Source organism: Platalea leucorodia (genome assembly GCF_965183815.1).
Source record: "Platalea leucorodia genome assembly, chromosome: 2".
Lineage (NCBI taxonomy): Eukaryota > Metazoa > Chordata > Aves > Pelecaniformes > Threskiornithidae > Platalea > Platalea leucorodia.
The window spans coordinates 72,083,580-72,205,475 of NC_138824.1; the positions used below are offsets into that span (position 1 = coordinate 72,083,580).

The 121,896-nt window shown below is 41.3% G+C and overlaps 2 protein-coding genes across 17 annotated transcripts; one reads left to right on the forward strand and one right to left on the reverse strand.

The window, feature by feature from the left end:
* The first annotated feature begins 18,100 nt into the window (after nucleotides 1-18,100).
* Nucleotides 18,101-50,727, forward strand: CNGA3 (cyclic nucleotide gated channel subunit alpha 3). Of its 2 annotated transcripts, XM_082333091.1 has the most exons (9): nucleotides 18,101-18,211; nucleotides 26,709-26,840; nucleotides 33,749-33,865; nucleotides 36,621-36,800; nucleotides 38,414-38,467; nucleotides 42,177-42,284; nucleotides 44,425-44,532; nucleotides 45,448-45,554; nucleotides 48,990-50,727. In XM_082333091.1, exons 2-9 carry the CDS (start codon nucleotides 26,740-26,742, stop codon nucleotides 50,396-50,398), a joined length of 2,184 nt encoding a protein of 727 aa, XP_082189217.1. In that variant the 5' UTR covers nucleotides 18,101-18,211; nucleotides 26,709-26,739; the 3' UTR covers nucleotides 50,399-50,727. The 2 variants fall into 2 exon arrangements, with proteins under 2 accessions (XP_082189217.1, XP_082189218.1); XM_082333092.1 differs by lacking the exons at nucleotides 38,414-38,467; nucleotides 42,177-42,284.
* Nucleotides 50,728-63,673: 12,946 nt separating this feature from the next.
* UBE3A (ubiquitin protein ligase E3A) lies at nucleotides 63,674-117,376 on the reverse strand. Of its 15 annotated transcripts, none has more exons than XM_082303782.1 (15): nucleotides 116,807-117,135; nucleotides 108,733-108,800; nucleotides 100,545-100,663; nucleotides 99,837-99,917; nucleotides 97,336-97,430; nucleotides 97,044-97,088; nucleotides 86,113-86,423; nucleotides 80,930-82,185; nucleotides 72,708-72,852; nucleotides 68,755-68,960; nucleotides 66,399-66,563; nucleotides 65,853-66,008; nucleotides 65,688-65,761; nucleotides 64,611-64,754; nucleotides 63,674-64,352 (listed from the first exon to the last, which is right to left on the reverse strand). In XM_082303782.1, the coding sequence occupies exons 5-15, from the start codon at nucleotides 97,347-97,349 to the stop codon at nucleotides 64,232-64,234; spliced, it is 2,637 nt and encodes an 878-aa protein (XP_082159908.1). In that variant the 5' UTR covers nucleotides 97,350-97,430; nucleotides 99,837-99,917; nucleotides 100,545-100,663; nucleotides 108,733-108,800; nucleotides 116,807-117,135; the 3' UTR covers nucleotides 63,674-64,231. The 15 variants fall into 15 exon arrangements, with proteins under 15 accessions (XP_082159908.1, XP_082159905.1, XP_082159913.1 ...); XM_082303779.1 differs by lacking the exons at nucleotides 97,336-97,430; nucleotides 99,837-99,917 and adding exons at nucleotides 101,272-101,418; nucleotides 112,733-112,822; XM_082303787.1 differs by lacking the exons at nucleotides 97,336-97,430; nucleotides 99,837-99,917; nucleotides 116,807-117,135 and adding exons at nucleotides 101,272-101,418; nucleotides 112,733-112,822; nucleotides 116,290-116,311.
* Nucleotides 117,377-121,896: the final 4,520 nt, after the last annotated feature.

The window sequence follows — 121,896 nt, forward strand, 5'->3', positions numbered from 1 at the left end:
TTGGTATCCATTTTTTTCCTGAGCAGAAGCATATTTGGGTACTTACTGGCCAGTTTTTCATTCACATCAAGATGGGTGACATGGGGTCAGTATGTAATTTTCCTGTGGATATATTATAAGAAGTTTATCACTGGCAAAAAAAAAATCTTTCACAAGAAAGTTCCTGCCAAGGTTTACCATCAATCCTTCTTTCATGCTGCTGCTTTACAGGCGAAGGAAACTCAGACCCTTCCTTGCCAAACAAGAGGCAGCACTTCAACTTAACAGCTTGGTATTGAGTGCTTAAATATTTTTTGGCACGTGAATTTAAAAATATGTTTTCAGACAATTACATTGTGAGTATGCCTGCAGTGCTGGCAGCTGAGGGTTGGTCTGTTTGTTCTCTTAAATATACGGCTAAATGCAGTTAGTCACGTTAGCGTTGGCTGGGACAAGCCGTGCGGTGCTTGCTAGTCCCATGCAGCTCTGCCAGCCCTCATGGTCAGAGCAGCTACATGCTGTCACTGTGTGCTTTCATGCCAAGCACAAAAGCTACACATAGACTTCCTTCATGTCTTCCTTGACAAAATTAATTTTCTTTGCCTCTTCTTTCTCCTTTTTGTACCATGGATCTTCTGCTTAATTCTGGCTGTAAGAGCAGCAGGAGGTTGCATGCTTTACTGCCACAGAGAAATGGGTTACACTCAAGGGAAAAGCTTAAGAGAATGTGCTTTTTAAATGACACAAAAGAGCAAAGCCCCATCATTTTCTGTAGTTGCTGGGCATTTCAGGCATCCTTTCTCCTATAAATGTGTGACAATTCATGCAGGGTGGAATCTGGTCCACCAAGAGGAACTTTCCTAGTGACAAGCTGGTGGCTGACTAGTAACTCATGGTCCATTTTTCTCCCTTTTCCAAGTTTTCCCACCCTGTATTGCTTAAAAAGAGAACAATGCATTCAAATGACCGGTCTGACCAGTTTTACCCATAACCTGTACAATTTGACTGCAAAAGCCTTGAAGTTCACAGCACTGAACACAATATTGCTCACCTCCCACCACTGACTGTCTCTCCCGCTGAAACTTTTGTTCCTATACATTTGTGATCTTGTGCGTGCGTGGTTTGTATGTGCTGTGGCAAGCGCTTTTTAACTTCAAAGAAGTCGGGGAGAAGCTGAGAGATCCGGTCCACTGCTTCACCGAAACTGCAAAGACAAATGTGAGAATAGCTATGTAGTAGCTCAGTGGAGTAGGTGATCAAAAAGAAAGTTTTCTTTTATTGTACATCGTATCTACATGCACATCTATTGCTGTTTTGCCTTTTTTTTTTCTTGAATTAGATTACGAGTATTTCTACAAGGGCTTGGGGTCTTCTTGTAAGTAAGTGATATAATACTGAGCTCAATGGCACTGCAGTTTTGATCTTTCCAGCAGTGGCCCCAGATAACTTAAAGGGGTTGTTGTTACAGGCACTCTACACACCAATGTACATGACTTCAGTTAATTCCCATAATATTCACCAGGAACTTATTACTATATAATACTTTAAAAATGTGTCACATTTTCACCTAAATGGGTTTTTATGAACTAAAATGTGCAAGAGAAAGTTAGTCAAGTCAGTGGTAAGACCCACGCTTGACAATTTTCATCTGAGAGTTGAAATCTAAATGCAAGCACTTGGTGAGGACTACGTGTGTGTCCAGGACACAGATTTAGCATCTAACTGAGCTGAGCTAGAGGAAAATCCAGTGATTCGGGATGTAGATGTGATGCTCATGAATACTGTAGCCACAAATATGCTTCCTGAGGAAGTCTAAATAAATTAAAGAACTTTAAAAATCTCTATTTTTTTTCCTCTTCAGACACGCGGAATTGAAATGAATAGGATGACGTCCCGTTGCCTAGACACATCTGTCGAGTGCTATCTGAGATACTTCAGGGTCTCCAAGACATCTGGCTCAGGCTGGCATATATGGCATAAGTCGTACGGAAGACTCATTTGGTCTGGCTGCTAGATGCTGGGTGAGATAATCCACAGCACCTAAAATAGCACGGAGCCCTGTCAGTGAAGCCATTCCCTCTGGTGAATACTGCAGGAGAGGCTTAGGTTTGCCTGTTTATATCCATTACCATTTTTATCTTCTTGATTATGTGAAGAGTGGAAGAAATAATTTTGCTCTTAGAAAGCTTTAGAAAACAAAGACACACCTAGTGATACCAAGGCATGCCACAAAAAATCTCAGTAAAAAAAATTTCTGAGCTGCTTGCCCAGAAAGTCACCAAAAGAACATTTATCCTTTCTGCAAGCTACATTGAAAAAATCATTCAAGTCTAAAAAATAGCCATAAATGACATAAAACCATTAACGTAACTACCATCCTGAAACTTGCTGATGGCAAGGCCCGGTGTTTTAGCTGGACAACACAGAGAGAGGCATCCTGGCTGAGGAAATAGCACCTTTTTTAATCTGTTGCAACCTACAGGTGGGTTCAGCTCTGCGTGGAGTTTCAGGCCCTGTCAGTGCCATTCTCCCTTGCTGGCCTGCTTTTGTGCTTGACACATTTGCTCTTTGTGTTTGTGCAAATAGTACCTCACTAATGGAAGAAAGAAGCTCCCATGGCTCTTTTCTCATATCAGTATGGGAAAGCAAATGAGAAAGGGAGCTCTTCTCTCGTATGTGAGAGCACTGGGGCTCTTTGCTTGGAGCTCAGCCGTGCCAGGGGCCCAACGCTCCTATAACGTGGCTCAGAGGCAGTGCAATTGCATGCCCTGGGGTGCATCGAGGTGCCTAAAGAGACAGGCACTTAGGGAGACATTCAAAAATACTTATTTCTTGCCGATTTAAGCAGCTGATGCTCCTGAAAATCCCACAAAATGTGTAAGTAACGCTAAAACTCTGGCCCAGGGCTCCCATCAGGGGTATGGTGGTCTGGCACCCAGCAGGATCCAGCCCCGAGCTCTGGTCAGGCCCCGCTGGGCAAAGCCCTTCCTGGCGGCGAGGCCACAAGGACCGCGCTGGCTGCCCCAGCCCAGCTGAATCCAGAGCTTGCCCTGCCAAATCATTGTGATGTGAGGGGACAAAAAACCCCAACCACCCCAGCTGCACTCTCTTTGGGCACAGAATTTGTGGAGTAAGATTTGAGGTGGGAAGAGGGGTTTGTTTGCAATTCTTTTATTTCTTTACTTTGGTCTTAAAGAAGAGTCGACGGACAGGTGCCCCAGTGCCATTTACACTGAGCCACAGCTGTGCTTCCCAGGGCCTGACTTTTTTGTTGTGAATTGTAGCAAACAGGACATATTCCATATAGTGAACCCAAGTTTTCCTTTAAGCTAACACCCTCTACTGTTCACTCCTGTATATTATGCATAAACAAAATGCAGCCACGATTAAAGTGACTACTGACTTCTGTGTGGTACAGAAATTTCTAGAGTACTGTCCTAATTTTATTTTTGTTATTCTTTGAAACTAGTACAGCAGTGATTTAGTCACCTGACCTACCTTGTACGTCTTTTAGAAAGTATAACATGCAGCAATGTCACTTTTCAGTAGTTTTGATGTAATATACAACTTGGGGATTTAATTTTTAAAATATCCACAATTCCTGCAGTGCCAAGAATAGCCTGATCACACTTTGATGCTGTTGAATGTCGGGGCCTTAGTTTAGCAATCAGAAGTTTGTGAAGTTGATTTTCTTATTTTTTATGCTATTTTTTTTTATGTAGATGTGGAAGTTGCATGGAGTTTCGTTGTGAATGGTGATTGCTCATATTTCAGAAGTTTTGATTTTGGAGAAGACAGTCCTCTTTTTTTCTGTGTTTAAAGAACCCATGGGAATGAGTTATCAGACTCTGAATTACCATGTAAAACAGACATCTGGGCTTGCCTACCTCTGAAGTACGGGCACGTGCCATTCGCCGGCTGTTTATGCAGTAGCGTAGTCAGACTGATCAGCCCATGCTTTAAGGATAAAGTCAAGGCAAATGAAATATCCCTAGACTAAAATACTATTTGTCACTGGAAGAAGGGTGCTAAAACCAAAAGGACTTATTTTCTCTCTGAAAGACAGCTACAAGACAGTGGAAGAGGCAGCAGAAACTGCTGAGCTCTCCTCCCCAGTCTCTCAGTCACCCTCAGTAGCATGACACAAGTGTCTGAAGTTCAGTTGCAGCCTCCTTATTTCTGCATAGGAACACCTAGCACATCATGCTTTCTAGCAATTCCCAGCTACCTTAGCAAGAAAAGGGTTTAAGGATAACCTAAATTTAGGAATACGATTTTCGAGGGGCATGAAACTTGTCCTTCAGTGCTATGTAAGGCAGTAAATGGGGAGCTAACCTTTAGGAATATAATCTGCCAAAACATTCCTTTCCCTCTCACCATTACCAGCATCAAATCAGCCTGTATTTGTTGTTCTGTGCGTAGGCAGGTGCAAGCACAGTTAATTCTTATCAGCCACACCGGATTTGAGCAGGATTAATCTCATGAGTTCTTCTGTCTTACTGCCAGCCTCTGAAGCTATTTCCAAAAACTCTCTGGGTCTCTAGCCCTCAGGTTTGCTGACCACCCAAACTTCTCCCTGAGTTTCCTCTGTGATGAAAAAAAGAGGCACCGGCCTGGGAAATCCCTTTTCCCAGTGGCAGCTGCGCTGCCATTTCTCACTTGACTTTCCAAGAGGCATCAGAAGATTAGTTGCAATCTCTTTGCAAGCTGCTAATCCAGAGCACTGTATTACAGTGCCTTGCTGTCCCTCTGAATATGACGTTAAACAGACAATAAGCAGAATAGTGTTTATAGGGGCTACAGTGATATTAGCAAAGATACATTGATACCCCTGCCTCGAATACCACTGAAATAGCTGTAACACCCCCAAGGCAATTCCACAGACCTACTCAGGCTGAGGCACAGGGTGATGTGTAGCCCTTCTCGTTCCTTACGCATGGACAGCAACAACTTTCAAACTTATGTTTTGCTGATAGTTACTGCTATGGAGGGTCTTTGGCCATTTTATAGGATTTTTAAGTATGTTATTAGTTTGCTGAAGTAAAACTCCTGTTGGTATGGAAGTAGGACAAGCTGGCCCCAAACTAGGATGATTTCACTGTCTTGACGAATATGTGCATCCTGATAAGCTATGATAGGCTATGCCAGTCCATGATAAGTTATCATGCTTTAACCGTGCGTGTGTGTGTGTGCAAGTTAAAAGGAGTTAGGGCATAGGTAGCCTAGCGCTCGGACTACAAAAGAAGCTATCTATCTATCTCCTCCAAAGAGAGGCAGAAGAGCCATCTAACAGGAACCTGTCTCTCCCATCAAAACAGCAGTGGGAACCAGTAACTTGCTCAGTTCAGGTAAATCAGTGAGGGAGCACATTAATCACTGACCTGAGCTCTCAGACAGCTTGTTTGTTTATGCAAAGCTTCCATACTGTATGTTCTCATGGGCAAAGATTTCTGGTGTCTTTGCTTTTGTTGTCTGTGGTCATCTTGATATCATAATACAACAATTCCCCCTGCCCAACCAGTGATATTTGCTCTTCAAAAGCATTTCTTACTTTCTTCAGGACTTCAGCTTTGCCTCATCTAATCTGTGTGAGCTGGGGCTGGCCATACCTGTCAGCGATGCCGTTGCCCGAGTACTGCGGGTCTGGCTGCGGGTTGTTCCTATGGAACCATGTTGGCCTGCTGCTGTCCTGCTTTACACTCTGGTCCCCAGAAAGTCATATAAAGACATTTAACAGTGCCAGATAAATGAAGGTTCATCAGGACTCAGTGCTCTTTACTGAAATATTGAACTTTCTGTTGCATTTTCAAATGCTTGCTTTTTATGGCTATTATTAACACCAGTATTAGCGAGGCATACTTTACACCTTGAGCCTTGTACGCAGTAAATGGAAATAAACAGTATTGGCTAAAATAACTCCAAAATAAAGAGGACAGGATTTTTTCTTCTCTTCTTTGCTCAGTGGTTGAGGTAAGTCACTGTTTCTGATTGGAGGCATCAGACTACTCAAAGTGCTGTTGAAATGAGGATCAGCACGTGGACACTTGGAGCCGTCAGCCCCTGGTAGCTTTCTCATACACTTTCTTTAGTTCTTTAGTTTCTTTAGATCTAAGTTTACAACTCGGCACAGCACTTAGAGAAAGCAGTTGGAGACCTACCGCTCATCATTTGTCTGATATATCTCAGCACACGGCCCATCTCAGAGTCTGGGCAGGCTGTTGTTAGATCCAAGTAAAGATATTTACGGGTTCATGAAAGAGACATCTTTAATCTGTGATTACCAACGTTTGGCTGCAGACTGTCAACTGAGTTTCCTCCAACTCATTAGTGAGGCACAGCAATGACAGCAACTGCCTTCATAAAGCATGATGAGAAAAGCTTTTAAGCCCTGCTTTATATTTCACATAAGTGTCTCTCTTCCCTTGTGCTTGCTGCTAATGGGCCACGATTATGTGACTGAAAATGTCAATTTGTTCTGTTTGGAGGAGTTGGGCTGTATCCCTATCCGTGCCTCAGGCCTGACTAACATTTTGCCAAAATTCCCCTAGAGAGAGCAGGATAGTTTTATCTTCATTAAGAGATAGGATTGTCCTGAGAAGCAACATAAAAAATAAGCGTACTTCTGTGTGCTTATTACCCCAAGCTAGTCACCTGGGAAACATTAACAAGGCTGCATTTGCAATCCTGTTTATTTAAACAGAGCAGCATGAAAGTTCACAGAAAAATCTCCACAGCTCCCTGAGCATCTGTAGTGCTTCTGCACGGCTCGCCCAGCCGGTGTCTTCAGGCAGTTTGACTCACACAAGCTGGGAAGCGAAGTCACAGGTAGGCCTGCAGTCAGCAGGAGTCTCCACACCTCTCTCAGGCCAGGAGCCGTGTGTGTCCCTGCTGATCCGTGCCCATGTGCTCCCCATCCCTCAGGGCTCTCTTCTGGCAGAGAACCGGGCACAGGCAGGTACTTGCTCTTCTGTGAAATGCTCTGTAACCTGGCTGTGCTACAGAAATGATACAGCTGAGTGCTCGCTCTGCTCGGGCAACAGGCAGGAAGGTTCCTTATCCAACTGTGCATTGGTCTACTCTTACACAAATGCCTCTATTTGCCCAACACCAAACAATATCAGAGGCTTACCGTTCATTCTTTGGAAAGTTTAGCCTGTAATAGCTTGTATCATGATTTTACTTGTAAAAATGACTGGCTTTAAGTGGATGCTGAGGCTTTTGTTTATATATCAAGGATGCAGTCCTGTTACACCCAAATGTGTGGGATGCTTTCCACTGATTTCAGTGGGGCACAGTGCTGACTGCTGTGTATTCAGAATTTATTTTTATGCAAACCAAGGAAAAGCTCATTCACTTTGGGTAAAAAAGAATCGCACACAGTCCTATCTTTCCCCTTTGGAGAGGTACACTCCTGCCATGGTGCAGATTAAGGTAAAATAAATGGATTTTATTCACTTATAAGCAGGACAAGATGGAGATTACAGGGCGGAACATTAAACAGATATGTGCGCCCTTTTGCTTTTATCCAGATATCTCTCACTCTAGCAGGGCCAGTTTCTGAAAACAGCTTGGCCGTGTTCAGTTTCCTCCAGCAGTCAGTTCCGCACAGGATTAGGCTGTTTCAGAACCGTGAAAATACCCGTGATGTGGATTTCATATGCACCATTTGAATGCTTCTATTCCTTGCTTCTGTTTTTTTTTTTCCTGTCTTTTGAATCTTTTTGTTTTGCATTTGCACGTGTGAACTGCATGGTTTTGTTCAACTGAGCTCCCACTCTGTAGCTCTGCTCCAAATCGTAACTCAAGCTCTTTATATGCGAGTGGCTTTTTAAGGCAGATCTAATCAGTGCTTCTCTTGGGAACGAAACCAAATGAGCTTCCCTCAGGTCTGCAATTCAGTCCAATTATTTCACAGACCTTTGTTCATTTAATTCCTCTGAAGTGGAACAATCAGAAGAAATGGGTCAGAAATACAGTGCAAACAGTAAATGATGATTTCTCAACTTGAAGAAAATGAGATTTTAGAATGTATTTATTTATTTAAAAAGCCTTATTCTTCTCTCATGCATCCTAGTGGTGCTTTATTGCAGGCCATAGAGAGAGAACTATTAAAATGATGTCAGTGCCCCTCACGGCAGAACCACATAGCCAAAGCCTCAGGTACTGTACACAAGCTCAGCTCTGTTGATTGCCCTGGATCTACACCAGTTTAGAGCAGCTGAGAACTTGAAATTCAGTGGAGTGAGTTACAAGTCTATCATAAAAGGATGAGGTATCACTTCTTGGATAATACCATTACACATGATATCATTAGTCATCTAAGAGATTCAGAAGGAGACTCCCAGCAGGGTTAATTGCCACTAAACACTTCTTTTTGACAACACAGGATGATTATGTGGCAGAATTTCTACTTTGGCTATTGACCATCTTCCCCACAGGGCCTGATTCTCTCCCCGTTTTGGTTGTTCATTCCAACACCGCGTGGTGTGTGAGGTGTGCTGCCTCAGCTGACTGAACAACCGGGGATGACGCTGCGACGCCGAATGCCAGCAACTGGCCTCAAGACGTGGAAGGGCGGCTGTCACATAATGGCTGCTTCCAGCTCGGGGCCTGATTCAACTCAGTGGAACCAGTGACAGTTCCCGGGGGAAACCCTGTTTTACAATATTGAGTTTAGCTGATACAGAATTGAGGCTCGATAGCGGCAGACTTGAACCAGCAAATCACTTCTGACGGAGCTAATCTGAAGTCAAGATTCCATTAAGATTTCATGGAGAATGGAGCTCTGCAGAAAGTGTATCTGTTTTCCCCAAGGAGCAATACACAAACGATTCACAGGTATGTATTACGATGTATTTTTTATATTTACAGAAAAATAACAGTCATTTCACTAGGAATTATTCTCTTTTCAGCAAGTCATGTAAGTGTATGCTTCTGCGTAAGGTGTTATTTGTGGTAGCCTTAGATTAATTCATCAGTCAAGTTGTTACTATACTTGCAACTGTTTCTCCTTGGGTCAGGAGAGTTTGCAGAAATATTACTTCAGATTCCTTTTTTATGCCAAGCACTGGAAGAGTTCAGTAATTACCTTGTATTGATAACATTTTATAGCGTATAAATGGAGTGATGTGATCTCAGCAATCCCGTGCAGCCAGCTGATTAGTTCCTATGAAACCACTTTCCACAGGCCCCAGAGGAGTAGTACTGCCTGCCAACCTGCATCTTATATTCTCAGCAATTTTCTCTGTTCCTCTTTTAAAAAGGACAGAGCCTCCAATAATTCCACACATAGACAAAGCTGATTTTGTCCGCATCTTACACTAAGTTATCTTACATTGCATTATCTTTAGACAGAGTTCAAGATTTTGGCACTTCAGCAGGCAGGGAACTGCAAAACACAGGCAAATCAGTACATAAAGGACGGTGATACAAACAGCTTTGGAAACTTAAGGTGTTAGGGTATTGTAGTTTGTTATTGTTTTTGTGAAGTTACAATATATCTTCCTGACAGCAGCTCCCATATGGAACTGATAAAAACATCTCCCTTTGAATAAGGATTCCACATGATGTTAAGAAGTACAAGTGTGAACATCTCACAATACTGATGTTAAAATGTCCAGATATGTGGTTACTCCTTCCCATTACCCATCCCTGGAAAATGGCAGCATACTTCTTCGAAATGCTCATCTAGGCAGTTTCTCAGGTTTAAGACTTTCTTTCCTTTTTTCCCCACAGAAATACGGATAAATGTGACTGCTAACTGAACAAATATCAGGAGATGTGCACACTGCCAATTACTTACGCGTTTGAGAGTACTCATGAACTCAAGCTCCTCTTGGCTTGCAGAGCAGCATGCACGTGTTGTGAACTCGTCCTGGAACTCCCCAGAGGGGAGCCCGTGGGCACGCTGGTCACAGGAGAGCGAACCCAAGCTCCTCTTCCTGCTCTCTGGGCAAAGAAGATGTGAGCAGGGCAGAGCACTGTTATTTGTGCTGAGCAGCTGAACAAAGTTTGATTTCATTCTATGATGGACTAAGTCAAGGCTCTGAAAACTCCTGTTGCAATTAACTCCTATTTTTCTGGTGCATTTGGGAGAAGTTACTGCTGTATCACTTGTCTTTTTTTTTTCTTTCTTTCTCAGAGGCTACTGATGATTAACCTGAAAACTCACAAGCCAGCTGGTCCTGGAGTTAAAGGGAGCTTCAGCTTGACAGACTAACTCTGGAGAAATGGAAAGCAGCTGGAGAAAGATACCTGTGCGAAATTCTTTCTTCCTCAGAAGATTGTCAAAGTACATGTTATAAAAAAGTGCAATATATGGACTCAATAATTCTTTTTCCCAGTTTTGTTTCTTTTTTCAATTTTAAAGAAAACAGCTCAAGATTATGTATAATTTTTATGGTCATTTAGCCATTGAGTTATTGGCAGTATTTCTCTAACTCACAGGCATGTAATGAATACAATAAAATGGACCTATTTAAAGACCACAGTATGATATGAGAGGCAATTTCATTATACGCAAGTAAAGGCAAATAACCATTTTGGACAGGCAGCATCACAAAACACAGAAAAAGGGGGAAGGCCGTTTCCCCGTTTTCTCTCCTGAAAATAGGCTAAGCCATGCACCACAACTAACTTACTGAAGACAAAGATTTCCTAAAATGTATTGTTTGAAAAAAAGATTAATAGAAAATACTCTGAGAAGTATCACCTCGGCTCACCAGCCAGTTTCTAGCAGTTATAGGATTTTTAAAGCACAGATATTCACTGTGAATTGGCGTTGGAGAGATTGTACTTTGTGTGTTATGCTCGGAAGGAAGGAAGGGATGCTGCAAAACTAGAACAGGAGAGCTCTAAGAAGCAAATCTTTTCAGGGGAAGCCAAAGGAATGTGCACCCTTCATCATATCCCTCAGGTTGGTGCAGAATGTTTCTGCAGCATCTGCTTTGCTGATTGGCAAGAGGATAAGAACATTTCATCTTGGCAAGGTCTTTTGACCAGAGGTTGCTAGGGAGGAAAGGCCCTGTTTTCAGGACACATGGACTGATATTGTAGTTATTTGTAGAAATATGTGTGCAGTTGGAGGAAAATTTTCTCAGTTCTCCAACTCAACAGGCAACTGGTCTGAAAAGTGGATGGAATAAGAATGAATCAAGAAGTCGGACTGCACCGACACTCAAGGACACAAGATGGCTGCCACTCCTGAGGGAGCCATTGCTAGCCTCACGCTCCTCAAGTCTCTACTGGATAAGCCTGAGAAGTGCTTCTTTTTGAGGTGGACTGCTGAGAAAGCCTGCATGCAACACAACACTCTCTGATGCCGGTCAGGCTTAGTAGGGAGCGGGTGATTGATACTGCCTTCCTGGTAACAGCTGGATACCCCATCTTCTCAATCTACTATTATGCCTGTGTTCAGTAATTTGTGGATCCTTGTGGAAGTTAATCTTATTACTGGTGATATGCATGAATGCACATGAATTATTTTTCTTCATTTTACTAACCTGGCTGTTTAACTCTCAGATATTTTCTGGTTTATTTTTCTCTGGTGCGGCAAGCTCATTTCTTCACCTGCTTTTTTAACAGCAATCCAAGTACTATAATTTTCCTGCTTCTTATCTCTTCTGCTACCAGATATGCTACTACTTAACTGAACTTCTGTACTTCAACTAGAGATGTGGAACAGAATTTCTTTTCCATCCTGTATAGTCACTACACCAGGGCAAGCTGGCAGAGTGATGCTTTACAACTTTGTTGCCTGGTCTGATTCTGTTAACTTTTTTTTCTGCCCAGCTAAATTTATAAAGTCAATCTTATTGAAATTTAAGCCCTGTCTCAAATTGCCTGGAACAGTACAAATTCCAAGTTAAAAACTATCAAGGATATTTTTCTGCTGGTCCTGAGTGGTATGGAGAGGTAGAGGGCAGGCAGCATATATGAGATTGCAGAAGAAGTGTGGCTGAAGGCAGTAACTCTGAGTGGAGCAAAGAGACTTGAAATGTTAATGATAGGGCAAGGAAGGGAAGAAGGGACGACTTACTGGTGTGGTAGAAATGAGTTGCCTCTATGAAGGAAGGCCCTTCTTCACTGATGTCTCCCATGGGTACCTAAGGCTTAGAGGGTTAGAGCTACAGAGGTATTTGATTTCCACAGGAGTTCAGTGCCCACATATTTGACTGTGGAGTCAGACCTGAGTGATTTGCCACAGGTCACAAGAATTTTCTCACAGAGGAAGAAACTAAAGCCATTTCTCTACGGAGCAAAATGGGCACCTAACCACTGGGCTATGTTGCTGCCTGTGCGCAGCAGCTGAAGTATTATCCCGAACAACTAACAGATGTTACTAGAGCTATTCTGGTAATATTTCTAAGGTGGCAAATGATTCTCACTTCAAAACAGTAACTGAGGCACATAAAGATTTGTGAAAAAGCAGAGTGCCAGAATTCAAATCTTCTGTGGTCCAACTGGTGCCGTACTCAAAAGTCTCTTCTTCCTCCAAGGTATCTAGGAAGCAAATCCCAAATGGCAGCAGGCAGCAGCAGTAGAGGCCTACTGTGTAACAAAACAAGTTTCTAAATAGAAAGGCACTGATTAAATATTACTTCAATGTTAGTATTTTCCTGGACTTCAAAATAAACTAGGAAAGTCTTAAAGTGGGTATTGGCAGCTATGCTTTAATTTTATTAAAGTGAAGATAAAACTAAATATACAGTGAAGTCAGACTAGAAATCTAGAAAATAGAATTCTTGGCAGAAAACAAGAAAACATGAAAGAGGGCAGTAGACGGGCACAGCTGAACAGGGCCTTGAGAGTAAATATGAGAAGTTCATGACATGAAAGACGAAAGAAAATGAGAGGAAGAATTTGGAGAGTGGACTGACAGCTGAGGAGTTTCACTTGCAAGCTGTAAATAAGCTGGAAAAGAATAAAATGAGAAAGCGAGCTCTGAGAGAGAAGACTGTTTTTAAATAACCAGGTAGCTGAGGACCAAGGCGTGAAAGACAGCAACATAAGAGGTTGCTTTTTCTTTCCCTTTTTTCCCCTCTCTTTTCTATTTTGAGGTGCTGGAACTCCAGATTTTCCCTTTCTTACTAATTATAATTTCCAGCTGCAAACTATCACTGATGCTTTGCTTAATTGCGGACAGAATGGAACAAAACTGATATTTAATTCGCATATAAAACTACAAAACACTTTGTTGAAATTAGACATGGTAATTCATGGTTGTGTTTTCAAGAGGTGTCTATCAGAGACCAATAATTTTAGGCCACTGAGTTAAATCATCAGTAGTGCCTTGCTGAACATAACTATTTGGATGGATGATGTCTTGCAGCTGTCAGCATGTTGATGGCTACTTGTTGATGGCTCTCAGAGGACCGGTTTAATGATTGTACAAATGAAGCACGAGCTAAACTTGGAAAGAAAATGTCATGGAAATTAGGAAAATGTTGGAAAGATGGGATATTTGTTCCCTGAAAATAATCACGTTTTCACTTATATCTAACAATTCAGAAAATGGAAAAATGAAAAGGTATTTCTTTTTTCCTGTCATCTTCAATACCTAGGCAACTGGCCAAACTCTGCCACTAGTAGGTTGAAACCTGCTAGTAAGTAGGTTTCAATAAGAACATAATTAGCCCATAGGAATTAATATGAGAACTGGAAAATGTTGCCAAATTTAACTACAGCACTCAGGATGGTTTTCTGCCTCTTAGTGCCTACTACTGCGACAATGACTGATGACTGTAAACAGCAATTAAACATTTTTGTCAGTTTGCTGTGCGTACTTCTCGCTACTAGCCAAGTATGTTTAGAGCCTTAGTGGTTCCATATCAATACCTCTCTTCGTTTTGTCTGCGTAGCTCTACATTTTAAATGTGTTTGTTCAATCTCTTCTGGGGATTATTTAGCAGAATTAAATCTGTGAGCTTTGCAACTACTCACATTTCATTTCGGACATAATTTCAAATATAATTACTAGCCACATCGCTGAGGCTGCCTTTGAAGAGGTACAGTCCCGATACCAATGCCTGGAAGAGCCACCGATATTTAGAAAAGCATTATATTTAGCAAACCAGCTTTTCATTTGGGTAAACTTATGCCAACTAAAAGCCTGTTCCAGCATCTTTAGTGAATTAGCTGAACATTGTGGCACTTAGGAGTTGTGCAAAGCCCTCAGCAGCACCTGTGCCTCAGGAGCAGATGAAGCAAGAGGATCAGGAGGAGCAGCTGGTTCAGCAGCTCCCTGCCGTACTCTGGCCACACCACGCCAGAGCACGGAGGGTGCTGGAGCCATTTTGGTCCCCTCTCGCCTCGTGTATGTCCCCAGCACACACTTTGTTTGTATGGTGGAAAGGGGCTCTTCTGCTTGACTTGACGTGTAATGGGTGCCTGTATAATAAGCCTTCTTAAAACTGCAGCAAGTTTAAACCTTCTGTTGCCCTTTTTGGTGGGGCTTCAATGCCTGAATGGTGCCTGCATCCTTCATAACAGCGGTTCTGTTTCTTGCTATAAGGAGCTTTGCTACCACTTTGTCCTTCTCTTCATAAACTCCCGACTAATCCCACCTTCCCTGATTCTCTTCCCCTTCTCTTCCTTGCCTTTCCTTACTCTCTCCAACAGCTTCGTCACGTTCACCTCTGTTACTGTCGTGCTGCTTTACTGAGGCATGCCTTGCTATATGGACGTCAAATGGTTTTGTGGCACATTTTTCTGGGAGGTGGTATGGAGCACCCTGTCCCAGCTATCCTGTGCTAGCAACAGTAATTGCTCTGAGCAGCTTCTCATCCCAAATTGTCGCTTCCTTTGGAGAGTAGCTGGACGCTCTCAGCTCTATGCAGTGCTCTGTCAAGATGTACCCTCTTCCCCGGGGGAGCATTTAAACGCTCCCCAGTCATTTGGGTGCACGTGGTAGCAGATGGTCAGTGGCTGATAAAAAGTCAGTGAGCTACTGAGAGCTTAACCAAGTCTCTCTCTTCTGTGGTGGCAATCCATAGGAACAGCTGACATGGAATCTGTGACTGGAGGACCTCTGGCTTTCTTGACAACAAGCAACACGTAGCTGGAAGCAGGAGCTGGCCACGCACAGCTACCTGCTACGGGGGCGGGAAGGAGGGGGCTGATGGGGAACCAGTGGTTGTGGTTTGGCACCAGTAAAGGCTCTGTCGTTCCAGGTAGTGCCCTGTTTGAAGGAGGAACGTGCAGTGTCTCTCAGTGAATGCAGCTTCTCGAAGAGGACAAAAGGGCTTCACATGAATTTGAAGAGTGGGTACTGTTTTCCCTGGTACTACTACAAATTATATTTTTCCAATTTTTTTAAATGTATTTGCTATGCAAAAGCTTTTAGTGTGGAAAGGGCTGTTTGTTCTAACGCAACAGAAAAGCTTAATATCGCTTATGTCTTCAGTATATATTTTAACAACCTACATAAAATGAAGAATATTGGTGCTGGAATTTCAGGCTTTAATTAAGGCTTCCACCCCTCTACAGAACTGCAAGTGTAGGTTTGGTATTTCTACAGAGAATGATGACGCCAGGAAGAACCCAGGAGAGAGAAAGGAAAACAGTCGGTGCAGGCTGGATATTTATACACTGAGAAATCAATGACCTACTCTAAAATTTATGCAATTCAGCTTCACCTAAAAATTGAGAAATAATTCTGTATTTTTTAAGGAAGTTGTTATATTGGCAATACATTATTTTCTTGAATAGAACATAGTATTTTTAAGCAAACATGCATGTTATGATAAATGCTTAGATAAATTTAGTTAACTTTTTTTTCCCTTTATGAAACACTTTTTCTCTCAGAGATTTAATTCCATGACATAAAAGATTTGAAGAAACTTAACTTTGATTAAGGTAGGTAAATTGAGGTATTGTGAAGATGTATTATAACTTTAACATAGTATTTTCTCTACATTTTCTTACACCAATACTACTGAATACCATGACAGACTTTGGAAAGCGATGCATTCTAGGTGTGAACACTCGTTTTTGTTGATTCAGCCCAACCTCCTTATTGTCCAGATCTGGGACCTTTTGGAAATCTCCACAGCTTTTTCCTGCATTCCCTTCCCAGGCTTCCCTCACGCAGCAACCAGAACATGGGGGTAGGGTGTACAACTGGACCTTGTCGTAGTAGGAAGCCAGGACCGGCAAAGGGTGCGCATCTACGGGTAGTGCCTGGAAAATGAAACCAGTGCTTGAGCCGTTTGAGGGGCAACAGCAACCTAGCATTGGTGCCCTCCTGGTCGGCTGGCTCCCCTACCAGCGCTTCCAGGACACTGCCCGGCGTTCTTCCAGGGGGAAAATCCCCCAGGAAAGGAGGAAAAAAAGCGTGCTCTGCAAATGCTTTCTGCCTTCCCAGGCTTTCCTGTTTTGATCCCCCACACAAAACTCTTACTCTGAAGACCAATGTGATAGCTGCGTGAGAGAGATCTCGAGTTTCTGATGGGGTTTTAAGAGTTTTAGACGTGGTTGGTTCCTCTGATTGGCGCTTGTTGTGTGATGTGGTTCACTTCTCATACGTGAAAGAATTCTTAGCGAGGGAGAGCAGTGAGTAACTCTGCCGCTCCACGAGCACTGAAATGCATTTCTAGTGTCATGTTGTGTTCAATCTATCTGAATTGACATTGTGCAGCAAAGTGCAGTGGCCTCTCACTTACGAATGACATGGCTTCCGCTGGCTCTTTTTCCAGCTGAAGAGTCATCTTATGGAGCTTCCATACACGGTCTTTGTTTGCCGTTTTTCTGGACCCGGCGAAAAGCAGAGTCAGAACCAAACAGGTGACGGCCAGGGGAGCGTGAAACAAGGCTCCGGGGAGCTTCAGTACAAGGAGCGGAGGGAAGCAGGCGGCCTGGCGCAGGCTGAGGGCCAGCCCGAAGGCGAGCTCCCCGCAGCACGCCAGGGAGAGGGGGCCGAAGTGCCGAGGGAGAAACCTATGCAGCGGCACGCCGAGGAGAAACGCCTCCCACGCAGGAGGCGGCGTCGGTCCCAACAGCGGTGCCGTGGCCGGTCTCCTCTCCTCACGCTGCCCCTCGGGCGGGGGGTGCCGGGACGGCGGGGCAGAGACCAGCCGCCCCCCAGGCAAACCCCCCCGACGGGCTGCCGGGGGCGGGAAACGCTTCCAGCCGGCAGCGGCACGTCCCCCTCCCGCCGTCCCGACCAGGCCCCGCTCCCGCCCGCCCCGCCGCCCTCAACGGCCCGCACCGCACCGCCCCGCCGGCGAGGCGGGGGCCGGGGCGGCGGGCAGCCCTGCGCCGGGCCCGGCCCCTCCGCGCCCGCCGCCGGCGGCAGAGGAAGGGGCGGGGGGCGGCGTGTGCGAGGACGCGGAGGCAGGGGAGGGCGGCGCGGAGCCGGCTTTCTCCGGCGGCGCGGAGCTCTCCTCTCCAGCGGCAGCCGGCCCCCGCCGCCCGGTCTCTCCCCGCGGCCTGGACCGCGGGGCGGCGGCCGAGGAGGCAGCGGCGAGCGCAGCCGGGTGGCGTCGGCGAGGGGACCCCGCCGGGCCGAGAGGGAGCGAGGCTGAGGCGGGCTGCGACCCCGCCGCCCCCGCGGATGGGAGGGGGTGAGCGGCCGCCCGGGCGCGGCTCCGCCCCGCGGGCAGTGAGGGCCTCGGGGGCCGGGCCGTGGGTCGCGGCCGGGGGGCTCCGCGGGGCCGGGGGAGCCGCCTCGCAGGGTCACGTCGCGGCTGGGGCGGGGGACGGCGTCGCCGCCCGGGGCTGCGGATCGTTGCCCCGCCAGCGGCCCCGGGGCGGCCGTGCCCTTCCCGCGGCGGGCTCCCGACTTTCCTCGGCGTGGCCAGAAATGTGCCGAGGCGCCGCCGAGCCGCTTTGACGTCTTGATCCTCTCCGAGAACTTAACGGGATCGCAAAGCCCTGCGAGCGGCTTTTCCCGGTGAGCCGGGCTTAGGGGCGCGGGCGGATTACAGGCGAAGCCCGCGCCCCGCCGGGGGGCGGCCGCGGCGGGCCCTGCCCTGCCCCGCCGGGCCGGGCCGGGCCGGGCCGGGCCCGAGGGCTGCCGCCGCCGGGGAGGGCGGGCTGCCGCTGCCGGCGCTTCCCGGCGCCGCCGGCCGGAGCGGGGTCCGCACCGAAACCGCGGCGGGGAGGGGCAGCGCTGCCCGTCAGCGGCGCTTAAGGATAACGGCCCCGAAGCGCCTGCGTTCAGACGGACGGACGGACGGACAGACGGACAGACAGAGCTTCTGAATTGGGATGCTGCGGAGGACGTCGTGGAAAGGTGAGACGGGAAGAGGAGGCGGCAAGCCTCCGCCTCTGGTTGTGCTTGTGCGAGTGGGATCGTGTCCTGCGTCTGACTTCCAGGTCTAAACCTTCACTCAGAAGCTTGAAATGGAAACGTAACTTGCAAGCTCTTTTTTTTTTTTTTTCTTTTTTTAAAAGAAAAGTGTCGATCTGATTAATCCGTGTATCCACAATTAAATTCAGGACACAAATCCGTACAGAAGTGGGGCCGGGGGGGGAATCACCCCACTCCTGTTGACGGAGGCTTAGCTTTACTAGTTCGGTCCATGTGTGTCTAACTTCTCTGCTGTCCGGTGCCTGTGGTCCAAGCGTGAGGTTGTCAGAGAAAATGCTGGCAAATACGACGAGCGCAGTGAAAGGAAATCGCTTTCCTGGGATTCCTGGTGCTCCCGCTAAATTGACCTTGTTTTTAGCAATATGACATCTTCTGCAAAACTTGTGCAGTGTAAACCGGCCCATAGCGTGTCTGAGAATGTGCAAGATACAGTAATGACTGCAATCAGTGTCTTTCTCTGACGTGTGGTCCGCTCACTTGCTAAGAGGAAAAAGCCAAAAGAAGCCAAGGAAAAATGACAGGAACGTTACTTTAATTCTCTGAAGAAATGACATTAAATGTAAATGGTGGTGGCGGTTAGTCGTGGACGCTTTTTACTGTATTTTGTTTTCCAGATTCAGAGTTGTTATATTCAAAGCAAGTAGTAAGAGGACTGTTGTATTTAAAATCTGTAATTTTCATTGTTACAACTGAGTAAATTGCAGTTTCAGATGTTACAGTTTATGAAATAGCTTAACTTTGCCTTCAGTCGGCAGAGTTATTTTTTTTCTCTGATATTTTTTATGTTGTTTTCTTTGAGTATGCATGCTAAAACCATCTGATTAGAAAAATACACGGTGCAAATGATAATGGGACTGTCAGGATATCTAATCAGCAAGGGTAGTCGTGGTAAACAAGCAGTGAACGACTTGAGGAAAGAGCACATCAGCTTTAAAAAATTATACACCATCCTTGCATGTCAGCGCCTCTCAGCTTTGCCTTCTGTGCACCTCTGCGCATCCCAGCTTTTGTCATCCAATTTGCACCCAAGCTCTGTCATTTCGGTTCAGCACGTTATCCTGCAGCCTTCTCCAGTGTTGCCATCTCTTTTCATTAGCATCTCTTAAATCCTCTTCTGTCGAATGCCTTGTTGCTACTGCATGTGAAACGTGGCACAAATTACCTCTCATGTGGCTTCCCTAGCCGAGTGGGATGGCTGTGAGAGTTTACATAAAGTGGGCAGGGAGTGAATTTGAACGGGCAACATTCACATGCATGCACTTGCACACATGTAAACATAGGTATATATTTTATAGATACTCGTTCAGAAACGTAAACCTGCTGTGTTTTACCTGCACTCATGCCCTTGTTATGTTCACTTTTAAGAGCTATCTTGGGAAATGAGTGCACTGACAGAGATGTTGGCACATCTGGTAAATTTTAGACAGTGGTTACAGAAGCCTTGCACAGAGCTTATTTTCTATATAGAAACATGGATACCTACATCACGTTAAACCATACTAGCAACAGAAACAACGCGATGTGACTTGGTTGTTCAGTCAGCTGTAATTTGTAATTTACTGTGGTTTAATTTACAATGTTATGTTCAATATCCACAGCTAGTTTCTCCTGCACAGTTTTTAGTCTAAAAAATAATATATTCATAGAAAATGGTCTGCAAAAAAATCTTAGAAAATTGAACTGTATTACCAATAATTCATAGATATAGAAGGGAAACTCGGTCCAAATAATGCATTTTCTTTAAAAGATTATTTTGCTACTGCGAGGTGGCAGGGACTCAATCATCAAATGGATCAAGGATAATCATATGCATTTCATTCTAAAACTATAAATTATACACAACATGAATATGCAATGTCGTGTGCGGTATATGCACATCCTAGAGTACTTGTGAGAGACAGTGTATTTGACAGATCTTTAGTACTGAGGTTACTAGGCTGTGCATATAAATTATGTGCATTTTCAGGAGATATCAGTGCCCACAGACTATGGAAAATGCATTATGATGTAGCAGAGAGTAACAACATTCGAACAGTGTACTTTTAAAAGAGGTCATAGTATTTAAGAATTGTTGATTTAAACTGTTAAGCATAATGATTCATGAGGGTGAGGTGGTACAGCCTGCTTATTATTTTTTCAACCCCTTGGGCTTGATCCAGTAGCCTTTATACAAAGCTGATTTCCATGAGAGCGTGCCAGAGTTAAACCTGCAGGTTAATTTACAAACCTCCACATCACTGGAGAAAAAAGTTGCACCTTATCTTCAAATCACATAGTTGCTTAAAGGTCCAGTGTCCGGGCTTCGAAGTCCATTTGTTGCCTGTACTGGCTGATGCGTTGGAACTGCAGACTGTCACGCATAACGTACACAACAGGCATGCCATACAGCTGAACTACAACTATTACGAAGTGATGTAACAAGGATCATGTAGGTGGAGGTCAAATCCCAAAATAAATCCCAGAGACTTACCAGGGTTGAACCTGAGAGGCTGTATGAGGATTTGGAACGTGTCTTAACTAAAATGATGTAAGTGATTCTATGCAGCTTATCACTGCTTCCATAGCAGTAAGTAAAATGTTGCTGAAAGCCTCAAGAGCAACGGTATATTACCAACTACACGAACACATAAGAGCCATTATAAAATCATATGTAAAGTTACCTTTTACTTTGTGACAGTGATATATATTTCATCTTGAAAAGGTGTTTTTTGAATTCTGCCATATTTTCTGTCTGTAGTCCTTTTACTCTAAATAAATAAGCTTTAAGAATATTAAGTGGTGATACAAACTACTTGATCTTCCATCATTACTTGATAAACAACTACATTTACTTCATATCGGAAGTATTAATATTTGTTTGGTTAACAATTTTGAATTAAGTTAGGGTGACTTAACATATTCTGCCCAAAAGGGGAGCTGCTAGAGTAGCCCAGATGTGAACTCTCAATACTCTTGAGAGGGAGACTATAGTTGTTCAGACTTCTTTCATGAATGTTTAAACTAATATGCATTATTGGGCAATTTTGACAGGCTACACAGTCCATTTTGGTGGCTTAGCTGATAGCCAGCAACTTCCTAAATTCAATATAATTCATAATATTTAAATGTGTGCCCGTGTGTTGGGTTTTTTTTGCTACTGAGCATGTGCAAAATTGCCTGAAACCTAGGCTACAAAGCTGCTCAGAGGCCTTGGCTGTGTCCAGATTGCAGTGGGTGCTGAAAAGAGGTATTCCTGCCACTGCTCTGGTGTGTGTTCTCGGAGCGCTGCAAAGTACAGCAAGTATGTGTGAGTGTATCCCATAATCTATTGGCAGGAGGCTCTGGAGAAAGGGGGAAAACTGGTTTTGGCTTGCTTAATTTGAAGCAGACTTGAAGTTTCTCATTTTTGAGGTGCAGCTCCTAAGCACAATGCAGTTTGCTGCAAATGGGTGAACAGACTTGAGAAAGGGGGGAGTTATGGCTGTGAGCTGGCTGCCACCTCCTTTTGGCCTGGAGTTAGATGCCCAGTTATTTTCAGTCTCCCATTTTAGCTTCAGTCAGTTCATATTGGCTAGCATATGTAGCTTCCTTCTCAGCGTCTTGTTCCCGGGTACCTGATTTTCTGCATGCCTTCTGTCAGAAATCCACTGGATGGTAGAGCTCCTAAAATTTAGATACTGCAGCCTTCGTACCTCTAGTTCTAAGTCTTTAATGTTATAGTTATAAAGAGATAAGTAGAACCTGATTTTCAAAATTAGGAACTGCTTATATGAATCTGAAGTTTTCATATGTTACTTGAACTCGTATTTGTTGTCAAACAACTGGCTGTCTTGATAAAACAGGTCTTTCATACCAGATGGTGCATATAAAATAATTTGACACAAAACATCAGTTGCTATTGAATCCAAAAGGAAGAGGATAAAAAGAGTACATGAACTATTTGCATTTGGAGTAGGGAGAGCTATCACTAATGTATAATTTGTTATAATTTCAGTAGGATAATACATCTTTCTCATTTAGCTCTAGTTTCAGTCTCAATGATTTATGCACTGAAAAGCAATATTCTTGAGTGTGGAATTATTATTCATCTCTTTCACGTTAAGTACAATTGGTAGCAAGGAAATACTAAGTGAGAAAGCATGTTAAAATTCTGCTTAAGTCATTGGTAAAGATATCAATCTTTCAAGAGCTAGGATTGTTTCAGGTAAGTTTTATTTGTCTGTTTGACACTGGAAAATTCTTCAACCTGAGGCAGTTTTTGTTTTCTGTAGTTTGACTTGGTGTGCTTAAAGATAAGTCACTGAGTTCTGGAAAATTAAAAATCACAAGGATACTTTAAGGATCCAGTTCTCCAACTTGGTTGCCTAAAACTAGGTTCAGGCTCAGAGAGCAAGCTATCTGTCTATCTGTCTCTCTCTTGTTAAATTGCTTGTGAGCTAAATACCTGTTTTAAGGGCCTGACATGGATTTATCAGACGTGTCAGCCTTTAGGTAATCAAGTTTTACCCTCAGTGTAATTACTAGCTTTAAATATTCAAAGCAGAGAGTGTACTCCAAAGATACCAGAGATTTTACAACAGGCAGATATCTACTTGCATTGGGTGCAATTTGTGTTGTTCCCACTTTCCACGTATACATCCCTTCACCTTGTTAGCTATTGTGTCAGCAAGCCTGCCCTGCATCGAGGAGGGCACTTCACTGAGCTGTACCTGTAGAGTGTTCAGGTTCCCTTTCTGAGAGCATGCGGTTAATTTGGAAGCATATAAGGTAGTAGTTTACATGCTTTCCACCAGGTGTGGTGGGTTGACCCTGGCTGGGCACCAGGTGCCCACCCAAGCCGCTCTGTCACTCCTCTCCTCAGCTGGACAGGGGAGAGAAAATACAACGAAAGGCTCGTGGGTCGAGATAAGGACAGGGAGAGATCACTCACCAATTACCGTCACAGGCAAAACAGACTCGACTTGGGGAAGTTAGTTTAATTTATTACCAATCAAATCAGAGTAAAGTAATGAGAAAATAAAAGCTAAATCTTAAAACCTCTTCCCCCCACCCCTTCCTTCTTCCTGGGCTCATCTTTACTCCCGAATTCTCTACCTCCTCCCCCCCAGCGGTGCAGGGGGACGGGGAATGGGGGTTGTGGTCCGTTCATCACACGTCTCTGCCGCTCCTTCCTCCTCAGGGGGAGGACTCCTCACACTCTTCCCCTGCTCCAGCGTGGGGTCCCTCCCACAGGAGACAGTCCTCCATGAACTTCTCTAACATGAGTCCTTCCCACGGGCTGCAGTTCTGCATGAACTGCTCCAGCATGGGCCCCTTCCATGGGGCGCAGCCCTTCAGGAACAGACTGCTCCAGCGTGGGTCCCCCGCGGGGTCACAAGCCCTGCCAGCAAACCTGCTCCAGCCTGGGCTCCTCTCTCCACGGGTCCGCAGGTCCTGCCAGGAGCCTGCTCCAGCACAGGCTTCCCACGGGGTGACAGCCTCCTTCAGGCATCCACCTGCTCTGGCGTGGGGTCCTCCACAGGCTGCAGGTGGAGATCTGCTCCACTGTGGACCTCCATGGGCTGCAGGGGGACAGCCTGCCTCACCATGGTCTTCACCATGGGAATCTCTGCTCTGGTGCCCGGAGCACGTCCTCCCCCTCCTTCACTGACCTTGGTGTCTGCAGGGTTGTTCCTCTCACGTATTCTCGCTCCTCTCTCTGGCTGCAGTTGCACAGGTTTGGGGGTTTTTTCCCCCTTGAATACGTTATCCCAGAGGCGCTGCCACCGTCACTGGTGGGCTGGGCCTTGGCCAGCAGCAGGTCCATCTTGGAGCCGTCTGGCATTGGCTCTATCAGACACAAGGGAAGCTTGTAGCAGCTTCTCACAGAAGCCACCCCTGTAGCCCCACCAGTACCCAAACCTTGCCACGCAAACCCAATACACCAGTATTCATTGATTTCCATTTGCCTACATTGCACGTCACTAGCCATCAAACAGAAATTGATCTCGTTGATGGGGGTCACCCTGAAGTTCCTTGCACTCCTCTTTTGTTTCTCCTGCCCATAGTACTTTTTGCCATCCTGAGATCTTGTCTCGCTGCTCCTTCTTTTCATCAGCATCCTTAATGAGAGGTTTTCCTATGGAACCCCAAGGAATATTGTTCTTAAACTTTTGCAGTGGTGAAGGTGACTGTTTAATTCCATTCTTGCTTTTTGTCTTCTAAGAAGCTAGTTTTTCATCCAAAATAGGGTTTGGTTTCATATCCTATGACTTGTTCTGTTTCTTTAGTGGCATAGCTTTTGGAAGTCTAAATAAGGTATACAACTGTTTCCTGTATTCAGTGCTCCACTGGTGTACTCGAACCATTCCAGGAGATTAGGAATATCTAATTCCAGTACCTATTAGTTGTGTCTAATTCCAGACTAGTCATATCTAATTTCAGGAGATTAATAACATCTGGAGAAGCCATTTCAGTTTGAAGTTTAAAGAAATACTGTACTTAATGGTTTTTAACCAAACTTTCAGGAGCTGATGCAGAAATGATAGGTCTGGAAATCCACCTACAGCATTTGAAATGTAGAAAGGTATTTTTGACTATAATACTCACTGTTACGGCAAAATAAATGTTCTAATCACTGAAGCGCTATTGCGTGTCATCTACCTAATTCTGTGTAACAAAGTATGTAATGGAAGCAGTAATTATAACTACAAAATGATTTATGAAAAAATTTCCTGGAAATGAGATATTTTTGGCATCATACTTAATTTGAAACACATTCATTTGGCTGGTTAATTTATGAATAATAATGTTTCTCAAAGGCTGAATCATTCTAAAAGAAATCACATTCATTGATATTTATAATGGATATGCATTAACAGAAACAGAGAAATAATTTGCAAGATGTTTTTTGAACAGACAAAATTGATTCCGTTTGTGAGACTGTTCCAGTTAACTTTTTTTATACATCGTCATGTTTTTAGCATAAATTATCTGCACTTCAGGAGTTAATTCTTCTGAGTGAACATTCAAATCTGAGAGTGGGTTGAAAGACTCCCCCTTTTTTTTTTGTATCAATGTGTCATAGAAATGCCCATTTTTCCCCAGTAAAGCTTAAGTTAACCAGTATGTACAGGGCTCAGTTTAAGATGAGATACAGTTATACATCAATTGACTTGCACTGAGGTAAAATTAAAAGTGGGAAATACTAACCAGATTTCCAGGTGTTAAATGATGCCCTAGGGCTATTTCTAGACTAATTTCATTATTTCTGGTTGCAAAAATCAAGTTAATCTATTTTATATTTTGAAATATATTACATAATTTTAAAAGTTACATACGATTCCCTTTAGTTCTCTGGGAGTTAAGTGAAGGGTAAATCAAGAATCTGTTTTTTAAGAAACTGGATGCATAACATAGACCTAATCATGGATTGTGAGCTTTGCTTCAGGAATAATTCAGAGCAGAATGTTAGTTTCTGTAAGATCTGTATTTCATTTGCTGCTAAAGCTGAATGTTGTATGGTTAGTGAGACAGGATTACAGGTGAAAAAGGGACAGTAGATGGTCTGAGGTAGTTGAATGATCCCAAGAGAATTTCATTCTAGTCATGTCTCAAACAAAAAGGCTTCCTGAATGGAGTTTCAAAACTTAAAAAAAAAATTCAAAATTCAAAACTTTCACTGACAGTCTTTCAGTCTGTCATTTTTAGAGACGCTTGTCTTGGGTCTTAAAACCTGTTTAGTGGGGATAGATGGAAAGGATCTGGAAAGGAATTTAGGTGAATTTCCAAAATCTTGTAGGAGCTGGGCTGCTAAATACCTTAGCAGCGCTTGTCTTGAAGCATTATACAATGCAAAAATGACATCTGGAAATAAATGGAAAAAACCTAGTATGTGTTTAATGCAGAGTTTAGATAATACAGAATTAATGCATAGTATATATTAAGCTGAGGGATACATTTCATTAATTATCTGCTTGGTTAATATGCATTTGCAGAATAAAAAACTTCATCATAAAATAGATAAAATTGGCACAAGGGGATCAGCTTAAAGTGGAATGGGTTGCCCTAACACATGAATTACCTAGCTCTTTTTGGTTGGCTTTCTAACTGTAATCTTCTTTTAATGAGATTTTAAATGCAATTTCACTATGGATAATAGGTATGACAGTGTAGGAATTCAGAAAGCCCAGAGACTAAAAAGAATATGGTGTCATGTAGCCCTTTTCTTTGGTCATGATAAATTTTCTTTGTTATATTTTACTAGCACTTTTTTCTGTCTAATGCAAATAAATCAAGAAACAGGTATGATACTGTGCCTGTAAATATCACTGGCTATTCTTTAAATGGTTGAATTTGCTTTTTGCTGTTCCATTGTTTTAATAAATCATTCTTTATAAGTACTGAGCACATTTCTTTTGCAGCCTTCGCAAATTTTTTTTTTTTTTTTCCCCTGTTTCAGCTGTCATTTAGGTGTTGATATGTAAAGCAAAATGGCAAAAATCAACACCCAGCACTCCTACCCTGGTATGCACAGACTGACTGTCAGAACTACTGATGAAGATATTGAAAGGATTGAAAATGGCTATATCAGGTAATATATTCCTTTCATCACAGTACAGAGGACAGATTGCTGCATAGTTTGTGGCACTCCTCTAGCTCTGCCTTATGGGAGTGTTGTATCATGATACTGTTGACCCAGTGCACTTACCTGACTTAATGATGTATATCCAAAATACAGAAGAGACAGCAACAGGAAGGTTGTCATGCCTGCAGTTTTGGAACCAGAATCTGTATTACCTCAGGAATAAACCCCATTTTTACATCAGTGGGAATTACACCAACTCGTTAAGGAGAAACCTTTCTCAGGTCACCAGGCAGACAGCAGGGTCTGTGCTTCCCCCAGTCTGTGGGATTTGGAGAAAAAGGGATCCTCCCAGTGCCATGCAGTGAAAAGCCTCAGGAAGTTGTTTTTTTTTTTAAAAGTAGCCTCTGCAAATCACCTAGTTCCTGTGATGGGGAACATTTGTAGTGTATAAAGAATATGGACATTTTTGTACTGGCTTTTCAGGGCCTCTCACTGTACAGTGAACCTGTAATGGTTTCTTTACATTCACGTTTCTCTGTTTTGACAGTTTTAAAGTGGCTGTTTAAAATGTGCCAGTAAGCTTGCACTTATATTTTACACGGTACCAGTCACTTGTCTAGTCTGGGCAAACCCTGCTGGGCCTGCAGGAAAGTGTCTGATGATCCACAGCACCCATACAGACTAGAAAAAGTGTTCTGCTTTTGGCTTGTTACGGTCCACCACCTCCGCTATGTGGACCTTGTCAGACTGCCTCTTGCTGTTCGAATGTGTACCCAGGCTAGAGCACTCAAAATCCTGCTGGGCTGATAGGACTGCCTGCGTTACGATAATTTTGCATTGCATGCCCCTACCATCTAGTATGGATGTGATCCCTGTCCTGTTTGAATTGCTCCTTTTTTTTTTGTTTCTGCTTTGCTTACACGATACTTTCTGTCATGTAGGTGTACCTACACTAGTGAAAATGGAGCTGCTTTTATTCTGCACAGTATGGCTTGCTTGACTTAGTTATACTGCCCCATGGTCTCCTTAGGGAGATTCGCAAAAGCCGTGTCCCTTTGTCTCCATTTACAGTGATATCTGAGAAAGAGGGAAAACACAGATCAAAATGAGCCTCTTCCTTTCCTTTTTTTAACGTCCTTTTTGTAGAGGATATCAGTGATTAGCAGCTCACAGAATGGAATTCCTGGCAGGGATGTGAGGGTGTGGTTATAAAGGTTTAAACGTAGAATTAAATCACTGCAGTCATCTGCAGTTTCAGAGGCAATGACTTGCTTATGACAGATAGAGGGACTGAAATATGAATTGCACTTTATCATGATGATGATGATGGTCTTGAAGAGCCATTAATTTAAAAGGAAGTTTGCTGTTATCAGCGTTAACTACAGGAGTTCATAGATGAGTAAAAAGATACAATCTCACTCTGTAAAAGAGATCTCATATTTAAGGTTTTGGGATTGCTGAAGTGATTTCTAGTAAGTATATACAATACCTTTGTACGATGACTCAAAGAAATCTGATACACATTTTTTTTAATTCAGATTTGTTTTAGAATATGTCTGTACCAAAAGACAGATCCCATCCAAAATTTTAGCCCTTCCTTGTCTTGTAGCAAAATATACAGCTGTAGACATTGGAAAACCCCCAAGTTTTCTAGAGGAGCAGCATTTCTCCTTTGCCTGTATCTTCTGTATCTTCTTCAAGCTCCTGTTGGCTATAGTTCAACAAAGCAAATAAGCACATTACTTAGTTGTCATTAAAGTCAGTGGGTGTTAAATTTATGCTTAATGCTAAGGATGTGCTTAAGTGCTTTTCTGCTGTTGAATGAGGTATTATCAAGGAAAAGCATTCACTGAAACAGTTAACAGAAAGCTGCTGGTGATCTTTAAACTGTCATTCTCAGTTATGCTGGAGTAGGTGATTCATGGGCCCATATTCTTACAGTGTAGTGTGCTATAAAGTTGGTCCATCTTGTTAAAACAAAAATCAACAAAACAAAAAAATAGCAAATAAGTCTTCATTTCTAAAATCCAGCCTCTGTATAGAAACGGCTCAAATAGGACAGGCAGCACATTAGCTTATAGACACAGGTTGGCTATCAAAAAGTTGGAAGTGGGATTCAGCTGTGCCTTGTAGACATCTGTATTTCAGTGTCTTTATGTGAGTAGGTGTCTAAGTTCCCGCTGTCATCGGTGGAGACGTAGTCAGTGCTAAGAGCCAGTGGAGCCTAGGGAGCTGTTCAGCTTACCCTGAAGTTGAATAGCTCTTCAGGCTCGTTTGGCTGTGTCAATTGTGAGAGGTATTTAATTGCCTAAAGTAGACACCTAAAGGTACTTGAGATACCGTAGAGTATCTGAAGCATTTAGCTTGGACTAGTGCATATGAAGTGAGACCTGTGTGCTCTGGAGAGGTCAGATAAAGTATTTTGAGGTATTCCAAATGGTAGTAGACTCCGATATTGAGGCAACTGAATCAAGCCCTAAGATGGCAATTGACTATAATGGGAACTTAGATACCCAGCTTATATTAGAAACCCTAATTTAGGTCGCTGCCATCTGGAGCCAAATCCCACCCTTGAGGTCTGGCTCATAGTCATTACTCAAAAGGGCTTCCGCAATTCCTGTTTAACTGATCAGAACTTCAAAACAATTGCTACTAAATGAAAATTCTGGATTTTTTGCATGCATTTTAATTGAAAATGGTCTTCTAGGCTTTGCTTGAAGATCTTTGTGCAAATTTAGAGCCAAATTAAGTCAAGGCAAGAGACAGGTGCAGAGCAGGTACTGATGTAAGTATCCTTCCCAGGGCTTACTCTGATAGGTACCTCGAAAGCATGGGACTAAATTGGCCTTTAGAGAGCTGAAGAGGCATGGGGCAGAAACCGCAGTGTCAGTGAGTTTTCTCTCAGATACAGTGACAGTGCTACCCCCATGGAAATAAAATATTTTTCAGCATAAGCCGAGGAGGCACAATAATCTGCTGATGTTCCTGCTTTGTAACCTGCTCTTTATTTCTTGGCACACTGCATATTCTCCTCTCATACTGATTTCAGACCGTGTAACACCCTTGGATAGTAATGGCAGTGGTTACTGTTTTGCTGCAGGTGCCAAACAAACTTACGGAGTCCAGTTGGGAATGAGTCCGTCTTTGTAAAAACAAAGTAAAAACTATGGCACATGCATTGAAGGTGTTACATCAAAAGCCCCATCTGTAACTGTCCCTCTGCATCAATATAACGCCAGCTGACAAATAGGGCCTCTTGTATTATCTGAACAGGGTTGAAGAAAGTCAGGAATGGGCATGTGAGTTGTGTAACAGGGAGTTAGAATAATGGAAGAGTTCATTTTAGGTTTACTTTTTGATTCACATTTGTGTGAATTAAAGTGGAATACGTTTGGGATTGCTGTGTAATATCGGACAGGCGCTTTCGTAAGATTTGCCTGGCAGAGTCCTTTGCGTGTTGTTTTCTGATCCTGTTGCAGATATACGCAAACTGTATTTGTAAAAGTGAAATGCAAGCACTTCAATAATGTTTCCACAAAATGATTTTGATTTTCCTGTGTTGTCTACACATGTTATAGCTATAACTTTTTTGTAAGGTAAACCTGAATTTATTTACAAATTGTTATATTTAGCTATAGCATAAACCTAGTCGTAGAAATTCTTGATGCACAAATAGAGTAATCGGAAAATTGTTTTTTGAAAACAGTCAAGCAACCAAAATAAAAATATAGACTTCAAAATTTCACTAGTTGAGTCCATAATCCACACAATTTGATTCCAGCAGTTGAGTCTGAGAGTTTTGCCTTTTTTTTTGCTACAGATACAATTTTTTCAGTGAGCGTGCTTGATCATTTATTGGTAAGAATCTGACCAGAGAGTAATTTAAATAATTTGAAATTTTTGATTTGTTTTATGGGACTCTGGATCAGAATGGAAGGTGTTCAGATCAGGTCACATTAAGCATGCCATTGTCTTTCACCTAGATTAAAACATTTCTTCAACATACCTCTGGCTCCAGACACCAAAAGCCATACTCTGGGGGTTTTAGAGGGTGCCATTAAGTGCTCTGCAGCTCCTCCTAGCAAGAGGACAGACAGGTGGTAAAACTCAATGTTGCAGACAGACGAAATATGATGAGCCTGTGTAGGGACAGTGGAGCGCAGCTTTCCACACTGCTGAGGAGTATGGAGGGGATGATCGTGCACACGAAGCACTTAACAGATGATGTACTTAGCAAGTATGACCCTGTGCTGATTCAGTGGAGCTAGTAGGACAGTATTGCTTTTGGTACCTGATCTAGCTTGTTTAGAGCTCACTCATCTCTCTCTGCGCTATTCTCCATTGCCTTCCTAGGCATTTACTCAAAATAAAGCTGCGCTCTCCATTCTTAGCCTTTTATTTATTGTCAGCAGATGCCCAAGCACAGCAATGTCAGTAATAAGAGAGACTGGGACTAAAACAAGTTTACAAAATGAAAGAAGAAGGATAGATAACAGTGCATTTTGGATAGCAATTTTCAACTCCTGCTTGGCTCTTGTTCTCACTGATAAACCAGCACAGTTATATCAAAATAGAACATCACATTGTGTTCATTGTATTTCAGTATGCTTATAGAGGCTAATAAAATTGAGATAGATCTCCCTCTGAGACTTCAGAGAAAGTCTGATTGGCCTGATTTCCTGGGCCTGACCTCTGTCTAGGGTTTTCTTAGAGTGATAAAGAGCGCACTCTGACAATCTTTTTTCTTTTTTAAATTCTACTTGGAAGGATACCTAAAGTGTTTTAATCCATGTTTACTTTGTTTTCTGTATTATTATTCACTACTTTACTTTGTGATCCCCTATATTTAATCACCTGTATTTAGAGCAAATATAGCAACTTAATGTACAGTCACTAAAAGCAGTTGAGTTACTGCAACTTAAAGAGATGCTCCTCATTATCTGAGTCACTGATTGAACACAAACTTCTAATCCATCCAAATGTAAAATAAAAGATACTGGCTTAAGCCTCTCTGAAAGGCTGTCTATTTCTGCAAAATACAATTTTTTTTCACATCTGAATTGTGACACTTAAAATTATTTTCTAAGAACACCCACTATCTTCTTTTAAAAATATTTTTTCAGCACTCAAAATAGCAATAATTGGTAAGTAAGAACAGAAGTAGCAGTATTAGAATTTATTGCTGTCTAAGATCACACAAAATATCTATTTTTCTGTAAAAAGGAATAAAAGGACTTAAAACCAGCCATAGCAGTGCAGTCTAAAAGACTGACTAGTCCAGTATCCTTTCTCCAGCAGGTCTGTAGGCAGATGCTCCAGGAAAAAGAAAAAAAAAAGCAGGCAAACTGCAAGTATCTGCAACGTACTTCCCTCTAATACTCTCCCAGCATCCAGCTCAGGAGACTTCTTGAGCTGAATGCGGGCCCTGCGTATCTGGTAATCCATAATGGATTTCTGTTCCATGAGTTTGTTCATTCTCCCCTAGAAGCCTTGTTAACTTTGGCATCTGCAATATTCTGAGCACCCGCAACATAAACTAGGCTATAAAAGTTTTTCAATACTAAGGAGTGTCTATTGGTGTCTTCTTATTAGGAGAGAAGAACAAAACAGTTAAGCTGAGAATTCTGGCAGTGCAGGACCTGTCTTTTTTAGCATGGCTCTTTGTGTAGAAATAATAAAGTTTTAATTCTCTGTTTGTCAGTTTCTCAGCTGGGAGTACACACAAAATTGAGTTGCTAATTATCCTTTTGTGGGCATTCAAAATGCTGTTGCCAGTTCTTATGAAGATACTGCAAGTATCATTAGAGTCGGTGTTTTCCTGGCAATACAGATTAACAGACTGATGTGAGAGTTTTTGTTTGCATTGCAAAGGGGGGGAAAAAGTGATCCTTAATGGATGTGACAAAGTCTTGTAGAAGTGAATACTAAAGAATGAAAAACAGAGAAAAACCTAGGACTCTCATAAAAAAATGCAGAGTGAGCCCTGGCAAAGTCCACGTTCCAGCGAAGTCAGTTTCAAAACTCCGTTACTGAAAGATGAGGCTAAAATTTCATCTATTTTTCTCAAATGCTAATTATTTCAGTGCTAATAAGTAGTCTTACAATTACAGGAAATCCTGGGAGTTGTCAGACACTGCCCGTAGCTTGCCGTTACAATCACCACCTGCAGCTGTGTGCAGCTGGGCTGTGGTGGTGTTTTCGATGCGTGGCAGTAGTGCCTCATCTCGTCGCTGCCAGAGCAGCCCTGAAGACCTGTAGCCTGTTCTGCTCTGCAACAGGTGACGTTGCAGTTACGAAGCGAGCAGCGTTAGCCCTGCGGTTGTGCAGCTGGCAGCAACAGGCTGGTCAGAACAGCAGTGGTGCTGCTCAGGACTAACTACTATAAAATCACCGTTTTCCCTTTCAGTCCACGCAAGAGTGAAAGCAAAAAGAGGTGCGTATTTGCTTCAAGTCATAAAAAGGAACTGCACTGGTAGAAATACCGGACTGTTAAACCCAAATGATGTCTAGGAGAACGACACTGAAAAAAGCAGTGGGCAGTCACTTTAAAGCCCCCTGGGGATGAATTCTATGTTGAAGGAAAGCTGTTGATGCCTTACAGGAGGTGTTAGAGTAGAAACCATGCTCCCCATAATTGTCTATCTGCACACCAGAGTAGTACTGACCGGTAAAGAATCAGCTTCTGAGCTTGCTGAACAGATGGCAGAGCCTCCACTGACTTCATTTTGTGTTGGATGGCTCCAGGAAAGTAGGAATATAGACTGAGCTCTATGTATATAGCTCAAATGTATGCCGTGTTACTAGGAAGAGGACAATTTGCTGCATTTTTTCCTGATGTAATGGTGGAAAGAATCAGATGGGGAGAAGTCTGCTGGAGGCTGTATGGAATTCTTAAAAAAACTTTGCTTTTGCAGAACCCATTCAATGTGTGAGGATGCGTCTTCAGAACTGCAGAGAGTCATCTCTGTGGAGGGAAGACATCTCTCTGAATCCCAGACGAGCTCATTCACGGGCACGGGAGCAATGGCAAGGTAACGTGCTAACTAATACCATTTCCAGTACCAAGTTTAAATTGTTGAAAGAGACTGATCACAATTTGGAGGCAAAGTAAGAAGAACCATCACTTTCCAAAGAAAATGGATGGAGTCCAGCTGAAGAAAGTTTATAAAAAGTAACAGAAGCTGCTTTTGACCTTGATTCTGAACTCATCGCTTACTCATTGCTAATAAAAACCCTAGAATCCTAGAGATGCTGAATGAGCTCATGCAAATTAGCCTGAATAAGAAAAAAAATATTTTTACATGATCAGATATGAAAATACATTGAATGCTGAGGAAATGTATGAAGTGAGGCCAGACTGTAAAGTAAATGGATAAGTGTTTGGTTCTGGCTGATAGCTGATGCAGTGTTTGTTTTCTATCAGATAAGATGTAATGATTGTTCCCTTGTTGGTAGATGGCTCTGGCAGGGGAGGAGACAGGGGCTCTTGTGTTGGGAGTGCAAGAGTTTTGCTCAGTTTTTAGAATCCAGTTATGTTTATAATGGATTGGGAGCCTTAGTCAGCAAAATTCAAGTCAACCATTTGCTTAAGTCATTTACTTTACTGGGACTTAAATGTAAACATGAAGTGGAGCTTCAAAAACTTAACTGTGTCTGCTTTAAGTATTTCCAGCTGAGACTACAGAGCTCTGTCTTCAGATACCGTTGTTATACACAATACAGACTACACTCAGTTTAAGAATAGTGTATTTCAAAGAACAAAGAAAAAATTATTATAAAACTAGAGTCATTTAAAGAGTGTTGTTTACACTTCAGCCTTTTGGATGGCGCAGAATAAACTTGTATCTCCCTGTTTGGTTGTCACATAGTGACACCACTGCATGTAGATTGCAGAGTCTGCAAGAAGTTGGTTTTAGGTGGAAAACATTTATAGATGTGTGTTTTGTTTAAACATAAAGCACATGAATATATAAACTCGTATTGAGAACTTCCTTTTTAATCTTTGTTTATATTGTTCTTTACCCTTTTTCAGGATAGTTTGAATTACATGTGTGTGTAGCTCCAGTTACTTATGCTCTGAATATGCAAGGAAGCCTGTGATGAAAACATGAATGCTTAGCAATTTAAGTATTATGGCAACATAACATGCCTCTTGAATGCAAATTCTCAAGGACCTAAGACTTCACTGAGTATCTTACTTTGAGATCTAAAGGACAAAAATGTGAAAATAATATAGCATGGCAGAAATCAGAAAATTCTATTTCTTCGTTCAAATAGAGAAGCTTTCAATCTAATTTGGTAAATCTGTTTGCTGCTTAACTAACAGGTCTCATCAAAATGCTTTATTTTCTATTGTAAGTAAGAACATCCGTATTAGTAGTTTTCCATACCACTCCTTATGTGGAAGCTGAGTTCTGCTCAGGCAAAGAGAAAAATTCTGTAGCTTAATTTTATGCAGCGTTTTTTGAATAGAGTGAGAAATCTATTAAATAATCTCAGGCTTTTATGTGGAGCTTTTCTTTTGCATACTTGGTAGGCTTTGGATTTTCTTAATTGTTGGAAATTGTAGATGATCTATACGATGCTATCTTGGTATAGTGCAAAAGAACTAGAAGTATCTTTTTCTAATTTCTGATATGTGATATTATTCCTGCCTTTTTTGTCCTTTTTATTTCAGGGTAAGAGAATCTGGGCAAGGTCTATGAGGAGGTGTAGTTAGGCCCTTGAGAAGTGCAGTCAAGAGGCTGATGTACTTTACCATAAGATTGAAATTGTTCATATCAACCTCTCTGTGGATTCTGAGCCTATGTAACACTAGCCAATGCAGACAGAATGTAAAGAGCTTTCCTGGAGTACCCCAAGGTCTCTGTAAGAAGTTAAGCATTCTTCAGGGTTTCATTACGCTGTTTTTGAGGCCAAGTTTGGGAAACCTGAATTAACATCACTTTCGTCCAAACTAGACTGCTGATAGGAAATAATACAATATATTGTGTGGGTAATAAATATAATCACTTTTCTAGATTTCAGTCTCCATTATTTTCCATTTCTCAGAAACTTACTTCCCTTTGAACTTCGACAGAAAACATTGTAAGGATTCGTAATGTGAATTAGTGGGTGTAGAAGAAGATACATAATGATACAGTGATAAATTAATTACGTTGTCATGATTTTTTGCTTATCTCATTTTGGTGCTCTGCTAGAAATTTAGGATCAGGAAATAGTGCTTCCTATGCAGTAAGCGGGTTTATATGTGATAGGCAATTGATATGTCGGCAGACAGACCCTTTAAAATCACAGGCAAAGTGGCTGAATTTTTATCATTCCTTATTTCAAAGTCCATCCTCCCTCACCAATTATTTAGATTTTGTTTCCACTGCGTGTACCAGCCCTTGAGCATGTGATCCTGTGAGTATTTTGTATCTCCTCATCCTGTCAGGCAAGGATTCCCCCATTATCACATAATGTCAGAAGTTTGTTAGCAGTCAACTGCCCCACCCCAACCACTGGGTTTGCCCCCACTTGGCAAGAATATTCTTCTGTTGCTCCTGCGGTGCTGGTACAGTGGACTAGGAACTGATGTGTAAGATACTTTCCCGATCCACTGCAAAAGGTGACGTATGAAATTGTGGGAGGTGACTGGGTTCACACAGTTAATCCATCCAGTTTAATTTCATGGCAGGTGCAGAAGTGGAGAAAAGTCCTCCTGGGCTACTCTTTGTGGAGATGATTTAAGCCATCTGATGTTCTTGTCTGGTTCAGTCAATGTTGTATGTTTGTTCCATGCAGGCTATCACGATTTGTCATATCTGTGAGGTCATGGGCCACAAGACATTTGCACCATGAAGACCAAAGACCTGATTCTTTCCTAGAACGTATCCGAGGGCCAGAGCTCATAGAGGTGTCCAGTAGGCAAAGTAACATCCGATCCTTTCTGGGTATCCGTGAGCAGCCTGGGGGAGTAAACAGGTAAGAAGATGTGTTTATACTTTAAAGGAAGATGACTGAGGTTATGGTATTACCTTGGTGATTAGGATATAAGTTTTATTTTAAGAAGAAGGTAAGGAGCTTAGCCTGGGAGATGAATAGAGTACCTAATGCTGCCCAGGAATCTTCACATAACTGAAGTATTACGGCTTTCAGCAGGCTTTCTCTTTCCCCCTCAAACACACTGTGGCAAAGATCTTGAAGTAAAGGATTTTGATCATGCTGCTTCAGGCAGAATGGTTTCTCAGAACTGGAATTTTATCGCATCTACCTGTGCAACTTGATGTTGCTAAGCTCCTCTCTACTGAGGATGAATGCAATTTCTATTTCAAGAATCTAGGATGTTGCTAGTTGTGGCTTCTCAGGACATTAATTTTATACGCATTATCTGTGAGCGTTAGGAAACTCCAAACAAGCAGTTGCGCAAAATGTGACATTGCTTTGTTACACCTACTCAGGAGTTCAACTGCTAACATCATTATAGAAGGCTTCTGATGCAGAATTGAGAGAATCTTTTGGCTGCTGACTTAACTTATTAGCACATAGTCATTGGTATGGAAGGCAGGTTAGTCTTATCTTAAAATTTTTCCAATAAAACAATAGAGGCTTGCAAGAGAAACCTTTATGGGTTTACAGTCTTTTGACTTGATGAATTAATATTACCTTATAAATACATGATACGGTGTTTTAAATTTAACTCCAGCTAAAAGAGGAATATGAAGTCCCAAGACAAAAGTTGACTTTCTGTTTGGCATTATGCTTTGAAGCATAGACTCCCATATTTTTTGCATAGTTAAAGATGGGTAGGTAAGCAAGTAATAAGTTGATTTGTTTCAAAATCTCAGCTAGTAATTCAGATTAAAGCAAGAACCTTTGAAGGGCTGTGCATGATACAGGTTACCTTGATTTGTTGTGGTCCAGCCTTATTATCTTCACTTGATCTACTCCTTAGAAATTCAGCTCAAAAGCACATTTTGTTGAATTAGCCAGACGGTCGTCTGATTTTTGAGACATCTGGATCAGTAGCAACTACAGATTTGAAGTAATTAGAGAGGACAATATTGATCCTGGGCCAACAAACCTCTATATAAGGCTATTAGAGGAAGTGAGTATGGGAGTATCTGTCCTTGTCTTCTCAGTTTTACACTGTTGCCCCGTGACAGTAGCTCCCAGTTGTTCTGTCATGAAGGCTTAATTCTTCAGGAATGGTAGGTATGCTTGTTGCTTATCCACAAGCCTTGGCACTGCATCTGTGAAGAAGACTTGAAAGGATTGAAGAACGCTTAAAATAGTAGCCAAATGAGTACAGAGCTAAAAATAGTGAGATGCATGTTGCCATGCACTAATATGCCTGAGAACAAGCTTCAGACATCAGATGTGGTCACAAATGTGTATGCCAAGCACATGGTAAAAAGAAACTGCTGCCTTGAAATAGTTATGCAAAGGGGCTTATCACTGCAGTCAAAGTTGACCTTTCTAATCTTATCAGTGCATATGTGAGAAGCTAGTAAGTCAGTCCATCATGTCGGTAAACACATGTATGAAATACCAACAGTATTTACACTCTTTAATGTGTTTTATTTAACTTGCTGCAGTCACTGGCCCTTGGCCAGGTTTAATGTCAACTATAGCAACAACACCAATGAAGAGTAAGTACTGATAACTTCCAAACACCTTTCTACTACTAGCTCCTTCTCTTTTTCCCTTTCCAGCCTAGTAACATTTGTAGTATAAACTCCTTATCTCGTCCTAAGCCTTTCCTAAGAATATAGTTTAATTAGAAAGAAAGATCTAGTTTTCTTAGTATGAAAAGCCTCCTTCATGCTCCCTGTGAACTTCTTTTTGTCTGAAGTTACCCTTACCTCTCAAGGAGTGAATTTGATTAAGCATTTAGACCCTACCTCCGCTAGTTCAGCTGGCTGATTTTACTGCATTGCCAATTGATTTATTAATTCTTCAGTTTTTAAATGAGATTCACGTATTCATTTTCTAATAGTGATTTTCCTCTTTTAACATACTAGTCCCTTTTTGCAAATCAAGTGCCCCAAAAATTTCAGGTTGTCAAATGAGAAGTGGATACTGATCAGGGTACCAAGAAAACACTCACGTGTGCAGTCTAAATGAAAACTAACCATCGTCTTAAAATGTGTGTTTCAGTTCAGCAGATGTTGTTGGTGTAGATGTAGAGAGGGTGACAGGCAACATAGTAAGACTTGCATTGCAACACAAGCTCTGACAGAAACTGTCCTTTGGAGTCTATTTTATATATTTGACAAGCTATTTCATAGTGTTACACCAAAGAGAAATCTCTTGAAAAGGTGAAGAGCTCCTGTAATTTAAGATCACCCAGCACCAATGTTTGTTACATGTCTTAGACCACAGCTATCTGCGGACATATCTGCTCTGTAGCATCCAGCAGTAGATCTATTCTCACGCATGATGATAGTTCATTTTTTTCATTGCTTTCCAGATGAAAACAAAAATTAAAAATAATCAGGATAGTTTCTGATTATGTCAGAAATACTTTTAGGAAACTCTTGTTTTTTTTTCTCCAAATAGTTCCATCACGGGCGAGCTCAAACTGTACATTTTAAATGATGCTGCAGACCTTTGTGCACATACCTGAACAAGAGGTCTTCCTGCTCCTGAAGCAACTTTTTGGTTTGGTTTGCATAACTTTCATTAAAAAGGAAAATCAGTATGCAGTGAACAGTGACAGAAATGTGCAGAATTTTATTTAGACTGGTATAAAAAAAGTGCTAAAAGCCTGGAGCCTAGCCTGCTGGTCAGGGCTCAGAGGACCGATGAGGATGGAAACACTGCTTTCTTACTCTGTTTCTGACAATGACTCATGTACCTTGGGCAAAACTTTCGTCCTTCCAATGTTTCATTATTTTTAAGTGAAGACAACATCTGTCTGTCTACCTGCCTGACAGTCTGAAAAATACTTGATTTGCAAAGTACTTGACAGATGAGAAATGCAAATATTTGACTCATTCAAAGACTATGACAGTGTTTTTATAGGGGCTGATGAAGACATGTTTTCTAAGTCTGAAGATGCATGCTCCTTTTAATGTGCTGGAAAAACAGAATGGATGCCACTGTATTGCTGTGAACGAGGACAGGCACAAAATGTTTTAATAGTTACTGGATTCCAGTTTACTCAGTAGTACTGATAAGAAAAAAAGATGCAGGTCTTTTTGAAGCTTTGGGGTTTTCATTATGTTAAAGACCGAAGAGTACCTGCCCTTGGGGAACTGTAGATGATGCTTTAATGGCTTTGATTATGGCCAACCTTTTCCTCTGAGTGACTTCCACCACCAGACTACAAGTAGGTGGGAGTATGATAACTTGGAAGTTACCACAACAGAGATGAACAGAGGCCACAGAAATGGAAGAATCTCAGCAATTTTTTAGCAAATGAGTCTGGACTTTTCTGGATTACACTGTGGTGCTGCATCACTATGGAAATGTCTAAGGGTAAGAACTGGAACAGGTGCTCATTGCTGATAGGTGAAAGCTACTACGATCTTAAAATTGGTGACTGTTCTCCCTTGGAGTGCTTCTTTCTCCCTGTAACAAGCACATTCATAGGCAGACTGCCATTCACAGCGTAGACTTTTTCTGATCTGAGTAATATGAGCAGGTATACGTGAAGAGCACACATGAGCTCACTAAACTTTTTACCTGTTGGTTCAAATCCTTTAAGCAGCACTTTTCCAACTGTTACTACATATCCTGTCTTTCCTGTAGGATGTTGCTGTCATTGAACTAATTTGTCCTGTATTGACACCAGTGCAAGGGGAGAATTGGACCCCATCTTGGCAGTTCAGAAGAGAACACGTAGCTCTCGCGGGAGCAGGAGTCCATGGCTTTCATTCAAACTAGACCTTATGTGTGGAGAGTTATGTTTATATATGCGTTATCCACATACACTGTAGTGTCAGGAACGTTTAGTCTTTTCTGTCTAACCAGAGGGGACACTTTCTGCTACAAGGAATAAAGACATTTCAAATACAAGACAGGGAGATCTCAGATGGTGGATTTTCTGCTTGTGCAAATGAGTGCAGTTCTGCAGTTTACATGATTCTTGACCAATGCATGTTGCAAATTTAGCTCTAAAGATTGACAGAATCTTAGGAAAGACGTTAATTTTCTGCAGTTTTGAAGAGGATGCGTGGGCCTATCTGCATCAGTTAACGTAGCTCAAGACTCTTCAGTTCACACAAACCTAAGAATGGGGGAAGTCAGATCCATCTTTATATCTTGCTTACCACATTCTAATGAGCTAAAGGATGTACATACTCGAACAATATGAAAATCCATTATCTGGAATTAAATCTGGCAGCTTGGGTCTGTGCTGGACAGTATGGAATGGTAGGATATAATTATGTTAAATGTTCCGTATTTTACTTTCTTGCATGAAAAGCAATTAATAAACATGGGGACAATCATGATTCCATTAAGTCTAAGCAAAATTCCCATTGATTTTAGCAAGGATGGAACTTAATGCTTAATGCTCAGCCTTTGAATACAGTGGCAATTGAATACAGGCAGAGCAACTTGTGCGTGGCTCCTCTGATCAGACATAGACACCTGCATCTGAACTAGGCAATCCATTCTTCCTTTACAGCTGATGGAAAGAAAAAAATGCTTTTGGGGCACAAGTCATCTCATAGATATGGACTATCTTGTAGATACAGTAGATCTCTACTGTAGAGATCTAAAATAGGTTGGCTTAATCATGTTGACTATAAAGCAGTTATAAAATGAATACTATGTAGTTAAATGAGACACACCTCTTTTCTCTACGTTTGCTGCTTTTGTTCAAACATTGACTGGGATTCTTCTCCAAGGCAATTGTTGAAGCCAGAGGTAATTAATGAATTACAGCTATGTTGGTTTTAAAGAAACTGTGAGAGGAAGTTCAGCCTCAGTTCATTTAATTACCATTAAAGCTGCAGACGGTCACTGTGAGGTTTTGGATACGCAAAGAATGTTGACAGTTTGTTAAGCTGTTTCAAGTTCTGTTGTAATTTGATAGATTTCTTTTTAAATACCTGAGTTCTAAAGAATGAAACAAACTGGAAGCATTTAATTAAAGCCTGGTACACTGATGTCTGAAAAGGTCAAGAAAGCATGGGTGACTAATGCACAGAATCAGCCAGCTGGTTACCTGATGTGATAGTGTGGTGGTGTCAGCTCGAAAGGCCTCAGCCCGTAAACCATTTTTACCAGTTGGATCCCTGTCCTACTCTCTCTGGAGTCTCGTCTAGTTTCCTGTGCCTCAACATCCACCCTCTCCCTTAACTGCTAAAATATTGGTAATATTGCTAAGCCTTACATTATGTTGTACAGCAAAAAGGAAGAAAAGAAAGAGGTTAAAGAGGAGAAAAAAGAGGAAAAGAAGGAGGAAAAGAAAGAGGAAAAGAAAGATGACAAAAAAGATGATAAAAAAAAAGAAGAGTAAGTATAAAGAATGTGCACGTGTGTTTGTAACACACTTCGCACACTACAAAGCATGGTATGGCATTTCATTGTAACGCTTCCATGACAATTATTGTGCTGTAGGCTGCAGAATGTTGGCCTGTCAAATCTTTAATACGTTTTCCCCTTTGGAAAGGTACAACGGCTCAACAGACTTGTTGCATCTTTAAGACCTGTGTTTAGACCTGTCAGAAGCAGCTTCCTAAGTCAGTAAAAGGGAGTTCAGCTACCTCTGGTCACTTTGATGTGCTGTTGAAGATGACTTTTTTACTATGAGGGCATTTTAGGATAGCAGCCTGCTTTGCAGATCTGCACAGGCTTTTCATTGTTCCGGAATGTCCATAATGATTCAGAGCAGATGAACCAAAAGTCGGGTTTGGACAAAGAGCAAAAATCTTACATGTAGAAAATTACAGATTTACGAATAAGTTTAGTTATTACACTGATTAGCATATTTAATTACTTAATATGGTGCAGTTCATTAGTAGTGATCACTTAAGTTTGCTTCTGCTGATTAGGAGATGCTGTATTTCTGCAATGAAACGAGATCATTTGAATGCTTTTGACAGAAATGGATCCTCCTCTTGTTTTGTCCCCCCAAAACTGACCCAAACGTAGTACAATTTAGTATTACCAGTCATTAAAAATAACAATGATAGCAGATAAAAGAATGCATTTGAGCGGACTTCACAATTAAGGAGTATATTAGAGTAATATACTGCAAGTTTATATGTATGTATATGATGGCATGTGCTATGTAGGCATGGGGACATGTAATTAGAAATCACTTCCAAATGGAATCTGCTTGATCTCAAGATCTTGACTTTCTTAATCAAAGGTTTGTTTGATTAGAAAGCCTTTGTTCTAAGGATTCTCTTTCGGCTTCAGTTACTGTGTAGTGAGAGCCTGAGCTTTGCAGCTTTCTTTTCAGCAAAGAAAATAAATGTTTTAATGTCTAGAAGGTGGTATACTCTCATATGAAGACCGTATTTCATGGTCACCAGTTTTGAGGTGGTGACCAGTATTTTAGAAGAAATGGCTCAAAACCTGTTGTGAAGATGGCAAAGTGAATACTTTTTCGATTAAAGCTGCTTCCTTTACTAACATTATCATCTGGACATTCAGCTGACAGCAGGGATAATGCCAGAAATACACACAAATATGAAACAAATTATCATTACATTTTAATATATTTACATTCTTGGAGATTAGGAAAAGTCACACAACTGCATATCCAAGCATTGCCCGGTCACCTGTTCCCCACACTGTTACACAGTTTGCAGATCACACTATCACATGTTACTGTTGGAATAACTTCTGCAGCTGTGGACCTCACGATCCGCTAATACGTGTTTCCTCTGATTACGTACAACATGCCTAATTGCCGTCTGTTCCGTATCAGCCATTCTCGTGCTGGGGAGGGGCACTTCTGAGCATATTCTACATGTGCCATTAGCCATGCTGTTCTTTAAATTTTCTTTAAATTCCAGGCCTGTATGCTTCATTTAGCATCTCTCATTGTTGTGAGGCCTAGGGAGCCAGGACTGCGAATGTGTGAAATTTACTTTTACATAATAATACATGTTTTAGTTCTAGTCGCACACTGTATGTGTGTATGCACGCACAGAGTCTTACTTGTGTAAACATGTATTTGAATACATCAGTGTTTTACTTGTTTAAATGCATGCTCGTACAGTCATTTCCATAATAAGATTTGCCAGAAAACATAAACATTAATCTGCAAAGGAAGGCTCTTTCTCTAGCAATGGACCGTAGCCTTCTAGCTGGAATGATAATAAGAAACATTTAACATTTTACTTTTTTTCAGCAGGGGGTTATATGCAGAAAGGCTGTGGTTTTCAGCCTGGGCAATGTGAATGTCTGTGGGTTTTTTTCCACTCTTACTTACTTTTTCCAAAGTTGGGTCAAACAAATAAATAGAGCATGTCAGATGGGATGAAGCTAGTATTTGGTACCTCACCTGGAGCTGCCTGCATGGGTACTTTCTCTTCTTAGGCAGCTGTGAGCTCATCATGAGGTGAGCAGCCTCCAGAAGAGGGAGATGCAGCAGGTCACTTCGTTACATTTCCCGTGTAAATCTGCACGTTTTACTTTCCAGGAAGAAGAAAGAGGTCTTTGTGATAGATCCTTCAAGCAACATTTACTACCACTGGCTGACCATAATTGCCGCACCCGTGTTCTATAACTGGTGTATGCTAGTGTGCAGGTATGGATTTAAGTTAATAATAATTTTAGGTTTCAAATTTAGTGTCTCGTTATGTTTTCTATGCAAATCATCCTCTTATCTCCCTGCGGTGTTTTTTGGGTGGCTTACCTAGGAGACTTACAGTTCATATACCCTTAGGGATATACGGTATACATACCACTGGGAACAGATGGCCAATGTTTCTTTTTCTCTTTTTGCCTAAACCCAATTAGTCCTAACTTGCAGTGAGCGTCCGCATGAGCGCTGGCTGTGGCCTTTGTGTGCCACCTGCTGGCTAGCTGCAGAGGTGTGCCTTGGCCACTGGGGCTCGGTAGCCACTGCTAGAGAGAGGTCTTCCAGACACCCCGGAGAGAACAGAAGGGAGGGGGGTGGGCAGGGTTGGGTCACCTTAAATTAATATCATGCATCTATAGATGCTTGAAGGGCAGGAGGATTTTACTCGAGTATTTATTTATTTTCCCTTGTCAAATGTAGAAATCAGTTTGAGTCAAAGTAATGGAGTGCTGCAGAAATGGTTCACTTAGGCTGTGTCAGATGGCAGGGAGAGATGAGGATAGCTTGCCACTCAGAAGCCTTTTATTTGGGAGTTGTCTTAATGGAGATGTCTATCCCACGAAATCTGATGCGTGTTTAATTGTAGGGATATGTGTATTCCTCCATAAGTACACTGTGCGGCATATATGCGTTTGAGTTTTGCTCCTGGCCTAAACACCTTTGAATCCTGAAAGTTCCTAGTGTCTGTTTAGATGTAGCTCTAGTGTGCAGATGCCTAGGCTTGGAGATATGCTACTCTTAATTTTTCAGTGCCGTTAATGTGCACTAACATGCTGCTAGGACACACATTGCAAGTACTTTGCTTACGCGTTTGGTATAATTTTTTTTTTTCTTTTTTTTTTTGTATCTTTGTTTCTTTAGAGCCTGCTTTGATGAGCTACAATTTGACCATATTAAATTATGGCTGTTCTTGGATTATGGCTCTGACATCATCTATGTTCTTGATATATTTGTCAGATTCAGGACAGGTGAGTCTTTCTGGGCTTTTACGGTGTTTTCAGCTACAGCATGAATATAAAGGCTGGAAACAGAAATTCCCCTGTGGGGTCTGACCAGCGTAATATCCTGTCTCCAGCAGAACCCGACAATGGAGGCTTTGGGAAGATGAAGTGTCTGACCAGCTTGGGTTGTTTTAAGGCTGGACATCCCAACACCTGTACTTCACTTGTCTCTAAATTCATTTCTGTCAGTGCTTAATAGGCATGCCAGACGCTGACTGAATAGCCACTGTAACAGCCTGTGTGGGGAAGGGAGAATAAGGCGCTTAGCATGTCGTGATCACTCTGTGCATGATCTATTGCTTGTGTTCATTAGAGTGGGCAAGAAACCAACTGGTTTCTTAGCCAGGTTGTGCAGCCTCCTGCTCAGAAGTGATTATTGAGTTGGTCAAGTGCAAGACCTTGCACTCATCTCAGCCTCCAGTCTTCTGCCTGGAACTGGCAGTGCTGCCCCTCGGCCACCAGCTGTGTGTCCTGCAGCCTTTGCGAGGTCCTGGCTGGGTCTCCCACTGCCTGGTGGAGGTAGAGGGTTAACCCAGGAGGGTGGCAGTATGGGATTAACCCAGGCACCTCTGCTTAGGTCCTGCCTTCCTGAAGGAAGCGTGAATCTGAAGGATCTGTGAAGACCGTGCCATGTCATGCGTGAAGTGCTTCTCTTCAGCTTCCCATCCCTGTCTCTGTAGTCCAGACCGGCTGAGAAGATTTCATATTTGAGCATGCCCAACTGATACAGATTCTAGCCTTAAAGGGCTATCTGTTTTAAACTAAACAAGGTCATAATATAGGTCTAAGCAATGATATACAGTGACCCATACCATTAAATTGCTAGAATAGTCTTTGATGTACTTTGGTGCATGCACTTTGGCCTCTGCCAGCTAGCACTCTCTCAAGCAGTGCCTGGGCACAGCTGGGAGGACAGCAGAGGTTGGGTGTTGTTCATGGTGTCATTTTTGGAGGGGGGCTGGGAGAACTTATATGTGAATAGAAGCTGTCATGGTAGCTGATCTCATGGCCGTAAAACGTTTCCTGGCTTGTTCTAACTACTGGTACAGACGCAGCCCCAAAATGTCCCTTGGAAGGGTCTGAAACTGCACTGATCATTATAAAAATGAGAGTTCTTTTAAATCTTTGATTTTTACATGCTGTTCTTCTTTTTTTAAATCATGCTGACAGCTTGACATTAATTATGGCTTGTGACAAGTTGTAAACATAATTACAAGACAGAGGCTAAAAATGCTGTCACTCCGGGCAGCACATAACTCATAGCAAGCCAAATTCTTAAACTTACCAGGTACCTTGTTCAACAGGAAAGTCTGTTTCAGAAAGCAGCCTAAATCACAAGACTGCCTTTTTTTTTGGGGGGTGGGGTGGTCCTTAATCTTCTTTGTGTAGTTCAAAAGTCAACCATGCCCACTACATTTCTCTTCTGCAGTTATATCTGTTATTGTAATGGGAAAGAACTGAGCAGAAATTGGGCATGTACAGGCAATGCAAGTTATAAACTTTCCAGGGCTGTCCTGATAATGATTGTACAGGTGTTAAAGCATGGTTAGAAGGCTGGCTTGGCAGGCCTGGATTGGGACTGCAGAATTGCCACAGAGATCTCCTGAACGCTTCAGTGCAGGTGTCTGCTGCCGTTTCAGGTACTCAAATATGGGAGTCACATCTTTTAGGTGTTGAAATCTTTGTCAACTCACTTGACAACGCTTCCTGGCTCTGCTGGTGCCTGCTGCCTTCTCTCAGTCTGCACGGCCCATCTGCCTTGGGCACAAAAGTCCTGGAAGCCTTTGGGAAAGAGTGTGACCCCCTGCTGTCTAAGGGCAGGGACTGGCTTCGAACTGGGATCTAGGTAGCCCCACAACGATCATGATCCATGGCAGCTTCTCTGTGGCGGACTACTCTCTAGCTGCACGGCCTGTTTGACTGTATTTCACCTATTTAGTGACTGTATTGTGAAACAGAAAAGATTTGTGTCTCTCAGCAGCTGGTCATGTTTCACATACCCCCGTGTTTTGATGCTTTCAAAAGGTTTTACTGTAGGACTCCAGTTCTGTGAGGGGACAAAAAAGAGCTGAGGGGCTTTCATCTCTCTTCAGTAGGAAAGTGTTTTCAAAATTATTTTTAATAATTGTGAGTCAGAAATTCATCTGCCTGGCCAACTGTTCTGTTTAGTTGCATAACTCTGTTAATAAGGGCATATTTGACCAGGTCTTTTCAGCAGTTTTCTGGGAGGTAGCACGTTCGTGGCACAGGCCATCAGTTTGCAGATACCTGAGGACAGATACACACGTATACGTGAGGCAGCTGTACAGATACGCACGCATTCCAGAAATACAGCCGTGCTGTGTAGGGCAGAAAGAAATGCGGCTTGGTCTTCCTCAGCAGATGCTTCCCTGAGAAAGCTGCTGCTTGTAGATTGCTAAGGGATTAGCAAAATGTGATAATCTCTGATATACAGGGAATGTTTTGCATTTTTCTCAGTGGGCTTTTCCTCCTGACTGGCCTAGTGGGCAGGCAGCTGGACATCTCCTCTTGCAATTGCAGCAAATATTTTGCAGTGCATAGGCTGTTCCCTCTGGAACATTTTCGGTGCTTTCAGAGGTACAAAACAGCCCTGCAGCTGTACTGCTCCGGCAGCCTTTCTGTGAGAACTCTTACACAGATGCAGTTTGTTTTAAGGTCTCTTACCACAGTTTGTGTCTTCTAGTAATTCTTAAAATGTAATACTTTCCAAAGGCTTTTGAATAAAGAGAGAGCAATGTACAAAATTCTGCTTAGTAGCTCTCTCACTAGAAACACAAAAAAAGTGTAAACCATTTTCCTGGAATGAAAAGGAATGTCACTTTTAACATATTTTGAACAAGAGAAAATGCATGGCTCAGGGAAAAACAAGTGGATTTCATTATCTCAAGGGTGTCTATATTGTTCTGAGAAAAACCTCAATCCATTATACCTACTTATTCTTGGTATTTACTTAAAAATATTCCACTCTGATTTTATACACAATTGCTTAACACTTGCTTAACTTTAGTTATGACTCATGTCAATGATTCATGAAAAACGAGGCATTTAAATCTCCCCTTTCTTCTTGCAAAGATGATACCTAAAAGACAAAGAATATAGCTGTCCCAGAATAGAGTGGAAAACTGTGGGGAGCACTGTGGTAATAATAGTTGTTGCTCTACATCATTATATATCAGCTTTGAAACTCCATTGAAATATTTAAATTTGCAATTAAATATTTTTCATTAAGTGAACTCATAGTGTATCAATGTCTGTATGCATAACAGTACAAGTTTTAATGTTCTCAGGTATCTGAGATGTAAGTCACTCAGTACTGTTGATGGTAATTGTGAACTGCGGTTTTATTCTAACAAGTAAAATTTGTATTTTTATTCTTTGAAGGCTTCCTTGAACAAGGCTTGCTAGTTCAGGATGAAAAGAAATTGCGAGATTATTATACCAAAACTATGCAGTTCAAACTGGATGTGCTGTCTCTTCTGCCAACAGACCTGGCATATTTGAAGCTTGGTTTGAACTACCCTGAACTGCGATTTAACCGCTTGCTGAGGATTTCTCGGCTTTTTGAGTTTTTTGACCGTACAGAAACCAGGACAAATTATCCAAACATGTTTCGTATTGGAAATCTTGTCTTATACATTCTTATCATCATCCACTGGAATGCGTGTATATACTTTGCAATTTCGAAGCTCATCGGATTTGGAACTGACTCTTGGGTCTACCCCAACGTGTCCATCCCAGAGTACGGGCGCCTGTCTCGAAAGTACATCTACAGTCTGTACTGGTCAACGCTCACGCTGACGACCATTGGAGAAACACCTCCCCCGGTGAAAGATGAAGAGTATCTCTTTGTGGTCATTGACTTCCTGGTAGGTGTGCTGATCTTCGCGACCATTGTCGGTAACGTGGGCTCCATGATTTCCAACATGAATGCCTCCAGGGCAGAGTTCCAGGCCAAGGTCGATTCCATTAAACAATACATGCATTTCCGAAAAGTGACTAAGGATCTGGAAGCCAGGGTTATTAAGTGGTTTGATTACCTCTGGACCAACAAGAAAACAGTGGATGAGAAGGAAGTTCTCAAAAATCTGCCTGACAAGTTGAAGGCTGAAATTGCCATCAATGTCCATTTGGACACACTGAAGAAAGTGCGTATATTCCAAGATTGTGAAGCTGGACTTCTCATTGAGCTGGTGCTGAAGTTGAAACCTACGGTCTTCAGTCCTGGGGACTACATTTGCAAAAAGGGAGATATTGGGAGAGAAATGTACATCATTAAAGAGGGAAAATTGGCTGTGGTGGCGGATGATGGCGTAACCCAATTTGTAGTCCTAAGCGATGGCAGCTACTTTGGTGAAATCAGCATCCTGAACATCAAAGGTAGCAAATCTGGCAACAGGAGGACAGCCAACATAAGGAGTATTGGTTATTCTGATTTGTTCTGCTTGTCTAAAGATGATTTAATGGAAGCCCTCACAGAATATCCAGAAGCCAAAAAGGCTCTGGAAGAGAAAGGGCGACAAATTCTGATGAAAGACAATTTAATAGATGAGGAAGCAGCCAAAGCAGGAGCTGACCCAAAAGACTTGGAAGAAAAAGTAGAAAAACTTGAAACAGCTCTGGATGTGCTGCAGACTAGGTTTGCTAGGCTCTTGGCAGAATACACCTCGTCTCAACAAAAGGTGAAGCAGAGACTTGCCAGAGTAGAAACCCGAGTGAAAAAATATGGTAGTGGCACCTTATCAGTTGGAGAAGCTGAGGCTGAAAAACCTGAGGAGGAGAAAAAGCAGTAATGGAGTATTTGTATTTCCTCATTTATTGGAGAAGGTTGAAGCATGTGAAAGCCATAAAAGTATGTAAATATGTGTGTGCATACATAGACATGATTATTTTTATATGAAAGAGAATGGTTTTGAGCATTTTTAACTGAAGCAGTATTTTCTTGTAAATAGAACATTGCCACCTTCTTAGGGGGAGATTTTGGTCTGGCATTTGGGTACTTTTTTGTACTGGGAGTTGGTTTCTCACAAGTCACGCTCAGAACGTCTATTAGGTATGGTACATGTAGGTCTTGATACATTGTCTCGTCCCACACATTGCATTAAGAAAGCATTGTACTCAAAAAGATTGTGGTTTTTTTTTTTTTAAGGGCTTAAAAAAATATTTATAGGGTACATACTCTACCTTGCTACCTTAGTAGCCGATTAAATGCATGGACGCACATTCAAGCTTCTCAAAAATTTTCTTTCTTTCACAGTGAAGCGTCTGCGCAAACAGTTGGGCTGCAGCTAAGCCGCAGCACGTACCTGGCCCGTGCGGCGCTGCCCTGCGCGGGTATGAAACGGCCGTGCACACCAGTGCTTTAGTTTGAGTCTTTCTAGTGAGCTGGGCTTGGCACAAAGGACCGTGCTGACAGAGTAGCAGTGCTGATTCACGTCCTTTCTGGCAGGGTCTGCGACAGCCTTTGCTGCTCTGCAACTGCTTCGCTTGGGGAGAGAGCGGGAGATCCCCCGCCCTGTCCACACTGGTGAAACCCTCACTTGGAAGGGAGTCCCCAAAAGCTCACTGGTGGAAGGAGTTTGTGCCAATATGGCTTCACTAGACCTCGGAAGAGAAAAGAGGGTGCTGGTGCCTGCAAGTCCTATATGTAGGGTCTGGAGTAAGTAAGTTCCCTCTCAGCAAGTGGGCAGTCCCAGAGGGAAGCTAGTAAGAAACTGCATGGGCCGGCAGGCGAGGACAGCCTGTTCCCCCCAGCTTTCCCCCAGCAGGGTTTCTGCAAGGCAGGGAGAACAAGCCCTGTGTTGCAAAGTCTTTCCTGCTACTAGGCTTATGTTGTCTTCCTCTTTATTTCATTTAACGATGCCTACTCCACCTCCTTTCGCTGTTTAATGCCAGCTTTTCTCTGAAGCAGTTGTCGCATTAACATGTTTCCAATTGTTAGGGAGAATGAAGGCATTTGCTCAGGTCATGCTTATAGCAGCCTAGTTGTGCTGGTTGCTTTTCTGCTCGCTGCAGAGTAGTTGTCTCTGCCAACAGTCTGGCTCCGAGGTGAAGCCACAGGTCTGGGCCGCTCAGCCTGCCGTGACGTTCAGGGCAGAACGGTACTGAGAAGGTTTCTTGCTCTATCACGCTGCAACCTCAGGATTTGCCTCTTACATACCCCTCTTAGCCTCCTCCACCCTGCTGCTTCCAGTTTCTCTCCAGGCTTCTCTCCCTGCCACTGAGGGAATTTCTTTAATATTCTCCCACTAGGAAGATACTAGTTTTTATTTTTTCTGTACAGTATTTTTGTGTCGTGTAGGTTTCCCTGTGTCACTTTTAGCCTTGCGTACCTCACTGACTGAAGAAGAGTTTGGAGTAACAGAGGCTCTTCAGCATCTGTGGCATGGGGGCTGGATCCTCCAGCGGCATTAGGTATTAACCACGGTCAGTGCTCTGCCTTTTAGTTGTCCTCAGCCCTGATTTATGAGCCCTAACAGCATGTGGAAATAGATGGCCTGTTGGAAAATTGGTAAGAAACCCACTGAGAAGAGAGGGGTTTAAACATGGTAGTGAAATGAAAAGAGCAGTTGCTTTGCTAAACTGAGTACAACTGCTCGGAGTAAGCACTCATCTCTGGGCAACCAGCTGTCCCCCTCCTAGTGACACTTTTGAGCCTGGTAAGAGAGGCAGATCTGACAGTGACTAAGGAATGGGGCTTTGCCAGCAACACTGGCAAAGGGACCACCAGGTAGTAGATGTCCACACGTGGCCCATGTCTAAACTCCTGTTATCATCAGCCTAGAAATCAACTAGACTTAGGTATCTGTTGTAGGCTGGGCTTAACCTTAATCGAGATTTCCACTGACTGTAACGAGGGCTTTGGACAGTAGCTGAGACCTATATGCGGCCAGCAGAGTTTGGGAGTTTTGGTCCTTCAGCTGAAGCTTGTATTTTCTCCACGGGCTTGAGACAAACGGGGGAGGTAAGAGAGGCTGCTTGTGGCAGGGGTCCGGTGCCCTCGCTCCCGCGCAGAGGAGGGCAGGGTTGCGGTGGGGCTGGGTGTCGGCTGGTTGCAGCGTAGCACTGTAAGCACAGACAGACGGTGCGGTCACAGGCTGCTGACCTTGCAACGCTCACCTTGTCACCCAGGCAGGTACCGCGCTCGCCTGTGGCTGACGTTCACTGTTGTGTTATTCAAATGCCGTATCTGGTAGGGGTTTCATACGGATCGTCATGTTCTTCATCAGTCATCATTCTCTGTAAATATCTACCTATCATCTACCCAACATATGACAGCTGTTCCAGCCTACTAGGTGTATACAAATAGAAATGTTTAAAGTATTATTTATATTAAATTTATACCTGTTAAAAAAACCCCACAAACACAAGAATGCTTCTTTACCTGATGGATCAGAACAGCTTAATCTATCCAACACGTTTGTTCTTCCCTTTTCCATGCCTCTTGGTCTGGTTTCCACATGCCAGAGCTATTTTGATGCTATTGGCTTCAGTCACTTCACTTCAAAACACATAGCTTTTGGCATGATGAAATCACATCCTTTGACATCTTTCTTTCATCTCTCTGAGATGGTTTTTCCTCTTCTTTAATGTGGCTACAGCATGTACATTAAAATATTTTGAGTAACATTCAAGCAACTCTGTGTTTTCTCTTATCCATATCCCCCTGGATTTTCATGACCGCCTTTGATAATACCAATTTTACATGGCCCAGAAAATCATTAGCTGGAAGAGAGATCTGAGGCAATGGAAAATCAGGTGGGAATGGCGGTGTTCTCCCCTCACCGCGGGGCAGCTGGCAGACGGCTTTGGTCCCATGCCCAGTTTTGACACTGTCACCCATGTTTGCAGGCATGCGTTTGCCGGCACGCGTGCCCGAGCACCCCGCTTCCCCAGCGGTGCCAGGCCTTGTGGGGAGCAGAGCCTCCCGGGCTCCTCCCGCCGCTGCCATCCCTCTCCTGGCCTCCCCTCCCCAGCGCCATGCAGGGCGGCAGAGCGGGGATGGCGCCTTGTCCAGCAGAAATAAAAGTGGCTGCAGCTTTCTGCTACTTGCACACACACGTCACCTACCAAAAATGCCCCCCAAAGCATTGGGCGGTAACTGGCATGGGCTGGACTGGCCCTTCAGCCCCACCGCAAGAGAAAGCAAGGAACGGGACAGCTCTTTCTTACAGAGCGTTTGAACATTCACCCTGAAACTAAAAACAGGGGTTTAGTGGCCACAGTGCTCGCTTCACACAGGTACGGGAGCCAACCTGTGCCGAAGCAGGCAGCTGTGGGGTGGTACTGTTGTTCCAACAACGGAGACAGAGGACGGACAAGGCCCGAGGCGTTTGCACGTCTGCTGCAGGTGCAAAAGGGGGGGAAGCTGTCGGAGCAGCACCGCCATCTTCCAGGTACTGCTTGGAGGGAGGTTTTCCAGGGAAAGGGCCGCGAGTGCCAGGGCCTGCTCCGTAACAGCAAATGGTTCAAGTCTTGCTGCTCTCCAAAGTGCTCTCAGGAACAGCAGCCCATCCTTTTGCCCTCATCCCCTACTATTATTTTACAAACAGTTTTTACACTAGAAAGCTCTGCGCTGGAAAATTCAATGGGCTGAATCTGACAACAGAAATGGCGGTGACAGCAAAACAGCACGGCTATGTGTACAGACCCCCTCACATACAGCCGAGGGTTGGGGTGAGCTTGACTCTGCAGCTCTTCTGCAGAAACAGCCCGGGGAAGGAACAACCCTGCATTTAGTTCTTTTTTTAACTGCTTTACAGTTTTATTCCTGCCAAATATTTATTAACCTACAAGCAGAGAGGGCTCTGCTTTACATTAAGAAACAGACTGTTCATTTTCCTTTCCCCCACAAAAGCGTTAGTGCTTTCTCTGAGCTGGCCTGTACGTCGCTGATTTGGAAGACACGTTTGTTTGTTTCTGTATCGCTACTGATGGCGAGGATGAGAGAGGATTTCACAGGCCAAACCTAGTCCAGGTTGTCCAACGAGATAATGCAGCCAGGCTGACTAAGGGAGAGCTGCTCTTCATCCTGAAGATTTGGGAGATGACGGCATTTGTACTTGGCTTCGAAGTCCCCCGGCTCTTCTATTAGCGTTTCCATCCTGGAACACACAGAAAGAATCAAACCCTTGTTTACATAATTTAGCATTCATAAAAACCCTTTGTGTACCCCTGAGAGCAAAATGAATTATGCACTAAATGGATCTGGCAACTGCGCAGGCAGCTAAAGCACAGGATTTCAGCTGCAGCAGCTTTCCTGAGGGAAGCCATCAATCCGGGAATCCCCCTCTCCCCCCAGCCCCAGCCGGGAGGAGGATGCTGCCTGGGGAGTCCTTACAGGGAGGATGGGGAAGCCCCGCTCCCTTCCATTCGACCTTGGCTGGAAGGGGACGGAAACGCATGCAAGCCCTGGGTCTAAAAATGATCAGGCCTTTTATTCCTGAAATTCAGATTTTGCAACCGTTTCCAGCTCACAAATCAAAAGCCAAGGCTTGCTCCTGCCAACTGCCCTCACAGCTTCACTGTGGAAAATATATTTCTGCCTTTCTGTGTTTGCAATCCTCCCTGCTCCGCACCCTAAGAGCGGAGTGAGGAGGGAAGGGAAGATGTGCATTATTTAAGCCGAATTGGTTTCTGCAACCTCAAGAGCAGGACAGCAGGGTGTCCTCAGCTTCAAGGATGAACACAAACATTAGCTTTACACCAGAAGCAGCAGCAGCTCTCACAAAGAGATTTTCTTCATCAGCCTTACTACTTCTGCTCAGCTTCTGCAGGGAGAGCACAGGACACAGTGCCAATGGCTGCAGCTCCCATGCCAAAGGCTGTCCTCCCAGGAGGCTGAGGAGGACACCATCCAGCTCTAACAGAGACCTGTCTTATCTCTGTAGGTAAATTGGGGGCTGGTTACTAAACCCAGAAGTGCAGAACCATGGAAGGAATTTACTAATGGCTGCTATTCCATTTTTCTTTTCTTAACATGCGTAGTGGCTAGTATGGACCTTTCTGTAACAGGGCAACTGAAGAACATGCAAAATCAGGAAAGCACAAGTGTAATACGGACTGATGGGCAGCTTGATGAATAGCTATGAATTTCTCATCTTTTTGTCTGTTTTGACTTGTCATTTTTTTTAGTTTCCTGACAAGAAAAAACCCCAACGTTCTGTTCTTATTGCCAACAGCTCTTTTCCCCTCTGCCCCCTGGAAGGGGAGCCACCCCCAGCAGCCGCTGCACCCGAGCAGCCCCCCGGCGGGCAGCCCAGCAAGAACCGGCGGGCACTGCCTGCCTCCCCAGAGAAGGAGACAGAGAAGCACGAGAGGAATATTTTTTTGGGGGGGGGGGGGGGGGGGGGGGGGGGCACAGCTTGCCAAATCAAACTGACCACACTGCAAAGATCTACTCTTTTAGGAGAGCCGATTGCCAGTTCCCCACTGAAGTACAAATATTTTACTTGCAGAACAGTACAGATAACTCATCTAACACGCTTCAATGGGATTCCCTCTATTTTCAAATTATTTGCAGGTTTAGGCCATTTAAAGCAAGTCCTCGGGGTGCTTGTTCACAGGTACTCGTCCAATGCTCAGCGCAAGGAAGCCTCTCTTACAGCAGAGGCTTCGGGCGCTCCACAGTGAAGGAAAAGATCCAGAGGTGGGTTTTTTAATGGATCCTGACTGCTGAAAACTCAGTGTCTCATCTCCTTGCAATAACACAGCTGCCTCTGACTACACTTAGATGAGGGTTAGGAAAAACACTTAGGTCTAGCAAGAAAAAGCTGCAGAGATTTTTAAGCAAGCACCTCATGCCTTTCCAAACACCTCAGTTGCCACCACAGCCCATTTATCCCATTAGCCACGGCTGGGCTTCTCCATGTATGGTCCAGACCGGAGCACTGACAGTACGGGTGAGGCTCCCGGCTACCAGGTAGATTGACACGGGAGCTGCCCCAAACAAAACACTTTCAGTTCAGGGTTTCAAGGCTGACTGCTTCGAAAAGGTTTCACCTGCTGTTACCTGACTGCACCAGCTGCAAGTGCTGGCAGCTGAAGGAGGATGAGTGCGAGGAGGAAGGAGAGGGGTGAGGAAAGAGCCATGCAGCACCTCAGGGCAGGCGGTGGCAGTTCAAAACTGCAGCCGAGAGCAGGGGTGACAGAGCTGTTCTGGGCAAGGGAGAAGCACCAAGAGGCTCAGCTTGCCACCACTGGGGAAAGAGATGCTGTTAGAGAAGAGATGCAGCAACCTAGAGCCCCAGAGAAAGCAGACGGGAAAGGCCTGTTTCTATTGACCAGGCAGTTTTCTGCAACTGATTTACACTTCAACTTTGGCGGCCAGAAGGAGCCCATGCCAGAATGATGGGCAACAGGGATGTCCTGGCAGAGCACGCTCCCCCTCCTCAGCCATTGCCAGTGCCAAGGGCAGGATAAACATTGTGCAGCAGAGCAGAGCAACCTGCTCCGTACAGGTTTCAGTCCTACAGGGCTTCACTCTCACCTGTCTAGGGGGAAGAAAAAAAAAAATCGCAGAGGAAACTCAGAAGGTGATGAGCCCAACTGATGCTGCCATCAGCCACTGGGAGACTACAGAGGCTGCAACCAGCCTTGGGATGGGAGATTTCCAGAGGAAAGGTGAAAAACAGCAGAATACAGCTGCTAGAGGCTCCCACCTTGCAGATGCTGGGAAGAATCTGCCGAAACAGCCCATTTTTGCTACCCACAGCCCTGCAGCAGTGAGGCTCGGGGCCAGCAGGCAGATCACGGTTGCTTCTGCACCTCCAGCTTCCCCCATTGCAACCGCTGGTCTGCAGCGGGACGCAGCAGCTGGAGCACTGGCTCCAGGCCACCCACTGTCCCTTCGGGAAAAGCGAAGAGCACAAAAGAGAAAAGGGGCTAAAACTGTCTGCTGAAGGTGGCAATGGCAGCAGTGGTGGTCCCAGAAACAGAGTTCCAGATCCAGTAAACCTTTCCTAGGGCCGAGACACCGAGAAGGCCTCTCTTCTCCAAAAGCAACGCCCGCGAGGAAACTGGCTTGGATGATAAAAGTCAAACTGCTCATCCAAAAAGCGGCAGGCCTGGAGCAGGATCGCCTCTGAAAGGCCCGAGGATCGCTGCCTGGAACAACTGCTGGCACAACTGCTGGCACAGGAGCGATGCTCTCACCTGGGCTGGCTGCGGGGTGTACATACAGCCGGGGCAGAAAGCCGGAGCCTGGCAAGGGCAGAGCCCAATGGCTGCAGCCCCGCTCCAAAGCGGCCGGACAGGAATTTTGTCAGAAAGGATATCCACCTGGGGACTTTAGTTTGGGGATACGAGATCCTCCCCAGAGAGATTCAAGGTGAAAAAAACTGACCCAAGAGCAACTCTTATCAGATGCTTGTAAGAAAGTCTGCTGTGCTTTGAAAAGGAAGTATCAGTGTTGGTGAGGTCAAAATGTCACCTGCTTTATTTTAGGTGACCTGCTACAAAGTTCATAGGATTCTTCACATGCAGATGACAATTAAAAAAAATTAATTAAAAAAATCAGTGTACGAGATTATTCTTTTGAAAACATGCTTTCATCTAGGAAACGTTCTGGTGCCGAGTTTCCCATTTTTTATTAAAATCAATTATATTAGGAAATAATAAAACCCCCTTAACTGTATCGTATTAGCTCATCTGATCTTTGCCCCTTGCTGCTCAAACACCAAGTGCTTGCAACAGGAGTAATTAATGCAGCACATAATGGCCCGCAGCTCAAAACTTAGAAGCGTTCAACTAGTTGCCATTTTATAGACAGTTACTTGTGAGCATCGTTGCTTGCGCTGCTGTGCTACACAGATCTGAAAGCAAAAGGATGTAGTGGGAAGACAGATTTAAGGGATTTTCTCCATGTGGGAACCCACTGGCACAGCAGAAACGTACACCAGAGCTTTCAGTGACCTTTTTAAGAAGAAAGGCTTCACGTCAGCTTTGTGCATGACAACAGTTCAGTCACAAATCTTCAAGCTGCTGCAGTTTTTATCTTCCCTTGGCACTGCTCAGCACTAGTTGCCAGCCAGGCCGGCATGAGGAGCAGCAGCATCCCCGCACGCGTAGCTGCGTACGGTTTGGTTGTGCTGCGTGCCCTTCCAACGGCAGAAGTCCCATCCCAGCGACCGCTGGCCAACTCTCGCAGTCAGCTCTGCTTTCATTTTTAAGTCTCAAAACTATGCACAAACCTGCCCAGGAAGATAATATAGCAGTTCCTAATGTTACTTTACTCTCCTAAAAAAGAATAACCATTGCTGCCCTCTATTTGTATCTCTGATGCCCGTGTCTCTTAGAAATTTCCCTGCATAGAAATCCTGAAGCAGGATACCTATTGAGCACCAGACATCCACAAACACAAGCGTACTAGGTAGACTGCCGATTATTTATCGGGACCACTCTGTGGCTGTATCCTGCAAATACCGCAGAACAGAACAAAACCATGCATACGTATTGCAAAGCAGCACACCTGCAATTAAAACCACCTTCCCACCATCCCTTGTCTTCCCAAGATCCCTTACAACCCACCTTTCAGTTAAAAAAATCCCAACAAATCCACACTTCCACTTCCTTCATCCTCCCTAGCTGCTTTCTCAATCAAAATCCATTTTCCAACTGCTTCTCTTCCCACCGTGACTTTTCCCGCCAGCCCATCCCCTCCTCTCCCATCTCACCCTTTCACTCGCTCCCCCCACCAGCCAACGCGAGCGACTTCTCCAGCCGAGCCCAGCTCCCGCTCAGGGCCCATCCCCTAAACCAGCCTTTGCAAAAGAGGGACTGACTTTTCATACAGTAGGTTTCAGAGAAATGGGAATTTGCATCCAAGTTACAGAAATACTACGGGGGGAGAAAAAAGGATTGGTTGTGGCTTTCAAAGACCACAAGCCCTCTTCCACTTGCAATCTTATGCCTGCAAAATTCCCCTTCCGTTCAAAGAGAATGTGGGATCCCGAGCCAATACCTACCATACCCCGCTTTCCGCTCTTCGGAGAGCAAAGCTTGCAGGAGGTACAATCCACAGTCACATCATGGAAAAACTTGCTGCTCCCCGTGGATTCTGTCACAGCGTCCTCCAACAGGCTGGGCAGTCCCTGGCCCACCTGGTCTGCAGTTGCAGCGAAGGAGCTGCGCCGTCCCAGCCTTGGCCACGACGCCACTTACCAGAAACTCAACCAAAGACGCACTGGAAGCTTCTGGGACAACGGGAGGAGGGAGATTCCCACGTTCAGTGACAAGGTGGGAATCTTGGACGAAAAGACGAATCTTGGACATCAGGACAAAAAGTTAGCGGCAGGAAAGCCCTCCGACTGCAGGCCAGCCCCTCACTTGGTGATTTAATGACAGCAAAGCTACGAAGACAGAAACCTTATAGCTGTGCAACATACAGCCAAAGTCACCTGGCAAGTAACTTCTAAAATTACTACTTAGAGAAACGAGTAGCCAAACACTCTTTTCAATTTTGTTAATGAAAAAATAATAAAAATCAACAGCTAAAGACATCTTTAGATGGAGCACTGGAGAAAAATGCATGCCATTATTTCATGGGTTTTCCAAATTAATTCATCTGGTTAAGTGACCTGTCTAAAGGCAAATGCCAGTTATCAGCTCTATTTCCAAAGCAGTGTCCCTCCTATGATACGGTATAAAACTGAATTTCTTAATAAAATTAATTTCAAGTCCCTGATGGTCTTATGAATTTGGTGATAACTTTGATCACTTCAGTAATTCTGAAAGTTTAATTAAAGTTGTGCACAAACTCTTGTGATTCTGAGACTAACCATTATCAACTCAGCTCCTGTCAGGAAAGGCTTGATTTCGCATAGCTCAACTTGGAAGAAGTTCCTGCTCCATCTTGCATGCTGAAATGCTGGAGTTTTTCTGCATAGTAAGGCACAGCTCCAACATTCAGCCTGACTGAAGTATCTTCATCCTGAAAATTCTTGAGACAACCAAGAAATTTTTAATCCCCTGGTGAAATTAAAAATTCACCTGGAGGCAATTGGCTACAACAGTGCCAGGGAAGCACCTTGAAGCTGATGCTGTGGGGGTTGTCCTCCTGCCAAACATCAGCAGCATGGACACCCGTGTCCCGCTCCCTGCTCCACAGGGCAGAAACCCAGGCAAGCATCTGGGCAGCCCGCACTATGGGCTACCTGGAGGCTCAGCCCATCAGGTCTGTCACACCTGCGTGGTATGACACATGGTATGAAGCTCCTGCTTCAGCAGTGAAGACCACTGGTGGATGAGAGGCATGGATGGACAGAGCTGCTTGGAGCCCGGGGCTCATTGCCAGCCCATTCCAGCATCAGCTTTCCTCAGAGCATGGGGCTGGAGAGGGTCTCCTTGGCGGCCACAGTCCCCTCGCGGGCTACTGCCTGCCGAGCGGCAGAGAAGCCCCGTCAGGAGTTCACAAAAACACTGCTCCTCAGTTAACCGAACTGTGCTCACTCCTGGTGGCTGCTCCTGAAAGCTTTGTACCAACAAACGAGCTTTTGTCTTTTAAAAGGTGATGCTCTGTTCATGCGGAGTCATGTGCTAACATACCTTTAGAGCTAAACAAAACTATTCCTTCACTCCTCATGGAATCTGAAGAAAATGTATATTTGTTCAGTACTTAAGATGATTCTTTTCAGTGTATCTTGCATTACTATCATTTTTGAGGCATAAGATACCCCAAAACACAGATAAAAGCCTGACGTCCCCTTCGCACCAAGGCTGGAAGCACCTTGGCAGTCTATTAGGCTGCAGAAGGAAAGGCTCCGAGGCATTTGTCACTTGTCAAATGAGACAACGCTGAGATGCCCAAAATATTTTCTCTTTAAGGTATTAAGGACACCCTGAGGGGAGAGGAGCACCAGCATCAGACTGCTACCTTGGAAAAGGAGTCTTCTTGTCTCACTCCAGAGAGGTATTTGAGACACAGGTAAGTACACCCAAGTCTCCAGGGTAAATTTTGTAGACCTAAAATTCACTAAACGCTGCTCAAAGACTAAGTGAAGGTGAAAGACATTCTGTGTGTGCCTGGAGCCCAGAAAAAAAGAACTTAAACCACATTTTCCCCACTGTGACAAACCTTTCAAGCAACAGAAGGCTGACTGGAACTATGGTAGGGCAGGAGAGCAGCCCGCAGCTACAAGACTTCAGGATTTATTTTAAACCTTATCAAAGTTTAAACCTTTTAAACTTGCTGCTGCTGGAGGACAATTAGGATAGTTATAACACCACTAAGGAGATAAGGCTTCAATACAGTGGCATTTTGGGGAAGGCGGTATATGTTTAAACAGGAAATCTGTCAAATATAAAGTACTCATATCTTACCTGAAAATGATTCCTTGAAAAACAACTTAGGCTTTTAAAGGCCAATACAATTATGTATTATTTTAATCTTAATGCTAAAGGAAGACAGAAAAAGCATATTTACAATGTCAACACTTCAGTGAGAGAACTTTGTATTGCTATCCAATTACGTGGTCTGCCCAGCTTTTGGACCTATATAAAAAATCCAACATGAATCTTACACACTTGTCAGCTGGGCACAACCACCATTCATAGCTACATCAGAATAAACCAAGTTATAGGTATATAGCTCAACAGTATTAGACTACTGACGCAGTACATACCACATAGCAGTATCATGATGTGGTTCGTGCTCATAACAAAACACCTCAAGGCACTCGGCAAATCTTGTTCTCACCACCTACAGCAAAAGCAGCCCCAAATCTGAAGGAACGGGCAAGCACTGTTGTCAACCGCCCGACTGAGAGGTAGGGTATCTTGCGTTTTCCTCTTCAAGGACATGCAATGAGGTGAACATTCAAGAAGGCATGCCCTGAGTGCCACCTCGAGACCAAAGCCCAGGAGACAGCCAGCACCTCTCCCTCCCCAGCAAGTTTCAGTCCCCGCGTCCAGGCCACCTTACATTGGCTTGGATTTGAGAGGGGAACATCGCTGGGCTCCACATCACTACCGTTCACTTCTAGAGAGTTTTACGTACCTGTGATCCTCAAATTATGCTGCACTACAACGTTTTCTAATCAAATAATTTAATATCCAATTTATCAAAGTACGGAAGTCACTTGTTTTCTTTTTCACTGAACCGTGGTGAAAAAAGGTCACTGTTTTATTCAGCATCATAGTTACATAACAGTTGTCTGTTTCTATCACTAGAAAGAATTTATCAAAATAGTCCTGAAAGATACCTTTTCTTTCTCCAATGATTTCAAAACTGTGCCTTTTAATGCCAATTCCACACAGCCACGGGTTTGATCGGTAGTAGTCAGTTATAGCAATTGTCAAGGCACAAGCTCAGCTCTGCACATCCGCTGCAGCTTGTATTATAAAAGAGATATGCCAGTTACCTCTTCACTTAAAAACGCATAATCCCTTTATCGTATATTGCAACAGGAGAAATTAACATTAAACACAGACTACGAAAGGTAAAGGATTTATTTCTGATATGATTTGTAGAGTTAAATTAAAAAACTACTGAATACTTTATGTAGTAGATGAACATTACCTTAGTACTTACTTTCTAACAGTTTATTTAATGGTTGGAAGTGTACAACATGAAGTAGGCCTTACGTTTAATATTGTTCAATTTTGCTTATTGTTAGATGAGATCAAAATACAGTAGCCATCCCTTTAGATTATGTTGCAACACTGATCATGTGCCTTGATAAGTAGGAACGACGATTCATTAAATAAATGCTGATGACGTCACATGTAGGGAAGACTTTGGATTGTCTATTTAAAATGTCAACATAATAGGCAATTAAGAATAAAACTTCATTTTAAGTGCACTTCCACATGCTTTGTTTATAATATAGCAAAAACTTCCTATCTTTTTTCCAAACACTTCACTCCCTACTCTAAAGCTGTTCAGTTGAAAATGCACTTTCCCCAGTAAACTTCTTTTTTTAAAAAAGTAACTAAAATTTCTACCCTTTCATATGCTAAGAAATGTTTCCTAATTGAAAACACAATTTATTACAAGACATGTGAAGACAACATATAGTGAAATGAATTTTAATTGTTGTGCTGTGACTAAAGTAAAGTTCTCAAGGCTGCAATTTAACATTCCAAGTTCTCCCTTCCATCTTTATTGATTCTTAAGATTTTGCACAGAAACTCTTTGGGGGCTAGAACAGCAGTAATTGCATCACACTGTTTTCCAAGACTTCAAGTTTCAAAAGCAAACTCTTCAAAAAGTACAGTTCTTGATTTGATTAGATACAGGGACAAAAATATAGCACATACTTGAAGGTTACATGGTCTACAAATGATGGCAATATTTTCCTTGGGAGAGTACAGTTTGTCTTCTTGTAAATACTCAAAAAGGCTCAACTTCAAGCAGTAATAAACACAAGCAAAAGTGATTTAACCCTTAAAATAAATATTCAGGAAAACCTCTCTGTACATACAAGTGAAAGAATATGTAACACTTTCACGCTAAAAGAAAAAATAAAGATTTTGTTCATATAAGCAGCTGAAATCTGCTGTTCCAGCCCAATGTCCCCAGTAAAGAAGGGAGGCACAAACACAGGTGACTACTGTAGCTCACTATCTTATGGCCTTTTTGGATAGGGACATCACCACCATCATCTTTTTAATCCCTTTTGTTATATTTATTACAGCATGCCAAATCCTTTGGCATATGTGATGGCCTTCAATAATCTTTCTTTAAGCTTTTCTTTGCTTGAGTACTCCGGAAGCAAAAGTACATTAAAGCATGTGTGAGATGTAGGTAACCTGTGAGGAAAACAAAAAAGAAGAATTCAGATCTGGGAACATGCAGTATATGCAAAGAAACACATTGCTATTTCACAAATCCAAAACAGTGAACTTAAAGATAATCTCCTTTGCCGAGAGATTCAACTTTCAGATTTAACTAAGTTAATAAATTAAAAACACAGAACTTACTTTCAATTTACAAACAAACAAGCAAAATGTAGATTGGTTGGTTGTGTTTTTTTTTTTTTTTTTTTTTTTTTTTTTTTTTTTTTTTACCTCTCTGTATCGGGGCCATTTTTGGCTATGATCATCTTTAACTTTCCAAGTCCTCCCACAGGGGCTCTGTCTGTGCCTGTTGTAAACTGTAAGAATAGTCTTTTCTGTTCATCTGTAAATGAATGGACTATTTCCCAGAATTCCCTATCAAGGAAGAAATCAAAAAGTAAGTAAACCGAAAACTTTCTTTGGTATAAATGAGACTTTCAAAAGTAATTGAACTTTGAAGGTTTAGTAATTCTAATCAATCTTAACATCAGTTTACAAGTTGCATTCATAAAACCAAAACTAACAGTAACATATTTACCAATCGCTGAGAATCAGAAGTAAAAATCAGAAATATTACCAAAACACTGCAGTTTAACTGTTTTTAAATGTTAATTCGGCTCATAAGTAATTTGCAGATACTCTTCCTTTATTTTATTATTCCTATTTCCTATGGAATTATACTGGTTCCGCTACACTGTCCATGGCTACCACCTTCTTAAACACCACAGTAAACAAATGCAGCTGCTGTCAAAGGCTTTCTACCCTAGCAGGAACTAGTTAAGCAGTTGGCAAAGTCTAGAGGACCGAAGATGCACACTTCTCTGACCCTTGTCTTCAGAGTTCTCTAGTCAAAGGGGACAAGAAGGTAAAAACATTAAAAACATTTTCCCTCTTAAAAACACTGAATTTACTTGATTTCTAATTAGAGAAGAAAGTTCTATGCATGTGACGCATTCAAACAATTCAGCATTTGTGATTTTTTTTTTTTTTTTAAAACAACAGAGCAGTGGTAATTTATTGAAACAGCCCTTTTTATACTGGGGATTATTTAACTATATAGTATAAGAGAAAGACAAAAAAACCCAGGGAAAAATCCCTTTTAAGCTTTACTAAAGTTCACTGGAAGCTAAAGACACTGCTTACACTATCTGCTTTTTTCTAATGACAGTATTTGAGTAAAGTGAAATTATACATAAGACACTTGCATCTCCAGTACTACAAAAATACTTAATCTTACAATATTAAATTCATTATGAAGAAACAGGCATGTAAAGTGCTTTTAGCCTTTCAGAAATTAGAAAAAATTACCTAATAATAAGAGAGTCTCTTGTATAGCCACCATCATATTCTGTAGTTTCTTCTAGTGCTTGAAAATCTAAATTCTGTAAGAAGACATTTTTAAAAATGACCACTAATTATATACTTAGGATCAAAAAAGCTCCACTTTTTCTGGTGTAAATTCAGGATTCTTACCCTACTTCCACAAATAAGTAATTCAATTTCCTCTGGTCTAAATAAATATTTCAAAGGAGATTCATTGGTCACCATGTGGAATCCTCTCCGAAAGGCCTTGAACTGCTTTTCTACTGATTTGTTGAGTATATAGTCAGCATACAGATTGACAAATTCCTGTAAGGAAACAATCCCCAAAAAAACCTTAGGACTTCGACACATGCCACTTGAAGTATCTCCCAAAAATAAAAGACCCCAAAATACATTTAATTCTATATAATTCTATGTAGATTATCTGGGCTCAGCTTCTACTAAGCAACAATAAAGAGCACATCTCAAATATTTCTCAAACAGGTCAAACACCACACCCAGAAGCTATGCATGCATGTATCGATGTTTTCTTTAAGAGAAGCCTTTTCTGCTTATAACTACACTGTACTATGGCAATTTTAAAGGGCTTTTAAACTTAAATTATAAGTGAGATCAAAACTTTATAGAGTCCTACATAATTCCGCATAGAGTACCAAAAAGTTACAGATTTATGTTAAAAAAATTATTTGAGTGTACCTTTCTATTTTCATTCGTAATAGGAATTTTATCACCGTTTTCCTTTAAATCATGCATCATTGGATTGCCAAAGAGATCCGTATGAGATATTTGAAATGTTATCATCATATCATCTTCCACACTTCCTTCATACTCTAGTAAGTCTCTCAAACTCTGGTAAAGAACCTAACAGAATAAGAAATACATGTCTGTCATAAATAAGTTTCAATAGATTTCACTGAGTACTACCAGAAGACATGAAATCATCTGCCTCAAAAAGGGTTGTTACATTCTACGACACGAGTTCCCTAAGATCTCCCCTAACAGTCCAAACAAAGGTATATTAAGGTCAGTGTTTGTAAAAACAACCAATAGCAGATAGTAAGGAAAGGCAAAAAAGAAACACAGCAATGAGCGATAACTCCCTTAGAAGAGCCTACCAGTACGCAGGAATCTTCCTAAATGCAATGGTCAGACCTGTAGCTTTAGAGCTAGTGCTTACCTCTTCCTCTTTTAACTCTTTTGAAACTGTATTGACTTTTGGCACCTAGAACATGTTACACTAGTAAGCTGGATATATACGTGTTAAAAATCAAAGAAAACGCTGTATTTTATATCAGATAAAATTCAGGCAGCAGGCTTTTATCTCCTACATCTTGATTTAAAACCCAAAGAAACTAGGAAGTAATCTTGAAGCAACACAGATGGGGCAGTCATTAAAGCAAGAAAACGTTTATGCACCAAAAAAAAAAAAAAATCACAAGTTAGGTTAGAATTTGCCAAGTGGAATCTGAAATTACCTGTAAGAGTTTGCTCTATTCAAAGGAGCAACCAGCCTTCTTCCCTGCTATGCCTTAGGAAAAGCCCAAGACTCTTTGGAAACCAAAGGCTACGCAGGAAAAACGGCAATTCTTTGGCTGAGACAGAGGTGCAGGACTCAAAAATGCAAAGTGAAGGTAAAAGCGACAACTGGGTGCAAGCATATTTTTATGGTGAAGTAGAAGCAATAAATTTCCCCTCAGTGTTTTAATTATTAGAAGTTTACATGTAAGCCTCATCCTCTCGCTGACTGTATCCTTTTGATTCTTCCACAGCACCTTTAAAAATATCTTGCATTGAAAATGACTGGACTTGGAACTGCTGGTGGTGAGGGCTGGTGAACACCCTATCCTCCATGCTCTATAGCATTACAAAAACCATTGGGAGGCTTGACTACTCCGAATTTCATTTTTGGTTTGAGAAGCTCTGAAGTAAGTGTTTAAGTTACATTAGAATACTAAGAATTTAAAAAGGATTATTTTAAAAGAAGTCAGTGTAGGTGTCAGAGGAGAAACTTATCTAAGAGTAGGGGAGAAAAATTAAGAAGTGTCCTGCCTTGTTCCACAGAAATAAATCCATGTTTTCTGTCATAAAAAATTGCAAGTATGTAATAAAAACTACAGGAAACTGGGAGCACTGTGTATTTATCAACATTATTTTACAGAGAAACTGGTCAAAGCTGGCATTCTGTTTTATGTAGCCATCCAAAGCAGACTGGATAACCTATTTTTTTGATTACACATGCCTCATTTTCTGATGAAACAAAAATAAAAGGCAAGTTGTTTTTAAACAGTATCATTTTAGTTATCTTTTTGAATAGCTGAAGATTTTGCATAACTGCTTATGAAAAGGGAAACGTCCCACCATTTGAAATGAAATGAAGCATACTAATAACTCATACTAGCTAGCTTGAGGGAAAGCTGCTGCTGATCTCTGACTGAAGATGGAGCAGGGCCAAGTCATCCTGCATACGTGCTTCTATGCTCCATCTACTAAAGCATGCACACGGCTTTGTGTTTTTGTATAGCCACTGGCTGGGGAGGGGTGGGGGAAGATGGACACTGATCACTGCTCCCAAACTGCAGGGATATTCATCAGCTGCCTCAACTGTCTTTTGCTTTAGACAAAACCAAATATGAGCATCACACTTTTGTATGTCTACTGTGTTACCTTCACGTTTTTTGTAGAAATCTGCTTCTACAAATGGATATAAACAGCCTAATTTTAGAAGTCTCTTTGGGAAGGTACTATTAATAATAGTTTATGCTTAATAGAGCTCAGTGATATTAAGCAATTTAGGCAGTATGTAAAAAACCAACAGAACAAAGCTTTATTGATACCCAGCCCTATTTGTTGATTTGACAATTCTGCCTCCTCCAAATCAGATGTAGTAAGAGATTTTATTGCTTATGAATTTATTTTAACAAATACAGACTCTTCACACAAGTCACTGGTTATTTTGCTTCCACTTGATAGTGATCTTGCGTTTAATTGAAATCTAAATTAAGTTATTGCATGGAAAATGCATTAATAAACTCAAAGAACATAATGAACTTACAGGATGAGAGTCTGCCAGATCACGGAAAGTTCCTTTTTTGCCCATTAGCTTCCTGTAGACAACCATGGGAAAATGTACATCCAGTATACAGTTATTGTAAATAGCCAGACCCAGTACTATGCCAATCAGTGTAAACTGACCCTCAGTTTCAAAAGAGGACGGATTAAACCAAAACAGTTTTGTAGATTCATCATATGTGAACATCCCTGTAAAAAAATGATGTTGAACAATTATGGTTACATTTCAATAAAAATGACATGTAAAACATACCATTATAAACCCATTTGCATTAGAATGCCTCTAAAACATGTTTAACTTAACATTATACTGAATTTAATGGCAAAGAGAAGCTACTTACCTCAGGGCAATTGGAGCTGCTCAAAATACTGTTACCCACATTACCACTAAAAGCGTGCAGAAGACCTGCGATACAACATCCCGCAATCCCACTGAAGCTGTACATGCACAGCCTTTCATCCCCTTCCGTTACCGAGGAAGCAGCAGCACATTGTCAACATAGATGCTAACTTCGATAAATACAGCAGTGCAAGAAAAGGACACAATGAAAAACCACGTGGATGAAATAATCCTGAAGAACTCCAGCTACTATGAAGTGACAGCCTTTCCTCAAAGGCTTTTCCAAGCCAGTTCCAAGAAAGGAACAGGACTAGATGCAGCCCTATGACTGAACTGGAAGCTATGATTGATGAAGCAGGAATTAATCATCATATATAGAGTTAGAGTTAGATGCCTAACAGATTTTTTTGTTTGTTTAAAAGGTACTCAACAAGGTCCACTGAGTTGCTGCAGCTATCACATACATCCTAACTTGAGGGGAAAACGTAACTTGGGACTGTTGTTTCACAGGAGGGGTTGCAATTTTAACAGACTGTAACTGTTGAAAGGGAGAGGTTTCGCTTTGTTCCCCTATCCCTTCACCTGACTGAGCTCACTGTTTCAGGTGACCAATTTCCTGCTAAGTTCACAGGCTGGCTCCCTTCATAGCAGGCTTCACCAAACGGCTGAACCAGAAGCTGGAGGGAGCGGGTAGAACTGTACAGACATGGGAAGGGCAAAGAGCTCCTTACCCTTTTGGCTGTAGCAAGCCACTAGATTAGCTCTTGTTTATGAAACTGGAGCTTGTGTACAGGCTATAAACTATTTAAATGAGTCCCATGGTAAAATCCATTGCTTACCTGACTAGATATTGAAGCAAGGTAAGTGCAAAACCCATAGACGTAAGGGGAGGGAGAGAGATCACCCTGGACAAGTATAGTCCCAGTGACCTGCTGCTTGTACAGCTAAGTCTCATGATTTCCAGGCAGAATCTAAGGAAAAGCGCCCAGGCTCCTTCCTCCCCACACACGAGAAGTTAGATGCACGTGGTCAAGGACATGAACTACACTTGCCACAAAGATTTATCTTGTCAGGTCTTAAAAGATACACTTATTTATAACCTATGGAGATGTACAAATTGATTACAAAGCCACATGAACAGAGCCACAAAATAACTCTAAGACTGAAAATAAGATGTCACCTTCAGCGAAGAGATAAAGCCTGAATTGTCATTCAATGTAAGAAAATGAAGTATAAACTCATTCAGAGACTCTGGCTATTACCCAAAATTGAAGATTATTTATCTAAGTAAGGTACTAGGTCAGGGTCAGCTATTAGGGGAGCACACAAGTAACAGACTAACAAATCGGGTAAGGCAACTGGAAATCAGAAATGGATGAGCAACACAAGCATATATAGGAGAAACATCAAATAGAAGCCTGCATTCCATTTTCTGAATTGACTGAAGTAACTTCTGGATTACTGGCACAATAAAAGCAATGACTTGTACTTTCTGGAAGATGATGGAAGAGTTAAACAGTCAAAACAAACAACTCCAGCAAACATCTAATAATGAAGGACTAACAGTTTACCCAGATCTGCATCTGGAAACACTTTAATGCGAAATACAATATTTTATTCACTGACCAAAAGTAAGACTATAGTACATTAAAAACATAATGAAACACCAGAAGAAACTGGAAGCTGCAATAAGAGGAAAACAATTGTATGGTGTTGCTAGGAATATTATATGAACTTATTCCTTCTTCCCTTTTACCAGGGTGACTGTTGGTCATAAATCTAATATTTTGCCTGAGTTATTGCCTCCTTTGAGTAAAACTTTAAGGTAGTTTAATATGAAAACACTAGAAATGTAATGGCAAAGAAACTGTTACAGCAATAAACATCACTCCACACATACCTATCAGAGGACAGACATTTTAAATTCCATTTAAAGGATTTCCTTCATTTTCTCAGGTAAATAAAAGTATTTACAAATCAACAAAAGTCACACTTGGTATATATGGTGTGTAAACTGTTATACTGCAGTGCATATTAATAGGTGTAAAAGAAAAGACGACCGTGAAAGCAAGCTACATTTTCTGCTTTTACACATTTATGCCAAAAGTCAATAAATGCCTTTTTTTTAAAAAAAGTTGATATGAATAGAAAAAAGCGTAATTTTTTTGTATTTTGAATACAGAAGTAAAATTTAAAACATGCATGCACATCTAATCTATCACCCATCTTTACACGCAGGGAGAATACATACACTGGCTGGATCTTGGCTGAATCAGACTTCCATTACTAAATAGGAGTATTTCAATATAGGCACCCCATACAACTTCTGTTTAGATAAACTCAGGTCAAAAATGTATTTTGCATTGGAAATACAACTTTGTCAGTCAAAGTATTAGGACTTCCTTATTTTGCCATACTCTAATTTATTCCATGTAACCTTGCTAATTCAGATTCCAAATCTCTCCAAGTTAATAGCAGTTTTCAGAGTAAGGCTTGTCTATGGATCTGTATCACTCGTTACAAGAGCTGGCTTGTGTACAGTGAAGGGCAAGTGCCAAGGTTCAGATTCTGTTACCAGTTCTGGGGACTTCCTCTTTAACTGGTTCAAAATGAATTTCTGTGTTTCTTCATCAATTTTCTAAGCTACAAAACCAAGAACAATGGCTTTCTTTTTTAAAACAGTTCAATGAACCCAAATTAACTAATGGCCATAAGCTGTTGAGCTTCTTTAATGGAAGCCATTACAGGAACTACAATGCGACATCACATTTCACATAAACTATGAAATTAGTATAGGAACATGGTAGGTCTCATTTCTATTCTAACACAAAGTATTCGTAACATTTTAAAACATTTTAATCTTTTCAGAGCAGCAGACAAGCTGCATATTAAAAGCACCATGTCCTTGCATGTATAAAAACGGAAGCATAAAAGACCGGTGCAGGGAGCAAGAGAAAAAACAGCAAGGTGGAAATGTGACTGTTAAAACACAAATATAAAACTTGGGCTCTGATACAGCAAATGACTCTTAGTTCTTAGCTAACTACAATCAAACTCGATATTACTGCCACGCTTTGGATCTGTACCCCTTTTAGAAGAAATCATTAGAAGAACTGAGACTATCAGATTTTTTTAAGCTGGAGGAAGGGGAGGAAATAACTCAAAAACTCACCATAGTCCTACTCTGGTTTTATTGCAGAAGCTCTTCCTCTTTGGTTTGATTACTAATTCTAGAAGCTAATCACAAAGCAAAGCGAGGAGAAAGGTGAGAGAACAAACAAAGGAACCCTGCAAAGAAACCCTATACTGATTTATATCTAAACAAGCAATGGTAGCTTTCACTAACTATACATAGTTATACCTTTCATCATTCCTCCTTAGGAGGATGACTGACGATGAAATACTGAGCCTCAATGGGTCAAGTACTCTCATGATCACCAAGAAACCTGGACAGGTTCAGAGAGAAGCAGCAGCAGATGTAGAAAGGCACTGCGTAACCATAGAACAGCCCAGGTTGGAAGGGACCTCGAAAGATCATCTGGTCCAACCTTTCACGGGAAAAATTGGATAAATTAGTAAATTATTAGAACACATACCAATATCTGGATTGAAGATTTCTTCCACAACCAGTTGAAAAAATTCTTTGGAAACACCTCCTTCATCTACCCCTTGTTCTCCTTCAAATTCAACATACAATTGCTTCTTCAAGTCTGCAGGATTTTCCATGGCAATCATCTCCAGCTATTGAGTGAACAGATAGAAGTATTTCATTAGTAAATCTGTTTACTAGAAGAGTCAATTGAGTATCAAATAATGAAATCCAAACTACCCTCCAAACCTAAGAAGAAAGCGCGTATAAATCACAACAGTAAAATATCAGAAACCAATAGTAATGCTAAATCACCCTAAGCATGGATTAGAATTCAGGGATTAATGCAGCAAGAAACTCACCACAGATCTGATCTGTTAGCCAGTTAAGACTGTTAGCCTTCTCCATTTCTATTCTTTTAAGCACTTATTTTAAATAAGTTAGCATTGTGTTGCACAAAATTCACAGAATACAGTATGAAAACAAGATGTACTACTGGGATAATTAAAATTCATCTGATGATGAAGAGAGACTGCAATCTGATCTATGTCTGACCATGAATGGTTTTGTGAAGAGATTACACAGATACGTTTTCAGAACTTTCATGTGATAATTTACAGTGGAAGACAGAAGACAAGCCTTTGACTGGTGGTTGCACCTCACAAACAAAGAGCTGAGAGGGGAAGGGGGAACCCAACAGAAATAAAGACACTAATGTTACAGTCAAATCAATCCCCTTTCCTCTTGACCCTAATGAAGAAGTCTGAAATTTTTTGCTCTTATCTCTTCAGCATCTTTAAATAGATATACTGCACTGCTCCAAGAAAGCGAAAATTCAGTTAAGGTCAAATAGTTGTGACATTTCATAGGAAAGGGTTTCATGTCTATATAAAGGCCATTACAGGTCTTTCACTTTCTTCCAACAAAAAAATGTATCCTTTCAGTAAATCAAAAGTTATACAAGAATATTTTGCAGTTGATAAGAAATATGCTGCTTAAAAGCATTAACATATCGGTTAAACCTGTGCAGCGTGATTACTGCTGTTGAGTTTACTTTGCCATGTAGGTATGTTTAATGTAAAGTAAGGCACAGATGGATCTGTACATTCCTCTGCCAAGACCATATTACTGCTGAGATTTGCCTCTAATCCGGGCTAGCACAAACTGTATTTACCAGCAGGTGTCCTTGACATGCCAAACCATTTCTTTTTATTTCATTACCCTACCTTATCCACACACATGCCAACATATAAAGTCCCAGAATTTTACTACAGAAGCGTAAAGGAAAACAGGAACAGAACAGAGCGGATAAAGGCAGCAATAATGACACCATCGACTCATAAAATGACACCACCAGTAAGATACATTTTCTCCCAGTAACCACCAAGTCAGCCAGCAGTCTTGCAAGCAGCACAGCAGGGGTAGATGGGTGACAGAGCTAAGGTGGATAGCGTAACAGATTTGAAGACTCTGAAGCTCCTAATGCAAAAGGAGCATGTGGGGAAAGAATTGCACTAACTGGTACTGAAAACTAGTATCAGGAAGGGAAAGAGCGTAACTTGATAGCATATATAAAGCTCAGTTAAAAAAAATGGAGGTAAGCCATGAAGACCCCAAGAATGAGCGCAGGCAAATTCAGATTAGTAGATTGAGATGTATATTAAATTACAAGACTATGTGGAAAACTTAGGTATGTACTACCTAAAGCAGTCTGTCCATTTGGTATTCTATTGCATATAATTTGCAATGAGCTATTTTTGTCCCTAAGGAGACGAAGTAACATTTATTCTTTGAAATTCACCATATTTTATCAACAATACTTCTGCAGCAAAAACATGTTGCAGTTCTGCCCCCACTGGTATTCTCACCACATGCTTCCCATAACAGTATAGTTTTGCATCTTGCCATTCATGTGAGTCTTAAAATTATACATCTTACAGATGTGTAAAAAAAATTTTTGTTCCCGAATAGGACAACAATGGAGCTTAAGCCATGTTAATAGAACTGAGACTTTTTAAAAACAGAGAAGTAGCATTTATTTTAAGACCGTAAGTACAGGTTATACATTCAGGCTGGACAGACAGAAGTTCGCCTATTTGAATGCCTTCCATTTACAACTGGCACTAATACTACTTTATTTTTTTCTCCTCAGTCATGACTTTGTTGGCTTTGTAACATTTGCCACCAGCAATTCACTATTTTGCAAGTTTTATGAATTTTGAGGAGTTCTGAGAAAGCAAGTATTACCTCTGCATTTCTTTCGGGACAGCAACCCTTTGCCATGGTGCAAAGGCTCTCTTGTGTCATAGAAATACACTTATATTAAGGAGATTGCTCATATTTATACCTATAAAGCAATTTAAAAAACTATTTCAAAATTATTTTTTGGCTGAGAACTATGCTGCAATGAGTGATGTAAAAGAAACGCAGTATTAAAAAAGGGGAAGGAAACACTCTTCCTTAAGCAATGCTGGCTGGGCAGATTGGAATGCTGCACTGATGCCTGCGAGGGAGTCAGATAAAGGATTATCAAAAAGCCAGTGTTTTGAGTCAAAGCCTAATGTTCCTTGAAGTAGCTTCTATAACCAGGACAATGTTGCTAAGCTGCTCAACTGAAGATTACAAATTTAGCTGCTCCTTTGAACTTCCATGTCTCCCAACACTGATGCTTCACAAGAAAACTGGAACTCAGTGGAAAACACAGCATTAGTTACAATAGTAGAGATGCACTGAATTTTAGCAGAACTGCAGCAGTGTTTCTATAGCAAGGAAGTTATGAACTTCAGTTTGAAGTAATTTTTTTTTTTTTTTTTTTTAAACAGAGCTACCCCAACTGTGTCAACACACATGCTGCTAGACAAACCCACTCTATGTGTGTGTTTGAATTCCCAAAGTTTTAGAAGCTAGTATGTTTTCCATCATGATGGTTTGACTGTCCAAGCAGATGAAGTCATCATTAAATTTTCCAGGGACTTCCCAGAAAGCATGTATGTAGCACGTCTGAAGCAGTAGCATCAAAAATTGAGTATCTACAAACTGAAAAGCTGAAAGCTGAGACATGATGTTATAAAGAATATCTGTATTTTGTTGGCTGAAACATGATATTGTGCCACAGCATAAGAGACTGATTTACTTTGCTTAACAGAACAACATTGTGCTTTCCCGAGAGACAGGAATCTTCCATTGGATGACAGAAATATGACAACACTTAAAAGCTTAACTTAACACCAGAGTTTGGTTACCTTCTTAAAACTGATACTAATTCAAATCTCTATTCAGTTAATAATGATCAAAAAGCCCTTGAGTTCTAGCAATGTAACATAAAAAAGTTCTCTTTAAGGCAGTGGCAGGAATACTTTCCATGCTAGAAGGCAAAAAGGACATGAACACAATTAATTTAAAGTTTGAAAGTACCAGTGACACATCATGACATAAGTCAGTCACTACATTTTCTGCAAAACTGCACGTGAAGTAATACTTAAGCGACTAAGAAGCATCCTCTCAAGCTGTACTTTGCGGTTCACACATCCATCACCACAGTCAGACATACTCTGCACGCAGCCAAGGCACACTAATGCTGAGATATTCAACTGAACACACATAAACATCGTCTTAGTCTAAGAGAACCTCAAAGCTTCTGGAGTACTTTGTTGCTAATATACTATCAGAGAATCTGCCTACTGGCTTCCGTTGTCACATAAGAATTTTTGCTCATCAATAGATTTAGCAGAGTCATTTACAAGCCGGAGAGGCTTGCTGCTTGCCAGCTGTCTACATTCAACATGAAATTTGTCAGAGCGAGTTTCTAATTTGCGAGTAAGTACCAGCCAGACTCTGCTGAAAGAAGCCACCACATTTTCACTTGCAGAACTTGTGTGTCACAACTCAAACCCTTTAAATTACTGCTACCTGAGAAGAAAGCCACAAACAATCTGTGCAAAAAAAAAAGTAAACTCAGAAGAAGGGGAGGAAAGAAATAGCTGCTGGGGAATGAAGAGGCAGAAGAAGGGATTTAAGGATAAACTTCCTTTCATTACTATCACATTCAGGCAAGATGACTCAGCAGGAATACAGCTAACATCTCAAAAGAAACCTGTTAGACACAAAAAAAGCATGTTAACTGCTTTCAAGAACTGCAAACTCAGCTACCAACTCCCAAATGTAAGGGTTCCTTAATAAAAGTGGGGACTAGCACTTTTACTATTTGCAACCCACGCCCCCAGTGACTTTTCAGACTAACATACATACAAATAAGTACACAATAAGTACACAATACAAAGAAAGCATATTTCATTAAGTCCATTTCAATTAAAAAAAAGAAAAATAAGTTTGAGGCAAGTTTCACACATGCAAAGAAATCAAATAATGAATGTGTAAATAAAATTTTTGCTTGGATATATTTGTTCCAGGGTGAACTATGATTCTCTTAATAAGCAGCTTTAAACAAGTTATTGCTTCAAAGGTATTTAAAAGCTATTGCTTCGAATTCTCAGTAAAAGAAGAAATCCTGCAGTAATTTAAAAAAAAAAATCACTTACCAGTGCTCATTTTGTTTTTAATGAAGTCCAAAAATGAGAAGATGTACACAATGAATTCTAAAAGTTTAAATATCAAATATTGAGAAGAGAAAAACAGCTTGGTGATAGCTTAATTAGCTCAACTAATTAGCAGAGAAAGGCCTGTACTTAGTCCACTTTCAAAAAGAAATTATGAAGACTGATCAATATATTTGCTTGAAAAATATCCAGCATCAATAAGGAAAATATGAATAAGACCATCTCAACCTAATTTTAATCAATATTTCTGAAAATGCTTTTATCATGAAATTATCAAAGTTATTCCATATAAAGTCACCTGCCATGGTTGTTCTGTAAAGACACAGGTCTAGTAACATGAGTATGTAATTACTTACAATTCAAACAACTCTATATGCATTCAAACTCCAGAAGTAAAAAGTGCAATGCAAGGGTAAAGATATTGGAAATCATAATTACTTACCCGTAATTTAAGCATGTTTGGAAACATTTTGTCACTGAACAGATCTAAGAATACACTTTTACTACTGGAGACTATTATCTTGGCAAGATCTTTCTGATAGTTTTCAGTGAGACCCTTCCACAGTTCAATACTGCACCCAAAACTGCAACCATCGCTGAAGCAAACCCATACAACATAGCCTTCGCTTAGGTTTGATGCTGTCAGTGCTACTACAGAAGCACGGGGTACCCATCTTTGACCTGCAGTGCCAACTTTTGACTACAATCAGAGAGAGTGCAAGTCACTTTAAGGATTAGGAGGCAAGACTGAAGATCTTCACCCAGACCAATTACAGGGCAATTAGGAAGTGGAAACAAATTGTGAAACTTACTAACAACAACAACAAAAAAATCACTTGTCAGCCTGTTACAGGAAGCACCTGTGTAACAACAGCACGCAATTCTTAAACAGATCAGGCACCCACTGAAGAAAGTGCAAGATGACTGTAGAACAGTATTTTCCCTATACTTTTCCAGCTACCAGCAGACTTCCTGAGGTTTGTGTGTGGGTCGCACCAAAATGCCTGTAATGCCCATTAGCTTTTGATGGATCTTTCTTTCATGAAGAGCTACAAGTTCTGGGCAATGACATTCATAGTTTTAAGGTACACTGTGTGGAAGAAAGTATGTCCTTTTGCTTATGTTAAGCCTGCTTCATGATAATACGACTGGGTGCTACCAGTTGAGGAAACCGCTATTTCCCATTCAACTTCTCCATGCCATCTTTTATGTCCTCTCTGTCATCTTTTTTACCATTAAAAGGACTTTACAATCTCTCTGAAGAGACTCTGAACTCTCCAAATGTATTCCTATTGCATCCTTTTTGATATTAAAATGAGAATAAACAAATGAAAAAAGAGACATAGGCACACCATAGTAAACAGAGATATTGTATGGCATCATTTGCCCCTTACCTTCTAACACTTCCTCAGGAATACTTAAAATCTCTTCCTTGAACACTGATACTTCATATCATCAGTTAAAACATATCAATAATTAAAAGGTGACTTCTGTACCCACTACATATTTTTATCAACACAATTTTCTCTAATATTCCACATCATCTCAGAACAGTAACTTTGCTGCATCTGTTTGAAATGGCACATACAGCTCCCTTCCTCCAGCTAGGATGGCGAGTCTTCATTCATCTTCATTTTACTGAATGTAATCTGTTTTCCACTTTTGAGAAATGCCTGGGCTGTACTTGCTGTCATTGACTAACACTACAGTTCAGCTCAGACTGCGTGAATTTAGAACAATTTTATCATTTTCCTTTATTTTCTGTCCCAGAATAAACAGTTTAAAATTCTTACTTTCCTTGGAGCTTTGACAGAGCCAGATCACCATAACTCAGCATGTTCTGATAGCTTAAATTAACAGCCATAAGAGGATCCATGGCAATTGCCCAGACATACCCGTAGACTGCTAGGCAGTGCAAGGGCTGCTGCAAGTGCATCACTATTTAAATTAGTATGTTTGAGCTTAATCTGATTTAAACTACCTAAATTTCCAACAGACCCAGAGTGTGCACAGCGATGACTGCTGTAGCCCTGTTGTGATATAGTAGCTGCACCAACTTGATGTTGCCCATGAGCTTTCTAAGCAACACTACACGTTTTTTTTGTCCTCAAAGATTTCAACTTCCTTCCATAACAAGCAATATGCAGAAGAACGCCTTTTCTCACACTTACAGATTTTCCTTCCCATCATCAGTATGACGAGGGAGGTCTCCTTCTTCTCTGCCAGAACTGACATTAAAATGAAAATCTCCCTAAAACTAGCTCTTATCCTCTTTCAGCCCATCCCCTCCTAAAGGGATGGTACTGTCCCTCCCTTTTTTCCAGTATTTATGTACCCCAAGGCTGAACAGAGCTTTGGAAATGGAAATAAACTCCATTACAATAATGCGACAAAACATAACTGGATAGAACTGTAAGTCTGACAGGCAGTGAAATTACAAAGACTATTCTTAAATTAGAAAACTGGTACACAGTAGGGTTTAATCTTAGAACAGTATATTTCTCAGTTGCCTAATAGAATAATTGGGTTTACAGACAGAAGCCATTTTTGCATTGTCATTTTATTTTTCTTATTTGTACTGGAGACAAAGGTTTTCCCTGATGAGTCATAATATCAGCAATTCTCATGAAGCAGCTAACCCATCTGGAAATTCAGAGGTACACAGAAAAATCAAGGTGGGAGCTCATTTAGGGCTCTCACAATTGACCTTCAGTAGCAGTTAAAGAAGTCAAATTTAACTAGAAATAACAGCTGGGTCGAGAGGCAAAAAGAGGTACTTTCCCCAGAGTGTCTCCAAATACCCGTCTGGCTCTTCAGCAACAAGCTTTAAAACCATGGTTAAATTTAAAATTTTGCAACCATTTTTGTGCTTTAGTAACAGAACACAGAAAAATGACCTTCTGAAAAATAATAGCTTTAAGCAAAAAATAAAGGGAGAAATACTCCTAAAATTAAAGGACATATTTATGAAAAAAGTTTACTGTGAAATATTCTTTATCATTTGTATCCTGTATAATTCCCACCTTCCAAAAAAATGTGTGAACAAATAGCTTTAAGTTTTACTATAAGAAGCCAGCATATTCAGAAACAGGCTGTTCTCACAGTTCTCAGGTACTAACAGGTCTTACTTCTCCTTTCTCAGTCATATCATTATTTGCACCAAATCGCAACAACGCTTAAAGCAGCAAGAAGGTGTACTTATCACACAGTCACTCCACACACTTTATATCTAGATGTTCAGAAGTCCACAAGAAGAGTACACAACTGAAAGGCTTTAATTCCAACTTCCATTTGAAAAACCATACTATCAGAAGATGATCCAAGACAGTCCAGAGGACAAAGAAAAAGTACTGAAACAGAAGCTGGTCACTCTCAGCATTAACAGCCGTAGCAGCACAGCATCTGTCAATGGGGAATAAGAACTATTTGACACTTTAAAACATCTAAGTCTGCAACCACTCTCAGTAGAAGTGGTTCTGCTGAACATACAAATCTTCAGCAGCACGCTTATCACTCAAACTTAATATGGTAAAGCTGTTTGAGTTTCTTCTAGAGGAAATCTAGTACATAAAACGCTGCACTCACACGCAGTCCTTTTCAGTTAGTCAAAGCCCACATAGTTTGCACTAGTCAGAACCAACAAACCTAAGTTCCACGTTGCTGCATGACTTACCCGGACGAGCGCGTCATCTATGATGTGATCACGTCTCACTTTAAGTCGCAAATAAGGGTTGAGCTGCTGTCCTTGAACTAAGCTGTAGAGCACAGTTATCCGTCTTTCACTGTACATCCGGATTCTATTGTCATAATACAAACCCAGGTTCTTGGTAACAGCATTCAATATGAAGGGACAGGTCATAAAAGAGAATTTATTTTCTGTTTCTACTTTGAAGAAAGTGTAGTCTTTGTCCATTTCTAGAACATCATTCAGTGGTTCGTTAATAAATTCTTCAAAAGGGATAAGTGGTTTTCTGCAATCTATAGTTTTAACACCAAGTTCAGTCTCCAGTGGGTCCACTCGAGGACCTTTTTTATTTCTCCTTTCTTCACCCAACAGCTCTTGAAGAGTTAGTTCACTTGATTCTGGGATGGGTTCTTCATCTTCCTCTTCGTTATGATCTGTATCCACATCCCCTCCCACTACATTTGCATAGTAAACCATTTTCAAGCACTTTGAAGCAGCAACAACAGCATCATCATCATTCACTAGGTTACGACTATTGAACTCATTGCTTATGACTTTGTAAGTAATAAGCTGCTGAAATGTTTCCATCATTCTCCGAATTTGGTCTGCTCTGTACTTAGACCACAATCTGACCAGTTTTGCTTGAGCTGCAAGGGGTAGTTTGCTCATTGCTTTGCAAAACAATGGTAGAGCCATTTCCAGATATTCTGGGCTATGAAGATTGCCATTCTCCATAACGATAATAAACAAATTCAGATAGTTAGGATCCCGAGAGTACACATTATGGTAAGTCAAGTCACATTCCACATTAGGTGACAAGTACACAAGTGCATTTAAAAAGGCAGTTTCTATTTTTTCATTAGAAAGTAATCTATCATAGACCCGTCTGACTGCTTCAATATCTACAGACACTTCATCTGGGCCTAGTTTTTGGAGGTTATTATCTCCCTGTGTGTTATCACCTATTCTTGACGACGAAGATGACGATGCGCCTGAATCTTCTTCCATAGCAGCAGCCGAACAGGCAGCTTTTTCCTTTTCATCTTCATCTTTGTCTTCATCCTTTCCTTGAAGAGACTTGAGCTCCTCCTTGGTGTGCTGCTTGGCTTTTCGGAAACTCTGTACCAATGCTTCAGCACTAGAAAATACTCTCCCAATCACCCGGATTAAAGGGGAATAATCCTCTTTCTCTCGACATAGTTCAAGAATTTCATATATCTTGTCTTCTGTTAGAAAAGTCACATCTATAAAAAGATAAAATATTATTTTTATTATGATAAAAATTAAAAAGTTAAAATACTTTTAATTTGCTCTGCTCAAGAAATCTGTGTATCATTATCATTAACACTAAAAAAACAGTGTCAGTGCTGGATAAATTCAAGACACACTTTATCATTTCATTGGCTTGAAGAAACATGATTTCATTCACTATGATTTTATAAAATATTTTATTAATGGATGTTGATCAGAGAACATGCTCAATGGTAGAACTGTTCTGCAGCCAATTAACTACATTTGGTAGTTAACAGTATTGTATCATCTAAACAAGAGCAACTAAATCAACCAGTAAGATGCTTAAACTTCAGAAGACTAAATGAATAAGACTGTGTGACAATACAGTCCTCTGTTAAATCTGCACAGTTTATGCATAAGTGATTAAACTATACACAAACTAAACTGCATCAACCTCTTTTTTCAAACATATAGCACATGCATATGGACTTCACACTCTTTCTCCCTTAAAAGCAGATCTTGAAGAAAAAACTCAAGAATTTGTTTTGTTGTATATTAACGAGAATATAAGATTTCTTATTTCTATTTTTAATGCTTTCTGCAACTGTTTTTATACTAAACTGATGCCTGAAAATCATCCCCAAAACCCACAATACATGCTCAGAAATTTATGTTGCCTTCTAAATTACAGGCACAGTTGGGCATGTGGGTTATTTCTTTATACATTTGGCCTCACTGGCATAAACAACTTGAGTACACTCATCAACATGCTATTCAGATGACCAAGCTGGTGTACACACATCATCTGCATGGGCTCCAAATACCTGCCTGTTCCCCCTCCGCCCCAAGCCCCTGATCCTGTTCCCCCTCCGCCCCAAGCCCCTGATATGAAAGAAGTCATTTGGTGGTCCATTTGTTATTTGAAATCTTCCTTTTTCTTTAGAAAAGAGGAGAAAACATTATTTATAGCTTTCTATGCTGCTTCTCAAACAGAACCCACAGGTGCTTTCACATCAGGTGATGATTTAGAGTAGGATTACTACATGATCAGACCCTGAAAAGACGTTCTAGTTTAAGCAGATTCTTCTACACTGACTCGTAATTTAGAACTAAAACTGAATCTGTTTAATAGCATCTCTTGAGATCTAAAAACCACACATCACAGCATTGTATTCACCAACCACGCTAGAACTACCTCTGCAGAAAGAAGGAAGCGTATCATTTTAATAAAGACAGTTATATGTTAAAGTATTTTGAAATGTGATTGCCTACACTAACATTCATTCCAAGCAGTCATCAAATTAAAAATACAAACTGAACAATGCAAAGACAGACAACCTATTGATTTTCGCAGAGCCCCAAGCCATTCTTGGAGCACATAACACAGGAAAGATTAAGCTTATGTCACGCTACCGAGATTGACTTCCAACCAATCTGAAGACAGTGAAAAATCTTCAAAACTAAAATGTTCTGTTAAAAAAAAAAATGTGAAAATATTATGAAAGGATTCAAGCTTAGTGCAACATCTCCTATTTTTATCTGTTGCAGTGCATGCTCAACTTGCCTAAAAGAAATTTAACTGCTGATACAGATGCTGTTCCATAGCTCCTCAAAATGAGGACCATAGCCTCAAGTTCCCTGACTCTGGATTGCAGAGCTTATTCACAGCATAAAAATTATCAGTAAAGTTGACGATATAACAATATAACACATTTCAGATTTCCATACTTAAAACAGGAATTCCCCAGTCATTCTTTTACAGGTTTTAGTATTTAAGGAACAACCCATATGCTATTTCCAGTTAAAATATTTAGTATTACCATCAGCAGTTTCATAACAGTTTTAAGTCATATCCTGTAACCATTGTCTGAGTTGCCATAAGGGTCTGCCCCATTTTTACTTTACAGCAGTGAGAACAGCTGGAGCAAAACAAACATAAGTGAAGCTTTCTTCTAACTCAAGTCAATTTTAGGTGACTTGTGTCTGAGTATGTGAGCTTTTACATGCCTTCTCCTCTCACCCTTTCTATTGCAACTAAGCGATCCAGTGAAGTAAACTTATCTCCTCTCAGATCTTGTTCTCAGTAATATTCTATGACAAATCTGTACATGAAGTCAAGGTTTTAACAGTGGTCCTTGACTGTGAAAAAGACTGCATGTGATCTATGTATTGCCAACACGCTCCCTAATTAGCAAATTTATTAATTATCTTTTCATTATCTCTTATGGAAACTTTGTTATGATTGTGTGCTCACTGCCTGTCTACTGACCTTCTCTGTTCCCAATTTAATGTTTTGGTGATCGAAGTTGAAAATAGGTTCCCAGGTAATTGTAACACCGATTTTGAAGTGGCGCTCTCTCTATATATATGACTACATTTGTAACCCATGCTTTTCATGTGTTTGCAATTTCTCCATTTCCTTCCACTTTGGACTGCTGTCTCTAGATATTACCGAGATGCTGACAATGGTCTCCAGATACATTTTTTTCCCCAAGGTAACAGTCTTACAGCTTAGCACTAGAGCAAAGTAATTTAAATAATTCTTTCTCAAGGGCATTTCTTTCAATTTATTTAGAACTTTCAATCCCATGTCAAGCATAAAAGCAAGCTGCACATCCTTTTCCTTGGCTTTCTTATACTTAATTGCAGTTTTCCCAGTAACTGTTGCTGCAGATGGACCTTAAATTTCAGAGCACTGGATTGCTTAGACATCATCCCGTTCCAAAGGTAACTAAGAGTCTCAGATGGGCTTTAAGAACACGTTACTGCTCTCTGTCCATACAGCTACAAAGACAGGTCAATACTTGTGATGCTGCAACAGATGAAGTCAGAAGAGTCATTGCTTTAGACAACAGACTGTCTCTGGAGATAGGCTGAGAAAACTCTTAGATATCTGTTTTGGGGAGAGAGGACAGTAGGCTTGGGGAGAAGGAGGAAAATCCCGTATGTGCACACCTCCATTAAAAACACCCAAAACTACAAGATAAATCATAAAACAGACCTAATGTGCCTCTTGTCTAACACTACACCGGCTCCCCTCTCCCCACCCTACTGTTTTGCCTCTTTGCTTACTCAGATCATAAATAATTTGGGGACAAGTTTATCCTTGCATCAGATAAAGAACAAACTGATGCAGGTATTGACTGGAGCATCTTAGGTGCCTTATAACACAGTGCTATCTTTTATTGCTGGTTCTACAGGCCTTTTTAATTCTTTGCTGTAAACAGTTTCACTTTCTTTACCTAAAATGAATGAATCTGAATTTCTGTGTTTATAACCACTTACTGCAATGGTATTTAAAAAAGGTCTGCTCAAAGGTTAATGGCTTTAATTTCATTTAGTTTGTGATTTCTGTTTGCACAGGTTTTGATGACAACTAAAATTATTCTCGTAGTATGTATTTACTATTCTAGAGAGTTTGAAAAGCTAAACAAGTCAGAAAAGACATACAGAACAGTATTTCATTTTTGTACACTGGCTTAGAAATCACTTTGCTTAAACTTTTTTTAGCTTGGTGGATGTATTGCCCATCATCCACTGTATCATTTTTTGTTCATCTGTTAAGTTTCTTAACACAGAATCTGGAATTAGTTAAAAGTATAGCTTTTTTAACCCATTGACTACAGAAGAGTTATGAAACTAGGGAAACTAAAACAGTCATACAACAGCACTTAAACTCTCCATATTTGCAAAACCTGTAATCTCAGAAGGCAACAAATGCATTATGGATTTTAATAGAGATGTGGTAAAGATCCAGATTTGGAATCAGTGTTCAGCATTAATCCAGCCATTTTTCAGAATCCATAGTAAAATATTTGATTGCCAAATATTGTATTTTACTTAAGTCAGCAGAATACCACCACAGTGAATTCTGTAGGGTTATACTCATGCATATTAAATGCGTTTTATTTTAGGAAAATTGTAAAATAATATCTTACCTTTAAAGTCATCTCTTGGGCCTTGCATTTCCTTCTTGTTCATTTTTCTGTCAGTGCAGGAATTGTTATGGGCACCTTTGGAATTGTTTTCTAGGTAAGCTGAGCTCGTTCCTTTCTTGGAGGGATGAGGATCACAGAGTTTTGCATTAATCTTATAAAGCTCGAGGGCCTTAATGGCTGCTGCATTGTTATCCATACGGAGAAAAGTTGGACAGGAAGCACAAAATTCATTCGTGCAGGCTTCATTTCCACAGCCCTCAGTTAACTGGTGGTAGTAGCGCTCTATTAGATGCTTTGCAGCTGCTCGCTTCCTGTAGCAAACATTCAAACAGTAAGTACAAGGATTAGTAGAGCTTTCACATACAAAGCTCATTCAAAAGCATCAGCAAGGCAGAGATTAGTCAGGCACTGAAACACAAGATTTCTGTATCAGAGAGGACACATCAGGAGATTTTTTAAACACAGGATTCTCACCTTGACAAATGCAAATATATTTAACACAATTTAATTTGTGGGTCCTATGCAAGTGAAAGGTAAATCCTGTTTATGCAGAGTTTTCAGCTTTACATTCTAGTGTTACAATGGACACAATCTTGTTCAGTTCTGAACAATCTCAATTGTCACTGAAAGAGAGAGCAATTTAGACGCAAAGCAAGGCTGCAAGTGAAACAGAACTGGATCTCATACAGGTGATTGAGTCTGATGTATAGTACTGAGGTATGGTTGCCACTGTCAGAGGGAAGAGGCATGAAATACAAATGATCCAGGCATTTATTTAGTAATACTATCAATACTACACCAACTGGATATAAACCCTTTAAAAATTTAAACCATTTTTTAAAAACAAGAAACTAAGTTATCTGATATTTAGTCTATTTAAATCTGTAGGAAAAATATTCCTTGGTTAATTAAACTGACAACAAAACCATGATTAAAGATGAGCTCAAGGCTGAATATATGTCTCCTCAGCTTAATAAGGTATATTGTTCTCCAAAAAAAGCTATTCACCAAATCCTCCCCTTTCTTCTGCAATCATACATGGCAAGTATGTATTTTGAAGAATTACAACTGTATCACTGTACAAGTCAATGTGCTCAGTACTATATATACAAACACAAGAAAATTTAACTGGCCAATTAATAAGGCCACAGACTTTTACAGAAACATGCAAATGGTAAAGAAATCACCAGAAAGCTGCAGGCAATTTGGACAGAAGAAGCTGCAGGCAGCACCAAGAGCACCATATTTCACCACATTTTGGAAAGAAACCCCCAAAACTTCACTTCATGTTACAAGTTATTAATGAATTAAACAAGTTATTAATGAAAAATATCAACTATGAAACACTTCAAGCATTTTGATTAACTATAACATTCAGGCTTTTTACCTAACTTTAGTGATACAGTACTGTAAAGATTAGAACACGAGAAGGAAGATTTTCATCAGAAATTGTGGTATTAATTTAAAGTTACCTTTTTGGATGCTGATGCATGCAGAGATTCTGCATAAAACAAGCACTTGAGAACTGAAGTGCTAGACCCACTGGTACTACTCAGCACTTGCTGCACCTAGCTGTTAATACTGGCTGGTTAAGTATCAGAGTTTCAATGCAGCTGCTTCAGAAGGGAAAATGTCCTCAAGTTCTGAAAGTAACTATTATTCAGCAATAACACCTTTGCTCCTTCCCTTTCACTCTTCAAGATCTCATCGTCCTAGAGAAGAAAATATTTCTTACAAAGAAAACCATTACCTCAATGTCTACCTGACCTTCCAAATGCCCCAGTGAGTTCCAAGACAACAAAAATTGAAGAGAAAGGTTTCCCTGGCACATCAAGACAGAGGTGGAAGACCATAAAAAAAAAAAAAAGCAGCACCAGCAGTACCATCAAAACCCCTACTATATAAACAGGGAATAGTTGTATTCTGATCCAAGTAAAGAGTTCTAGCCTTTCCAATTTTTATATGTGGACTTAGGAAAACCTGCCTCTCTCCACATATATATAAAAATTTAAGTTTTTCTGATCTTGTCTTTAATACTTCAGCTTTTAGTACAGAGGCTTTAAAAAACTAAGTTTTTTAATACAGCTTAGACCAGTACATGATTTCACAGACATCTATTTCTGAATGCCAAGATTTCATGCTTTGATCATTCTTGACTTTCAATCATTCAAGAGCTTCAGATTTACTGTGTGAAATATTGTCATTTGTAAGCAGATAAGCATATCATGTGAAAGCTTTTCTTTGTTAATATTGAATTTTTACACCTGAGCTATGGCCACCTGTCTCACCAACATGCTCTTTATTTACTCCTCTTGCAGCCTCTCCTATGCATCACCTTGAAGCCTTTATGAAAGCTCTTTCCAACCCAAGCTGAAACTTACTGTTCATTTAATTTTCTTCCCCCTCTGTCACTGACCATGTTTTCCACAGTGCATAAAAAATGGCGGCTATTTCATATACACATTATCATTTTAACTTTATCCTTCCTCATTGCATTTTCCTTCCATCTTATTTCTCCATTGCAGTCTACATGTAGATCACAAGGTTTTTGCCATAATTTTGGTGTTTTCTGACCTATGTAATACACCTACGAATGTCATATGGATTATTTCTCACAGATGTTCTAAGTGTATATATATCAGGGAGGGGTGTGTGTGCGTACTTATTTATTTACCTAAAGCAGCTGGAGTTGTTATTCAGATTAAATACATTGTGAAAAGCTGACCAGTTCCCTAAGAAGAAAGAATTTGTGTTTTCAAACTGGAGAAATTATCAGTCCTAAAGAAGCATGCACACCTTTCTAGCTTATGTAACATCTTGTTTGAATAAAGTTGTATCAATGTTTATACATTGAAATACTAACAACACATTTTGTTATATTAAACAACACTCCACTTTAATCAGGTCACATCCGAGATGCCAGGAGACAAAGCTAAGCTTAGACTTGTCTCTAACAGTTAACTTCTGAGGGACTCAAGTCTTTTTGCTTCTAATTTTAACTACCAATTACTTCTCAAACGGTGCCATGCCTATAATAATGCTGTTGGTACAAACATTTTCATTTTGACTCATGGCCACAGACTCACTGACTCAAGTTCTGTGAAATTCTATTAGAGATGGAAGTTTCGACTGAAAGTTAGAATTTCTATTTTTTTTTTTTTTTTTTTTTTAAATCAACTATGGAAGCAAACAATACAATGTACAACGGCACTAGAATACAACAGTATTAGAATTTCTCCCCCACCTTTCCCTGGCAGCTAGTCCACAGACTTTTGACACAGCCTCAGATAAATTATTTAAGTAAATAAAAAAGGTGAAGACTTAAAGTGAGGATACAGACCTAAGAAGGCAGAACAGAATTTACCAAGCCTTCCACAAGAGCTACCCTTTCTGAGGTCCATCCATCAAAGCACTTAAAGAGAACGCAGTTCCACGTAAGCCAATGTGTGATTTTACAGAACAGTAAGATACTTCATACCACATTCCCATTGGGGTACTTGAGGGATTATTGTCACTGTCCAGTGCCAACAGTCCACATTTCTACATCATTCAGAAAAAAAGTGTAGCATACCTTCTCCATTCTCCAGAGGTGACAACTTGATCTCTTTCTACACTCCCCTGCTCATTTAGCATGTAGAAAACTTAAGTTCTTAGCTTGAGGCATTAAAACTGGCTCATCGAGTGAGGTAACACAACCCCCCCCTCTATTCTTAGCTCATGCTATACAGCGAAGACTGCAGCTCCCTTTAAGTTCCTATACAGGGATCTAGTGAAGAGTAAATGGTCCCTTATAAACTCAATCACTAGTTTACTGTACATTAGCACACAGACACCTTCTAGTGTGGCTAAGGCTGCCGTGACTGACTTGCATATATGTTTGCAAAGACTCACACTGTTGTTGCACATCCAAGTATGAAACTGCACTGGTGTGGCTGCAGTTGTAAACATTTCACAGACTTATCACAGGCATATTCTGAAGCCTCAAGGGTAACTTCCCACACAGTGGGCCTTGTATAACCCCCTCAAGCAAGACTCACTACAGTGAGGGGCAGAGGCACCTAAAATAGACATCGACTTCCTTCCCCGAAGTTCAACAATTTCACAAGCACAGTTTTCCATTAAAAAAAAAATAGTATTCACTGACTTACTTTTGTAGTACTTAAAGAAAAAAGAACACCTTTAGACTTTTTAATTGTTCTTTAACTAATAAAAAGCCAGATAAGTACTTTGCATTGCAACTGAAATGCTGCCAAAACTGTGGAGTATCACTAGAAACTTACACCACTGAGCCTCTGCCTTTCTAGATACTAAGGCAAAGGTGCATTGGGCTGCATTTTGGGTCATTAAATAGCTTTTGAATGTCTAAACCACATACAAAACAAGGGATTAAATGCACTGGTTCAAAAGTTCCCACGTAACAGCATCTAATTTGCATTTCCCCAATATCTTAAACTAAATACAGAGAAATGCTACATAAAGGAAACTTTTGCAACAGAGAAAATCAGATGTTTGAACATTTAAGGAATTTTAGAAAAATCTGAAGTATATCATTCAAAGCAAAGAATTCAGAGCAAAGAATTTTTATCAAAGTTTCAAAACTTGCCTGAAGTTAAAAATATCTGCATAAATGCATCATTTTTGCTTTAAGTGTACCGAAAGGTTTCATACTTGTCTGGCAATATCAGTATGAAATGACATATTTCTGAATGGATTCTGCTTGTGTCTGCTACACAACAGCTTTCATGTTATTTCTACACAGAAGTCTCACATTGCTCCAAGATGGCCAATTTTAGTAAGTGGAAATTTACAATAGTCTGTTTTAACAAAACCATTAGGAATTCAGAAGTACCAAAATGTTCATACGTTGTTTTCTTTCTCAACACAAAAAAACCCCAACAAAAGTATTAATGTGCATGGAAACTACAGGAAAATTTATGTTTGTCTTTTGGATAGGAAAAAGACAGGGACCAGTTTTTTTAGTACTAACAGCAAAACAACTTTCAGTATATGCCTTAACAGGCAAGAGCATAAAAAGCATACATCTGCAACAATTATAGTACACTGTGGAAATAAGATGACCAGCAGATCCAAAGGTGTTAAAAAAAAAAAGCATGGGTTATGGATGGACATCTTTGTGAAGTTAAATACTGCTTTCTGAGAGTTTCAGTTTCAAACCTTGCGTGTTGGTTTTCTGTTTAGTTAGAGTAAGAAGAGCAGTGCTAGAGAAGACAAACTTCCAGTAGAAGCACTGCCCGCGCAGACCCTTTTGAAGCGGCCTGCGCGCCAAACTGCGCCCAGAGCCGGAGCCGAGCCCTCTGATCCAGCAGTGTTGTAACCTTTTGCCTGCCTTGGCCCCTGGCACCCCAGCGAACGTACGTCTGCAAATGCACACGCGCACGGAGCTCGCATTTTCCAAACCTCGTTCTTTCCAGTGTAGTGGGCCCTGATAGCTGGGGTGCAGACTGTGAACTCCCTTGGACCCTACTGCCTTCACCCAAGGGGCCTCCCTCCCCGCCACGTATTCTAGATCCACCGTGCCTCTGGGAACGTTGTGTGCTGACAAAGTCAGGCACGGCACTTCCTCAGGAAGGGCGAACCTGAGAACAGAAGAGTTGTCCGGGCTTTATGGAGCAATGCAGAAAGACGGCTAGAGAGAGAGGGTCAAGAACATGGTCAGCACGTATCTCTCGGTCTTGTCTCACAGACAAATTACCTTGCTACAGTCCTATTAGAAAAGCACCCTTCATTACTGCCCTTTCCTCTCCAGGTTATTAGCTCCAGGACTCTACAGAGATAACGTCATTCCACAGACCAACCGGTTTCATACCCTGGCTCCTATCTTCTTAAGAAGGCATGCGGTGCCCTGTCACCTATCCGATTAGGTGATTAACCTTCAATTAGCCAAAAAAACTGAGATATGAATAATGTATCAATTATACCCTGGCTTTTCAACCCAAGAAAAATCCCCAATCCCCCCCGCCCCAAACATTACAGGCCTGAGGCCATTAAATAACTGATTACGGGGAAACAATTATTCGGCAATTATTGTAAGCAATCAACTTATGTAAATGGTAATGACTGTAAGAATACTTGACTGTTTTTTAAATACTATGCTCACATTTACAATATCAGTACCTTTTTAAAAGGCAGGGAGAAATATAGCCCCCATAAAAAAGCCCATAAATTTATTTAACTACAAAGAAAAAGTAACTTGAATTACTGCTGGAATAAACTTAGTAATAAGTTTAGAACTGACTATAAACTTATAAGATCTCACTCTCTTTGAACAAATTTGTTATTCGTAATATTTTAATAATTATTTTTAAATTATATTCTTATTATTTTTATTATTTTAATCATATTTTAATATTATTTTAATAATATTTAATATTATCTTAATAATATTTTAAAGAAAAAAGTACACAATAACAAACTGTTAAACTTACAAAGAATAATCACATCTAAACACACAAAATATTTCAACAGTTCTCCAAATTTTGTTTTAAGTTATCAAGTAAGGAGCCCTAAACTCTAATACTCTGTACTGGCTATGAGGCCACAATAAGACCAACTTTGCCTTTATTGGAAAGAAATTAAATGACAGTAACGTCACATACTTGCCAGAATCCTTCAGTCTGTCTTTTATATTCAGGACAAAACAAATAATGAATATTTTATCAAATATTAAGCAAAATACATATTCTTTAGTACCTTCCATGTTGTTTTCCCTTGATTAAAGAGGTCCTGGCACTCAAGCAAATACAATTAAACTTCATGTTGTACTCTACTGAACAAGCTTAAATTTGTCAAGTATGAAATTTATACACTCTATTCTGATCAGCAGCCCAACCAAAGAAAGGAGATTAATATTAGCACCGCAGTGAAATATCAAAAGATACAGACAGTAACTTGGAGACATTGATTCTCATTGTCTACTTCTGGACCACTGGAGTGTTTCAGTAGTAAGCATGATATAAGAGAAAAACTATTTCAGACAAAAATACTGATATAAGAAGAGGACTGACCATTGCAACATGTAAGACTGACCTGCAGAGAAGAGACCTAAATGCTGATCAATGTTGTACTCTCTTTGTATAACTTGAACAAAAGAGGCCAAGTACAGGAAAGAGACAATCACACAACTCTGTTTTCAACTTATCAAGAACTCCAGAATATTTTTTTAAGTTAGGTTTCCATGGTAGCATTCTTTTACTATGCCTTCCTTCTGCATGACATTGTCCTAGAAGGATGACCATGACCACACAGAAACTAAGTGCAAATAACATGGATAAGACTTAAACACCTGAGTTTCCAGATTAAGAACAGTCTAGCATTTGTGGATTAGACAGCTCCAGAGAGAAATACCTCCTCTTTAAACCTTCTTTTTTTTATTATTATTTTTAACCAGTAAATTTACAGCATCCTCCAAGCTCCATGAGAACCAAGGTCTACAATACATTCACTTCAGTTCTATTTTCTAGTGCAAAATCTGGAATTCCTTTTCTTGCAAATCATTATAAAATTTGCTCAACTTATCTTACTGTGCTTTTGCTCTTGGAAGCAAAGGTAAAACAGACACTTAATTGTAACTTAAGTAGTTGCTAAGTTTAAGAAAGTAATAATTCTTGAGTAGAGTCAATGCAGTTGTATTGACTGATGAAGTTTCCTCAAGGGAATCACTGCCTGGCTAAATGATGCGTTGCAAGAGGCTCTGAGAAGAAATTTTTTAATTCATCCTAGACAGATCACAGTAGAATACAGTGCAAGGCTGCAGGTGTACATAAAGACACTTCTTACATCTTTTCTTTCCAAGAATGGCAACAAAACAAGCAGCAAATGCCACAAAAATACCTATATGTGGCAAGGTTTGATATAGAGGCCATGATCAGCACGTCCCATGGTTATGTTACGCAAACCCACCTGTGTTTTCAGCTATGAGGAAAGTAATTTAAGGCATTCTTATCTAGAAAGCACTAGGATGGCATCTGAAAGTATGTATCATGAAACACTAATACTTATACAGTTACTGTATATATTTGCAATGGTTGCAATTTGTTTTTCTGGCATATTTTGAGGTTGCTGCAGAGTTTTTATTTTGCCATTCTTTCAAGGGAAAGAAACCAGCTATCAAATCTACTCCAATGTGAGATGACTATATATCAACTATAACTGTAACAACACTTTAAATGGAGGGGTGTTCAATGGCTTTAAAAAGAGAGACAAGTTTCAAAATTGCAAAGCATCCCATCCTTACAAAACAGAAAGAAGGAAAGATGAATGCACAGAAAGCCATCATATCAAAGTACCCAAACCTTTGCCTTGATTTGTGACAACATACAATACACAGAGTGAAAATACACAAACTGATAAGAAGTTAAACAATTAAAAATTATGTAATTTAGTACAAAAGAGGTTTTCAGAAAGTTACACTAATTGAAGCTGAAAATTAATGCAGACCTCTGACAAGAACAGACAAGAGAAGATGCTGATCTTAAAAATTCAGACTTGAATGAATGCTAAGGAAAAGAGACTCCTAACTCTGAACTAGCACCAAGATGTTCGTCATGCATGGAGCCAGAATTTGGAAAGCTTGGGATAAGCAAGACTTATCCATGGAAGAATTTGCTGTATTAGAGTCTGAAATTGTCAGTGGATTTTTTTTTTTCAATTTATTTTAATTCACACATGTGAAACATATGTGACTATGGTCTTGGTATAAAGCTTTGCAATGCAAAACACAGAAACAAATAAAGCAATTATACCAGCCAACCAGAGCAAAACCAACTTAACCATTCATTGTGCTAATAACAAAACACTTGCTTAAGTCCCTGCATTTTCTAATGAATTATAGGCATGTAAATAACATAGTAACTATTTTAGCTACACAGTAGGCTTGCAGGTCACACTGTATTACCCAGCCAGCCATTCCACCTTATGTGGCAAGAGCAACTATGCAGCAGGATTGCAGAAATTCTCTGTAATACGTGATGTACACATCACACTGTGATACAGTTTTAAAAAATTTAGTTTTGCAAGTATACCATGCATTAATACTATATAACTACTACTGAAACAAATCTGTGAATCCCTACAGCTTGACTGGCTTACATCTCTTTTGGACAGATACCCAAAATCTACAAAGTCAGGGCAACTCTGATCATCATTCTGTGCCAAAAAAATATTCAGCTTTCACAGAGAAAAGCTTGCTACTGTAGATTAGTTTTTCAGGTTCAGCTTTAAGGAGGATAACACACACACAAAAAAAGAACTGTCAAACTGCTAGAAGGAAAAACAGTTGTACTGCCTTTTCCTTCTGATTTATCATAGGTCCCGATAGAGTCTTTGTTTCACACCAGTCAAGATCCTTGTTTCTGACACATCTTTCCTTACAATGTGTAAAAAGCAGTAGTCCAACTGACAATACCCACAGTGGACTACAGCCAGGCTACAGCCCGAGTCCTCCTGTTTAGCTAGGCCAGGGAAACACAAGAACACAACTCAACTTGCTGCAGGAACAATAAAACATAATGCAGCAGGGGCTGCTACCAGAGCAGAAGAGACTATGGCTGGGTTTTTGCCCTGCAACCTCTGTCTCTACCACGTGTCCATGTAGCAACAGCCAGTCACCTCTCAGGTCTGGATCCCTGCAACCTGTACTCCCAAGAAAGCAGCTAGACAGCACTTCTTTAACAGATGGCATCAGAGAGAAAAGTAAATTCATCATCCCAGGAGAAATGCTCCTCCTAGTGCAAGAAAAGACTTCACTGCAGTGAATTGCTAAAAACACATGGTAAAAGTGTTCCTTGTTTCCTTCTCATCACTTTCAAGGCTAGGTACGCAGCCTAATGTGGAGGGGCCCACCTCAGCTTTGCTCCTCCCCATGTTGGGCAGCTATAGCAGAGAAGTCCTTGAGCAATTCACACCATGTCCCTACCCTGCAAAACATCCTGAAACTGGCATTCAGCCCACAGTGCGTAACATGCTAGACCACTCAGGGGGAGGGTGTGGAGGAGACTATTTAAGGTCAGGGAAGAAGCTTGTGGCAGAAGAGAAATGAACCCAGATCTTTTGAAGCCTCAGACAGTACCCTAACCACTGGCTATGCTCCCTCTATTATTTTGGAACTTATGCTCTAAGCCAGAAAAGCAGAGTTTGTGGTTTCCCTATTTGAGTTCTATGACAGGACAGTTTGAATAGCTAGAAAAGAATGCTCACTCACAGAATAGTCTCAAATAACCTTTTTCTTTTTTTAAAATGGTCCTCTCATTCCTGCAACCCTTCTGAATTTGAAATTGAAATGAACATTTCAGCCTATCACAATCTTGCTTCTAGTTAATCTTGGCTTCTAGACTAATGAAGACAGACCAAAACAAGGTTCAGAACTGTGAGCAAGATGCTACATGAATACTCTTTAGTGAAAGAAAGCTAGTTTTCTGTTTCTAGAAGTAACTAATACATAAATTTGCCAAATTAAGTCAGATCCTCTTTTTTTTCCTTCTTAGTTGAGCATCCCATCTGCCACAACAAGTATTAGCAGGTATTGTGCCTTAGTACTGAAGTGTCTTCAAACCCATGCAAAATGTTAGTGAATAGCAGGTAGAAATTAAACTCCTACTGTCAAGCCTGAATATAGGCCTGAAGATTTCTGACACTGTATTATGCTACCATCTACTGGTTCACGTTAAATTGAACCTCTGAACTTTGCCTTCAACTCATTCACCCTCCAAAGAAAAAAAAGAATCATCAGTTTCTACAGAGGGTTAAAATTATATTTCCATAGCAAAATACTAACTTGAAATTTTCTAAGGTCGTTTCACAGTTCTACTCAGCTTTTGCCTTCTTTTTTTTTAAGCAGGTGCAAGAGTAACTGTTACATATGTTCAAAACACTTTTAAACAAGATATACCAAACTCATCCACTCATTTACTTACATTCGGCTAGTTTCAATGTTTTCAGAGTGAGGTTCTCCTGGTGATCTGCAAATACAGATACAAAACCTTAAGCATTGTTTGTTATTTTAATTTTAATTTTCATATTACAATATGAAGAGTTAGGAAAGGTGGAAAGTGACGATAATGTATTATTGCCACTAAAAGCAACAACTTTTATGCACTTGCACATTGAACTTGTTTGACCAAACTCTAGAAGACAGTTTATAAAACCTGACAATATAATTAAGCCGAATTTCTCTAAGGAGGACCACACTTTTTCCCCACAGCTTACACAGCAGCAGTCATTAGAGGAGAGTTCTGCTGGCAGTACTTCTGTATTCAGGTTGCATAGTGCACCAGTTCTGGGCTAATTCTTCATAACCACTTCTGTAACCAAAAGGTATACTCAAAGTTTATCAGTGATCAACTATTACAAACAGATTCTCTGCACAGCTGGACTCTAAGAAGCAGCAGCTCAGAAGCAGGTCTCAACAGAATCTCAAAACAAATTTCATGTCTCTCTCTACTTGAATTTATGGACATAATCTCACAGGCAGCTTTCTGTTTCTTCCTTCTAGCCAACAAGTCAGCCAGTAATATCCAGAATTAGGTGTTATTGCCTGGCATTTTTGAACACACAAGCAGCACCTGTGTTCAGCTTGCCAACCCCCTTGACTTAATTTACAGAGTAATTTAAGGGGTATAGTTCCATATTAACTTAAGTAGGCTAAATTACAGCTATTTAGCTCCTCCTTAATCCCATCATCTTCCTTATGCCAGCACTGGTTCAAGAAGTTAATATTTAATTTTTTTTTAAACAGATTATTTTTTTCCTTCCTTCAGGACCTCCCCCTACCCGGTGAGTTTGTAGCCAGATGAGAGTTTGTAGCCGGATGAGCCAGGAGACAAGGCAGTACAAATGCAGCAGTTTTGACTTCAATCACCTTAAGCTGCCTTGAAATCATATCCTGAAGAACCTTACCCAACCTTCACTTGCATATAAATCTTGGTACAGTTGACCAGAACTGCCACGCTCGCTATATTGCATGAGGAGTGGAAATAGAGCACAGCCATTACAGTAAAACTCTGTAGCTTACATGAACAAAAATGTCTTTCATGACAGAGCTTTCTGAAAACAGAAGTAAGCTAAAATCTGCAAATAGAACTCACTTTGTAGGTTTCAACAGAGTTTACTTGGGGACTTCAGTTAGCATAGCTAAGCAGGCTTTGCCATGGGTTTACGGGGAAAATCTTTGTTTATAGGAATGGAATTTCTGAATTTCTCTATTTACTATATGATTATCTACACTACTCTAAACACTATTGGAAAGCTCCACCTGTAGCCTGAAACATTTCCTTTTTTTCTATGTTTCATTATGCTACCTTACTGGATAGTCCCTCCTATTAAAGCCTGGACTGTTCGCTGAATTCTCTACTAAAATCTTAGTTCCTTTACTGACACACCAGATCTTAGCAACTTTCTGGATTTTACCAAACTGTACTATGTTGTAAACAGGCCCAGTGCCTAGAAAGCATTTCTGGCAGACAACTTAAAATTCCTAGGCTAGCTGGATACTATGCAGTGACAGATGATGCAGAACACAGGAAGTTATTTGTTTATATTCCACTAAGTTATAAAATTCAACTGACACTAGGGACAGAATTCTGAACTTACTATCCAACTAACTTTATACTCATGCTTAAAATGCAAATACCCTTTAACTGGAAAATAACAAAAACTGGCCAGTGTCAAAATTTGGTCTCTATTTATTCCCTCCAAATGACATTTTCCTTACTCATTAAAGTTCAGGACCGATGAGATAGCTGCTGACAAAAATAATGCTCAACAGCAAAATAAATCAAAACTTCATTTCCCTTCGACTCCAGTGACCAAAACAAGTCACTAAATACTTTGACAGAAAAGAACCTTTTTTCTAATTATTCACCTAAGCATGTAGGTGCTAGAAGCCATACAACCTGAGGACCAGTGGAAAGAGAGCAGTGGCTAGCTCCTCTATCCATACTGAGGACTTCAGAAACTGATAGCAAAGAGCTTGGAAGTTTGAGGTAGTTGCTATCTTTTAGTCGTAAGAAATACAACACAATGAAGCTTTGGGTAAGAGCAGTGCTTTAAGCTGCTATGAAAATACAAGAGAACTAGTGGTGTTAAAACAAAAACATCAAGAGTATCAATCGCTTTGAGCCTTTAAAATACACAGAAGTATGAAAAAATACAGAAAAAGAGCAGACTGGCATCTAAACTTAACATGTAAAAAAAGTAGCCTGGTGATTTGCAGTACAGTCATGTAAACACAGCTATCAGTAAAGCCAAAAATCTTTCCCTATCCTTAACATTTGTGTGAGTTTTATCTGGGCTTTGAACAGACAGTGCAGTTCAGTACATGCTATTCTGCAAAAACAGTTTCTTCTATAAGACAAACGATATAAGAGAAGACAAAGTTTCAGGGAAGCTCACAAAAAATAAAACCTAGCCGAGTCAAAAAAGGTTTGGTCCTCTAAGGTAAGTGGTTCCACAGAAAACAGGGATCAAATTCCTTCAGCTTATTGTTTTCCATAATATGAGCAGACATACCACCACTATGATTTGCAGAACTATTAATGCGCTTATTAACCAGATTTTAAAAGGCTTCAAATGACAATGTAAGCCCTAAATAAAATGAGCTTTCAGTACTCATTAAAACAACGTGGAAGATCAATCTAATTACAGGAATTGTAGCTGTTTGTTGAGAAGCTATTTATTCTGCAATACCCAATTGTTTACAAACAAGATACCTTGTTATTCCTCTGAGCAGGCAACAGTACTGAAAAACAACTATATAGTATGGCAAGACATCCTTTCCTCATGCTTAAAATCTGAAACAAGAGATCTGTTCAGAGAAAATCTCAGCGCAAATGCTCTTATAAATTTCAGCTTTGAATTAGATCGTAGATACTGATCACAAGACACCAACTAATCTGAATACTGCAGTATGAGCTAGCAAATTCAAATGGTGGCTCACTTCCAATAACACAGGGAGCAACTTCTCCATTGTGCAAGCAACTCTTTTTACCTCCACTGTACCTCCCTAGGAGAGAAAAGGTATGCAAGCCTACAAATTTTATCATCATCAAGCCTCCTGGACAAATACTTCAAAAAAATTTAACAAATGGCTTAAGTACGCTAAACAATTTATACAGAATTTCAGTGTGACAGTAAAAACAACCAGAGACTTTTAAGTGATAATATTGCTCTTAAGAGGGATACCTCAGAGCACCACAGTGCTCATATTTTAAAAAGCAAACAGGGACAAGCTAAGTGAGGTTTGAAATCACTCTAAGCAAGAGGGTAAGTCAACTTTGCCAGCTGACTTATCTAAAACAAACAATATACCTTTAGAGTATTTAGAAAAATAACTTCAAGCCATACAAATTAAATACTTTTAAAATAAACATTACACTAAAAATGATCCTGAGAAACAACACGATACACTTTATGCTTACCTTTTACAAGCTGTGGCCATTCGGTGACATCAGGGTGATCACAATTTTGAGTCACTGATTAAAAACGAGTTGTCACACCAGTCCTGTATCACGCTGGGCTAAGCATAAGCTTAACAACTCTAAATAAGTAAAAATAATTTAGTTAAAAGTCCTTACAAATTATTTTCAGCCAGTCCACTAAAACCATAAAACAGAAGAAAAATATTGATGCTAAGCATTGTTTTATCTGTGAGATTAAGACCTACTGCACAAAAATTAGTTCATTTTTGAATGGCATTCTAAGACTTCTAGAGTAATTTACTACAGTATACTCAACTGGTGAACTTGAAAATTCATCAACTTATTTTTAGCCTCTCTAAAAAAACAAAACCAAAATCCATCTCTTGGACCAGTGAAAATCACCCGACGTCAAGACAACAAGCATTCAAAGATTTGCAAACGTGCATAAACATGAACCGTAATTTCTAACTACAATAAAATTCTGTTAGTTGTTTCCCTGCTACAACTCAATTAATACTGGTTCCTAATGAGGCTCTATGTTCCCAGGGGAGCAACATGTAACTTGCACTTTGCTGTGCACCTCTCCCCAAAACGAAGTTAGCTAAAGCTACTTAAAGGTTTCAGAGGAGCAACCTTTCATATCCGTGGCCAATCTTTTAGGTTCTTTGCTCCATTTACGCCACATGTACTCTCTCCTCTCCCTTAAATTTTCAAAAGTGTATTTTACCTGTCAATTGTTTCCTGTGATCTGGCTCCACCGGTATAAATTGAAGGGTTGGTCCTTTACTTTGTCACGCAGGTGGCAGCCAATGATCACTCAGCAATACTCGTGCCCAGAGCGCCCTGGGACCACCCCAGCTGATTACTTCCATGGCTGAAAAGGAACCAGTTAGTCTCTTACCTACTGCTATTATCTACTCTAAACTAAAGTTAACTGATAAAATATTTCCAAACATAACCCTCAACACTCAGTTCACCCCATTCTCTCTCCCACCCAAGCTCCTAGGTGCACTGGACAAAGACTGTAAAGAAAAAAGGCTTCTGATGGAGACTCGGATCACAAACAGCATTATTTACTTTCTGTTAATATAGTTTCGATTAAAATTGAAATGTTATTACTGTACTTAGTAAATAAAAAGTTATCTTACTTTCTTTAAACAGCCAGCAGCTATGAAGACAGACCTCTGTACAGTATCTGAGAAGTTTATTCCTGTGGCTCTAACCCAGATGAAACCCCACAGCTGTAGGTTGCCGTGCAGCAGAAGCCTCACACAGAAGCAAGGTGCAGAAAGGCTAGCGAGCTATTCAGGGCACCCCTGCCGCTCTCTGCAACACCTGCAGTCATAACGACCTGGTGCAAATACTAAGAGCACATCAGACAGCTTTAAAGGTTTCAGTAAAGAAAGCTTTTGTGCTTCAGTCCAACCTGTGACAAGAGTCTTTCAGTAAGGTCTTAGGTTTGATGGGCAATCAAGCATTCTCAATGTTAATTTGTATCTGTTGACTTGTCAGAGATATGAAATCCCTGATCAGTAAGCAAGGCCCATGATTTTCTAAAGTTTGTCAGAAAAGCTGCTGACTTTTGCCATTCTGCTACAATTTGCCATTCTGCTACAAACTCTGCAAGGGAACAAAATCTGTATTAGTTTCGGAATGACGCTTATTAGTTTTATTGGGTACATTCCTTGAGGTAGGAAAAGTGCCATTTAATTATTTTAACATCAGTACTATTATCTAAACGCAAGTGCAGTTGACATAAGTAAAAAAGAAGCAGGCTACCAAAAACCTGTGAAACAAAACAGAGGTTCTCTAGTATCTATGTTTTACATGTGTAAATTGTCAAAGTTTAACTGAGACAATGCCAGGAACATAGTACAGGAATAAAAGTCAGTTGGAAAGGTTCTTCATCTGTCAAGATTAAATGACAAACAGGGTGAAGATTTTCAAATTAATGTTTGCTGACCATCAGCTGTACAGAAAAGCAAACAGCAAAAACCAAGATGCTGATGCAAAACCAAGAAGCCTTAAAACAAAAACACTGCTTATGGCATTCTGATTGTTTAAGACCTGACAATGTGCACTTTCAGGCAAGCCTTAGCTTTAATAAAACAGATGCCTATTCTAAGGCAGTGCTTTCTTCTAAAGTTAAATCTAAATTCTTGCTGCTTTCTGAAGTGAAATGGCTCTGTAAAAATGCATTTAGAAATTAAAACCCCTTCTAGCTCTTTGCCCAAGTAACTTTTAGTACACTGGTCAAAGAGGACAGTGGTGTAATCTCTAATGCCTCGTTGGTTGGGACACCCACATTCTGTCCGACTGCTGGAAGTACCAGCTCACGTTCTGGAGTGCACTGAATCAATCGCTCCCTACCTAGACTTGTGTCCCATATCACGCAGACCATGGGCAAAAGCTAATTACACTAGTCTTCCATTCAAACAGAAGCATGTGACAACAACAGGCTGACTGTAGCCTTAGTAAAACAGGGTTTTCCTGAGGCTGTTTCATACGGGAGAAGTCATGAACATGATTGTCAACAGTGAAGGAACACATGAAGTGTTGGTGCTGAATTAAAAAAAAATATCAGGTTTTGGAATGTTAAAGAATACACACTGAGATGGCAGCTCCACAGTCATGGCGAAGACAAGTTTGTGCCCAGGCCTGACACAGATCCAACTCTGTTAGTCAGATTTACCACACCACTGAACATAGTATCTACAGCAGCTCCATGAAGAGAGGCAGTATCCAAACTGGCATGAATCTCACTGAGCTGAAGTTAACCCATCTAAGTTTTGCAGTGAAATTTGTATCTACAAATTAAATTTATCGTGGATCAGAGCTTTGAATCAGGTAGTTGCAGCATTTCTAATCTGGTACAGGATACCTTAAGGCTAGATTTACTGTACTGGGGTCTAAAAATTTCATGATACTTTTGAACAATCCAGATGCAAGAAATCTTAATAAATCATCTTCCCTTCTATCTCCTTCTCATCCTACCTTCCCCACCTATCCTCGCTGCCACTCCTGTGGGACAGAATATGATTGGCAAGGATTTCCTAGCACAGATGAAAGAATTCATTTTTCTAAAACCTTACTCATTCATGCATCAGCAGAGTACTGTCTGCTGGCAAAGAGTCCAGCATGTTGAAACATGGAGTGGGTGGTGAAGGAGACTGCCATCATAGATCCCTTATTCTGAACCTAGTTTGAGCAAAGGACATTTTGACTGCTGTATCCAAACAAGGCAGGAAAAAAACCCCAACGGTAAGAGAGTCAAAGGACACTACTTGTGTAGTGAAACCACACTGATGAGTAGACTAACATTTTGGAAAAGGGGATTATGAAGAATAGCAAACTGACCTAAAGCAGCTGCTTTTCTGTCATAGGAATTCCTTTACAAAATATCTCTGGATATAACTTTCTCTCTAGAAGGTAAGACCCTACAACCGCAGCCCCAGAACAAATATTTATTCTTAGAGCAGAGTTAGTCAAACAGATTTCTTGGGTCTTCACTGTCATGATTAGCAGGGCTTACAGTTTAGGCTTTCACAGACACACAGAGCAGCTGAAGGTATCAAACGCAGTTTGTGCCTCTGAATAAGTCTGAGAAATCTGAGATGGCTGCTAGAGGGTCTTTGGGACTGGGCAGGCTTCAGTACAGACACATCGACATCTGCCTAGTGACTATTTACAAGAGGTAGATTCAACCAGGACTGCAGCAACCCCTGTTATAATCAGCGAGACAATACACAGATTCATGCCTTCAACCCATATATCTGAAGAACCCTGTATGGCATAGAGTAGCATTCATGAAGAGGGAACAGGATAAATAATGTTTATGCAGTAGTTTGAGACTACATTCATTTCTCCAAGGTGAAAAAAGTGTGGATTTTCTGAAAAGAATGTTCCTACCAACTGAAAAAGAGGGAGGAAATAAATAATAAATCAGTGAAAGAATAAGAAGTTAGAAACCAAGTTCAGGTGCATAAAAAGGGGCTAAAACCCAACTTTGTTGCATAGCCTGATGAGATCTCTTTGCATATTTCATTTAGTCTTGAAAGTCTGGAATCACAAACATGAGCCAAGAAGAGGCCCCCAGTTTCGAAACCCAGAACCTAAAGCCACAGCATGGAGAACATAAGTACCTATCTGTCACCAATCAAATATAAAGCCAAAAAACTTCCAGCTACATATCATTTAATTGAAAGTTGTCACTTACACGCACTTCCTATACCTATTACTTTCCCTATGTTATTCGATGTATAGGTGTTCAGCATAGCTATCTGACCCCTGACACCCAGTATCTGAGGTCTAGGAAGATACTTGAGTGAAGGAACACTTTTCTTATTTAAACTATGACTTCTTATTGACCTTACTGACTGATGGGTGCCCTGCGAGGTGGCATTTTTAAGAATTTACGTTTCCTTTACAAAAGAATTTAAGTTTCCACCCAAGTAATCTTTGATCCAAACTTTTTTGATCCTTTTTGACAGATGACCTACTGAAAATGGGGTGATTCACCTGTATAAAAGAAGTACCATGACCCTCCTTACCTTCCAGTGCCGGAATCTGAGTTGCTTAATTAAAAATAACCATCTCTCAAGATACAACTAAAGACAGCTTTTATATGTTTTCTGAAGAATCCCTCTGAATCTCCCAAGAATGAATGCTCTTCTCAAATTTGATACATTTCCAGAATAACTTTGAGTACTGTCATGAAACGGACAGTTGTCATCTATACAGTAAAACGTGCCCTCAGAACTACTCTAGCTAGCTTACTACTTCAAAAAAGGAACTGCCAACTAATAGGCAAAATGGCCTTTTATAACTTGAGACTGATGAACCAAGCGGCCTGGAGGAAATTGTAGAACATTCACCAAATCCCTAAGTTCAATCTTAACTGTCACTTGCAGGAAAAAAAAAAAAATGTAATAGGCATGCTTGAGATTTTTCATCTCCTAATAAGGCTGGAAACATCAATTGCTTTTGTTGCCTGCATGCTGCTTCCAACACAGAAAACATGAAAAGGCATCAGATTCCAGAAGTTTTCTTCATGCAGCTAATAACAGGTCAAATTATCAATGATCCCAAAGTAAAATAAAACAGCCACTAATAAAACCTGATTACATAAATCCTAATGGAGCTGCAAAAAGCAGTAATAAGGCATCTATACAATTTTTTTTTTCCACTTCCCGGTAAACCAAACCATTCAACTAATAACAACAAATACAAAATCACATAGTTCGAAGACCAAAAGAATTGGGGTTTATCCTGGAAAATGCCAACCTAAAGTGACTAAGGCAGTCGCAACTGATGAGCACACACATGCTCCCAGCAGTACAGCCAGAACGCCAGATATGACTCATGAAGGGTTCCTGGAAAGGTATCTGTTCATCTGCACAAAATACTTCAGACATGTTTAAAACTTGAGCCCAGTCCTCCAATTACTCAGTATTCTTCAAAAGTATTCCAGAAGTAGCAGAAAAGAGCCACAAAGACAGCATGAAGATAGGAGAAAGTGTCTTGTGATTAGATAATGGAAAGAGTTTGAAGTTAATCAAGCTAATCAATAAGGACACCGGAAGAAAATAAGTCTTCTCACAGCACAGAAAGAATATATAAAAAAAGATCCTCCAGTTAAAAGAAAGCATATAAAACCCCCACATGACTAGAAACTGAAGGCTGACAAATTAAAATTAGAGTAGGAACACAAACATGCAGGATAGCAAGGACAATTAACACTTGAATAAATTATTTGGGGTGGGGTTCTGAATTTGCTACTATCTTCAAATTAAAGCTGGTGCCACTCTGGAATTTACACTTCAGTAAAAACACAAGTTACTGAATTTAATAAAGGTAGAATTTGGTGCATCTCAATATACAGAGATCAACTGTAGATTTACATAAAAGCTTCATCCTATAATATCTGAATACTTACTTTGCCTTGATGTCAATATTCCACAAATCACATAGTGACAGAAAAAGGTCTAGTGTTTGCTCCCATTCCCTCCTCCCACCCCAAAGCTAAAGGCCTGTGCGTCATTCTCATTTTCCACAACTGCCCCTGTAACTCTGGACACTAGATTTTCCCTTCAACATTTGTTTTTGGTTCGATATTTCAGTAAGATCACAGATGGAGTTCATTCCCTTTTGTAAAAGAGGGAAAGACCTGAAAATATCTTTAGCTTCTGCATTTTTCACTTAGACCATAGCTGATTTTTCTTCCACTACACACTCTCCTTATGTTTTGCAGCAGAACCATTTCTCAGTTATGCCTGCTACATCAGGCTCCCTCCAAAATGATATACAGTTATGAATGGAAAGCCCTTCCTACATCAGGAGGTGAAATCCAATCATCTATTTAAATTTCTTTTAGTAGCTCTCCTTTTACCGGCTAGGTATCACGTTAAGTTATTTTCCAAACAGGTAAGTTTTACAGCTTCACTTCAGCGTTAACATTTAAACTTTTATTCCATCTGTCCTTTTGCTTATACTTTGTTATTTTGCTTTCTTTTGCCACCCATCTTCCACACAGCTTTCCATGTAAAGTACCTTTCTGTTCACCAAGTTCTCCAGTGTCACCAGCATGTTTGTTGATACATAGTTCATATTAAGACCAAGCAATCATGCAATTCTGTAGCATAATATTCAGCTTTTCTGATGTTCCTTTAGTATGCATTACTCGAGTTGTGGGGGATTCGAGGGGAATTCTTCATCAATTTACAAAACGCATACCATTACAAAGACTCTGTGCATACATACAGTGGCAAGCAGTTAAACCTTCAGAAAAAAAAGCAGCCAGTAAAAATAATGGCAATAAAGAAATAACAGCTTAGGTTTGAAGAAGAGTCATCATACACACAACTGGTATTGAAACTGGAGAGCAAGAAGCAGGTGGGTGGTCCCAGTGGTGCTGTGGGTGCAAAAATGAATATACACTAACTGCCAGATGCCTGCTAGAGTAAAGGACCAATCTATACAATTCTCTCAGGAACATCTGGATTGTGATAATGTAACGTTATGGCTTTTTAAGAGATTTACAGTTTTTAATTAGCTCACACTCTATTTAAAGTTTCAGCTTAGAATTAATCATTTTAGCTCTGTCTATAGCTTCCTACAAAACAGAACTTAAGGAAAAAAAAAAGACACCCAACAACCCTTCTGCAAGGTTGAGATTTTAAAACTTTAAATATGTTCTTATGTTAAGTATCTTCAAAAGAAAGATCTTGACATAAACACACAGGGTATAAAACTTCTATCAGCAGTTACTGAGTTCTTCCCCACATTTTAAGTGGTTAGAAAAGAAAGTACACACATAGCTTAGAAGTAGTTGTTGAAGTCACTACATACAATTCTATATATGCATTAACAGACCTATTTAATATGGTAGAAAAATGAACTTAAACAATAATTGCTTTTCTGAATGCAGCAATGCAAAAAGATTCAACAATTCTCTATGTACCAAGTTGCAGAACTAAAGAACTTAAGACACACTAGAGAGTGGTGCAATTATTCCATACTACCAGGTATCTCCACTGGACTACACCAGAATAAAGCTAGAAAAATGGAAATTAAAATAACTATAAGTTAACTTTTCAACCTTGCTGTAACACATGTACATATTTTTAAGCTGGCTGGACATTTAAGAGCCTAGACAAAAAGAGATACTATGTGCCATAGGCTCATGTTCTCACTGCTACTGAAGGTTACATTTCTGTATTTCCCAACATTCCAATTTGCAAATTTCACTTACACTGACATCTGCTTAAGTTTTCTAGTAGTTCTGAACTTACTTTGCAAGTCATACCTAAAAACTGTACAAGCCTTACTACAAATACGCTCAGCAGCAAGAAAAAAACCCAAAACTTTCAGAAACAGTACTGATTCTTATCCAATCCATGGAGAAATAGATGGATGGTAGCAGCATGAAGCTGAGCTTGTAAAACAAATTAAAAGGCAATGCATCAATGTTGTATCATCAGTATTTATTTTCTCCAAGAAAAACTAAGTAACTCAGTTTTCTAGAGAACTATGCTGAAGTAATAGACATCACAGTCAAACGGGAAAAATGAATGCGTGTGTTTCTTCCTAAATTTATTTTCAACTTTTTTTTTAAATCAGGGAACAAAAATATAAATATTTGTTATTATGACTATTAGCATACACACAATATATGTGAAAACAAACATACCATATCTTTCCAGAGCTGCAGAAACTTGTTCTTTCAAATTCTAAAGTGGACTTCTACAGTTCTTGTACCTATAATGCAAAACATTACATTTCAGTTTTTGCACTATGCTCCATACCAATCTGAAACTCAATACAACTTCCGAACAATACATTCAAGAATGGCCATTCAGTTAGTCACAAGTTTGCAACTAAAGGAAACATATAATTAGAATCACAGAATACAATCTCTCAAGTTGGAAGGGACCCATAAAGATCACCGAGTCCAACTCACTGCTCCTCACAGAACTACCTAAAACTAAATATAGGACTTCCCAAGCTAAATCATACTTCCCATAAAAGCCACAATAGAAAATACTTCATATGTTAGGGAAACTACAAATACAGAAAATCCACACACACAATGTTCCCTATTCTTTCCTCTCTAGTGATGCAATATAGTTTTACAATTCCATTCATCCAGTTCATTACAAATATCCATTTCCTTCTTCTGGAAGATTCTGGCAAGGTTTCTCCTTCCCCGCCCCCCCCCCCCTTTTTTTTTTTTTTAAGAATTCGTATTTATAACAAGAAAAAAAAAAGACACTCAAAAGAAGTGACAGATAGAACCACATCTTTGTCCTGGCTGCACAAAACTGCTGGAGTTTGATAAGCTTTTCTATAAATTGTTCATTTTCAGGGAAGCCATAATTAACAAGGGATGCATGACTAAAACATACTCCAAAAATTGTCAACAAACACCTAAAAGCACAACCAATTTCAGGGGAAAAAGTGACAGAAACAGGCATATAACTAAAGAAATCTAGTAATTACTTTCCAAAAAGTTACTCATTTGGCACAGAGTATCACATTTTCAGTACTGTGAAGATTTAATTCTTAATTTCTTGGTTCTAAAACTCTTATTAAGAGCAAACAAATCCAATGCAGCTGATTTAGGCTGATCTCCAACACAGATCTGAGTTCCCATGAAGGAAACCCTGATCTGGTTACCTTAAGAATACATTCAGGTTTGTCTTAAAAGATGTCAAACCAGAGAGAACCCATCCAGTACCAAAGGCGCAATTCTTTATCAGGGATGTGAAATAGGGTGATCCTGGACTGACACAGTCATGCCAGTAAAGCTCTACAACACTAACAGTTTGTACACAATTTTTTGTATTTAAAGAAAAAAGTTAAATAGGGCACCCTACCTGTTTCATGAAACAAGATTGCTATTTCAACAAACAATTATGATAATTATGTGGATTTACATACAATTAGGATTAATGAGCTAATGTTATGCAACTGTGTCAATAAAACTTTACTACCATTCAGAAGAAAAAAAATGAATAAATTTATCTGAACAATATGAGATGGTAACTGATGATTTTCCTGTTTGGAAGTAGCACTTCCACTCCATACCAACAGCAGAAATCCAGAATATCTATCATATATTCTATTAAAGAACAATTCTTCATTCACTGCGACGCTATTAGGCAAACTCAGTTAAAAGTATTCTGACAAATGCGACCAATGTTTTCACACCTTATCACAGGACTTCCAGCTTAAACTCCAACGTATGTATTTGTTCATGTACACACACAGAGCAATGCCATCTATATAAAATTAACTCACTCTCCTCTAAGGCACAAAAGCACCAACCTTTGGTTTGCACAGAGTACGAGCAGAGCACAAAGTACAGCATGAAGAAGTACCACAAACACATCTATCGGGGATCTTATGATCATTGCCCAGCAATAGGAGAAAAGGAAACAAAGGTTCCCAACATAACTGAGGCTATGTAGTTTAGGTCAGTACAATTTACAGAAGGAACAAGACCACAGTGGAGGAGATGGAGACAGGAGATTTGGTTAAAAACAAAAAAACAAACCAGACTTCAAGGCACACTGAATGATATTAACAAAGATGGTAAGCTACTGAATTAACCAAACTGTAGCATACAAAACTGCAAAATATTTAAGAAATGAATTATAAATTATGAAAAATACTTCGCAACTCATGTCTGGCTTGATGAAAGGCATCATGAAGTCGCCTCTATCAGGTGCTTAAACAACATTTTCCACTTTTTATTTTTGCAATAACTGTCACAAGACAGGAGTAGAAGAGGAAGCTCTGAGCGCACTACCCTAAAGAAAATGGCAGGTATTTTACCTCATATTATAGACTGTCTCACACAAATATATAAGTTCAAATAAGAATCATTTTCTTCCACGACTGACATTCTTAATATAACAATGCGAGCTAAATAAAAAACAAGTATTCACAAACACCCTTCTTTCAATAAGATATTCAGGTCATAGGAACCATGCAAATGGAGTATTTATCACCACTTTACAATATAAAGGGCTCAACCTTTGCAACCAAGAAATACCAGTATTTCACAGAAGTGATGGCAGCTCTTAAGAGAGTGTGCATGTCCTTGAGCTCCCATGGGACTTGCAGGTTGTGTGGACTGTAAGTATGTCTTTCTATGGTCCACAACAGCCAAGTTTTGCTACAACAGCTGAAATACATCTAGGTGCTGCTACTGCAATCAATGTACGCTAGTATACCTCGGACTTTCTAAAAATAAAATAGGGTATATACACACACTAAACCACAATATTAATCACCAAGGCTTTGGACATGAGATTTCGCTATGAAATAAAAAGTAATCATTATCTGAATATGGCTATACAAATAAGAAAAATGAAAACATCATATTGGAAATAGAAATTCTGAAGTAGCGATAGACCTTTTCTGTATTATCTAGCTTTGTAAAAGTTTTCAATATCTTTTAAGACAATGAAACATACCATACTGCAAAATGAAAATATTTTAAGCATTAATCAGCTCAAACACAGGACTAACCATAACGCAAAACAAAAACTCATCTACAACTATGGTAGCATTTCCTCAAGTATTTTGACCTGCAGCCCATTTTAGAAGTTCAGCTCCTTTAAGAGCCGCTCCACCACCCCCTAACACCCCAAGCCTGCTGAACTGCAGCTGCTCCAACCTGGGTCCCACAGAGCATACCAGAGCAGGAGTACACAAGTAGTGCCAGAGCCTGGCTGCCTGGACAAGTCTGGCATCTCTCAGCACTGCGCAAGCTTGGCAACATGTTAGAGAGAGCTCTTGTGCCTCCCCTGCATGCAGCTTCTAAAGGTATGGGAGAGGGGGTCTGTATTTGTCATTCTAATCTCATTTCACCAATTTCTTTGGTGCAATGATTATCAAGGAAGTATCAACAAGTCCAAAGAGGGGTCCACCAAAGGGAGTAAGAGCATGGTCTCCTCTATGAAGGAGAGATGAAGAACTAGCTTCACCCCTAGAACTCTAGCGCGGTCAAGACAGCAGAAGTCCTGCCACAGTCCTCACAGCACACCAGCATGAAAAGCAAACCATGCAGACTAATGGCTGCCAGACAATTACGCAACAACCACCAAACCCAAATATGGCTTCCATGATTTTCTGCTTGTGATCCCACCGGTTGATGCAAGGCCCAACAACACCAATATTCCATTGGGTTTCAAACTGAGATACTGTATCTTACAGTTTTTGAGACACTCAAATTTTTTGCTAGTTACTTAGGCCACAGCTTTGAAATTGTCATACGAGGACTGAACAGGAAAAAAGTAGCACCCTCCATATCAAGCAGCCAACTGGTACATCAATTCAAGTTTGTGCTAAAACATCACCACTGTAATTCACCTCTGGTACAGTCCCACTGTTGACATACTACACAAGATAAGCATGATTCTCAAAGGTAAAGTATGTGAACAAAGAGCATGTTTTTAAAGCTATTTGGATCGTTGCAAACATTAAGGCTTTTTGATGAAAAGTCTGAACAGCTACATAATGTGAGTATCCTTTTCAAGCCACCAGATCACAAAAAGAAAAAAAAAAAAAAAAAAAAGAGTTCAAACCTCTGCTTCGCTAACTAGAAGTTTCTCTTAAAACACATATACCTGTGTTCTAAGGAAATGCACGTTGCTTCAAAAGAAGCATGTCACCCCTCTTACCTAAGACAGTGAAGTGAGGGTCCAGAGGGAAGCCACCCATTTAGTTCCACTCAGCTGAACAACTGCAGCTTCTCCTAATTCTTCACCACCCTGTAAAACATGGGTAAAGAACCATGCAGGATGGTAACGGAAAGAGTGTCGGTAAAGACTGACTTCCACCCCCTTCCTCCATTCAGCAGTTTGCATAATACAGGGAAGCAGGCTCAACCTATTAAAAGTAAGAAGTAGTTAATGCTTCCTTTAAGAGATTCATTCATAAGAGTATTTGTGAGACAGAACACCGTGGTAATATTTAATTTATAATGTAATTTTGCAACCAGTAAGTTATTTTGTCGTCAGTAAGTTCTGTCACTCCTAGCCACAAGAAGGTGGAACTATTCAAAAATAGCAATTTAAAGTGCTATTTGTTCACGTGTTACATTGCCAAGCATGTATCCTGGATCTCAACATGATTTGATTTTATCTTTTTGATATTTCTCCTATGCGGTTATTTTCCTGAAGAAATGTCTCGCCGGCTGGTATAGCTACTGAAGCATTGCTTTGTTACAAAATATCACCTTTACACTGTATTTGCTGACTTTCTGCTAACCAACGAGATACATTACACACATTACTATTCACATGAACTAGCCTTTTTCCAAACTTTCATTCATGGGCCATACAGCCTTAAGAGGCTGTGAGGCACTGCCTGTAAATACTGGAAGTTAATGCAGTAAATGTCAAAGTCAATGTGTTTAAGGTGACAAAAGTAACTTCCAACATGTGATTTGCTCATTGCTGTTGTCTCTGGGAACCAACTATTTAGCAAAGCTTACAACACTCTCCTGGGAGCAGGGGGAGGAGGAGGAGATTATTTTTTAAAAAAGTAAATATCATATTCTAAACTATTTTTTACAGACCCCGAGAGCAAATGTATTACCCTTCTCCTTCCATGTACAAATCACAACTTGATTAATGACAGAAAACCTTTCAACACTGCTTCTCTATAAAACTCATAGCTACCTTAAAGATACTGGATAGTTCAGAAAAAGTGTAAAACATACCTCCTTTGTTTAAAAATCAATATCAATTCATTAACTAAAGTGAAGTGAAGACCTGGCCCATAGTACCAGAAATGAAGACTGACACTGGAAATGAGATATATGCCTACATACTTTAGGAATTCTCACCTCTTGTCCCTCAATTGCATGTTCTATTTTTAAGAATTAGTGGCTTTTACCTTCCAGTGTATGAATACACTGGTGTGGGGAGGGAGAAAGACATTTCCTGCTTTTAAAAAAAGATCAATTCTCTCTGGACATTCACTAAGTAAACTGAAACCAAAAGTAGCAGAGGCAAAAAAAAAAAAAAAAAAAAAAAAAGAAAATCTTTCTTGCATAGCAAAAACTAAGATGATGCATATTTACAAAAATGTAAACACTAAATTTGTGCCATGATAAGTGTCATATCATGTACTACACTAATTATTGTTTATAAAAAATGTTATATGCTTAAACATGTTCACAATTAAACATGTTTATGACTATTAAAACTTGACTCAAAGATATTCCCCCCCCTCCCCCAATTATGTATTTGGTTAAGTAGAACACCTATGAATTCACAGAGAACTAATGAAAAACATGTCAACAAAGCACATATTCATGATGAAATAAGCATGATTTTTACACTGGGGTACATGTCATTTCATATTTCTAAAGCAGGTTTTCTCCTACAAAAAACAAAGTCAAATGAAAATAAAGAGAACCTGTTTTATTTTCTCAAACTGACTAGAACAGAGACAAAGTCAAGGTGCTCTAACAGGGATTCTAACAAGCTGAGAACATCCCTAGATGTATTTAACAAATACACACAGTTTTAACTTCCATTCACAAAAGAATCATTTGCATATGTCTTTAAGCAGCAGCAGTAATTAACAAAAAAAGACTAAAAGTTTTGTTTGCTATTAAAAAAAAGGATCAAACCTACACAGTGTCAGAGTTCTGAAGAGGACCTGGACTGAGAAATCTAGGCTTTGAAACTCACTGCTGTGAAAAAGTTAAAGACTTCTGCTTTTTCAAGCCTGCCTTTCCTTCCGTAACTTTTTTTTTTTTTTAAATACAGTCACACAATCATACCCCTAAAACCCCCAAACAAATCAAACCATTTATTTTGCCATCTAGCTTGGTGCTTTTATTTCTAAATTCTTGGGAGATACTCAGGATACTCCAGTGAGGAAAAATAGCAAACAACTCTGGTAAACAGAAAAATAACTTGCTAATTCCAGTATGAAAGATGCTACATTAAATAGCAAACATTTAGAGTGGAATGGAAGGTATTAATAAAAAAAGAGATGAAGCATCTGTAATATTGCACAGAAATAATTTCAGTTAAAGGTATTTTTCAGCCCTGTAAACCTAAGTAGTGGTCTAGCTTTTCTTCCAAGGTTTGTCTGTACTGAATTGACAGAACATTACTGTTACGAAGACAAGTCATAAGCACTGCAAACTACATCTGTTTTAAAAGACAAATTACGTGAAGAAAACTATCGAATATCCATAGCAATTTGGTAATGCACATATTTTCAATTCAACACACTCAATAAACTCTGAGTTTCACAGCATTTTCAAATTAAAAAAAAAAGTACCTTTAACTGTTTCCAAGATGAAAGGGCACAGAGTATTTAGTACCACCACCCAAAGCAAGCAGTTTGTGAAAACTGTAAAGTGCATTTTCCAGAAGTTTTCATACTTATCAAGAGGTACCTCTCACCATCTCCATTATTCTCCCACCCAGTCATAGATGTCTAACAATGCAGTTAAACTTAGAGTGTAGCTTCTCCCTTAGCACGGAATCTTTCTCCAGCTGGATGCTATTTGCATGAATTAGGAACTTAATCTTATCTTTTAGACCTCCCCCTTTGAAACCAGTCAAAAAAAAAAAAAACAAAACCAAACCTGACAATACAATCACATAGGTGTTACTTCCTTAGGAAATCAAAGCTAAAATCAGATACAATTTCCCACTGAGGAACTTTTTGGTAGACATGCAAGAGGCGTGGTAAAACTAATCCGAGCAGCTGATTCTCACAGAGCCTCAGGTTTGCACAGACTCCTACTGAGGTAGGGAAGTTTCCATACAGACACAGAGGGACCATCCTTGAAGTGATGTGCAAACACAGGCTTTGCCTCAGAATTAGAACATTGCTTACACAGAAGGAAACATAAACAAGTGTTTCCATCAACTGGAGAAAAAAAAAAGCATAACTACAAGTCTATAGATTACAGGTTCTTGCCGCTTAAAGGAGAGTTGTGGAACATGTTTTGTTTCCTAAGCAGTAGCAACTTCTGAATGACCATGTCACACCATCTTAGACATCTGACTTGCAAACTGACTGTGAACCAAAACAACCCACAGAGTTCCTTTAGAGGAAATACTGCAGGTACACTGAAACACCAAAGCCCAGCATGTCCCGCGGTCAGGAGTGACAGACCACATTTAATAGCAAAGCAGCCCGTTCACAGGTTAGCAGGTCCCACTCTTCACGCTGGATAGGAGGCAACACGAGCAAGTGCACGTACCTACTTTGGTAAGCAGGCCCTGCAGACTAGTTACGCACCCCCGCAGCACTCCACACGCCCCTGCCTCCCCAGCTGCCACGGCCGGCCCCGCCGAAGGCACCCAGGCTCTCCATGCCCGCAGCAGCCCCGCGGCGCGGGCACCGCCGCTCGGCCGGGCCGGGAAACCGAGGCAGGGGCAGGCTGGGTTCACCCAAGGTCGCCCAGCAAGCCCGGTCTCCCCGGGGGCGGGCTGAAGCCCGGAGCCACCCGCCCGCCCGGCCTTCCCGCTCCCGGGGAGGGACGGGGCGGCCCCGCACCCATGTGCCTCACGGGGAGGAGGGAGAGGACCACGGCGGCCACGCACCCCCGCCGCCGGCGCCTCCCGCCCTCCTTCCCACCCGAGGCGGGGGATCTCCCCGGCGGAGGGAAGCGGGCAGGGCCGCCTCCCGGCCCCCTCCCCTTCAGGGCCGGCCTGAGACGGGCGCCATCCCCCCTCCCGGCCCTCCCCGGGGCCGGGCGCTGCGCAGCGCCTACCGACCTGGGCGCCGCGGCCTGCTGCTCCCGGTCACTCCCGCCGCCGCCGCCCGGGCTCATGCGGGGGCCGCGCCGCGCTCGGGGCCGGGCCGCAGGCGAGGAGGAGGCGCCGCTGCCGCTGCTGCTGCCGGTGGAGCCGTCGGGGCCCCGGGGCGGAGGAGACGGGGCCGCGGCCTGGCGGGGCGGGGAGAGGCGAGCGGCCTGGCGAGGCCGGCGGCGCGGCGCGCAGGGGCGGGAGGGCGGGCCGGGCCCGCGGGTGCGCCTCCTCTCGCGGACTCACTCGCTCTCAGCCCGAGCCCCGCGCCACCATCTTGGGAGCGAGGCGGATGTCGGCGCGGCGCAGGCGCGGAGGACGCGCGGCGGGCGGGGGTGGGGGGCAGGAAGGAGGACCCGCTGTGTCCCGGCGTGCAACGCGGGCGGGGGCGGGCGGACGAGGCGGCTGCGTCGCGCTACCCACCGCGCGAAACCATAGAGATCCCGGGCCGGTTCCTTCCTGCCTTTTCCACTCGCGGCGCCCGGCGGCAGGAAGCGGAGGCGGCGCCTGCGTGCCTGCCTGCGTGAGGCGGGGGCCGCCATGTTGGAAGAGGGCTGACGGGCGGGGGCGGGGGCTCCCTCCCTACGGAGCGCCGCTCAACTCGGCGCGCGGGGTGGGGACGCGCCGGGCGGGGCGGAGCTGGGAGCAGCGCGTGCGCCTGCGCAGGCGGCGGGGGCGAGCCGCGGGCGGGGTGGCGGGGGGAGGCGCGCGGCCCTTGGCGGGGCGCGAGGGGCTGCCGCGGGCACGCGCGCCTATGTAAGCGTATACACGCACGCACGTACACACGGACGGAGGCAGACAGATACGTTTGTGCGTCGATGGGCACACACGTGTGCACATACACATGTGTACAGGCGTTCCTAAGAGGGGACGTACGCGCCCGCGTGCAGGCACCTATGCTCGTGTGTGCGCGCGCACGGGCACACGTTACAGACACGCACATACACGTGCATGCACATGGATGCACGCGCACGCATACGTACGTACGCACGCAGGCCCCTGCTCGCACACGCGCCCGGCCGCGGGCAGGCGAGCGCGCCGCCATCGAGGCACGGGCAGGGCCGCAGCCCAGCGGCCGTGGCACGGCGAGGAGAGCGGCCGTCGCCACCTCTGAGCCCCCCGCCGAGGTCCCCACCGAACCCCGCCATGGCCCAACCCCGCCACAGTGCCGGGCCCGTCCGGCGGGCCCCGTGGCAGCCCGCCCGGCGCTTATCAAGTTTAATCCGGGCAGGGTGCCCGGGCCGGCCAGCGGGAGGGAGCGCAGGGAGGGGAGCCGCGCCGGTGCCATGTGCTGCTGCTGCTGGCTGAGGGGCCAGGCAGGGCCCGACCTGGCTGCCCCAGCCGTGCCGGGCCCTGCCGCGGCGGCAGGCGAGGACGGGGAGAGCGAGGGCTGGACGGCCGGCTCGCGGGGAGGGCCTCGCCGTCGCAGCCAGCTGCGGCGGGCAGGTGGGCAGGGGGCCACCGCGGTGCAAATGTAGAGCCCGGTGTTATTAAAACCATTGATGTTTTCGCTCCTGAATCACTGATTTTTACTTGTAGCATATGCATCTAAATAAATACTAAAAAAACCCCAACCCTGGGGGGCACGGAGGGCAGAACTGGCTGGCGGGGCTGAGAGGGTCAGGGAGCAGCGAGGCCTGGGTCTGCAGCCCTAAGGGCGGGCAAGAAACCCTCTGGTCCTGCACAGCCCTGCCTGCTGCCTGCCTCACTCGTCTGCCCCTACAAATTTTTCCATTGCCTCTCAGGTCATTTCTTTCCCTCCCCTACCTACACCCCGGCCCATGCGTTGCAAGTATGCTTTTTGAGGGATTTTAAAAACACGAGTAAAATTTGCATTTTGGCAGGTCAATGTTGAAAGCAGGTTGATCAAATAATTTCAAAATTGGGCAATGCATGCAAAATTTGACTTTTTGGGATGTTGACTTCTTTTAGGTGTTAAATATGTGAAACTGCAAGTGTAGGAGCTGGGGGGAGGGGTAAGTTGAAAGAAAAAAGGAAAACAGATCTGAATTTTTTTTACATTATCCCTTAATAAAGGGAATTAAATAGAGGTGGTTCTAGCCTGTCAGAGAATATACTTTTTTTTTTTTTTAAAGCATAATCTAGAAGCATGAGAAGTTCTTAAATGTTAGAATAAGCCATTAAAACCATACACATAAATTCTCAAAAGCATGATACTGAAGCCAAGTATTTGTTCTGGGCCAGGAAATGTGTGTTTAAGATCTTTAAGAAGACATGGATATATTACAGTTTTTAGTACAATTTTGGAAGACCTAACGTGTATGTTACAGGGTAGTAGCTGGTAAAAACAGTGGACTTAAACTACATCATTACAAATCAGTGTAGAGCGTCCTGGTACTTGCAAAGAAAGTGGTGGGCAGATGTATAATTGAAATATTAAGACTGAATGAAGTACTCTTGTACTTCAGTGTGGTCTGAAAGCAGGGTACATGGCTGTCCTCAGATGGACATCGGTATTAATCTAAAAATAATCACTGGAATGAACACAGATTTCTGCATCTGGAGGCTCTCTCCCACACAGTAGCAAAACCTGCCAACTTTGATGTATTAAAATGTCAGATTCGGGACAAAGTTTATTATGCCATGAGCTTTCCTGTTACCTCAGAAATAACAATATTGAGAAAACTGGATCTGGAAGATGGACTCTCTCGCTGCTTTTCCCTTGCTCTGTTGCAGAGCCCACATGTCCAGTCCTTATCTCCTGCTTGGCTATAAGGATGCTGTGGGGAAGCATGTCACAGGCTAAAGTCCAAGTAAGCAACATCTTCTGCTCTCCCTTTGCCTACAGAGCCAGTCTTCTCATCATAGAGGAGCTCAGGCTGGTCAGGCACAATTTGCTTTTGGAAAATCCATGCTGGCTCTTCCCAGTCACCTTCTTGCTCTTACTGAGTCTGGAAATAACCTCCCAGAGTTTCAGGAGAAGCTGATCAGCCATAAGTCCCCGAGATCCTCCTTGCCTTTGGCCCTTGGGGACCTCCCACGAGCACCACGATCATTCAGAGATGACAGAAGGTGGCCTCACAATGACATTGGCCAGCTCTCAGTGTGCTTGGTTGCTTCCCATCTGATCCCATGAGCTCACATACATCCAGTTTACCTAAGTAGTCCATAACTTCATCCTCCTCTTCTGTGAGCAGCACCTTTCTCCCCTAATCTTTGCTACTACCCATAGGGATCTGGGAGCCCCAAGACCACACGTTGCCAGTAGCAATGGCACTGATGTAGTCTTTTCCGTGTCCTGTGCCACTAGGTGCTCTGCCGATTAAGCAGCAACGCCACAATTTCCTTAGTCCTCCCTTTGTTGCTCATGTACCTACAGATGCTCTTACTGTCCTTCACATCCCTCACCAGTTTCAACTCTGGCCTAGCTTTGACCTTCACAATTTTATCCCTGCATGCTTAGATGATGCTCCTAATGCCCTTCCTGGAATATATCCCAGTCAACCATTGCGTGGAAGCTGTCTCTATAACTTTTATGAGGACATTTGGTCATCTTCGTGCATCCTTACAGCAGGAAGGACTAGGACTGCTTGAAATATCCAAGATAGGAATACTGTGGATTTATACGATGATTGTCCTTTTTACCCCTCTTTCTTTCCAGACACTAGCTGACACTTGGTTCAGAGTTGGGTTTTTTGGCCCTTGCAGAGTATCAAGTGCATTTTTTTCCATGGAACTATTGATTGCAATCCTGAGATCTTGTCCCTGCTTAGTAATGGGCAGCTCATGGCCCATCACTGCTCTGAGGTAATATTGCTTAGACATGTCACAGGTTTTCCTTTGAAGAAACCAGTGCAATTGTCAGGAAGAGGCAGATGATAGCAGATGGAGGAAATGTGCAGGATTGATCCAGCTGATGTGGATGCTGGGACTTACGTATTGCTCTGGCTGGATGCAGAGGTAGGGGAAGGAGACCTCTCTGAATAGGACACAGGTGTGAAAAGACTCAGCCTTCCTTCTGTTTTGAGGAGGTGTGGGACAAATCACATTGGCTGTGGACATGCAAAGACTGGTACGTTAAGGAATATACCCAGAGCAAATTGCCCTGTAGCGGTGGTGCACGGATGACTAAGCTGCATGATGGGTTTCACTTTGATTCTGCTAGGGATAAATTGCTATTTTGGGGGAAGTACTAAATCATTTTTAGCTTTTATATCATGTGTTTGCAACCTTTTTTTACACTAAAGTAGCTTGACTTGCCATAGGTGAACTGTGGCCATTGGTGTGCCCAAGTTGTTTCTGTTACAAAGGGGATAATTGTACTCTCCTGCCTCATTTAAATATGTTACATATTCTGAAGCGCTCAGATATTAGGGTACAGAAATGCTTTTGCTGCCTTGAGTGCTTTCAGCTACTTCACGTTGGTATAGCCAGCTGCTGGAAAGCAACTGGATCTGCCCAGCTGAGCAGACTCTGAATTTGGAGAAATTGGATTGGAATTCCCTATGGAAAAGCCACCACTCCCTCCCTGCTTCCTCGCTAATCCCTGCTGCAGCTCTAGTGCCTGGGTGTGGACTGCAGCTGAGAACAAGTGGTTAGACTGCATTTTGCAGCGATCCCCTCCACAGAGCAGGCTCCAGTGAGATCCATCAGTTACGTGACCGAAGTAACGCTCGGTAAAAAAGTAAAAATCAACAATTATAGCTAATAACCTGGTTGCTACATAGAAGCCCTGCAGAAAATCTAATCTTAGCATCTGAACATTTGGAAACAAGTGTCTTTTTTTAACTGCTGAAGGGGAACAAATACAACTTGCCTGGTACACAAGTTGTATGGAATAGGCAGCGGTTTCCAGCGGGAGGAAAAGGACATTAAAAATAGAATCCCAAGCCTCGTCCACCATTTACTTGTGATGCTGGACAAGTGCCATCGTGAACCAAGTCTGCTGCATATTAATTTCAGTGGATGTTGATGTCTCACTTCAGAGCTTTGTAGAAAATAGTTTCCTCTGGAGATGTCTTCGTAAACACACACAGAACGCCGCGTGTGTCCTGTTCTCATTTAATGTGAAAACCCCAATACAAATGACCTGATAATAC

Bases quoted from the DNA above. Each gene is read 5' to 3' on its own strand.
- CNGA3 (XM_082333091.1), top strand. From the start codon at position 26,740: ATGGCAAAAATCAACACCCAGCACTCCTACCCTGGTATGCACAGACTG. The intron at 33,866-36,620 runs GTAACGTGCTAA...TGTTCCATGCAG, and splicing joins GGCACGGGAGCAATGGCAAG to GCTATCACGATTTGTCATAT. The intron at 38,468-42,176 runs GTAAGTACTGAT...TATGTTGTACAG, and splicing joins AGCAACAACACCAATGAAGA to CAAAAAGGAAGAAAAGAAAG.
- UBE3A (XM_082303780.1), bottom strand. From the start codon at position 100,564: ATGGCCACAGCTTGTAAAAG. The intron at 82,186-86,112 runs GTAAGATATTAT...ATCTTTTTATAG, and splicing joins CCCAAGAGATGACTTTAAAG to ATGTGACTTTTCTAACAGAA. The intron at 68,961-72,707 runs GTATGTGTTCTA...ATTTTTTTACAG, and splicing joins AATCTTCAATCCAGATATTG to GGATGTTCACATATGATGAA.